Source organism: Gadus macrocephalus, chromosome 10 (genome assembly GCF_031168955.1).
Source record: "Gadus macrocephalus chromosome 10, ASM3116895v1".
Taxonomy (NCBI): domain Eukaryota; kingdom Metazoa; phylum Chordata; class Actinopteri; order Gadiformes; family Gadidae; genus Gadus; species Gadus macrocephalus.
In genome coordinates, this window is record NC_082391.1 from 2714325 (window position 1) to 2850171 (window position 135847).

General features: G+C 42.3%; 1 long non-coding RNA gene and 103 other non-coding genes across 104 annotated transcripts; 103 read left to right on the top strand and 1 right to left on the bottom strand.

Moving 5' to 3' along the window:
- Positions 1-18311: 18311 nt before the first annotated feature.
- On the bottom strand, positions 18312-20667 carry LOC132465454 (uncharacterized). Its single transcript, XR_009527588.1, has 2 exons — positions 19932-20667; positions 18312-19760 (listed from the first exon to the last, which is right to left on the bottom strand). It is a non-coding gene; the product is annotated as an uncharacterized LOC132465454 (long non-coding RNA).
- A 7112-nt stretch (positions 20668-27779) lies between these two features.
- Positions 27780-27851, top strand: trnat-cgu (transfer RNA threonine (anticodon CGU)). The gene has a single exon. It is a non-coding gene; the product is annotated as a tRNA-Thr (tRNA).
- A 193-nt stretch (positions 27852-28044) lies between these two features.
- On the top strand, positions 28045-28116 carry trnat-cgu (transfer RNA threonine (anticodon CGU)). Its single transcript has one exon. It is a non-coding gene; the product is annotated as a tRNA-Thr (tRNA).
- Positions 28117-28421: 305 nt separating this feature from the next.
- Positions 28422-28493, top strand: trnat-cgu (transfer RNA threonine (anticodon CGU)). The gene has a single exon. It is a non-coding gene; the product is annotated as a tRNA-Thr (tRNA).
- A 443-nt stretch (positions 28494-28936) lies between these two features.
- Positions 28937-29008, top strand: trnat-cgu (transfer RNA threonine (anticodon CGU)). The gene has a single exon. It is a non-coding gene; the product is annotated as a tRNA-Thr (tRNA).
- Positions 29009-29303: 295 nt separating this feature from the next.
- Positions 29304-29376, top strand: trnat-cgu (transfer RNA threonine (anticodon CGU)). The gene has a single exon. It is a non-coding gene; the product is annotated as a tRNA-Thr (tRNA).
- Positions 29377-29680: 304 nt separating this feature from the next.
- Positions 29681-29752, top strand: trnat-cgu (transfer RNA threonine (anticodon CGU)). Its single transcript has one exon. It is a non-coding gene; the product is annotated as a tRNA-Thr (tRNA).
- Positions 29753-30047: 295 nt separating this feature from the next.
- trnat-cgu (transfer RNA threonine (anticodon CGU)) lies at positions 30048-30119 on the top strand. The gene has a single exon. It is a non-coding gene; the product is annotated as a tRNA-Thr (tRNA).
- A 304-nt stretch (positions 30120-30423) lies between these two features.
- On the top strand, positions 30424-30495 carry trnat-cgu (transfer RNA threonine (anticodon CGU)). Its single transcript has one exon. It is a non-coding gene; the product is annotated as a tRNA-Thr (tRNA).
- Positions 30496-30942: 447 nt separating this feature from the next.
- trnat-cgu (transfer RNA threonine (anticodon CGU)) lies at positions 30943-31015 on the top strand. Its single transcript has one exon. It is a non-coding gene; the product is annotated as a tRNA-Thr (tRNA).
- A 304-nt stretch (positions 31016-31319) lies between these two features.
- On the top strand, positions 31320-31391 carry trnat-cgu (transfer RNA threonine (anticodon CGU)). Its single transcript has one exon. It is a non-coding gene; the product is annotated as a tRNA-Thr (tRNA).
- A 295-nt stretch (positions 31392-31686) lies between these two features.
- trnat-cgu (transfer RNA threonine (anticodon CGU)) lies at positions 31687-31758 on the top strand. The gene has a single exon. It is a non-coding gene; the product is annotated as a tRNA-Thr (tRNA).
- A 304-nt stretch (positions 31759-32062) lies between these two features.
- trnat-cgu (transfer RNA threonine (anticodon CGU)) lies at positions 32063-32134 on the top strand. The gene has a single exon. It is a non-coding gene; the product is annotated as a tRNA-Thr (tRNA).
- A 447-nt stretch (positions 32135-32581) lies between these two features.
- trnat-cgu (transfer RNA threonine (anticodon CGU)) lies at positions 32582-32653 on the top strand. The gene has a single exon. It is a non-coding gene; the product is annotated as a tRNA-Thr (tRNA).
- Positions 32654-32957: 304 nt separating this feature from the next.
- trnat-cgu (transfer RNA threonine (anticodon CGU)) lies at positions 32958-33029 on the top strand. The gene has a single exon. It is a non-coding gene; the product is annotated as a tRNA-Thr (tRNA).
- Positions 33030-33333: 304 nt separating this feature from the next.
- trnat-cgu (transfer RNA threonine (anticodon CGU)) lies at positions 33334-33405 on the top strand. The gene has a single exon. It is a non-coding gene; the product is annotated as a tRNA-Thr (tRNA).
- A 295-nt stretch (positions 33406-33700) lies between these two features.
- Positions 33701-33773, top strand: trnat-cgu (transfer RNA threonine (anticodon CGU)). The gene has a single exon. It is a non-coding gene; the product is annotated as a tRNA-Thr (tRNA).
- Positions 33774-34077: 304 nt separating this feature from the next.
- On the top strand, positions 34078-34149 carry trnat-cgu (transfer RNA threonine (anticodon CGU)). The gene has a single exon. It is a non-coding gene; the product is annotated as a tRNA-Thr (tRNA).
- Positions 34150-34444: 295 nt separating this feature from the next.
- trnat-cgu (transfer RNA threonine (anticodon CGU)) lies at positions 34445-34516 on the top strand. The gene has a single exon. It is a non-coding gene; the product is annotated as a tRNA-Thr (tRNA).
- A 304-nt stretch (positions 34517-34820) lies between these two features.
- Positions 34821-34892, top strand: trnat-cgu (transfer RNA threonine (anticodon CGU)). Its single transcript has one exon. It is a non-coding gene; the product is annotated as a tRNA-Thr (tRNA).
- A 447-nt stretch (positions 34893-35339) lies between these two features.
- On the top strand, positions 35340-35412 carry trnat-cgu (transfer RNA threonine (anticodon CGU)). Its single transcript has one exon. It is a non-coding gene; the product is annotated as a tRNA-Thr (tRNA).
- Positions 35413-35716: 304 nt separating this feature from the next.
- trnat-cgu (transfer RNA threonine (anticodon CGU)) lies at positions 35717-35788 on the top strand. Its single transcript has one exon. It is a non-coding gene; the product is annotated as a tRNA-Thr (tRNA).
- Positions 35789-36083: 295 nt separating this feature from the next.
- Positions 36084-36155, top strand: trnat-cgu (transfer RNA threonine (anticodon CGU)). Its single transcript has one exon. It is a non-coding gene; the product is annotated as a tRNA-Thr (tRNA).
- A 304-nt stretch (positions 36156-36459) lies between these two features.
- Positions 36460-36531, top strand: trnat-cgu (transfer RNA threonine (anticodon CGU)). Its single transcript has one exon. It is a non-coding gene; the product is annotated as a tRNA-Thr (tRNA).
- A 447-nt stretch (positions 36532-36978) lies between these two features.
- Positions 36979-37050, top strand: trnat-cgu (transfer RNA threonine (anticodon CGU)). The gene has a single exon. It is a non-coding gene; the product is annotated as a tRNA-Thr (tRNA).
- Positions 37051-37354: 304 nt separating this feature from the next.
- Positions 37355-37426, top strand: trnat-cgu (transfer RNA threonine (anticodon CGU)). Its single transcript has one exon. It is a non-coding gene; the product is annotated as a tRNA-Thr (tRNA).
- A 304-nt stretch (positions 37427-37730) lies between these two features.
- Positions 37731-37802, top strand: trnat-cgu (transfer RNA threonine (anticodon CGU)). The gene has a single exon. It is a non-coding gene; the product is annotated as a tRNA-Thr (tRNA).
- Positions 37803-38255: 453 nt separating this feature from the next.
- trnat-cgu (transfer RNA threonine (anticodon CGU)) lies at positions 38256-38327 on the top strand. The gene has a single exon. It is a non-coding gene; the product is annotated as a tRNA-Thr (tRNA).
- An 823-nt stretch (positions 38328-39150) lies between these two features.
- On the top strand, positions 39151-39222 carry trnat-cgu (transfer RNA threonine (anticodon CGU)). The gene has a single exon. It is a non-coding gene; the product is annotated as a tRNA-Thr (tRNA).
- Positions 39223-39521: 299 nt separating this feature from the next.
- Positions 39522-39593, top strand: trnat-cgu (transfer RNA threonine (anticodon CGU)). Its single transcript has one exon. It is a non-coding gene; the product is annotated as a tRNA-Thr (tRNA).
- An 824-nt stretch (positions 39594-40417) lies between these two features.
- Positions 40418-40489, top strand: trnat-cgu (transfer RNA threonine (anticodon CGU)). The gene has a single exon. It is a non-coding gene; the product is annotated as a tRNA-Thr (tRNA).
- Positions 40490-41313: 824 nt separating this feature from the next.
- On the top strand, positions 41314-41385 carry trnat-cgu (transfer RNA threonine (anticodon CGU)). The gene has a single exon. It is a non-coding gene; the product is annotated as a tRNA-Thr (tRNA).
- An 824-nt stretch (positions 41386-42209) lies between these two features.
- Positions 42210-42281, top strand: trnat-cgu (transfer RNA threonine (anticodon CGU)). Its single transcript has one exon. It is a non-coding gene; the product is annotated as a tRNA-Thr (tRNA).
- Positions 42282-43105: 824 nt separating this feature from the next.
- On the top strand, positions 43106-43177 carry trnat-cgu (transfer RNA threonine (anticodon CGU)). The gene has a single exon. It is a non-coding gene; the product is annotated as a tRNA-Thr (tRNA).
- Positions 43178-43630: 453 nt separating this feature from the next.
- trnat-cgu (transfer RNA threonine (anticodon CGU)) lies at positions 43631-43702 on the top strand. Its single transcript has one exon. It is a non-coding gene; the product is annotated as a tRNA-Thr (tRNA).
- A 299-nt stretch (positions 43703-44001) lies between these two features.
- Positions 44002-44073, top strand: trnat-cgu (transfer RNA threonine (anticodon CGU)). Its single transcript has one exon. It is a non-coding gene; the product is annotated as a tRNA-Thr (tRNA).
- A 304-nt stretch (positions 44074-44377) lies between these two features.
- On the top strand, positions 44378-44449 carry trnat-cgu (transfer RNA threonine (anticodon CGU)). Its single transcript has one exon. It is a non-coding gene; the product is annotated as a tRNA-Thr (tRNA).
- Positions 44450-44896: 447 nt separating this feature from the next.
- Positions 44897-44968, top strand: trnat-cgu (transfer RNA threonine (anticodon CGU)). Its single transcript has one exon. It is a non-coding gene; the product is annotated as a tRNA-Thr (tRNA).
- Positions 44969-45645: 677 nt separating this feature from the next.
- trnat-cgu (transfer RNA threonine (anticodon CGU)) lies at positions 45646-45717 on the top strand. Its single transcript has one exon. It is a non-coding gene; the product is annotated as a tRNA-Thr (tRNA).
- A 304-nt stretch (positions 45718-46021) lies between these two features.
- Positions 46022-46093, top strand: trnat-ugu (transfer RNA threonine (anticodon UGU)). The gene has a single exon. It is a non-coding gene; the product is annotated as a tRNA-Thr (tRNA).
- Positions 46094-46397: 304 nt separating this feature from the next.
- trnat-cgu (transfer RNA threonine (anticodon CGU)) lies at positions 46398-46469 on the top strand. The gene has a single exon. It is a non-coding gene; the product is annotated as a tRNA-Thr (tRNA).
- Positions 46470-46773: 304 nt separating this feature from the next.
- Positions 46774-46845, top strand: trnat-cgu (transfer RNA threonine (anticodon CGU)). The gene has a single exon. It is a non-coding gene; the product is annotated as a tRNA-Thr (tRNA).
- A 299-nt stretch (positions 46846-47144) lies between these two features.
- On the top strand, positions 47145-47216 carry trnat-cgu (transfer RNA threonine (anticodon CGU)). Its single transcript has one exon. It is a non-coding gene; the product is annotated as a tRNA-Thr (tRNA).
- Positions 47217-48142: 926 nt separating this feature from the next.
- On the top strand, positions 48143-48214 carry trnat-cgu (transfer RNA threonine (anticodon CGU)). The gene has a single exon. It is a non-coding gene; the product is annotated as a tRNA-Thr (tRNA).
- A 304-nt stretch (positions 48215-48518) lies between these two features.
- On the top strand, positions 48519-48590 carry trnat-cgu (transfer RNA threonine (anticodon CGU)). The gene has a single exon. It is a non-coding gene; the product is annotated as a tRNA-Thr (tRNA).
- A 304-nt stretch (positions 48591-48894) lies between these two features.
- trnat-cgu (transfer RNA threonine (anticodon CGU)) lies at positions 48895-48966 on the top strand. The gene has a single exon. It is a non-coding gene; the product is annotated as a tRNA-Thr (tRNA).
- Positions 48967-49265: 299 nt separating this feature from the next.
- On the top strand, positions 49266-49337 carry trnat-cgu (transfer RNA threonine (anticodon CGU)). The gene has a single exon. It is a non-coding gene; the product is annotated as a tRNA-Thr (tRNA).
- Positions 49338-50158: 821 nt separating this feature from the next.
- On the top strand, positions 50159-50230 carry trnat-cgu (transfer RNA threonine (anticodon CGU)). The gene has a single exon. It is a non-coding gene; the product is annotated as a tRNA-Thr (tRNA).
- A 304-nt stretch (positions 50231-50534) lies between these two features.
- Positions 50535-50606, top strand: trnat-cgu (transfer RNA threonine (anticodon CGU)). The gene has a single exon. It is a non-coding gene; the product is annotated as a tRNA-Thr (tRNA).
- Positions 50607-50905: 299 nt separating this feature from the next.
- trnat-cgu (transfer RNA threonine (anticodon CGU)) lies at positions 50906-50977 on the top strand. Its single transcript has one exon. It is a non-coding gene; the product is annotated as a tRNA-Thr (tRNA).
- Positions 50978-51276: 299 nt separating this feature from the next.
- trnat-cgu (transfer RNA threonine (anticodon CGU)) lies at positions 51277-51348 on the top strand. The gene has a single exon. It is a non-coding gene; the product is annotated as a tRNA-Thr (tRNA).
- Positions 51349-51652: 304 nt separating this feature from the next.
- On the top strand, positions 51653-51724 carry trnat-cgu (transfer RNA threonine (anticodon CGU)). The gene has a single exon. It is a non-coding gene; the product is annotated as a tRNA-Thr (tRNA).
- An 824-nt stretch (positions 51725-52548) lies between these two features.
- On the top strand, positions 52549-52620 carry trnat-cgu (transfer RNA threonine (anticodon CGU)). Its single transcript has one exon. It is a non-coding gene; the product is annotated as a tRNA-Thr (tRNA).
- Positions 52621-53444: 824 nt separating this feature from the next.
- Positions 53445-53516, top strand: trnat-cgu (transfer RNA threonine (anticodon CGU)). Its single transcript has one exon. It is a non-coding gene; the product is annotated as a tRNA-Thr (tRNA).
- Positions 53517-53969: 453 nt separating this feature from the next.
- Positions 53970-54041, top strand: trnat-cgu (transfer RNA threonine (anticodon CGU)). The gene has a single exon. It is a non-coding gene; the product is annotated as a tRNA-Thr (tRNA).
- A 447-nt stretch (positions 54042-54488) lies between these two features.
- trnat-cgu (transfer RNA threonine (anticodon CGU)) lies at positions 54489-54560 on the top strand. Its single transcript has one exon. It is a non-coding gene; the product is annotated as a tRNA-Thr (tRNA).
- A 306-nt stretch (positions 54561-54866) lies between these two features.
- trnat-cgu (transfer RNA threonine (anticodon CGU)) lies at positions 54867-54942 on the top strand. Its single transcript has one exon. It is a non-coding gene; the product is annotated as a tRNA-Thr (tRNA).
- A 295-nt stretch (positions 54943-55237) lies between these two features.
- Positions 55238-55309, top strand: trnat-cgu (transfer RNA threonine (anticodon CGU)). The gene has a single exon. It is a non-coding gene; the product is annotated as a tRNA-Thr (tRNA).
- Positions 55310-55613: 304 nt separating this feature from the next.
- On the top strand, positions 55614-55685 carry trnat-cgu (transfer RNA threonine (anticodon CGU)). Its single transcript has one exon. It is a non-coding gene; the product is annotated as a tRNA-Thr (tRNA).
- Positions 55686-55989: 304 nt separating this feature from the next.
- Positions 55990-56061, top strand: trnat-cgu (transfer RNA threonine (anticodon CGU)). The gene has a single exon. It is a non-coding gene; the product is annotated as a tRNA-Thr (tRNA).
- Positions 56062-56365: 304 nt separating this feature from the next.
- Positions 56366-56437, top strand: trnat-cgu (transfer RNA threonine (anticodon CGU)). The gene has a single exon. It is a non-coding gene; the product is annotated as a tRNA-Thr (tRNA).
- Positions 56438-56736: 299 nt separating this feature from the next.
- trnat-cgu (transfer RNA threonine (anticodon CGU)) lies at positions 56737-56808 on the top strand. The gene has a single exon. It is a non-coding gene; the product is annotated as a tRNA-Thr (tRNA).
- An 821-nt stretch (positions 56809-57629) lies between these two features.
- On the top strand, positions 57630-57701 carry trnat-cgu (transfer RNA threonine (anticodon CGU)). The gene has a single exon. It is a non-coding gene; the product is annotated as a tRNA-Thr (tRNA).
- Positions 57702-58005: 304 nt separating this feature from the next.
- On the top strand, positions 58006-58077 carry trnat-cgu (transfer RNA threonine (anticodon CGU)). Its single transcript has one exon. It is a non-coding gene; the product is annotated as a tRNA-Thr (tRNA).
- Positions 58078-58376: 299 nt separating this feature from the next.
- On the top strand, positions 58377-58448 carry trnat-cgu (transfer RNA threonine (anticodon CGU)). The gene has a single exon. It is a non-coding gene; the product is annotated as a tRNA-Thr (tRNA).
- A 1053-nt stretch (positions 58449-59501) lies between these two features.
- Positions 59502-59573, top strand: trnat-cgu (transfer RNA threonine (anticodon CGU)). The gene has a single exon. It is a non-coding gene; the product is annotated as a tRNA-Thr (tRNA).
- Positions 59574-59877: 304 nt separating this feature from the next.
- Positions 59878-59949, top strand: trnat-cgu (transfer RNA threonine (anticodon CGU)). Its single transcript has one exon. It is a non-coding gene; the product is annotated as a tRNA-Thr (tRNA).
- Positions 59950-60253: 304 nt separating this feature from the next.
- On the top strand, positions 60254-60325 carry trnat-cgu (transfer RNA threonine (anticodon CGU)). The gene has a single exon. It is a non-coding gene; the product is annotated as a tRNA-Thr (tRNA).
- Positions 60326-61005: 680 nt separating this feature from the next.
- Positions 61006-61077, top strand: trnat-cgu (transfer RNA threonine (anticodon CGU)). Its single transcript has one exon. It is a non-coding gene; the product is annotated as a tRNA-Thr (tRNA).
- A 304-nt stretch (positions 61078-61381) lies between these two features.
- On the top strand, positions 61382-61453 carry trnat-cgu (transfer RNA threonine (anticodon CGU)). Its single transcript has one exon. It is a non-coding gene; the product is annotated as a tRNA-Thr (tRNA).
- A 304-nt stretch (positions 61454-61757) lies between these two features.
- trnat-cgu (transfer RNA threonine (anticodon CGU)) lies at positions 61758-61829 on the top strand. The gene has a single exon. It is a non-coding gene; the product is annotated as a tRNA-Thr (tRNA).
- A 304-nt stretch (positions 61830-62133) lies between these two features.
- On the top strand, positions 62134-62205 carry trnat-cgu (transfer RNA threonine (anticodon CGU)). The gene has a single exon. It is a non-coding gene; the product is annotated as a tRNA-Thr (tRNA).
- Positions 62206-62509: 304 nt separating this feature from the next.
- On the top strand, positions 62510-62581 carry trnat-cgu (transfer RNA threonine (anticodon CGU)). The gene has a single exon. It is a non-coding gene; the product is annotated as a tRNA-Thr (tRNA).
- Positions 62582-62885: 304 nt separating this feature from the next.
- trnat-cgu (transfer RNA threonine (anticodon CGU)) lies at positions 62886-62957 on the top strand. Its single transcript has one exon. It is a non-coding gene; the product is annotated as a tRNA-Thr (tRNA).
- A 299-nt stretch (positions 62958-63256) lies between these two features.
- trnat-cgu (transfer RNA threonine (anticodon CGU)) lies at positions 63257-63328 on the top strand. Its single transcript has one exon. It is a non-coding gene; the product is annotated as a tRNA-Thr (tRNA).
- A 304-nt stretch (positions 63329-63632) lies between these two features.
- trnat-cgu (transfer RNA threonine (anticodon CGU)) lies at positions 63633-63704 on the top strand. The gene has a single exon. It is a non-coding gene; the product is annotated as a tRNA-Thr (tRNA).
- Positions 63705-64008: 304 nt separating this feature from the next.
- Positions 64009-64080, top strand: trnat-cgu (transfer RNA threonine (anticodon CGU)). The gene has a single exon. It is a non-coding gene; the product is annotated as a tRNA-Thr (tRNA).
- A 675-nt stretch (positions 64081-64755) lies between these two features.
- On the top strand, positions 64756-64827 carry trnat-cgu (transfer RNA threonine (anticodon CGU)). Its single transcript has one exon. It is a non-coding gene; the product is annotated as a tRNA-Thr (tRNA).
- A 304-nt stretch (positions 64828-65131) lies between these two features.
- On the top strand, positions 65132-65203 carry trnat-cgu (transfer RNA threonine (anticodon CGU)). Its single transcript has one exon. It is a non-coding gene; the product is annotated as a tRNA-Thr (tRNA).
- A 680-nt stretch (positions 65204-65883) lies between these two features.
- On the top strand, positions 65884-65955 carry trnat-cgu (transfer RNA threonine (anticodon CGU)). The gene has a single exon. It is a non-coding gene; the product is annotated as a tRNA-Thr (tRNA).
- Positions 65956-66630: 675 nt separating this feature from the next.
- Positions 66631-66702, top strand: trnat-cgu (transfer RNA threonine (anticodon CGU)). The gene has a single exon. It is a non-coding gene; the product is annotated as a tRNA-Thr (tRNA).
- Positions 66703-67006: 304 nt separating this feature from the next.
- trnat-cgu (transfer RNA threonine (anticodon CGU)) lies at positions 67007-67078 on the top strand. The gene has a single exon. It is a non-coding gene; the product is annotated as a tRNA-Thr (tRNA).
- Positions 67079-67382: 304 nt separating this feature from the next.
- On the top strand, positions 67383-67454 carry trnat-cgu (transfer RNA threonine (anticodon CGU)). The gene has a single exon. It is a non-coding gene; the product is annotated as a tRNA-Thr (tRNA).
- A 299-nt stretch (positions 67455-67753) lies between these two features.
- On the top strand, positions 67754-67825 carry trnat-cgu (transfer RNA threonine (anticodon CGU)). The gene has a single exon. It is a non-coding gene; the product is annotated as a tRNA-Thr (tRNA).
- Positions 67826-68129: 304 nt separating this feature from the next.
- On the top strand, positions 68130-68201 carry trnat-cgu (transfer RNA threonine (anticodon CGU)). Its single transcript has one exon. It is a non-coding gene; the product is annotated as a tRNA-Thr (tRNA).
- A 680-nt stretch (positions 68202-68881) lies between these two features.
- Positions 68882-68953, top strand: trnat-cgu (transfer RNA threonine (anticodon CGU)). The gene has a single exon. It is a non-coding gene; the product is annotated as a tRNA-Thr (tRNA).
- A 304-nt stretch (positions 68954-69257) lies between these two features.
- On the top strand, positions 69258-69329 carry trnat-cgu (transfer RNA threonine (anticodon CGU)). Its single transcript has one exon. It is a non-coding gene; the product is annotated as a tRNA-Thr (tRNA).
- Positions 69330-69633: 304 nt separating this feature from the next.
- Positions 69634-69705, top strand: trnat-cgu (transfer RNA threonine (anticodon CGU)). The gene has a single exon. It is a non-coding gene; the product is annotated as a tRNA-Thr (tRNA).
- A 304-nt stretch (positions 69706-70009) lies between these two features.
- trnat-cgu (transfer RNA threonine (anticodon CGU)) lies at positions 70010-70081 on the top strand. Its single transcript has one exon. It is a non-coding gene; the product is annotated as a tRNA-Thr (tRNA).
- Positions 70082-70380: 299 nt separating this feature from the next.
- Positions 70381-70452, top strand: trnat-cgu (transfer RNA threonine (anticodon CGU)). The gene has a single exon. It is a non-coding gene; the product is annotated as a tRNA-Thr (tRNA).
- A 680-nt stretch (positions 70453-71132) lies between these two features.
- Positions 71133-71204, top strand: trnat-cgu (transfer RNA threonine (anticodon CGU)). The gene has a single exon. It is a non-coding gene; the product is annotated as a tRNA-Thr (tRNA).
- Positions 71205-71508: 304 nt separating this feature from the next.
- On the top strand, positions 71509-71580 carry trnat-cgu (transfer RNA threonine (anticodon CGU)). Its single transcript has one exon. It is a non-coding gene; the product is annotated as a tRNA-Thr (tRNA).
- Positions 71581-71884: 304 nt separating this feature from the next.
- On the top strand, positions 71885-71956 carry trnat-cgu (transfer RNA threonine (anticodon CGU)). The gene has a single exon. It is a non-coding gene; the product is annotated as a tRNA-Thr (tRNA).
- A 304-nt stretch (positions 71957-72260) lies between these two features.
- On the top strand, positions 72261-72332 carry trnat-cgu (transfer RNA threonine (anticodon CGU)). The gene has a single exon. It is a non-coding gene; the product is annotated as a tRNA-Thr (tRNA).
- A 299-nt stretch (positions 72333-72631) lies between these two features.
- On the top strand, positions 72632-72703 carry trnat-cgu (transfer RNA threonine (anticodon CGU)). The gene has a single exon. It is a non-coding gene; the product is annotated as a tRNA-Thr (tRNA).
- Positions 72704-73383: 680 nt separating this feature from the next.
- On the top strand, positions 73384-73455 carry trnat-cgu (transfer RNA threonine (anticodon CGU)). Its single transcript has one exon. It is a non-coding gene; the product is annotated as a tRNA-Thr (tRNA).
- An 828-nt stretch (positions 73456-74283) lies between these two features.
- trnat-cgu (transfer RNA threonine (anticodon CGU)) lies at positions 74284-74355 on the top strand. Its single transcript has one exon. It is a non-coding gene; the product is annotated as a tRNA-Thr (tRNA).
- A 304-nt stretch (positions 74356-74659) lies between these two features.
- Positions 74660-74731, top strand: trnat-cgu (transfer RNA threonine (anticodon CGU)). The gene has a single exon. It is a non-coding gene; the product is annotated as a tRNA-Thr (tRNA).
- A 670-nt stretch (positions 74732-75401) lies between these two features.
- trnat-cgu (transfer RNA threonine (anticodon CGU)) lies at positions 75402-75473 on the top strand. The gene has a single exon. It is a non-coding gene; the product is annotated as a tRNA-Thr (tRNA).
- A 304-nt stretch (positions 75474-75777) lies between these two features.
- On the top strand, positions 75778-75849 carry trnat-cgu (transfer RNA threonine (anticodon CGU)). The gene has a single exon. It is a non-coding gene; the product is annotated as a tRNA-Thr (tRNA).
- A 675-nt stretch (positions 75850-76524) lies between these two features.
- trnat-cgu (transfer RNA threonine (anticodon CGU)) lies at positions 76525-76596 on the top strand. The gene has a single exon. It is a non-coding gene; the product is annotated as a tRNA-Thr (tRNA).
- A 304-nt stretch (positions 76597-76900) lies between these two features.
- trnat-cgu (transfer RNA threonine (anticodon CGU)) lies at positions 76901-76972 on the top strand. Its single transcript has one exon. It is a non-coding gene; the product is annotated as a tRNA-Thr (tRNA).
- A 1204-nt stretch (positions 76973-78176) lies between these two features.
- On the top strand, positions 78177-78248 carry trnat-cgu (transfer RNA threonine (anticodon CGU)). The gene has a single exon. It is a non-coding gene; the product is annotated as a tRNA-Thr (tRNA).
- Positions 78249-78552: 304 nt separating this feature from the next.
- trnat-cgu (transfer RNA threonine (anticodon CGU)) lies at positions 78553-78624 on the top strand. The gene has a single exon. It is a non-coding gene; the product is annotated as a tRNA-Thr (tRNA).
- The last annotated feature ends 57223 nt before the right edge of the window (positions 78625-135847 follow it).

A 135847-nucleotide genomic window follows, 5' to 3' on the forward strand; every position in this document is an offset into this window, starting at 1 on the left:
AAAAGGTGATGCGGTCGCATTAAATAAAGACGTTGAAAGATGGTGCGATCTACAAGAGAGACGCAGAGGAAAGTTCTGTCCTTACGAGGCTTTTGTCGGGATAAAAAACAAGTGGTCAGCAAAATAAAGAATGTGTTGGCGTTTTTGCACTTGTAAATAGTTAATCGCGTTGTAGCCTAGACTCAGACATGAACTCATTCATGCATGTGGGTATCTTCATTCATAAAAAAATAAAAACTTTTGGGAGTGCAAATTATTCTAAAGAGGTGTAGACTCCATGGGCAGCCCTGCCTTCTCCAGTCAACCAAGCCGTGACGAACGGGGTATTTTACCCCTCGGTTTTACACAGGATACTTGAGATAAGACGGTGAAATCGTTGGGCGTGCCAAGCCGCTACCGAACTGGCTTAATTGGCAGTGTAAAAAGGATACATCATCCTGCCCAACAATATTGGCAGGATCAGCAATAGCCGTGTGTCAATGCCCAGCCTCTGCGTTTGAATGATAATGAATGAATGGAACGTTGCATTTTTAATGTTTACACCAATGATTCTAGACTAGAGAGTGCGTGCCAATCAAAGAAACCTTATGCGGAATCAGATAAAGTCTGCTCTCTTTGCTGCGCAAAGCATGTTTCAGAAATCAGCACATTAAGATAAATGTAGTTGTCACACAAGCTATTTTGGATTTTTGTAATATGGAATTATTTCATTGGGGAAAATGCTGTGAAAAAATGCACGCACGTGCGTTCAAGATTAGGAATGATATAGCATATGTCGCCTAGGCCTAATAAATTGTGTTTTAATATCTTTAGCATTCATATTATTGCAGTCTATTATTTTCGTAGGCTACTCTGCTGTGGCCCTGATAGAGAGATATTTTAACCCTTTTTAACCCCATTTTCCTGCGACATTCCTGCGTCTCCCCGTCCTACAGAGCCCATTTCAGCACCGTGTCAGTGGACAGTTACAAGCCTACGAACGTCGTTAGAGCAGTGATCACGCGTTCATGTTAAGAGGAGATTTGGGAAGCTCTCGAAAGAAATTGACGAAGGTTCGCAAGATCCTTCGTGAGAATGATCGTACGAGCGTGGATCCATCGTTATCGGGAAACGGGGCCCTGGCCCTTTAAGGGGAATCACGCTCATGCTGTGTGACTGAAATACCAACCAGGGCCACTACTAGGCGGAGGGGGGCTGATACAGCGAGCTAGAGAGGAGTGTGTGTGCGTGTGTGTTTGCGTGTATATGTGAGTTTGTTAGTGCCTGCGTAATCACAAGCCATTCGAAAAGAGACTGGGAAAGGCATGAATGTAGCAAGCTTTCATTGTTGCCTCCCAAAAATATTTCATGGCCATTTGAAACGTGGAATGGTTTGAATCGAATTTATTGAGCTGAAAATACAATTATTGGGAAATTAATGTTCCAATAATGTTTGCCTTTATTGTGGAGTGGTTCTGAACAGCTGTGTTTACTTATTTCAGTGATGATCTCCCCCTTCTCTGCATATACTTACAGTATATTCTAGTTTATGAGGGGCAATGAGACACCAGTTATAAACATAGTTTTTTAAATTATCATGATAATTTTCGCTTTTTATTTCACATTTGGCATAAATGGCCACCAACATTTAGCTGATTGCTTCAGCATCTGCTGAGCGCCTATCACCATGAGAACCTTGGGTCTTCAGCTCAGCCTCCTGAAACCCCAAGGGTCAACCTATTGTAACTCTAGGAAAAGGCGGCCATCATTGTAGTTTTAATGGAGATGTTCCTTGGTTGCATTGCAACAGTGAAAAGGTGCAGTTTCTTGAGGTTTTGGACTTCAACAGAAATCAAAGCCTCATCCTTTACAGCCTGCTTGAGCTTTCGCTTTGTGCTCAGGGAGGCACATAAGATTCAGGATGATCAAACCCACATACTGAATCAGAAAATGGAGTTGCTGCCCTCAGGTAACCTGCAGCCAAACTACAGGTTAAAAAAATATAAAACTCATTCATCCCAGCTGCAATTGAGATGCTAAACAGTAACAAATGACTTTTTTACCTAGTATTAATTATATCTATTGGGCGTAGCCTATTGTAGCCTTGATTGCTTTTCTTGTACACTTTTACCCCCACTGTGTTGTGCACATTCTGCTGAACTGACGCAATGTTTTTTTGTGGTTGTCTTTGTTGTGGATGATGCAGTGAAGCATGTTTGAATTGTCTACTTCTATGTATATTTGATGTGGTATGTTGAAAGTTTGTGATGCAGTGATTGCAACTCAAGAAGAATTCTCCCTCTGGGGGACATTAAAGTATACGTTATCTTTATCTTATCTTATCTTTGTTTGGCCTAACTCTAGCCCTAACCCTTACCCTGATAAAAAAAATACAAATGCATACTACAAACAACATTGCTTTTTTCTCTCTTTTAATTTATTGTTGTGCCACCTGCATTTTCCTCCTACCTTCCTCTTTGTACTCTTTACTTCCTTTTCCCTCCACAGCTGCTAAGGTTAGCCTCACCTGGGGGGAGGGTTTACAGGGGAGGAGGGTTTAAAGGCGGAGGAGGGTTTAGAGGGGGAGAAGGGTTTAGAGGGGTGGAGGGTTTAAAAGGGGGGGAGGGTTTAAAGGGGGAGGAGGGTTTAGAGGGGTGGAGGGTTTAAAGGGGGGGAGGGATTCAAGGGGGAGAAGGGTTTAAAGGGGGAGGAGGGTTTAAAGGGGGAGGAGGGTTTACAGGGGGAGGAGGGTTTAGAGAGGGTGGAGGGTTTCTTTATTTGCACATGCATAGTTATACATGTACAACAAGCATTGAAATGTAGTCCTGCCTTCGCTCCAAGACTGTTGTGACACCCAATTTGATAATATGAGTTAAAAAGACATATAATCATAAATATATATATAATCTTTATGGTCTGAGCGTAGGGTTGTAGCCCTAACCATCTTGATAAATCATGCAATGCATATGATATATAATATATCTAGAATGTAAAATAATTGGAATAATTACTTATCTCTAAATAAATCAGCGTATTCAGCGTTGCATATGTCATGTAGGTCTGGCTGTCCATAGTGGGGTGAGGGCAAGCCCAGGTACAGCCGAGGGCTGTACCTACAATGTGGAAATCCACATCCATCAATGTAGGTATATTCTGAATTACATGAAGGGCTGTTATTTTAGAAATGTGTTTTTCTGCTTCAGGATGATATTAGACTTGCTTTAGCTCCTCAGTGTTGTTAGTGCAACTTGGTATGAACCACACACGCGCACGGACGCATTAACGCACACCGGACACCTTCAGAAAGGAGCCGGAAGAAGAAGCAAACAGAGAGAAGGGAGGAAGAGAGGTAAGTCGTGAATGAGGAGAAACAGCTCTGTCCTTCTTTTGAACCGTCTCATTCATTTCACGGTATTCTTGGTGTGTGTGTGTGTGTGTGTGTGTGTGTGTGTGTGTGTGCGCGGCTGCGCGCGTGTGTGTGTGTGTTCGAAGCAGTTAATGAAGATATATCTGAATTCACTCTTTGTTGAGGAACCATAAATGATTGTGCTGTGGCACGATCTGTTCACACACACACCTACACACACACACACACACACACACACACACACACACACACACACACACATACAAATACACAAACACACACTCACACATACACACACACACAAATGCACAACACAAGAAAGCAATGCACTATGGTCAATGAATGAGCAAACAGGAAAAATTGTTTCTTCACCATTTATTCTCATCCAGTCAATATGACTTTCCTCTCTTTCCATCTGCCTTCTTTCCCTTTTACACTGCCTCATTTTCCCTCTCTTATCTGTGTGTGTGTGTGAGCGGACCCGTGGATGTTTGTGTGTGTGTGTGTGTGTGTGTATGTATTTATGTGTCTCTTTGTGTGTTTGTGTGAAAAGCACTTAATGAAGACATATTTGAAGTGAAACCAGTCTATGTTGAGGAACCGCGGAAGACATGATGTGCTGTTCTACAATCTGTTTCAGAGTCTCACACACAAACTCAAACACACACACACACACAAGTGCACGCGAGCAAGCACGCAACCACACAGACACACACACAGACACACTCACACACACATACACAAACACACACACAAACCCACAGGCACACACACAGACCCACACACACATACACACACGCGCCCGCACACACACAAACACACACACACACGCGCACACACACACACATGCGTGCACACGCACAAACACACACGCGCGCATGCACACACACACACACACACACACACCCAGGCAAGCTGTTATAGGAGGGTGATAGTGGCGCAAGCGGCTTCAGGGGCTTCAGAGCCCATATGGTCATTTGGACCATATCACATACACACATAGCCAGGCAGACATAAAGACACACACACACACACACACACACACACACACACACACACACACACACACACACACACACACACACACACACTGATACACACACATTCACACACAGACGTAGCACACCAAAAATACGTATTTGCTATGTTGGTGATCTACATTCTCTTTTAAATTCTATATTTTTTTTATATTTAATGTACACACATAGATGGGAGCCAAGAACACCAACACACACAGACACACACATACACACACACACACACATACACAACGCAAACTGCAAAGCAAGGCTATATATCGAATGTTTCATTTACAATTTTGATATCCAATCCCCGCCCTTCCATTTAGCTGTGGTCCCATAAACATCCAACCACTTTTGATGCTTCCTGGCTGGCACTAAGACAGCACTCTTCCTGAGGGGCGCTGGATATTTGTCGGCCATTTGTATCTGAATGTGCACTCTGCATCGGCCTTCTCCTGGTTGTTGTCCATCTGTCTTGTTTTGCTTTGATTATCCCCGGTTTTTCCCAGCCAACAACCTGCTTCCTGCAATCTGTCTGATTGGAACCAATTTCCAAATTACTCCAAACCACAATACACACACACACACACACACACACACACACACACATTAAAAAGCAAGATGACCGCCGCACTAAACCATGCATGTGTGTCAGGGGTCACATGCACTCCTGCCCCCGCGGCCCTCTCCACCACGCCCCCTCCTCCAGCAAGCACCCCCCCCCCCCCCTGCACCGTGCCCCCCTCCAGCCCCTCCACCAAGCCCACCTCCACCTCCATCCCCTCAACTACGACCGCGCCAAGCATGCCCCCCTCAACCCCCCCCCCCCCCCCCCCCCCACCACCACCGCCCTCTCCCCCCCCTCCACCACGCCCCCCCTCCACCACGCCTCCCCCCCCCCCCCCCCCCTCCTCCACGTTGTGAAATGACATCATTCGTCAAAGTCACCGCACTCCTTCAGATCCCAGCGACTGTGACAGATGAGCAGCGGGGATTTCCGCACCCATAAATAACACGCCCTCCCTCCTGCGAGCTGATTGGTGCGGGACAGCCCAAGGTGAGGGGGGCTGAGGCACTGCCAGACCCCGTTGGTCTGACTGCTGCGCTGCTGCAACGTGACAACGTGACCCGTTCGGAGGTCACCTGGACTCCCCGTCCCGCCCCTGCTACTTATTGTATGTCGTACGTCTTTGAACTTAATGTACACACTTATTGTACGTGGTACTTGGTTATAGTACTCGTGTAGTTGTGTAGGATCTTATCCTAGCGAGCATTGTTGTATCAGGGGAACGGGTTACCCTAGCGATTGTAAGTGCTATGCACTTGGTTCTATGACCATCCTTGCTGTACTGACAGCAATATATTATTCCACCTTCTTACGACAAACATGCTTATTGTAAGTCTCTAAGTCTTTGGATAAAAGCGTCTGCTAAATGCCATAAGGGGGAATCTAAATGTAAATGACATCACTGCAGCTTCAGATCCAGTTTCCTTTTTGTCCAGGTGTTATTGCGCGGCGTGCTCCCTCTCCGTTTCGTGGCCGTGTCGAGGACGCTACGCTCTCTTACATCCACCATCAAAGTGGCCGCTGACGAGCGTTCAGATGATGCTTTTATTGGCTGGCCCATGACAGCCGATGCGCTCCACAAACCCACGAGCTTCGGTTCTCCACGGCCAATGCCGGCGTCACGTCGGCGATCATGCCCCGGAAATGACGACATCATTCCGTGATGTTTCGCAAACATTCTGCGGGATGTCCAACGTTTGCGATGGCGTGACGCTGACGGGGACGCCTCGCGGCGTGGTCGCCTGACAGCCCTGTGTCCAAAGGTGTGCCATTCTACGAACAACGGTGCATCCCTGCTTCATGATCTGTTCCGACGTTTGATCCCTGCTTTATGTGTTGACCCGCCCCCGTGTTGGAATCAACCAATCCTCAGCTACTATTGTCACGATCCGATGCTTTTTTGCAAGCAGGAAGGAAATCAACACAATAGCTGTGAACAATGTATGGTAGGGGATGCAATGTGTGTGTGTGTATGTGTGTGTGTGTGTGTGTGTGTGTGTGTGTGTGTGTGTGTGTGTGTGTGTTCGTGTTTGTGTCTGTGCGTGTGTGTGTGTGTGTGTGCGTGTGTGTGTGTGCGTGTGTGTGCGTAGGTCGGTGTGACAGTTGAGTCACATCTAATTAGAATCTGTCTTTAACACGCCCTCTGGCAAGGTCGCTGTTTGGCTACATGCTTGTCTTGGTCTCACACACACACACACACACACACACACACACACACACACACACACACACCCAGACACTGTGTTTACCACTGCTTCCTTCCTTCCTTCCTTCCCTCTCCATCTTTACATCTGTTCTTTTGTGGAACAAATGGTATCAGACCTTGTCGTGAAACACCACCGGTCATAACTTATGACATCGCTACTGTAACCTATGACATGCCAAGGCAAGAGGTTTGTTTTATATCCTGACGATGTCAAATGTGTCTTGTCACACATTGCGTTGTTTAAACAACAGAGAGAGAGAGAGAGAGAGGGAGAGAGAGAGAGATGGACAGTCAGAGTGTCAGAAGACATGGATAAGCCTCAAAGATCTCGTAAGAACAGAAGGAAAGGACACTTTCAAGTGGAGGAGGACGCTGTATATGAGCACAGTAGTCGATTTCAGCTGCCTCGCCTAAACCCCCCTCCTCCGTCTCCCTCTCTGTCTCTCGTCCTCTCCCTCTCTTAACTCTCTCTCCCTCCCTCTCTTGCTCTCTATCCCTCAATCTCCTCCCTCTCCCTTCGCACTGACAGCTGCCCTTGTCCTTCCATGCGTGTGACCGGTGGCTGAAAGAGCGTTCAGAGAAATGAATCAAACCGTCTATCCTCTATGCTGAATACAAATTACTGTGTGTGTGTGTGTGTGTGTGTTTGTATGCCTGTGTGTGGTTTTAGGCCTTTGTGTGTGTGTAGTTGTCTGTGGTTGTGTGTTTGTGTGCGGTTGTGGGCCTGTGTTTGTGTGCCTGTGTGTGGTTGTGGGCCTGTGTGTGTGTGTGTAGTTGTGTCTGCCTGTGTGTGGTTCCATGGGTGATTCCACCGGGGCCACGGGAGTGTATTAGAGCATTGGAATGTGAGTGTGCTTTTGAGGTGATTACTATATGTATTTGCATATATTGCAGTTCACAGTGTGTGTGTGTGTGTGCGCAAGGGTCTCTTGGTCTACCATTATTAGGTTCTGGGTCTGTATTTCGGAGGGCGATAGTGTTGTTTCATTGCGTATTCATTTGAAATGCATAGTGTGCAGGCTCCAGATAGTGTGCACCTCCTTCTGCATCTTGTTTTGTGAGAACATGATGGGATTGAGAATATGCGCACACACACACACGCACACGCACACGCACGCACGCACGCACGCACGCACGCACGCACGCACGCACGCACGCACGCACGCACGCACGCACGCACGCACGCACGCACGCACGCACGCACGCACGCACGCACGCACGCACGCACGCACGCACGCACGCACGCACGCACGCACGCACGCACGCACGCACGCACGCACGCACGCACGCACGCACGCACGCACGCACGCACGCACGCACGCACGCACGCACGCACGCACGCACGCACGCACGCACGCACCACGCACGCACGCACGCACGCACGCACGCACGCACGCACGCACGCACGCACGCACGCACGCACGCACGCACGCACGCACGCACGCACGCACGCACGCACGCACGCACGCACGCACGCACGCACGCACGCACGCACGCACGCACGCACGCACGCACGCACGCACGCACGCACGCACGCACGCACGCACCACACACACACACACACACACACACACACACACACACACACACACACACACACACACACACACACACACACACACACACACACACACACACATGCAGGCCTCTGTTGTTGTGTCGTGTTGATAATGGACGGTCGGGAACCGTCATGGAACATGAACCGGCTCCAGCTAAGTGGGCCCTGACCCGCCCCCCGCCGAAGCCTCGTCCTGCAGGCGTCCATCGCTCTGCGGCAGGAGATTGATGTCATCCAGCTCAAGAGGGGGGGGGGGGGGGCACCGAAGATTTTCTTCTATGAAGTGTGAAGGGCGACTGGCCGGTTGTGGCCGATTGGTCCTGAGATGGTGCTGGCCAACGAGGAATTTTAAGGGCTAAAGAATCAGAGAATAAATCCCGGGATAAGCAATTACTGGGTTTGTTCATAAAAAGGGAGCCAAGTACATTCAGCTAATGAGGACCAGCAGTTAATAAGAAAAACGAAATGGACCTGGAGGTCATGAGATGGTGCTGCATGACGACGGTGTTATTGTTCATGCTAAGCGTCGGTGGGACCATCTGTGTGGAGGAATGGAGGGAGGGTCCTCACTTGCCAGGAGTCCGGAGCGTAGGTGTGCTTCATGTTCCGTGGTCCTTAGTTAAAGAGTGCGATGCTCTGTGTGCATGTACCTCTCGCTAACGGAACCTGGGCGGTCATAAAAAGGGAGTTGTGGAAGAAGACGTAACGAAGACTATGGTATGGTAATCAGGGCCCACTTCTTTAGAGTTAGCAGAGCTGAAAGAAAAGTGTTATATTCAAAAGGTACTTTAACTGTACTATGCTGCTGAGGAAGCAGCATGCACTAAACTAATATTTGGATAAGTCAAAAAGCCTTCTGTGAAGACGGAGAGAGTGAGAGAGTAAGAGAGAGCGAGAGAGAGAGCGAGTAAGAAAGAGAGAGAGAGAGAGAGAGAGCGAGTAAGAAAGAGAGAGAGAGAGAGAGAGAGAGAGAGAGAGAGAGAGAGAGAGAGAGAGAGAGAGAGAGAGAGAGAGAGAGAGAGAGAGAGAGAGAGAGAGAGAGAGAGAGAGAGAGAGAGAGATTACCCTGCACTGGGTTATTGATTTTTAAATCCTTCTAGTTTCTTTTCTCTCTCCATTCTTTGTTGCATTGTCTGATAATCACTTCAAAACAATTGGTTGAAGAGAAATGTATGGACTCTGTAGATGTTTGGAATTGGTGCTAGAGATGTATTCATTTTCCTAGCATGTTGTGACAATGTATACTGTGTTTCTCAGGTCTCACGGCTTGGATCACAGTGGGAATAATTTATGAATACATTCACCATTGGAGCCAATTTCCAAATTACTCCCAACCACAATACAACCTCACACACATGCACAGACGCACACACACACACACACACACACACACGCACACGCACACGCACACACACACACGCACACACACACACACGGTGAATGTCTACACAATATATATATTTTGTGGGTAATAATGACTATTTCTGCTACCTTCATGACTTTACAAAAGTGAAATAAAACCATTACAACTTTAGGACAACGACTATTGTAGAAAAGATTGCCTTCAAAAAGCCTAGAAAATGATGCATTGAGTCTATTAGTAAAGTAGCAATGAGTGTCTGTGGACACTTGGGCTCCATGGCGCAGAAGGTCTGCCATCAGAGCAGAGCCCCCCAACAGCCTGTGGATCCCTCTCCCCCCCAGAGACTCTGGGGAGACAGGCGCAGCGTCCACTGGCCCGCGCCGGCCCCCTGACCAATTTGGTGCTCAGAGCCACACAGTTGAAAGCATCTGTGTCCTGGCGACAGAGTTAAAAAAGGGGACGGACGTGAGAATAAACAGCCATGCTGTGACGTCCGTCCGTCCGTCCGTCCGTCCGTCCCCCGGGCAACTGCCTGAACGCCAGAAATACCACTGCCAGCCAAACTCTGGCCTCACTTGAACCGCGCGGGAACAGACACATTCTTCCCCGTTCAAGAGAATCCACGAGGTAGAGAGGAGGACAGGAGGGGGCTTCAGAGCGGGCGGTATCTCCACAGCTACGGGTCTGCAGAGTGGAGCTTTGAGCGAGCTCCATGCTGGCATGCAAATGACAATATATTTGCTATGGTCGCCTCGCCACTTGATGTAAAACTTTACTTTCTTCTTCAAACATGATATAATTAGAATTAAATGGGATATTTCCGAGCAACCAAGATATGCGTTGATCATCTGTGTGTGTATACTGTGCATGCTGGCCTAGATGCTACTCTTTCATCTAATACTAATGCTGCTAGTGCAGAGATTAAACATTCAAAACAGAGGATCAGTTTAGTGCCTCACAATTTAAAAAGCATTTTGAATGTGCGGCTGTTCCCTGGTTTAATCTTAGTGCCTATAGAGTATGTGTTTGTGTGTGCCCTAGAACCAAATAAAAAACTATGTTTGTGTAAGTATGTGTGTGTGTGTGTGTTTGTGTGTGTTTAGCATCTATAATAATTAAAGGGCCAAATTACGGAATAATGATTTAAACATCAAAATAATTCAGCATTGAGATGGTACCTCACACAAGCTCTTGCGTCACTACCTCTCTCTCTTTTAATCTCTCGCTCGCACAGACACACACAAATCAATCAATCTGGAGTTTGCGCTGTCAATTACTTAAGAAACAACATTTATGTTATTTTGCCTCTATCATATAGAGCTCGGCTTCAACATGAATGTTGATTTAAAACAGTCCTATTTTTGAAAACATAATGAATCTTGTAAGAATGTAAGGACAACATCTTATCAAAGCAAATATCTATTTCTGATAGTTTTTTCTTTGCAATTCTTATGAGCCTGGTGCCAAAGAACGAGTACAATATCACTCTAATCAGAAGCAGAAGGCTGTGTGTATGCAATTGTATGTATATGAGAGAGAGAGAGAGAGAGAGAGAGAGAGAGAGAGAGAGAGAGAGAGAGAGAGAGAGAGAGAGAGAGAGAGAGAGAGAGAGAGAGAGAGAGAGAGAGAGAGAGGGTAAGAAAGTATTCTTTTGATCATATATTGATGGTCCTATCCCCTAGTTGAACTCGTATCTCCGTCCCCCAGGAGGTGAGAAGACATGTCATGCTATGAGCACGCTGAAGTCTGGAAGTGATCTTTCATCTTAATCAGGGTCTTCTCTATCTCTAGTTCAGGGTTTGGGGTTCTTGTTCCAAAGGACCGCTGGGGCTCTGATGTTGAATTGGGATGCTTTTGAACTCTGCTGTGTGTGTGCGTGTGTGTGAGGGGTGTGTCTGTACAATTTTATTAATGCCCAAATGTGATGGCTCCAGTCACTGAAGTGTCAATCTAAGAAGCATTACCCTAATTCTGACCTGCTGTGTATTGATATGCATCTTAATTCTGTAATTCACCTTGGCTATAAGGGTCTGCTCAATTCATAAATAGTTAGTTATGTGTGAGTACCAGGCTGGTGTATTGTATAATTAGTTACCACACTCCCCCTTTTGTATGAGTGTATTGGCAAACTTCTATTAAATACACTGAGTGTGATCAAATTTGTCCACCTGTGACCTCCATGGTGCACTATTTAGGGTGCTACCATTTTGTAGTGCCGTCTGAAATTGTACAAATCGGGTTCCTTATATTGTCCACGACTTTCTACCCATAATGCACCTCAAATAAGTGTAAATCAGATGCACACTTATTTCTGCACTTTATCCAATGTTTCATTTATATTGGCTGGTTCATGTGAGCAATAAACTGGACATCAATGGATTACCGGCGCATAATCAGGGTCTGACATGAGGGAGCCATTTTGAAAACAGCCATTGTGAGCGGGCAGGGAGTTGCACCAGGTTATCACATTGCCACAGTTTCTAACCCTCTGCCTAATGAAGAGAGCTACACAGCTAACAGTTATCCCATGACCAGCACGGGTCAGCTGAAACTGCTCTGTTTGATTACATTACATTATTACATACATTACATTACACATTGAGGGCCTATCCACACCAGGAAAGTCCTTTAGTTTGTTCTCTTTGGTCCGGACCAAAACACAATGTTTATTTTTTGGTTGGGTGCGGATCCTTTTCACATTGCAATTTTCGCAACAGTCCCAGAATTTGTCGACAAACCAATCACAATCATGGATATCCAGCGTGATATGCAGACCGTATTTGTATTTTTCAAGTTTATATCCATCGTCTAGCTAATTAGCATATGTTTTGGGTTAGGGGTAACCCGAACCCTAACCCTATATTATGTATGTATATATATATATGTGTATGTATTATTTGTTCATTAGATTCATTATTATTAATATTTTCTTGAAATTTAGCAAGAAAAAATATTGTTGAAAACATTTTTTTTTTTTTTATCACATTAATTATTAATATTATTTCATTTAAATTTAACAAGAAACATTAACGTTGAGAACTCGACTGGGGCAGCTAGAAAAAAAAAAAAAGCATAAAAAAACCGACCCGCCACACCACAGTGTTCGGCTCCGGGGCGCCAGCTGGATGCTATTGCATGCTGGTGCTGAATGTGTTAAATCTATTGGCATTTTTATGATGATTTTTATGATTTCCAGCAAACTTTCAATTAATATCCAATAGACATTCCGTCTTTGTTGCCACGACTCAATTTCGAGTTACTGCTAATCAAACAACGTTTCCCATAAAGCGCGCGGCTATACGGGAGCCTGTTACATCATATCTCCAGCGAACAACACCAGGGTTTGTTTGGAAGCAAACCGAGATCACCTCTCTGGCTGGGTCTCGGACCGGCTGTTTGGTGATCTTCCGAGTTCAATGGTTTGTTTTCACACCAGCCCAAAGGGTCTGCAGCAGGGCTTTTTTGTTTTAGTTCGAACCAAACAAGGCAGGTGTGAATACGCCCTCAAGGTGCAAAAGTGAAAGCAGGCAGCATGATCCAGTTTTGGAATATTTTCACAGCAACACAGGCACGCAATGAAAGCATGAGGCTAACAGTTAGCTTCGATAGATGAATAGATAGAAAGATAATTTATTGTCCCCTTGGGGAATTTTTTCTCAGTGAATAGACAGATACAAAAGCAAACCACAACATAAAAAAACAAAAAAAAACACTTATAAGACAAGAACCCCAAATCATATTTCCCACTTAGTACAAGGACACACATGTAAGGTTGTTGGCATTTTAAACCAACAATTAAAACCTTCTTTTTAGATGTTTGTTTAAAAGCTGATGGATTGTGGAATGAATGACTGGTTTGTCCTATTTTTGGAGAGGGCTGGGTATCGAAACCTGTTACCCGAGGGTAATAGATCAAACGTGATGAAAAGTGGGTGTTTTCAATTTGCAAAAAAAATTCTGCTTTACTCTGAACTCTCTCTCTTTAGGTGTTTTCCAGACTATTTAAATTAGTACCTAACAGCTTCCTGGCAGCGGTCACTATTTCCCTAAGCCTACTCTTCTGTGCTTCTCCTGAGCTGCCAAACGAGCAGATCATGCAGAAGAAGGAGAAGGAGCCAGAGTATCAGGCCTGCATCCAGTACAAAGTCGTCATAAAGCCTCTGAGCCAGGATATTAGGGGGGATGAATGTAGGGGTGTAACGGTACACTGAAGTCACGGTCTGGTTCATACCTCGGTTCAGACGTCACGGTTCGGTACGAGTTCGGTACAATGAAGGGAAAATAAGAAACAAAAACTCGTTTTTGGGGAATTCGTTTTTATTGTGCATGTCTCAGGCTGTACCACCTAGTGTCATACAGTCACAGTATGTAGGCCTACTGTGCAATCAAAGATGCAAACAGTAGACAATAAGTAGCCCACATCATCTCCAGACTCAATCCGTAACTTGTGAACAAAATAAGACAATCAATCATGAAAACTGAAAATGCAGCATGTCTTATTTATGAAAGTGCAAAGTAGACAGAAACACAGCCACTACGAGCCAGTCCCACAATCTGCCTTCCACGAATGTGCTGTTTTTTAGAGGCGGGTCAAGTTGGAGGGTGGGGGTGTGGCCCTGAGCAGCTTGCAGCCACGTTACCCTCGTGTTTACAGTGGATAAATCGCAATGGCGAGGCGCACACAGCTTTTGGCTGTGTTCTGTAAATATTCTAGAACACTCCGGGTGCTCCAGCGGGAGTCCTGGAGCCCAATTCTAAATAATATCATGATTTACATAGATACCTATATCATATAATATATATTATCACGTCCAAAAAAAAGGATAGCGAAAAAATATATTTTACTAAGGACCAATCATCCAACCCGGTATCACGCGATTGCGTGCTCCTGCGCACAAACGTTAATCTATTGAAGCGTGTTCCAGAGCATGATAGTCCGACTTTTTGCGTGTTACACAGAACGAAATGTAAACCAATGCATTCTGAATGGGAGTGTTCTAAGACAATTAACGTACTCCAGAAAACGGTACGAGAGAGAGAGAAAGAGAGAGAGGGAGGGAGAGAGAGAGAGAGAGAGAGCGAGAGAGAGGCTTCAGAAAGGGTGTGCGCAGATAGTACAGTGCACCCTAGTTATGTTTATGCCAAAACCACAAATGCTATATGTATATATATATATATATATTGCCTAATTATGTATAGCCTATATATATGTATAGGCTATATATATAATTAGGCTATAATTATATTATTTAGCGTGTAATGAGACAATCTATAGCCAAATTGTCGAAGATGCCCGAGAATCTTCGGGGATATCAGCATGGGAAATCGGCGAATCAGACCCATGAACCTATAAAGAAAGACGTCATCTCAAGCGGGAGAGAACGTTTGTGGTGCTGGTTTGTGTCACGTAAGTACAGAGCTCTCATGTCTCATGCATTCAGCGTGAGACACACGCAATTCAACCCATGCACACGCTCGAACCTGTGCCGTGTTCCAATACCCGTACTGTCCGTATTTACTAGCCAAAATTTGAGTAAGATCCGGCGAAAAGAAGTATACTTCAAGGACCCGGATGCCGTACTCAAAACGGGCTAATCCTGAAGTGTGGATCGAAGGACACTCCCCGTACTCAACGGCAGCCATCTTAGCTACGTAGCAGAAGAGGCGGAGCCAGGCTGAGCCAAAGTCGGCGCATTTTCCTGCATTAATAGAGTCATTTTGTAGTTTTTATAGTTTTTATAGCTGCTAGGCATAAAGAGTTCACCGTTCAAAGCGGGATGTTTATTGCGGGGGAGTAGCCACGGCGGCAGTCGTGATCGTAATTTCCGGTTAGTGCACCACGGAGTACTCGATTTGGAACAGCACTCACATCTGAAAAAATAACGTAGTAGATAGTGCGGATAGTATACTTCCTTTAAGTATACTCATGGAAGTACGGGTATGGTCTCACGAAAATACGTGACACTGTCACGTTATTTAATCTATTGAAACGTGATCAGGGCCACGTAGGCCTATTTTCTAAATTTTGTATTTCAATTGGAAGTAGGCTATTTGTCGTGTCACTAAGCATGACTTCCAAACTAAGGTTCTGTCCGGGAGTGTTCTCCCAAATGTCCCTTATGGAGCTCCGTACAGATCATTCATTGTTGAAAATTGTCTGTGATAACTAACAAATGACAGCTTTTGGCCACCCGTTTCTACTTAAAATTGTCTGTGATAACTAACAATATGACAGCTTTTGGCCACCCGTTTCTACTTTCACCTTTGATACTGAGAAATTGTGACAATACACGGATAGGCCTATATTAAATGCAGGTGCGCTGCTCTGTAGGCAAACCGCGAAGGAAAAAAGGGTAGCTGCTTCATCTGTTCTTTTTAGAATTGTATGTCTTGATGTTTATTTTATCTAGCCATCTATTCTCTTGTTTTTGGCTATGTGAATGAACGTCTGCGTCGATGCCTCGATCGCAAGTCCAGTGTCGCGAGCGGACGTTGCCATGACATCTAGAAATCATACCGTATTTAATGGGTTGTAGTGAGTGTAATATAATTCACCTACAGTATTTTGTTATGTGTTGTTCTTTCAATTGTGTTAGGCATGTCGTTTACTGTCTTGGTGGTTCAGGGATCGCTGTCCCTTTTAAGGATTACGAGCGTCTCATTACGTCAGAGCCCATACGGGATTTGTTTACCTTCAGCACGTTTTGATTTCCTGTTTCTCTCTTACTAAATAAACGAGTCACACAACTGTGTGCTCAACGTGCGAAATTGTGTCTCTCACTTATGGCAATTTCCACAGGGTTATCATTAATATTGATGTGTAGGGGTTGTTTATAACTCGTGAATAATATTGTTTAGACCACGGTCTGGGGGAATACTCTGATTCTGATTGGCTGCAGTGCGTGCATTAACTCCTGGTATAGCCCTACAGACACCTGCTAAGTAGTTCCAGTCAGTGTTTAGATTCTCTGCCCGAGCCCGAGCCCGACGCGGGCCGGGTCGGGCCGATATTTCCCCACCACTATACTCGGGCCGGGCCTTTGATCGAGCGTTTTTATTTTTATTTTACCATTGGTTTGTTGGCCTAATCTGAGAAATCTATGCCATAAACAGAAATATTATAGGCCTTTATTACATGGGTCTTCTCAATGCCGTGGAACGCTCCGTTCACTTGCATGGGTAGTAGTCCGGTGACTTGTCTACCCCAGCGTCTACCGTTGCTAAGTGACGTCACCGTCTTTGCAGACAAATTATTTCTCTGCTGATCAACACTACAAATGGCCAAAAGACTTGTATTCCCCCCCCCTTAAATAAATACTATGGCAGAATTATTATTCTCATTCAATTTGAACATGTGTTTTTACAGTAGAGTGGTGGAGGGATGACGTATGTTGGCCAACCCGTAAGTGAGCGTCGCCCTGGATTCCCTCTACAAAAAGCCAACGGGTTTTGCCATTGGATTTTGGATTATTATAAATTGAAACAATTTATTAAATAAATATTTGTGAGATGTCACTCATTTGTGAGATGAGTTTGCTTCCTATTTATGTCGAGTATACACCCCTACTGTCCACAAGCATCCCCCCCATATGGATATGGAGAATTGTTGCCACGTCCCAGTGGTGGAGGTATCATATATATGAAAGAGGGCATTCAATTATACTATAATGATCAATTGGAAGGAATTAAAGGAAGTGATGCAATAGGTGACTGAGGGTCAACATTTGAGAACCCCTTTCATCAAAGGGGGTCTCAAAGGACTCATACGCTTCAACAGCGGCTGCAGCAGAAGTGTTGAGACGAAAGATGATAAAGACATTTATAGAATATTCCCATTCACATGATTCTTCGCACGACCTGCAGGTTGGAGACTGAAATAACCCCCAACATGAGTAATGTAAAAGCAGCCAAGTCCCACAAATTGCTTAAACTAATTATTTCATTGTTTTGTTGATATGCATTATTGAAAAGTCGAAAAAAGTTAAACGCAAGGTCACAGGCTAACAGTGGAGCTGTGTTGGGAACCAGCAGCCAAGAGCTTCCATGGAAACTTTCTACCCATGTTAGATTTAGTTGGCAGTTCCTTTTCTGCCCATTCTTTTTTAAACGTGTGGAAGCACTTTGCAGTACTGGGAGACACCATTTCTAACGGCAATGGAGCTAGATTCTAAAAATATCAAAAGATGCCCAAAGCAAATACCTTTTAACCCATAGTTGTGTTTTATTAAATTAAAAAATGTCAGAGTTTCATTGAGCAGAAATATTTTGCATACAAATCTTTAAATAGTTTAACCACATTAAGAAAAATGTATTAGTTAATTTTTTTTTATTAGTGAAGCCACAAGTTTTGCACATTATCCAAACAGAATACCTGAAATGTTGATATTCAGCCCATTCGGGTTAAAACAAGAGAAAAGGACAACCTAACAAGAGTGAAAAGTTTGGGTTAGGTGACCTACAGTTCAAAGATGTCCCTGGTCAGGTAGACTAAATAAAAGTGTATTCCCAATTGCTCCAGGACATTCGTGTAATTTACTTGTGAGCTCTCCCTCAAGCCTAGAGAGACATCAGTGTTGAACCACCAACTGAAAGAGGGTATTTGCCATTAGTATGAGTGACATTTCATGGCTATTAATTTAGTTCATTATATTTAGCCGATTTGAATAGACTTTTCTAGCAGGTGAGGCTGTCAAAGAACTAAATATGGAGCAACTACAAAAAGTAAATTTGCAGCATGACCAAATTATACAAAAAGTATAGGAACTGTTCTAGCAGATATGTTTTAGAAGTCTCTTTTGATAGGCAGGGAATAATTGTCTTTGTCACCCTGTAGTCATGCCATCAAATCTGTTGGGCAAAGTACCGCTACTGATTAATCCAGTAGACTCACCAGTCAAGTCCCCCTAGTTAGAAAATGGAAGAAACCCAGTTAGTCATGTTAATTATTCTGTTACAAATGAAGACTAATACTTTCCACATATTGCGATCCAAGTTACTGGCTGCAGTCTTGGATTTTATAGTTCTATATGAATAGATTCAATTTACTAAACTATTAATCATGCTTCAGAAGAATTAACCTTTCTTGGATGGCAGATCTACCACAAGGCTCCATTGCCACAACCTCCAGATGGCTTACGACCTACGGCAACTCCTCGACTACTGCAAGCCAACAAATTGGCTCTTGCACACCAGACACGCATTTTGCTTTATTTTAGGTTTTCAAGCATCTTAAAATACCCAAATCATCGCTCCAATACACAAGTCAGCTAATGGCCTACAAGGAAATACTGAAGCTATAGTGATGCCGATAGAAATGGACAAGCTTGCGTGTACAAATATGCAACTAGAATTGCAAGGTTCACAGCCCAGTTGCATAAGTGGTCACAACCGTTGGATTGTAAGCAAGGGTAAAAAAAAACAAAAAACTTCCCACAAACTAGTCAACATGGTCAATTGAAAGCCTGTACAAAACGACCCTGGAATAGTCAAATGCAGCTTTACTGCGGATGAATTAAGCCAAATTGCATAAACATCCAATGGTAAACAGTATACAAATGCAATCAAGTTTGCACTCACACTAGGCCATCTGGCCGTGACCGTCGCAACTGTGGCCTGGCCACAGTAGGCTCTTGTACATACTCCATCACGTCGCTAGCATCCAAACAATTCTACCAAACCTTAACCAACTAGTGAAAAATGGAAAAAAACTTTAGCACACACCCAGTGACTAATCACCTTGTCCAGGGGTGTTCCAACGTGGTTTACCAGAGGGCCTTGTGGACTTAAAGTAAGCCACACATTTGACAGAGACAGCACGGAATGACGTTAAACTAAGCTAATCTACAGGTTACTAGTGCTAGTGCAATTACATGAGCATTTTGCACAATATTTGTACTCCAATGCTACGTAAAGCAGGCTTCTTCAGGAACCCGTAGCCTGCTACATTGAAGGGCAACTGTAACAAATCCTGACCAAGACCGAAAGATGGCTCTGGAAGCCACTACGGCCCACGCAGCATATTACTGCGTGGACCGTGGTGGCTTCCAGATCAACCCTTCGGTGGACCATTCATACACATGTATTCCGAGGATGTTTTGAAGACACTGGAGTCCCATGGCACTAGATTCCTTTGAAGACTAAGTTGGTATGGGGGGGCCCAAAGGGGGCCCCCCCATAGATCATGTCACTCATCTAACATCTGTAAAGAAAAACACACACACATCACAAGATACAAATCAGCAAAGCTAGGTTAACAAACAGCGGTGACATACATGTCAAAGTGCAAAGAGCAGGGTTACTGATGGCTTGTGTCTGAGGAGACAGCCCAAAAACTTCAACATTTAATAAAAAAAAAATAACTTTTACTCACTGCGGTGGTCTGTTTCGAAGTGCCATGCTGGTAGCAATATTGGTCTGGGCTGTTCAGTCAAATGCCCACAAAAACAAACACGCAACAACGCATGCTTTCAGTTTGTATAAAGTGACAATAGTGATCTGCAATCGAGATCAAAAACTTTCAACACTCGCTAAACTCAACCTCGATTGACAGAGGCTGATGCAAAAAGTAAACCAACCCCATTGTGTTCAGCTTAAATAAGGGGGTGCGTGACAGGTGATCTCAATTAAGAGCTAATCAGAAAGAACACACCGTGATCGGCCATGAGTGAGACGTTCAAAACGAGAACGAGGATTTAACACCAGACGAAATTGTTACCATTCAAATTCAAATTTCTTATTATTGAATTGGGTATGTAATCAATGATTTGGGCTTTGAGCATGCCTATATTTCTTATAAATATATCTTACATTTGTTCAGCCCTTCGCCTTTTGAATATGAAATCTATAATCTCAGCCTCTCCATAATTTGCCAAACACATATTTTATTCTTCAAATAAAATCCCATCCTTATTTTGCCATTTATATTGAATCTTTACTGTGTTTTATTGTACAACACAATCATCTAATAATTATTCATAATGCTCTTCCATCGTTCTGATATCCATCTCCTTGGCTGCATTAAGACGAGGCTCGGGTCAGAGCAAAGATCGGGATCCACACATGATAAGGGATAAAGTTATTTATTAGAATAAAGTAAGTATCATGAAATCTGTAAAGAAATTAGTGTGGCGTATGGAAGATTAGAAAATGTGCGATTTTATGGTTTGGACAAAAAACCAGTACCAAAATCACAAAGACCGACCGAGCCCGACCGGAGGAAACTTAACCCAGACAGACAAAACAAATACTGGGAACAACAAACCATCTTTACCATGTTGGAAATTCCCAAACTAAATGCAACAAACCAAACCTGAACTGCAAACCAAAATATGTGACCAACCAACTGAACTACTGACCAAACACACAATTCTTTCGACTAGCCTATGTATATGGGCAGTGGAAAGTGTGCTGTGGGGATGTTGAATAGTGTTAACATAAAACAAAACATGGAACCAATCCAAAGGTCCAAAACCTTAAGGAACCACCCTAAACAGAACCCAAGCCAACCTGCCTCTGTGGAAAGAGAGAGAGACTGGCTAAAGCCTGCGTGGCAGACCTGCACAGGTGCACCTCATCAGCTGACAAGCCTCCCAGCCCCGCCCACTGGCTACCTGTAGCAGGTAGGCAAACACAGAGGACCCAGCAGACGAAGGAGAGAGAGAGCAGTCACAGCTGTCACATCTGTTGCCTGAAGATTCTTTGTTTGTCTCCAACAAAACCTTCCAAACAGATGAATCATTGGCTCATCCCAGAAGTGTCAAATTACTTTTGTGTGTCAAAACGAGCAGGGTGGTCGTGGACTCCTGAAAAATACTATGGTTGTTTTGTATGTAGAATAAAATGCCATTGTACATTTAAAAGAAAAAGGGAAGACTTTCACAATGCAGGATTCTGGGAATGCAGTGACACCTGTTCCCTAATAAATGGGCTCAAGATTCTGAGTCTGCCTGCAAGAGGTTGTGTGTGTGTGTGTGTATGTGTGTGTGTGTGTGTGTGTGGTTGCAACCCGGTATCACGCGATTGCGTGCTCCTGCTCACGAACGTAAATCTATTGAAGCGTGTTCCAGAGCACGATAGTCCGACTTTTTGCGTGTTACACAGAACGAAATGTAAACCAATGCATTCTGAATGGGAGTGTTCTAAGACAATTATATCTGTACGGAGCTCCATAAGGGACATTAGGGAGAACACTCCCGGACAGAACCTTACTTTGGAAGTCATTCTTAGTGACACGACAAATAGCCTACTTCCAATTGAAATACAAAATTTAGAAAATAGGCCTACGTGTCCCTGATCACGTTTCAATAGATTAAATAACGTGACAGTGTCACGTATTTCCGTGAGACCATACCCGTACTTCCATGAGTATACTTAAAGGAAGTATACTATCCGCACTATCTACTACGTTATTAGATAGTGATAGTGCTGTTCCAAATCGAGTACTCCGTGGTGCACTAACCGGAAATTACGATCACGACTGCCGCCGTGGCTCCTCCCCCGCAATAAACATCCCGCTTTGAACGGTGAACTCTTTACGCCTAGCAGCTATAAAAACTATAAACTACAAAATGACTCTATTAATGCAGGCTATGTGGAAAATGCGCCGACTTTGGCTCAGCCTGGCTCCGCCTCTTCCGCTACGTAGCTAAGATGGCTGCCGTTGAGTACGGGGAGTGTCCTTCGATCCCATGGTTCGATCCACACTTCAGGATTAGCCCGTTTTGAGTACGGCATCCGGGTCCTTGAAGTACACTTATTTTCGCCGGATCTGAATTGGAACGTACTGCCTACTCAAATTTTGGCTAGTAAGTACGGACAGTACGGGTAGTGGAACACGGCACAGGTTCGAGCGTGTGCATGGGTTGAATTGCGTGTGTCTCACGCCGAATGCATGAGACATGAGAGCCCTGTACTTACGTGACACAAACCAGCACCGCAAACGTTCTCTCCCGCTTGAGATGACGTCTTTCTTTATAGGTTCATGGGTCTGATTCGCCGATTTCCCATGCTGATATCCCCGGAGATTCTCGGGCATTTTTCGACAATTTGGCTATAGATTGTCTCATTACACGCTAAATAATATAATTATAGCCTAATTATATATAGCCTATACATATATATAGGCAATATATATAATTAGGCAATATATATATATATATATAAAGCCATAAAACGGAAGCCATCCTTGTTGGCACGCCACATCAGCTCCGCTCCCCCACCATCACCAATATCACCTTCTCTGGCAAAAACGTCCCCCTTTCCACATTGGTCACCAACCTCTGTGTTAAAATGGACCCACAACTTAATTTTGACACCCACATCAAACACCTCTGTAAGACAGCTTTATACCACCTCAGGAACATCGCCAAACTCCGCCAATCACTCACCCTGGCTGATGCAGAGAAGCTCGTCCATGCCTTTGTCTCCTCCAGGTTGGACTACTGCAATGCACTCCTCATTGGGATCCCTGGCAAGAGCATCCAGAGGCTCCAATACATTCAAAACAGTGCTGCCAGGGTCCTGATGAGGGTGCGCAAGCATGACCACATCACCCCCATCCTGAAATCACTGCACTGGCTCCCTGTCTCACTCAGAATTGAGTACAAGGTCTCCCTCCTCACCCACCAGTGCCTTCACGGACTTGCCCCCCTCTACCTTCAGGAACTCCTCACCCCCCCGACAAACTCACGTACACTCCGTTCAGGATCCACTCACACCCTCCAAACCCGACATACGAAGCTGTGCACCATGGGTGATCGGGCCTTTTCTGCTGCTGCCCCTAGACTATGGAACGCCCTCCCTGACCACCTGAGGGCTCCACAGACTACAGCTCTTTTTAAACGGAACCTCAAAACCCATCTCTTTAAAAGAGCATTCAGCTAAACTTTCTTTGAGGTTCCCCCTTTTTTAATAGTTTTTTGGTATTTTTTTCTCTGAAGCACTTTGAGATTCTTGAATATAAAGTGCAGTATAAATAACATTTATTATTATTATTATTATATACATATAGCATTTGTGGTTTTGGCATAAACATAACTAGGGTGCACTGTACTATCTGCGCACACCCTTTCTGAAGCCTCTCTCTCTCTCTCTCTCTGTCCCTCCCTCTCTCTCTTTCTCTCTCTCTCGTACCGTTTAGTTAATTGTCTTAGAACACTCCCATTCAGAATGCATTGGTTTACATTTCGTTCTGTGTAACACGCAAAAAGTCGGACTGTCGTGCTCTGGAACACCCTTCAATAGATTAACGTTTGTGCGCAGGAGCACGCAATCGCGTGATACCGGGTTGAATCATCTACTAGACCCTCTGCAATTTGTCTCTAATTTGTTCACACACACCTGGAAGTGTCGAAAACACACATCAAAATTATATTCTTCGATTTCTCATCTGCATTCAACTGGGGATGTAATGATACATGTATTCAACCGAATCGGTACGGACGTCACGGTTCGGTGCATGAATTTACACAGAGAATACACGTCTCATCTCATTTTCGACCGCTTATCCGGGGTCGGGTCGCGGGGGGAGCAGCTCAAGCAGTGAGCTGCTCCCCCCTCAATAAACAAGAGAATACACGGTATAGCATTGAATAAAACTGGTACTTATGTTAGACACGCAAGTTCTTCAGGGACAACTAAACTGCAGCCCGCTGCTTGGTTCCGAGGCACCACCGCCGCGAGGCACCACCGCCGCGAGGCACCACCGCCACGAGGCACCACCGCCACGAGGCACCACCAACGCAATGAACACATCAGCGGGTGCTTTGTGTGGATCACAAGTTTCGAGTATGTTTATCTTTTCTTCATATCTAATTTGAACATTCATGGTGTAAATAGTTGATTGATTGTAGTATTGGAAATCTGCAAGGCTGAAATTCCTCCGGCTGGCCGCTGTTGGTCGCTATTTTGTCGGCGTCTGTTGCCCTCCAGATAGCCATGATAGTAATGTGACTGCAAAGCATAAATTGTAATCTATTTTATATATATATATCAGTCTTTGTATCGTTTTGTATCTAGTGGTTGGTAGCGGCGCATATGTGCAATCTCCAAATTTAACCTGTTAGTCCAATTGAGCTCGCTGGTTTGAATTTGGCAGACTTATTTTTGTTAGGTCCTAGCAATTAACATGACACATCCCATTTTGATTGGATGTGTCATGAAAACAACAATGAAATCTAAAAACTTTAGGACAAGAAGTTGAGGAGGAATTGTCTGAATGGATTGTTTAATTTTTGATTTTTCTTTTACAAAACATTAATTTGTCTCTAAATGAGTTTGTCCCAGGTCTAGGGGTCAAAGAATCTGGTCATGTTTGTAATTAATCCATATTCTGACAAATGTCAAATCTATAGAGCATGGATTGAAACTTGTTCTGTAATCCTACAAATGTGAGGCACCCCACATCATATGAAAACCACTCAAAATCCCCATTTGCCCTTCAGAATATTCCAAAAACATGAATCGAAGCTTGCTAATGACGGGTGACTGATGATTTAAAGTTTTTTTTAACCACTGCTTTTGCAGTGGCTGTAATTTGTGTTGCTGCTTCCATTGATTGGAGTTCAGAATGTATCCCCCTCTTCAGGCTTTTTGGAAGATCTGAGTGAACTGCAATGAACCTCGATCATCCATTATACATCAATAAGAAATGCTAATGGTCACAGTCTGCAAAGATTATGGGGCAAAAAGAATCTCAAAGTTAGAAGAGTAAGACTAGAATTGTGTGTGTGTCTGTGTGTATGTGTGTGTGTGTGTGTGTGTGTGTGTGTGTGTGTGTGTGTGTGTGATAGACATATACACATAATTAGTTCAAAGCCCTTTTGTATCCCCTTTCTGTGCAAAGTCATTCAAAACAAGGAACTTTAGAAGGGAACATGCTTTGTGCTGCCACATCTTCCCAGAAGAGAACTGCTTGTGTGAATGAAATGGTGAATTTTCAGTTCAGATCGCATCCCTTCAAGTAAAAATGAAGGCGATCTCTAGAACAGAAGTTTATTTGTTAGCAATGTCTCTCCATACACACACACACACACACACACACACACACACACACACACACACACACACACACACACACACACACACACACACACACACACACACACACACACACACACACACACACACACACGTTGTGTTGGTGTATTACCTTCTCTCTAGAATAGCTTACTTACGAGTGATCCATGGTGGGATAATGAACAACATTTTTGTTGGGAGAGGAGCAGTGGAAGAGAGAATGTAAAGCATTAAGATAGGTGGACAGATGAATGCAGGGGCAGGAAGAGGGATGCTGCAGGAAGAGGAGAAAGAAGAACAAATCAACACCTCAGGAGCCCCATCCTGAGACAACAGTCCTTCTCTGTCTTGACCAAATGTTCACAGGGAAAACTAAATCACAGATAAAATAATGTGGATCACAACGTAAATGATGAAACTAATGTCATTATCATTCACCATAAAATGCAACTCTACTTAATCAAGTAGAATTAAGTTAATCCGACCTACATGTCAAAGAAATGCAAAGTGGACGACAATGTGTGCTTCCTTTTAATGTTTTTATATGGACAAACATCTAGTTGATGTTCAGTGAGGAGATTCTTTAACTGAACAATAATATTTGTTAGTTTGATGACGTGGTGGCAACGTGGTAGGGCATTGTTCTCGTAAATCGAAGAATACGGGTTCAAACCCCAGTGCTCTATTTCACATACAGACGTAAACATAATTTGCTCCATACTTTGATCAATTCCATATAATATGGAATTGATCAAAATATACTCATATGAGCATATTTCTGACCATCCGTACGAACAGAATCTAGTGGTGGCATAGCGATATTACAAGCAAAAGCACGGCATTTAAGATTGTAAACATATGCATTAATCAACATCCACATGTTTCCTTTAATTAGAAATCTTTCAATCACTCCTTGGTCTAATTTTAAACTGACAGATTGGTGTCAACCCTATAAAGACAGCTGTGAGAAATGTTTTAAATGTAGTGCAATGGATTATCTTTGGTTATTGGAAGATTTGTAATGCCTCCTGCACTAAGTTAGCTAAAACGTAACATTTGGTTTACCTCAACCTCGTTTATGAGCCTTTCCATTTTAGTGTTTTAGTATACAAGTGAAAATACTGCGAACAAAGACAAACAACGTGTAAGTCTTTAATCGCTAACCCTAAACCTAACCCCACATTAAGGACCAAGGGACTATCTTTGGAACAAAGAATAAAGAAAGAATAAAGACCACGTGACAAAACCTCAATAAAGATGAATCTTGAATGGTTAAACGATTATTGAATTCCATGTCAACTACGGAATGTCATTATCAATACATAGTGGGATGGACAATTTCTGCTCAAAATTCAGAAAGGGTATACTCAAAAATGTACAATACATTTACATTTGGGCATTTAGCAGACACTTTTATCCAAAGCGACTTACAATAAGTACATTTGTCATAAGAAGTGCAACAATATATCGCTGTCGGTACAGTAAGGATGTTCATAGAACCAAGTGCAAGTACAACAATCGCTAGGCTAACCAATTCCCCATGTTACATCAATGATAGCAGCTACTGCAGTTGCTACACAGTTAAGTAATGTAGTACAATACAACACAATACAATAAAATTTTGCAACACAACATTGCTACACAGTTAATACTGCAATTAACGACACACAAAACATCAATGAAGAAGAACATTGAACAGTTAAAAGCTTTTAAAAAGCGGTTATTGCAATACTGAGGCGTGGTGGTCAAGTGGTAAAGTGTCAGTCACGTAAACAGAAGATCATGGGATTTACAGATTATCCATATAGTTACATTGGGGACTGGACATTTGATGTCAGCAAGGGTAAACCTTTACAGTAGCAATACTGTGAATGAAGACACCAAGAACCTCATGGAATAAGAAAAGTTAAAGATAATTTAAAGAGCACACATTCAAATTCATGAGGCATGATGGCCAAGGGGGTCAGTATCGTGAACAGAAGCCCATTGAATTAAGCCCCATCCATGCCTAGCAAGGTGTCTGTGAAATGGAATGTAATTTACAGAATGTCATTACATTGTGGGATGGACGTGTGTTTTCTTTAGACCAAGCATGGGAATACTCTTACAGTAACAATACTGTGAAGGAAGACATACCGAACCTCTATAAACAAGAAATTGAAAAGTTAAACTTTTTTTCAAGATTGGTTTTAGTAAATTCTGAGGTGTGGTGGCCAAGTGGTAAGGTGTCGGTCTCGTAAACCGATGATCATGGGTTCAAACCCCATTCACGCCTAGCAAGGTCTCGATGAAATGTCATGGGTTTTACAGAATATCCATATAGTTACATTGGGGAATGGACATTTGATGTCATCACTGTCAGCAAGCGAAAACCTTTACAGTAGCAATACTGTGAATGAAGTCACCTAGAAACTCATGGAATAAGAAAAGTTAAACATTATTTAAAGAACACATATTCTAAATCAAGAGGCGTGGTGGCCAAGTGGTAAGGCGTCGGTCTCGTAAACCGAAGATCATGGGTTCAAACCCCATTCACGCCTAGCATGGTATCGAATGAAAAGTCAAGGGATTTACAGAATATCCTTATAGTTACATAGGGGAATGGACATTTGATGGCATGAACTCCGGCAAGGAAAAACCTTGCCTAGCAAGGTCTCTGTGAAATGGAATGTAATTTACAGAATGTCATAATCTTTACATTGTGGGATGGACGTTTGTTTTCTTTAGTCCAAGCATGGGAATACTCTTACAGTAACAATACTGTGAAGGAAGACATACCGAACCTCAATAAACCAGAACATTTAAAGTTAAACTTTTTTTCAAGATTGGTTTGTGTTTAATCTGAGGCGTGGTGGCCAAGTGGTAAGGCGTCGGTCTCGTAAACCGAAGTTCATGGGTTCAAACCCCATTCACGCCTAGCAAGGTCTCGATGAAATGTCAAGCGATTAAAAGAATATCCATATAGTTACATAGGGGAATGGACATTTGATGCCATCAACTCCGGCAAGGAAAAACAATGACAGTAGCAATACTGTGATTGAAGACACTCAGAACTTCAATAATTAAGAACATAATTTCGTGAAGAGCACACATTCATATTCATGAGGCATGATGGCCAAGGGGGTCAGTATCGTGAACAGAAGACCATTGAATCAAACCCCACCCCTAGCAAGGTCTCTGTAAAATGTAATGCAATTTACAGAATGTCTTTACATTGTGGGATGGACGTTTATTTTCTTTAGTCCAAGCATGGGAATACTCTTACAGTAACAATACTGTGAAGGAAGACACACCGAACCTCAATAAACCAGAAAATGAAAAGTTAAACTTTTTTTTAAGATTGGTATGGGTGAAATCTGAGGCATGGTGGCCAAGTGGTAAGGCGTCGGTCTCGTAAATCGAAGATCATGGGTTCAAACCCCATTCACGCCTAGGTCTCGATGTAATGTCAAGGGATTTACAGAATATCCATATAGTTTCATAGGGGAATGGACATTTGATGGCATGAACTCCGGCCAGGAAAAACCTTGCCTAGCAAGGTCTCTGTGGAATGTAATTTACAGAATGTCATAATCTTTACATTGTGCGATGGACGTTTGTTTTCTTTAGTCCAAGCATGGGAATACTCTTACAGTAACAATACTGTGAAGGAAGACACACCGAACCTCAATGAACCAGAAATTGAAAAGTAAAACTTTTTTTCAAGATTGGTTTGGGTAAAATCTGAGGCGTGGTGGCCAAGTGGTAAGGCGTCGGTCTCGTAAATCGAAGATCATGGGTTCAAAACCCCATTCACGCCTAGCAAGGTCTCGAAGAAATGTCAAGGGATTTACAGAATTTCCTTATAGTTACATAGGGGAATGGACATTTGATGGCATGAACTCCGGCAAGGAAAAATCTTGCCTTGCATGGTCTCTGTGAAATGGAATGTAATTTACAGAATGTCATAATCTTTACATTGTGGGATGGACGTTTGTTTTCTTTAGTCCAAGCATGGGAATACTCTTACAGTAACAATACTGTGAAGGAAGACATACCGAACCTCAAAAAAACAGAAAATGAAAAGTTAAACTTTTTTTCAAGATTGGTTTGGGTATAAACTGAGGCGTGGTGGCCAAGTGGTAAGGCGTCGGTCTCGTAAACAGAAGATCATGGGTTCAAACCCCATTCACGCCTAGGTCTCGTTGTAATGTCAAGGGATTTACACAATATCCATATAGTTTCAAAGGGGAATGGACATTTGATGGCATGAACTCCGGCAAGGAAAAACCTTGCCTAGCAAGGTCTCTGTGAAATGTAATTTAAAAAATGTCATAATCTTTACATTGTGGGATGGACGTTTGTTTTCTTTAGTCCAAGCATGGGAATACTCTTACAGTAACAATACTGTGAAGGAAGACATACCGAACCTCAATAAACCAGAAAATGAAAAGTTAAACTTTTTTTCAAGATTGGTATGGGTGAAATCTGAGGCGTGGTGGCCAAGTGGTAAGGCGTCGGTCTCGTAAACCGAAGATCATGGGTTCAAACCCCATTCACGCCAAGCAAGGTCTCGATGAATTGTCAAGGGATGTACAGAATATCCTTATAGTTTCATAGGGGAATGGACATTTGATGGCATGAACTCCGGCAAGGTAAAACCTTGCCTAGCAAGGTCTCTGTGAAATGGAATGTAATATACAGAATGTCATAATCTTTACATTGTGGGATGGACGTTTGTTTTCTTTAGTCCAAGCATGGGAATACTCTTACAGTAACAATACTGTGAAGGAAGACATACCGAACCTCAATAAACCAGAAAATTAAAAGTTAAACTTTTTTTCAAGATTGGTTTGGGGAAAATCTGAGGCGTGGTGGCCAAGTGGTAAGGCGTCGGTCTCGTAAACCGAAGATCATGGGTTCAAACCCCATTCACGCCTAGCAAGGTATCGATGAAATGTCAAGGGATTTACAGAATATTCATATTGTTACATAGGGGAATGGACATTTGATGCCATCAACTCCGGCAAGGAAAAACCATGACAGTAGCAATACTGTGTTTGAAGACACTCCGAACTTCAATAATTAAGAACATAATTTCGTGAAGAGCACACATTCAAATTCATGAGGCATGATGGCCAAGGGGGTCAGTATCGTGAACAGAAGACCATTGAATCAAACCCCATCCATGCCTAGCAAGGTCTCTGTGAAATGTAATGCAATTTACAGAATGTCTTTACATTGTGGGATGGACGTTTGTTTTCTTTAGTCCAAGCATGGGAATACTCTTACAGTAACAATACTGTGAAGGAAGACACACCGAACCTCAATGAACCAGAAATTGAAAAGTAAAACTTTTTTTCAAGATTGGTTTGGGTAAAATCTGAGGCGTGGTGGCCAAGTGGTAAGGCGTCGGTCTCGTAAATCGAAGATCATGGGTTCAAAACCCCATTCACGCCTAGCAAGGTCTCGAAGAAATGTCAAGGGATTTACAGAATTTCCTTATAGTTACATAGGGGAATGGACATTTGATGGCATGAACTCCGGCAAGGAAAAATCTTGCCTTGCATGGTCTCTGTGAAATGGAATGTAATTTACAGAATGTCATAATCTTTACATTGTGGGATGGACGTTTGTTTTCTTTAGTCCAAGCATGGGAATACTCTTACAGTAACAATACTGTGAAGGAAGACATACCGAACCTCAAAAAAACAGAAAATGAAAAGTTAAACTTTTTTTCAAGATTGGTTTGGGTATAAACTGAGGCGTGGTGGCCAAGTGGTAAGGCGTCGGTCTCGTAAACAGAAGATCATGGGTTCAAACCCCATTCACGCCTAGGTCTCGTTGTAATGTCAAGGGATTTACACAATATCCATATAGTTTCATAGGGGAATGGACATTTGATGGCATGAACTCCGGCAAGGAAAAACCTTGCCTAGCAAGGTCTCTGTGAAATGTAATTTACAGAATGTCATAATCTTTACATTGTGGGATGGACGTTTGTTTTCTTTAGTCCAAGCATGGGAATACTCTTACAGTAACAATACTGTGAAGGAAGACATACCGAACCTCAATAAACCAGAAAATGAAAAGTTAAACTTTTTTTCAAGATTGGTATGGGTGAAATCTGAGGCGTGGTGGCCAAGTGGTAAGGCGTCGGTCTCGTAAACCGAAGATCATGGGTTCAAACCCCATTCACGCCTAGCAAGGTCTCGATGAATTGTCAAGGGATGTACAGAATATCCTTATAGTTTCATAGGGGAATGGACATTTGATGGCATGAACTCCGGCAAGGTAAAACCTTGCCTAGCAAGGTCTCTGTGAAATGGAATGTAATATACAGAATGTCATAATCTTTACATTGTGGGATGGACGTTTGTTTTCTTTAGTCCAAGCATGGGAATACTCTTACAGTAACAATACTGTGAAGGAAGACATACCGAACCTCAATAAACCAGAAAATTAAAAGTTAAACTTTTTTTCAAGATTGGTTTGGGGAAAATCTGAGGCGTGGTGGCCAAGTGGTAAGGCGTCGGTCTCGTAAACCGAAGATCATGGGTTCAAACCCCATTCACGCCTAGCAAGGTATCGATGAAATGTCAAGGGATTTACAGAATATTCATATTGTTACATAGGGGAATGGACATTTGATGCCATCAACTCCGGCAAGGAAAAACCATGACAGTAGCAATACTGTGTTTGAAGACACTCCGAACTTCAATAATTAAGAACATAATTTCGTGAAGAGCACACATTCAAATTCATGAGGCATGATGGCCAAGGGGGTCAGTATCGTGAACAGAAGACCATTGAATCAAACCCCATCCATGCCTAGCAAGGTCTCTGTGAAATGTAATGCAATTTACAGAATGTCTTTACATTGTGGGATGGACGTTTGTTTTCTTTAGTCCAAGCATGGGAATACTCTTACAGTAACAATACTGTGAAGGAAGACATACCGAACCTCAATAAACCAGAAAATGAAAAGTTAAACTTTTTTTCAAGATTGGTTTGGGTAAAATCTGAGGCGTGGTGGCCAAGTGGTAAGGCGTCGGTCTCGTAAATCGAAGATCATGGGTTCAAACCCCATTCACGCCTAGCAAGGTCTCGAAGAAATGTCAAGGGATTTACAGAATTTCCTTATAGTTACATAGGGGAATGGACATTTGATGGCATGAACTCCGGCAAGGAAAAATCTTGCCTTGCAAGGTCTCTGTGAAATGGAATGTAATTTACAGAATGTCATAATCTTTACATTGTGGGATGGACGTTTGTTTTCTTTAGTCCAAGCATGGGAATACTCTTACAGTAACAATACTGTGAAGGAAGACATACCGAACCTCTATAAACCAGAAAATGAAAAGTTAAACTTTTTTTCAAGATTGGTATGGGTGAAATCTGTGGCGTGGTGGCCAAGTGGTAAGGCGTCGGTCTCGTAAACCGAAGATCATGGGTTCAAACCCCATTCACGCCTAGCAAGGTCTCGATGAAATGTCAAGGGATGTACAGAATATCCTTATAGTTTCATAGGGGAATGGACATTTGATGGCATGAACTCCGGCAAGGTAAAACCTTGCCTAGCAAGGTCTCTGTGAAATGGAATGTAATTTACAGAATGTCATAATCTTTACATTGTGGGATGGACGTTTGTTTTCTTTAGTCCAAGCATGGGAATACTCTTACAGTAACAATACTGTGAAGGAAGACATACCGAACCTCAATAAACCAGAAAATGAAAAGTTAAACTTTTTTTCAAGATTGGTATGGGTGAAATCTGAGGCATGGTGGCCAAGTGGTAAGGCGTCGGTCTCGTAAATCGAAGATCATGGGTTCAAACCCCATTCACGCCTAGGTCTCGATGTAATGTCAAGGGATTTACAGAATATCCATATAGTTTCATAGGGGAATGGACATTTGATGGCATGAACTCCGGCCAGGAAAAACCTTGCCTAGCAAGGTCTCTGTGGAATGTAATTTACAGAATGTCATAATCTTTACATTGTGCGATGGACGTTTGTTTTCTTTAGTCCAAGCATGGGAATACTCTTACAGTAACAATACTGTGAAGGAAGACACACCGAACCTCAATGAACCAGAAATTGAAAAGTAAAACTTTTTTTCAAGATTGGTTTGGGTAAAATCTGAGGCGTGGTGGCCAAGTGGTAAGGCGTCGGTCTCGTAAATCGAAGATCATGGGTTCAAAACCCCATTCACGCCTAGCAAGGTCTCGAAGAAATGTCAAGGGATTTACAGAATTTCCTTATAGTTACATAGGGGAATGGACATTTGATGGCATGAACTCCGGCAAGGAAAAATCTTGCCTTGCATGGTCTCTGTGAAATGGAATGTAATTTACAGAATGTCATAATCTTTACATTGTGGGATGGACGTTTGTTTTCTTTAGTCCAAGCATGGGAATACTCTTACAGTAACAATACTGTGAAGGAAGACATACCGAACCTCAAAAAAACAGAAAATGAAAAGTTAAACTTTTTTTCAAGATTGGTTTGGGTATAAACTGAGGCGTGGTGGCCAAGTGGTAAGGCGTCGGTCTCGTAAACAGAAGATCATGGGTTCAAACCCCATTCACGCCTAGGTCTCGTTGTAATGTCAAGGGATTTACACAATATCCATATAGTTTCAAAGGGGAATGGACATTTGATGGCATGAACTCCGGCAAGGAAAAACCTTGCCTAGCAAGGTCTCTGTGAAATGTAATTTAAAAAATGTCATAATCTTTACATTGTGGGATGGACGTTTGTTTTCTTTAGTCCAAGCATGGGAATACTCTTACAGTAACAATACTGTGAAGGAAGACATACCGAACCTCAATAAACCAGAAAATGAAAAGTTAAACTTTTTTTCAAGATTGGTATGGGTGAAATCTGAGGCGTGGTGGCCAAGTGGTAAGGCGTCGGTCTCGTAAACCGAAGATCATGGGTTCAAACCCCATTCACGCCAAGCAAGGTCTCGATGAATTGTCAAGGGATGTACAGAATATCCTTATAGTTTCATAGGGGAATGGACATTTGATGGCATGAACTCCGGCAAGGTAAAACCTTGCCTAGCAAGGTCTCTGTGAAATGGAATGTAATATACAGAATGTCATAATCTTTACATTGTGGGATGGACGTTTGTTTTCTTTAGTCCAAGCATGGGAATACTCTTACAGTAACAATACTGTGAAGGAAGACATACCGAACCTCAATAAACCAGAAAATTAAAAGTTAAACTTTTTTTCAAGATTGGTTTGGGGAAAATCTGAGGCGTGGTGGCCAAGTGGTAAGGCGTCGGTCTCGTAAACCGAAGATCATGGGTTCAAACCCCATTCACGCCTAGCAAGGTATCGATGAAATGTCAAGGGATTTACAGAATATTCATATTGTTACATAGGGGAATGGACATTTGATGCCATCAACTCCGGCAAGGAAAAACCATGACAGTAGCAATACTGTGTTTGAAGACACTCCGAACTTCAATAATTAAGAACATAATTTCGTGAAGAGCACACATTCAAATTCATGAGGCATGATGGCCAAGGGGGTCAGTATCGTGAACAGAAGACCATTGAATCAAACCCCATCCATGCCTAGCAAGGTCTCTGTGAAATGTAATGCAATTTACAGAATGTCTTTACATTGTGGGATGGACGTTTGTTTTCTTTAGTCCAAGCATGGGAATACTCTTACAGTAACAATACTGTGAAGGAAGACACACCGAACCTCAATGAACCAGAAATTGAAAAGTAAAACTTTTTTTCAAGATTGGTTTGGGTAAAATCTGAGGCGTGGTGGCCAAGTGGTAAGGCGTCGGTCTCGTAAATCGAAGATCATGGGTTCAAAACCCCATTCACGCCTAGCAAGGTCTCGAAGAAATGTCAAGGGATTTACAGAATTTCCTTATAGTTACATAGGGGAATGGACATTTGATGGCATGAACTCCGGCAAGGAAAAATCTTGCCTTGCATGGTCTCTGTGAAATGGAATGTAATTTACAGAATGTCATAATCTTTACATTGTGGGATGGACGTTTGTTTTCTTTAGTCCAAGCATGGGAATACTCTTACAGTAACAATACTGTGAAGGAAGACATACCGAACCTCAAAAAAACAGAAAATGAAAAGTTAAACTTTTTTTCAAGATTGGTTTGGGTATAAACTGAGGCGTGGTGGCCAAGTGGTAAGGCGTCGGTCTCGTAAACAGAAGATCATGGGTTCAAACCCCATTCACGCCTAGGTCTCGTTGTAATGTCAAGGGATTTACACAATATCCATATAGTTTCATAGGGGAATGGACATTTGATGGCATGAACTCCGGCAAGGAAAAACCTTGCCTAGCAAGGTCTCTGTGAAATGTAATTTACAGAATGTCATAATCTTTACATTGTGGGATGGACGTTTGTTTTCTTTAGTCCAAGCATGGGAATACTCTTACAGTAACAATACTGTGAAGGAAGACATACCGAACCTCAATAAACCAGAAAATGAAAAGTTAAACTTTTTTTCAAGATTGGTATGGGTGAAATCTGAGGCGTGGTGGCCAAGTGGTAAGGCGTCGGTCTCGTAAACCGAAGATCATGGGTTCAAACCCCATTCACGCCTAGCAAGGTCTCGATGAATTGTCAAGGGATGTACAGAATATCCTTATAGTTTCATAGGGGAATGGACATTTGATGGCATGAACTCCGGCAAGGTAAAACCTTGCCTAGCAAGGTCTCTGTGAAATGGAATGTAATATACAGAATGTCATAATCTTTACATTGTGGGATGGACGTTTGTTTTCTTTAGTCCAAGCATGGGAATACTCTTACAGTAACAATACTGTGAAGGAAGACATACCGAACCTCAATAAACCAGAAAATTAAAAGTTAAACTTTTTTTCAAGATTGGTTTGGGGAAAATCTGAGGCGTGGTGGCCAAGTGGTAAGGCGTCGGTCTCGTAAACCGAAGATCATGGGTTCAAACCCCATTCACGCCTAGCAAGGTATCGATGAAATGTCAAGGGATTTACAGAATATTCATATTGTTACATAGGGGAATGGACATTTGATGCCATCAACTCCGGCAAGGAAAAACCATGACAGTAGCAATACTGTGTTTGAAGACACTCCGAACTTCAATAATTAAGAACATAATTTCGTGAAGAGCACACATTCAAATTCATGAGGCATGATGGCCAAGGGGGTCAGTATCGTGAACAGAAGACCATTGAATCAAACCCCATCCATGCCTAGCAAGGTCTCTGTGAAATGTAATGCAATTTACAGAATGTCTTTACATTGTGGGATGGACGTTTGTTTTCTTTAGTCCAAGCATGGGAATACTCTTACAGTAACAATACTGTGAAGGAAGACATACCGAACCTCAATAAACCAGAAAATGAAAAGTTAAACTTTTTTTCAAGATTGGTTTGGGTAAAATCTGAGGCGTGGTGGCCAAGTGGTAAGGCGTCGGTCTCGTAAATCGAAGATCATGGGTTCAAACCCCATTCACGCCTAGCAAGGTCTCGAAGAAATGTCAAGGGATTTACAGAATTTCCTTATAGTTACATAGGGGAATGGACATTTGATGGCATGAACTCCGGCAAGGAAAAATCTTGCCTTGCAAGGTCTCTGTGAAATGGAATGTAATTTACAGAATGTCATAATCTTTACATTGTGGGATGGACGTTTGTTTTCTTTAGTCCAAGCATGGGAATACTCTTACAGTAACAATACTGTGAAGGAAGACATACCGAACCTCTATAAACCAGAAAATGAAAAGTTAAACTTTTTTTCAAGATTGGTATGGGTGAAATCTGTGGCGTGGTGGCCAAGTGGTAAGGCGTCGGTCTCGTAAACCGAAGATCATGGGTTCAAACCCCATTCACGCCTAGCAAGGTCTCGATGAAATGTCAAGGGATGTACAGAATATCCTTATAGTTTCATAGGGGAATGGACATTTGATGGCATGAACTCCGGCAAGGTAAAACCTTGCCTAGCAAGGTCTCTGTGAAATGGAATGTAATTTACAGAATGTCATAATCTTTACATTGTGGGATGGACGTTTGTTTTCTTTAGTCCAAGCATGGGAATACTCTTACAGTAACAATACTGTGAAGGAAGACATACCGAACCTCAATAAACCAGAAAATGAAAAGTTAAACTTTTTTTCAAGATTGGTTTGGGGAAAATCTGAGGAGTGGTGGCCAAGTGGAAAGGCGTCGGTCTCGTAAACCGAAGATCATGGGTTCAAACCCCATTCACGCCAAGCAAGGTATCAATGAAATGTCAAGGGATTTACAGAATATTCATATTGTTACATAGGGGAATGGACATTTGATGCCATCAACTCCGGCAAGGAAAAACCATGACAGTAGCAATACTGTGATTGAAGACACTCAGTACTTCAATAATTATGAACATAATTTCGTGAAGAGCACACATTCAAATTCATGAAGCATGATGGCCAGGGGGGTCAGTATCGTGAACAGAAGACCATTGAATCAAACCCCATCCATGCCTAGCAAGGTCTCTGTGAAATGTAATGCAATTGACAGAATGTCAATATCTTTACATTGTGGGATGGACGTTTGTTTTCTTTAGTCCAAGCTTGGGAATACTCTTACAGTAACAATACTGTGAAGGAAGACATACCGAACCTCAATAAACCAGAAAATGAAAAGTTAAACTTTTTTTCAAGATTGGTTTGGGTAAAATCTGAGGCGTGGTGGCCAAGTGGTAAGGCGTCGGTCTCGTAAACCGAAGATCATGGGTTCAAACCCCATTCACGCCTAGCAAGGTGTCGATGAAATGTCAAGGGATTTACAGAATATCCATATTGTTACATAGGGGAATGGACATTTGATGCCATCAACTCCGGCAAGGAAAAACCATGACAGTAGCAATACTGTGTTTGAAGACACTCCGAACTTCAATAATTAAGAACATAATTTCGTGAAGTGCACACATTCAAATTCATGAGGCATGATGGCCAAGGGGGTCAGTATCGTGAACAGAAGACCATTGAATCAAACCCCATCCATGCCTAGCAAGGTCTCTGTGAAATGTAATGCAATTTACAGAATGTCTTTACATTGTGGGATGGACGTTTGTTTTCTTTAGTCCAAGCATGGGAATACTCTTACAGTAACAATACTGTGAAGGAAGACATACCGAACCTCAATAAACCAGAAAGTGAAAAGTTAAACTTTTTTTCAAGATTGGTATGGGTGATATCTGAGGCGTGGTGGCCAAATGTTAAGGCGTCGGTCTCGTAAACCGAAGTTCATGGGTTCAAACCCCATTCACGCCTAGCAAGGTCTCGATGAAATGTCAAGGGATGTACAGAATATCCTTATAGTTTCATAGGGGAATGGACATTTGATGGCATGAACTCCGGCAAGGTAAAACCTTGCCTAGCAAGGTCTCTGTGAAATGGAATGTAATTTACAGAATGTCATAATCTTTACATTGTGGGATGGACGTTTGTTTTCTTTAGTCCAAGCATGGGAATACTCTTATAGTAACAATACTGTGAAGGAAGACATACCGAACCTCAATAAACCAGAAAATGAAAAGTTAAACTTTTTTTCAAGATTGGTTTGGGTAAAATCTGAGGCGTGGTGGCCAAGTGGTATGGCGTCGGTCTCGTAAATCGAAGATCATGGGTTCAAACCCCATTCACGCCTAGCAAGGTCTCGAAGAAATGTCAAGGGATTTACAGAATTTCCTTATAGTTACATAGGGGAATGGACATTTGATGGCATAAACTCCGGCAAGGAAAAATCTTGCCTTGCAAGATCTCTGTGAAATGGAATTTACAGAATGTCATGATCTTTACATTGTGGGATGGACGTTTGTTTTCTTTAGTCCAAGCATGGGAATACTCTTACAGTAACAATACTGTGAAGGAAGACATACCGAACCTCAATAAACCAGAAAATGTCAAGTTAAACTTTTTTTCAAGATTGGTTTGGGGAAAATCTGAGGCGTGGTGGCCAAGTGGTAAGGCGTCGGTCTCGTAAACCGAAGTTCATGGGTTCAAACCCCATTCACGCCTAGCAAGGTCTCGATGAAATTTCAAGGGATTTACAGAATATCCACATAGTTACATAGGGGAATGGACATTTGATGCCATCAACTCCGGCAAGGAAAAACCATGACAGTAGCAATACTGTGATTGAAGACAATCAGTACTTCAATAATTAAGAACATAATTTCGTGAAGAGCACACATTCAAATTCATGAGACATGATGGCCAAGGGGGTCAGTATCGTGAACAGAAGAGCATTGAATCAAACCCCATCCATGCCTTGCAAGGTCTCTGTGAAATGTAATGCAATTTACAGAATGTCATTATCTTTACATTGTGGGATGGACATTTGCTTTCTTTAGTCCAAGCATGGGAATACTCTTACAGTAACAATACTGTAAAGGAAGACATACCGAACCTCAATAAACCAGAAAATGAAAAGTTAAACTTTTTTTCAAGAATGGTTTGGGTAAAATCTGCGGCGTGGTGGACAAGTGGTAAGGCGTCGGTCTCGTAAACCGACGATCATGGGATCAAACCCCATTCACGCCTAGCAAGGTCTAGATGAAATGTCAAGGGATTTACATAATATCTATATAGTTACATAGGGGAATGGACATTTGATGGCATGAACTCCGGCAAGGAAAAACCTTGCCTAGCAAGGTCTCTGTGAAATGGAATTTACAGAATGTCATGATCTTTACATTGTGGGATGGACGTTTGTTTTCTTTAGTCCAAGCATGGGAATACTCTTACAGTAACAATACTGTGAAGGAAGACATACCGAACCTCAATAAACCAGAAAATGAAAAGTTAAACTTTTTTTCAAGATTGGTATGGGTGAAATCTGAGGCGTGGTGGCCAAGTGGTAAGGCGTCGGTCTCGTAAACCGAAGATCATGGGTTCAAACCCCATTCACGCCTAGCAAGGTATCGATGAAATGTCAAGGGATTTAAAGAATATCCATATTGTTACATGGGGGAATGGACATTTGATGCCATCAACTCCGGCAAGGAAAAACCATGACAGTAGCAATACTGTGTTTGAAGACACTCCGAACTTCAATAATTAAGAACATAATTTCGTGAAGAGCACACATTCAAATTCATGAGACATGATGGCCAAGGGGGTCAGTATCGTGAACAGAAGACCATTGAATCAAACCCCATCCATGCCTAGCAAGGTCTCTGTGAAATGTAATGTAATTTACAGAATGTCATTATCTTTACATTGTGGGATGGACATTTGTTTTCTTTAGTCCAAGCATGGGAATACTCTTACAGTAACAATACTGTGAAGGAAGACATACCGAACCTCAATAAACCAGAAAATGAAAAGTTAAACTTTTTTTCAAGATTGGTTTGGGTAAAATCTGAGGCGTGGTGGACAAGTGGTAAGGCGTCGGTCTCGTAAACCGTCGATCATGGGATCAAACCCCATTCACGCCTAGCAAGGTCTCGATGAAATGTCAAGGGATTTACAGAATATCTATATAGTTACATAGGGGAATGGACATTTTATGGCATGAACTCTGGCAAGGAAAAACCTTGCCTAGCAAGATCTCTGTGAAATGGAATTTACAGAATGTCATGATCTTTACATTGTGGGATGGACGTTTGTTTTCTTTAGTCCAAGCATGGGAATACTCTTACAGTAACAATACTGTGAGGGAAGACATACCGAACCTCAATAAACCAGAAAATGTCAAGTTAAACTTTTTTTCAAGATTGGTTTGGGGAAAATCTGAGGCGTGGTGGCCAAGTGGTAAGGCATCGGTCTCGTAAACCGAAGATCATGGGTTCAAACCCCATTCACGCCTAGCAAGGTCTCGATGAAATTTCAAGGGATTTACAGAATATCCACATAGTTACATAGGGGAATGGACATTTGATGCCATCAACTCCGGCAAGGAAAAACCATGACAGTAGCAATACTGTGATTGAAGACAATCAGTACTTCAATAATTAAGAACATAATTTCGTGAAGAGCACACATTCAAATTCATGAGACATGATGGCCAAGGGGGTCAGTATCGTGAACAGAAGAGCATTGAATCAAACCCCATCCATGCCTTGCAAGGTCTCTGTGAAATGTAATGCAATTTACAGAATGTCATTATCTTTACATTGTGGGATGGACATTTGCTTTCTTTAGTCCAAGCATGGGAATACTCTTACAGTAACAATACTGTAAAGGAAGACATACCGAACCTCAATAAACCAGAAAATGAAAAGTTAAACTTTTTTTCAAGAATGGTTTGGGTAAAATCTGCGGCGTGGTGGACAAGTGGTAAGGCGTCGGTCTCGTAAACCGACGATCATGGGATCAAACCCCATTCACGCCTAGCAAGGTCTAGATGAAATGTCAAGGGATTTACATAATATCTATATAGTTACATAGGGGAATGGACATTTGATGGCTTGAACTCCGGCAAGGAAAAACCTTGCCTAGCAAGGTCTCTGTGAAATGGAATTTACAGAATGTCATGATCTTTACATTGTGGGATGGACGTTTGTTTTCTTTAGTCCAAGCATGGGAATACTCTTACAGTAACAATACTGTGAAGGAAGACATACCGAACCTCAATAAACCAGAAAATGAAAAGTTAAACTTTTTTTCAAGATTGGTATGGGTGAAATCTGAGGCGTGGTGGCCAAGTGGTAAGGCGTCGGTCTCGTAAACCGAAGATCATGGGTTCAAACCCCATTCACGCCTAGCTAGGTATCGATGAAATGTCAAGGGATTTAAAGAATATCCATATTGTTACATGGGGGAATGGACATTTGATGCCATCAACTCCGGCAAGGAAAAACCATGACAGTAGCAATACTGTGTTTGAAGACACTCCGAACTTCAATAATTAAGAACATAATTTCGTGAAGAGCACACATTCAAATTCATGAGACATGATGGCCAAGGGGGTCAGTATCGTGAACAGAAGACCATTGAATCAAACCCCATCCATGCCTAGCAAGGTCTCTGTGAAATGTAATGTAATTTACAGAATGTCATTATCTTTACATTGTGGGATGGACATTTGTTTTCTTTAGTCCAAGCATGGGAATACTCTTACAGTAACAATACTGTGAAGGAAGACATACCGAACCTCAATAAACCAGAAAATGAAAAGTTAAACTTTTTTTCAAGATTGGTTTGGGTAAAATCTGAGGCGTGGTGGACAAGTGGTAAGGCGTCGGTCTCGTAAACCGTCGATCATGGGATCAAACCCCATTCACGCCTAGCAAGGTCTCGATGAAATGTCAAGGGATTTACAGAATATCTATATAGTTACATAGGGGAATGGACATTTTATGGCATGAACTCTGGCAAGGAAAAACCTTGCCTAGCAAGATCTCTGTGAAATGGAATTTACAGAATGTCATGATCTTTACATTGTGGGATGGACGTTTGTTTTCTTTAGTCCAAGCATGGGAATACTCTTACAGTAACAATACTGTGAGGGAAGACATACCGAACCTCAATAAACCAGAAAATGTCAAGTTAAACTTTTTTTCAAGATTGGTTTGGGGAAAATCTGAGGCGTGGTGGCCAAGTGGTAAGGCGTCGGTCTCGTAAACCGAAGATCATGGGTTCAAACCCCATTCACGCCTAGCAAGGTCTCGATGAAATTTCAAGGGATTTACAGAATATCCACATAGTTACATAGGGGAATGGACATTTGATGCCATCAACTCCGGCAAGGAAAAACCATGACAGTAGCAATACTGTGATTGAAGACAATCAGTACTTCAATAATTAAGAACATAATTTCGTGAAGAGCACACATTCAAATTCATGAGACATGATGGCCAAGGGGGTCAGTATCGTGAACAGAAGAGCATTGAATCAAACCCCATCCATGCCTTGCAAGGTCTCTGTGAAATGTAATGCAATTTACAGAATGTCATTATCTTTACATTGTGGGATGGACATTTGCTTTCTTTAGTCCAAGCATGGGAATACTCTTACAGTAACAATACTGTGAAGGAAGACATACCGAACCTCAATAAACCAGAAAATGAAAAGTTAAACTTTTTTTCAAGATTGGTTTGGGTAAAATCTGCGGTGTGGTGGCCAAGTGGTAAGGCGTCGGTCTCGTAAACCGACGATCATGGGATCAAACCCCATTCACGCCTAGCAAGGTCTAGATGAAATGTCAAGGGATTTACAGAATATCTATATAGTTACATAGGGGAATGGACATTTGATGGCATGAACTCCGGCAAGGAAAAATCTTGCCTAGCAAGGTCTCTGTGAAATGGAATTTACAGAATGTCATGATCTTTACATTGTGGGATGGACGTTTGTTTTCTTTAGTCCAAGCATGGGAATACTCTTACAGTAACAATACTGTGAAGGAAGACATACCGAACCTCAATAAACCAGAAAATGAAAAGTTAAACTTTTTTTCAAGATTGGTATGAGTGAAATCTGAGGCGTGGTGGCGAAGTGGTAAGGCGTCGGTCTCGTAAACCGAAGATCATGGGTTCAAACCCCATTCACGCCTAGCAAGGTCCCGATGAAATGTCAAGGGATGTACAGAATATCCTTATAGTTTCATAGGGGAATGGACATTTGATGGCATGAACTCCGGCAAGGTAAAACCTTGCCTAGCAAGGTCTCTGTGAAATGGAATGTAATTTACAGAATGTCATAATCTTTACATTGTGGGATGGACGTTTGTTTTCTTTAGTCCAAGCATGGGAATACTCTTACAGTAACAATACTGTGAAGGAAGACATACCGAACCTCAATAAACCAGAAAATGAAAAGTTAAACTTTTTTTCAAGATTGGTTTGGGGACAATCTGAGGCGTGGTGGCCAAGTGGTAAGGCGTCGGTCTCGTAAACCGAAGATTATGGGTTCAAACCCCATTCACGCCTAGCAAGGTATCGATGAAATGTCAAGGGATTTACAGAATATCCATATTGTTACATAGGGGAATGGACATTTGATGCCATCAACTCCGGCAAGGAAAAACAATGACAGTAGCAATACTGTGTTTGAAGACACTCCGAACTTCAATAATTAAGAACATAATTTCGTGAAGAGCACACATTCAAATTCATGAGGCATGATGGCCAAGGGGGTCAGTATCGTGAACAGAAGACCATTGAATCAAACCCCATCCATGCCTAGCAAGGTCTCTGTGAAATGTAATGCAATTTTCAGAATGTCTTTACATTGTGGGATGGACGTTTGTTTTCTTTAGTCCAAGCATGGGAATACTCTTACAGTAACAATACTGTGAAGGAAGACATACCGAACCTCAATAAACCAGAAAATGAAAAGTTAAACTTTTTTTCAAGATTGGTATGGGTGAAATCTGAGGCGTGGTGGCCAAGTGGTAAGGCGTCGGTCTCGTAAACAGAAGATCATGGGTTCAAACCCCATTCACGCCTAGCAAGGTCTCGATGAAATGTCAAGGGATGTACAGAATATCCGTATAGTTTCATAGGGGGAATGGACATTTGATGGCATGAACTCCGGCAAGGAAAAACCTTGCCTAGCAAGGTCTCTGTGAAATGGAATGTAATTTACAGAATGTCATAATCTTTACATTGTGGGATGGACGTTTGTTTTCTTTAGTCCAAGCATGGGAATACTCTTACAGTAACAATACTGTGAAGGAAGACACACCGAACCTCAATAAACCAGAAAATGAAAAGTTAAACTTTTTTTCAAGATTGGTTTGTTTTGAAATCGGAGGCGTGGTGGCCAAGTGGTAAGGCGTCGGTCTCGTAAACCGAAGATCATAGGTTCAAACCCCATTCACGCGTAGCAAGGTCTCGATGAAATGTCAAGGGATTTACAGAATATCCATATAGTTACATAGGGGAATGGACATTTGATGGCATGAACTCCGGCAAGGAAAAACCTTGCCTAGCAAGGTCTCTGTATAATGTAATTTACAGAATGTCATAATCTTTACATTGTGGGATGGACGTTTGTTTTCTTTAGTCCAAGCATGGGAATACTCTTACAGTAACAATACTGTGAAGGAAGACATACCGAACCTCAATAAACCAGGAAATGAAAAGTTAAACTTTTTTTCAAGATTGGTTTGGGTAAAATCTGAGGCGTGGTGGCCAAGTGGTAAGGCGTCGGTCTCGTAAACGGAAGATCATGGGTTCAAACCCCATTCACGCCTAGCAAGGTCTCGATGAAATGTCAAGGGATGTACAGTATATCCTTATAGTTACATAGGGGAATGGACATTTTATGGCATGAACTCCGGCAAGGAAAAACCTTGCCTAGCAAGGTCTCTGTGAAATGGAATGTAATTTACAGAATGTCATAATCTTTACATTGTGGGATGGACGTTTGTTTTCTTTAGTCCAAGCATGGGAATACTCTTACAGTAACAATACTGTGAATGAAGACATACCGAACCTCAATAAACCAGAAAATGAAAAGTTAAACTTTTTTTCAAGATTGGTTTGGGAAAAATCTGAGGCGTGGTGGCCAAGTGGTAAGGCGTCGGTCTTGTAAACCGAAGATCATGGGTTCAAACCCCATTCACGCCTAGCAAGGTCTCGATGAAAAGTCAAGGGATTTACAGAATATCCATATAGTTACATAGGGGAATGGACATTTGATGGCATGAACTCCGGCAAGGAAAAACCTTGCCTAGCAAGGTCTCTGTGACATGCAATTTAATTTACAGAATGTCATAATCTTGACATTGTGGGTTGGACGTTTGTTTTCTTTAGTCCAAGCATGGGAATACTCTTACAGTAACAATACTGTGAAGGAAGACACACCGAACCTCAATAAACCAGAAAATGAAAAGTTAAACTTTTTTTCAAGATTGGTTTGGGTAAAATCTGAGGCGTGGTGGCCAAGTGGTAAGGCGTCGGTCTCGTAAATCGAAAATCATGGGTTCAAACCCCATTCACGCCTAGCAAGGTCTCGATGAAATGTCAATGGATTTACAGAATGTCATTATAGTTACATAGGGGAATGGACATTTGATGGCATGAACTCCGGCAAGGAAAAACATTGCCTAGCAAGGTCTCTGTGAAATGGAATGTAATTGACAGAATGTCATAATCTTTATATTGTGGGATGGACGTTTGTTTTCTTTAGTCCAAGCATTGGAATACTCTTACAGTAACAATACTGTGATGGAAGACATACCGAACCTCAATAAACCAGAAAATGAAAAGTTAAACTTTTTTTCAAGATTGGTTTGGGTAAAATCTGAGGCGTGGTGGCCAAGTGGTAAGGCGTCGGTCTCGTAAACCGAAGATCATGGGTTCAAACCCCATTCACGCCTAGCGAGGTCTCGATGAAATGTCAAGGGATTTAAAGAATATCCTTATAGTTACATGGGGGAATGGACATTTGATGGCATGAACTCCGGCAAGGAAAAACCTTGCCTAGCAAGGTCTCTGTGAAATGTAATTTACAGAATGTCATAATCTTTACATTGTGGGATGGACGTTTGTTTTCTTTAGTCCAAGCATGGGAATACTCTTACATTAACAATACTGTGAAGGAAGACATACCGAACCTCAATAAACCAGAAAATGAAAAGTTAAACTTTTTTTCAAGATTGGTTTGGGTAAAATCTGAGGCGTGGTGGCCAAGTGGTAAGGCGTCGGTCTCGTAAACCGAAGATCATGGGTTCAAACCCCATTCACGCCTAGCAAGGTCTCGATGAAATGTCAAGGGATTTACAGAATATCCATATAGTTACATAGGGGAATGGACATTTGATGGCATGAACTCCGGCGAGGAATAACCTTGCCTAGCAAGGTCTCAGTGAAATGCAATGTAATTTACAGAATGTCATTATCTTTACATTGTGGGATGGACGTTTGTTTTCTTTAGTCCAAGCATGGGAATACTCTTACAGTAACAATACTGTGAAGGAAGACATACCGAACCTCAATAAACCAGAAAATGAAAAGTTAAACTTTTTTTCAAGATTGGTTTGGGTAATTTCTGAGGCGTGGTGGCCAAGTGGTAAGGCGTCGGTCTCGTAAATCGAACATCATGGGTTCAAACCACATTCACGCCTAGCAAGATCTTGATGAAATGTTATGGGATATACAGAATATCCATATAGGGGAATGGACATTTGATGCCATCAACTCCGGCAAGGAAAAACCATGACAGTAGCAATACTGTGATTGAAGACACTCAGTACTTCAATAATTAAGAACATAATTTCGTGAAGAGCACACATTCAAATTCATGAGGCATGATGGCCAAGGGGGTCAGTATCGTGAACAGAAGACCATTGAATCAAACCCCATCCATGCCTAGCAAGGTCTCGATGAAATGTCAAGGGATGTACAGTATATCCTTATAGTTACATAGGGGAATGGACATTTTATGGCATGAACTCCGGCAAGGAAAAACCTTGCCTAGCAAGGTCTCTGTGAAATGGAATGTAATTTACAGAATGTCATAATCTTTACATTGTGGGATGGACGTTTGTTTTCTTTAGTCCAAGCATGGGAATACTCTTACAGTAACAATACTGTGAATGAAGACATACCGAACCTCAATAAACCAGAAAATGAAAAGTTAAACTTTTTTTCAAGATTGGTTTGGGAAAAATCTGAGGCGTGGTGGCCAAGTGGTAAGGCGTCGGTCTCGTAAACCGAAGATCATGGGTTCAAACCCCATTCACGCCTAGCAAGGTCTCGATGAAAAGTCAAGGGATTTATAGAATATCCATATAGTTACATAGGGGAATGGACATTTGATGGCATGAACTCCGGCAAGGAAAAACCTTGCCTAGCAAGGTCTCTGTGACATGCAATTTAATTTACAGAATGTCATAATCTTGACATTGTGGGTTGGACGTTTGTTTTCTTTAGTCCAAGCATGGGAATACTCTTACAGTAACAATACTGTGAAGGAAGACACACCGAACCTCAATAAACCAGAAAATGAAAAGTTAAACTTTTTTTCAAGATTGGTTTGGGTAAAATCTGAGGCGTGGTGGCCAAGTGGTAAGGCGTCGGTCTCGTAAATCGAAAATCATGGGTTCAAACCCCATTCACGCCTAGCAAGGTCTCGATGAAATGTCAATGGATTTACAGATTGTCATTATAGTTACATAGGGGAATGGACATTTGATGGCATGAACTCCGGCAAGGAAAAACATTGCCTAGCAAGGTCTCTGTGAAATGGAATGTAATTGACAGAATGTCATAATCTTTATATTGTGGGATGGACGTTTGTTTTCTTTAGTCCAAGCATTGGAATACTCTTACAGTAACAATACTGTGATGGAAGACATACCGAACCTCAATAAACCAGAAAATGAAAAGTTAAACTTTTTTTCAAGATTGGTTTGGGTAAAATCTGAGGCGTGGTGGCCAAGTGGTAAGGCGTCGGTCTCGTAAACCGAAGATCATGGGTTCAAACCCCATTCACGCCTAGCGAGGTCTCGATGAAATGTCAAGGGATTTAAAGAATATCCTTATAGTTACATGGGGGAATGGACATTTGATGGCATGAACTCCGGCAAGGAAAAACCTTGCCTAGCAAGGTCTCTGTGAAATGTAATTTACAGAATGTCATAATCTTTACATTGTGGGATGGACGTTTGTTTTCTTTAGTCCAAGCATGGGAATACTCTTACATTAACAATACTGTGAAGGAAGACATACCGAACCTCAATAAACCAGAAAATGAAAAGTTAAACTTTTTTTCAAGATTGGTTTGGGTAAAATCTGAGGCGTGGTGGCCAAGTGGTAAGGCGTCGGTCTCGTAAACCGACGATCATGGGTTCAAACCCCATTCACGCCTAGCAAGGTCTCGATGAAATGTCAAGGGATTTACAGAATATCCATATAGTTACATAGGGGAATGGACATTTGATGGCATGAACTCCGGCGAGGAATAACCTTGCCTAGCAAGGTCTCAGTGAAATGCAATGTAATTTACAGAATGTCATTATCTTTACATTGTGGGATGGACGTTTGTTTTCTTTAGTCCAAGCATGGGAATACTCTTACAGTAACAATACTGTGAAGGAAGACATACCGAACCTCAATAAACCAGAAAATGAAAAGTTAAACTTTTTTTCAAGATTGGTTTGGGTAATTTCTGAGGCGTGGTGGCCAAGTGGTAAGGCGTCGGTCTCGTAAATCGAACATCATGGGTTCAAACCACATTCACGCCTAGCAAGATCTTGATGAAATGTTATGGGATATACAGAATATCCATATAGGGGAATGGACATTTGATGCCATCAACTCCGGCAAGGAAAAACCATGACAGTAGCAATACTGTGATTGAAGACACTCAGTACTTCAATAATTAAGAACATAATTTCGTGAAGAGCACACATTCAAATTCATGAGGCATGATGGCCAAGGGGGTCAGTATCGTGAACAGAAGACCATTGAATCAAACCCCATCCATGCCTAGCAAGGTCTCTGTGAAATGTAATGCAATTGACAGAATGTCAATATCTTTACATTGTGGGATGGACGTTTGTTTTCTTTAGTCCAAGCATGGGAATACTCTTACAGTAACAATACTGTGAAGGAAGACATACCGAACCTCAATAAACCAGAAAATGAAAAGTTGAACTTTTTTTCAAGATTGGTATGGGTAAAATCGGAGGCGTGGTGGCCAAGTGGTAAGGCGTCGGTCTCGTAAACCGAAGATCATGGGTTCAAACCCCATTCACGCCTAGCAAGGTCTCGATGAAATGTCAAGGGATTTACAGAATGTGCTTATAGTTACATAGGGGAATGGACATTTGATGGCATGAACTCCGGCAAGGAAAAACATTGCCTAGCAAGGTCTCTGTGAAATGGAATGTAATTTACAGAATGTCATAATCTTTACATTGTGGGATGGACGTTTGTTTTCTTTAGTCCAAGCATTGGAATACTCTTACAGTAACAATACTGTGAAGGAAGACATACCGAACCTCAATAAACCAGAAAATGAAAAGTTAAACTTTTTTTCAAGATTGGTTTGGGTAAAATCTGCGGCGTGGTGGCCAAGTGGTAAGGCGTCGGTCTCGTAAACCGAAGATCATGGGTTCAAACCCCATTCACGCCTAGCGAGGTCTCGATGAAATGTCAAGGGATTTAAAGGATATCCTTATAGTTACATGGGGGAATGGACATTTGATGGCATGAACTCCGGCAAGGAAAAACCTTGCCTAGCAAGGTCTCTGTGAAATGTAATTTACAGAATGTCATAATCTTTACATTGTGGGATGGACGTTTGTTTTCTTTAGTCCAAGCATGGGAATACTCTTACATTAACAATACTGTGAAGGAAGACATACCGAACCTCAATAAACCAGAAAATGAAAAGTTAAACTTTTTTTCAAGATTGGTATGGGTAAAATCTGAGGCGTGGTGGCCAAGTGGTAAGGCGTCGGTCTCGTAAACCGAAGATCATGGGTTCAAACCCCATTCACGCCTAGCGAGGTCTCGATGAAATGTCAAGGGATTTAAAGGATATCCTTATAGTTACATGGGGGAATGGACATTTGATGGCATGAACTCCGGCAAGGAAAAACCTTGCCTAGCAAGGTCTCTGTGAAATGGAATTTACAGAATGTCATAATCTTTACATTGTGGGATGGACGTTTGTTTTCTTTAGTCCAAGCATGGGAATACTCTTACATTAACAATACTGTGAAGGAAGACATACCGAACCTCAATAAACCAGAAAATGAAAAGTTAAACTTTTTTTCAAGATTGGTATGGGTAAAATCTGAGGCGTGGTGGCCAAGTGGTAAGGCGTCGGTCTCGTAAACCGAAGATCATGGGTTCAAACCCCATTCACGCCTAGCAAGGTCTCGATGAAATGTCAAGGGATTTACAGAATATCCATATAGTTACATAGGGGAATGGACATTTGATGGCATGAACTCCGGCGAGGAATAACCTTGCCTAGCAAGGTCTCAGTGAAATGCAATGTAATTTACAGAATGTCATTATCTTTACATTGTGGGATGGACGTTTGTTTTCTTTAGTCCAAGCATGGGAATACTCTTACAGTAACAATACTGTGAAGGAAGACATACCGAACCTCAATAAACCAGAAAATGAAAAGTTAAACTTTTTTTCAAGATTGGTTTGGGGAAAATCTGAGGCGTGGTGGCCAAGTGGTAAGGCATCGGTCTCGTAAACCGAAGATCATGGGTTCAAACCCCATTCACGCCTAGCAAGGTCTCGATGAAATTTCAAGGGATTTACAGAATATCCACATAGTTACATAGGGGAATGGACATTTGATGCCATCAACTCCGGCAAGGAAAAACCATGACAGTAGCAATACTGTGATTGAAGACAATCAGTACTTCAATAATTAAGAACATAATTTCGTGAAGAGCACACATTCAAATTCATGAGACATGATGGCCAAGGGGGTCAGTATCGTGAACAGAAGAGCATTGAATCAAACCCCATCCATGCCTTGCAAGGTCTCTGTGAAATGTAATGCAATTTACAGAATGTCATTATCTTTACATTGTGGGATGGACATTTGCTTTCTTTAGTCCAAGCATGGGAATACTCTTACAGTAACAATACTGTAAAGGAAGACATACCGAACCTCAATAAACCAGAAAATGAAAAGTTAAACTTTTTTTCAAGAATGGTTTGGGTAAAATCTGCGGCGTGGTGGACAAGTGGTAAGGCGTCGGTCTCGTAAACCGACGATCATGGGATCAAACCCCATTCACGCCTAGCAAGGTCTAGATGAAATGTCAAGGGATTTACATAATATCTATATAGTTACATAGGGGAATGGACATTTGATGGCATGAACTCCGGCAAGGAAAAACCTTGCCTAGCAAGGTCTCTGTGAAATGGAATTTACAGAATGTCATGATCTTTACATTGTGGGATGGACGTTTGTTTTCTTTAGTCCAAGCATGGGAATACTCTTACAGTAACAATACTGTGAAGGAAGACATACCGAACCTCAATAAACCAGAAAATGAAAAGTTAAACTTTTTTTCAAGATTGGTATGGGTGAAATCTGAGGCGTGGTGGCCAAGTGGTAAGGCGTCGGTCTCGTAAACCGAAGATCATGGGTTCAAACCCCATTCACGCCTAGCAAGGTATCGATGAAATGTCAAGGGATTTAAAGAATATCCATATTGTTACATGGGGGAATGGACATTTGATGCCATCAACTCCGGCAAGGAAAAACCATGACAGTAGCAATACTGTGTTTGAAGACACTCCGAACTTCAATAATTAAGAACATAATTTCGTGAAGAGCACACATTCAAATTCATGAGACATGATGGCCAAGGGGGTCAGTATCGTGAACAGAAGACCATTGAATCAAACCCCATCCATGCCTAGCAAGGTCTCTGTGAAATGTAATGTAATTTACAGAATGTCATTATCTTTACATTGTGGGATGGACATTTGTTTTCTTTAGTCCAAGCATGGGAATACTCTTACAGTAACAATACTGTGAAGGAAGACATACCGAACCTCAATAAACCAGAAAATGAAAAGTTAAACTTTTTTTCAAGATTGGTTTGGGTAAAATCTGAGGCGTGGTGGACAAGTGGTAAGGCGTCGGTCTCGTAAACCGTCGATCATGGGATCAAACCCCATTCACGCCTAGCAAGGTCTCGATGAAATGTCAAGGGATTTACAGAATATCTATATAGTTACATAGGGGAATGGACATTTTATGGCATGAACTCTGGCAAGGAAAAACCTTGCCTAGCAAGATCTCTGTGAAATGGAATTTACAGAATGTCATGATCTTTACATTGTGGGATGGACGTTTGTTTTCTTTAGTCCAAGCATGGGAATACTCTTACAGTAACAATACTGTGAGGGAAGACATACCGAACCTCAATAAACCAGAAAATGTCAAGTTAAACTTTTTTTCAAGATTGGTTTGGGGAAAATCTGAGGCGTGGTGGCCAAGTGGTAAGGCGTCGGTCTCGTAAACCGAAGATCATGGGTTCAAACCCCATTCACGCCTAGCAAGGTCTCGATGAAATTTCAAGGGATTTACAGAATATCCACATAGTTACATAGGGGAATGGACATTTGATGCCATCAACTCCGGCAAGGAAAAACCATGACAGTAGCAATACTGTGATTGAAGACAATCAGTACTTCAATAATTAAGAACATAATTTCGTGAAGAGCACACATTCAAATTCATGAGACATGATGGCCAAGGGGGTCAGTATCGTGAACAGAAGAGCATTGAATCAAACCCCATCCATGCCTTGCAAGGTCTCTGTGAAATGTAATGCAATTTACAGAATGTCATTATCTTTACATTGTGGGATGGACATTTGCTTTCTTTAGTCCAAGCATGGGAATACTCTTACAGTAACAATACTGTGAAGGAAGACATACCGAACCTCAATAAACCAGAAAATGAAAAGTTAAACTTTTTTTCAAGATTGGTTTGAGGACAATCTGAGGCGTGGTGGCCAAGTGGTAAGGCGTCGGTCTCGTAAACCGAAGATTATGGGTTCAAACCCCATTCACGCCTAGCAAGGTATCGATGAAATGTCAAGGGATTTACAGAATATCCATATTGTTACATAGGGGAATGGACATTTGATGCCATCAACTCCGGCAAGGAAAAACCATGACAGTAGCAATACTGTGTTTGAAGACACTCCGAACTTCAATAATTAAGAACATAATTTCGTGAAGAGCACACATTCAAATTCATGAGGCATGATGGCCAAGGGGGTCAGTATCGTGAACAGAAGACCATTGAATCAAACCCCATCCATGCCTAGCAAGGTCTCTGTGAAATGTAATGCAATTTTCAGAATGTCTTTACATTGTGGGATGGACGTTTGTTTTCTTTAGTCCAAGCATGGGAATACTCTTACAGTAACAATACTGTGAAGGAAGACATACCGAACCTCAATAAACCAGAAAATGAAAAGTTAAACTTTTTTTCAAGATTGGTATGGGTGAAATCTGAGGCGTGGTGGCCAAGTGGTAAGGCGTAGGTCTCGTAAACCGAAGATCATGGGTTCAAACCCCATTCACGCCTAGCAAGGTCTCGATGAAATGTCAAGGGATGTACAGAATATCCGTATAGTTTCATAGGGGGAATGGACATTTGATGGCATGAACTCCGGCAAGGAAAAACCTTGCCTAGCAAGGTCTCTGTGAAATGGAATGTAATTTACAGAATGTCATAATCTTTACATTGTGGGATGGACGTTTGTTTTCTTTAGTCCAAGCATGGGAATACTCTTACAGTAACAATACTGTGAAGGAAGACACACCGAACCTCAATAAACCAGAAAATGAAAAGTTAAACTTTTTTTCAAGATTGGTTTGTTTTGAATTCGGAGGCGTGGTGGCCAAGTGGTAAGGCGTCGGTCTCGTAAACCGAAGATCATGGGTTCAAACCCCATTCACGCGTAGCAAGGTCTCGATGAAATGTCAAGGGATTTACAGAATATCCATATAGTTACATAGGGGAATGGACATTTGATGGCATGAACTCCGGCAAGGAAAAACCTTGCCTAGCAAGGTCTCTGTATAATGTAATTTACAGAATGTCATAATCTTTACATTGTGGGATGGACGTTTGTTTTCTTTAGTCCAAGCATGGGAATACTCTTACAGTAACAATACTGTGAAGGAAGACATACCGAACCTCAATAAACCAGAAAATGAAAAGTTAAACTTTTTTTCAAGATTGGTTTGGGTAAAATCTGAGGCGTGGTGGCCAAGTGGTAAGGCGTCGGTCTCGTAAACGGAAGATCATGGGTTCAAACCCCATTCACGCCTAGCAAGGTCTCGATGAAATGTCAAGGGATGTACAGTATATCCTTATAGTTACATAGGGGAATGGACATTTTATGGCATGAACTCCGGCAAGGAAAAACCTTGCCTAGCAAGGTCTCTGTGAAATGGAATGTAATTTACAGAATGTCATAATCTTTACATTGTGGGATGGACGTTTGTTTTCTTTAGTCCAAGCATGGGAATACTCTTACAGTAACAATACTGTGAATGAAGACATACCGAACCTCAATAAACCAGAAAATGAAAAGTTAAACTTTTTTTCAAGATTGGTTTGGGAAAAATCTGAGGCGTGGTGGCCAAGTGGTAAGGCGTCGGTCTCGTAAACCGAAGATCATGGGTTCAAACCCCATTCACGCCTAGCAAGGTCTCGATGAAAAGTCAAGGGATTTACAGAATATCCATATAGTTACATAGGGGAATGGACATTTGATGGCATGAACTCCGGCAAGGAAAAACCTTGCCTAGCAAGGTCTCTGTGACATGCAATTTAATTTACAGAATGTCATAATCTTGACATTGTGGGTTGGACGTTTGTTTTCTTTAGTCCAAGCATGGGAATACTCTTACAGTAACAATACTGTGAAGGAAGACACACCGAACCTCAATAAACCAGAAAATGAAAAGTTAAACTTTTTTTCAAGATTGGTTTGGGTAAAATCTGAGGCGTGGTGGCCAAGTGGTAAGGCGTCGGTCTCGTAAACCGAAAATCATGGGTTCAAACCCCATTCACGCCTAGCAAGGTCTCGATGAAATGTCAATGGATTTACAGAATGTCATTATAGTTACATAGGGGAATGGACATTTGATGGCATGAACTCCGGCAAGGAAAAACATTGCCTAGCAAGGTCTCTGTGAAATGGAATGTAATTGACAGAATGTCATAATCTTTATATTGTGGGATGGACGTTTGTTTTCTTTAGTCCAAGCATTGGAATACTCTTACAGTAACAATACTGTGATGGAAGACATACCGAACCTCAATAAACCAGAAAATGAAAAGTTAAACTTTTTTTCAAGATTGGTTTGGGTAAAATCTGAGGCGTGGTGGCCAAGTGGTAAGGCGTCGGTCTCGTAAACCGAAGATCATGGGTTCAAACCCCATTCACGCCTAGCGAGGTCTCGATGAAATGTCAAGGGATTTAAAGAATATCCATATAGTTACATGGGGGAATGGACATTTGATGGCATGAACTCCGGCAAGGAAAAACCTTGCCTAGCAAGGTCTCTGTGAAATGTAATTTACAGAATGTCATAATCTTTACATTGTGGGATGGACGTTTGTTTTCTTTAGTCCAAGCATGGGAATACTCTTACATTAACAATACTGTGAAGGAAGACATACCGAACCTCAATAAACCAGAAAATGAAAAGTTAAACTTTTTTTCAAGATTGGTTTGGGTAAAATCTGAGGCGTGGTGGCCAAGTGGTAAGGCGTCGGTCTCGTAAACCGAAGATCATGGGTTCAAACCCCATTCACGCCTAGCAAGGTCTCGATGAAATGTCAAGGGATTTACAGAATATCCATATAGTTACATAGGGGAATGGACATTTGATGGCATGAACTCCGGCGAGGAATAACCTTGCCTAGCAAGGTCTCAGTGAAATGCAATGTAATTTACAGAATGTCATTATCTTTACATTGTGGGATGGACGTTTGTTTTCTTTAGTCCAAGCATGGGAATACTCTTACAGTAACAATACTGTGAAGGAAGACATACCGAACCTCAATAAACCAGAAAATGAAAAGTTAAACTTTTTTTCAAGATTGGTTTGGGTAATTTCTGAGGCGTGGTGGCCAAGTGGTAAGGCGTCGGTCTCGTAAATCGAACATCATGGGTTCAAACCACATTCACGCCTAGCAAGATCTTGATGAAATGTTATGGGATATACAGAATATCCATATAGGGGAATGGACATTTGATGCCATCAACTCCGGCAAGGAAAAACCATGACAGTAGCAATACTGTGATTGAAGACACTCAGTACTTCAATAATTAAGAACATAATTTCGTGAAGAGCACACATTCAAATTCATGAGGCATGATGGCCAAGGGGGTCAGTATCGTGAACAGAAGACCATTGAATCAAACCCCATCCATGCCTAGCAAGGTCTCTGTGAAATGTAATGCAATTGACAGAATGTCAATATCTTTACATTGTGGGATGGACGTTTGTTTTCTTTAGTCCAAGCATGGGAATACTCTTACAGTAACAATACTGTGAAGGAAGACATACCGAACCTCAATAAACCAGAAAATGAAAAGTTAAACTTTTTTTCAAGATTGGTATGGGTAAAATCTGAGGCGTGGTGGCCAAGTGGTAAGGCGTCGGTCTCGTAAACCGAAGATCATGGGTTCAAACCCCATTCACGCCTAGCAAGGTCTCGATGAAATGTCAAGGGATTTACAGAATGTGCTTATAGTTACATAGGGGAATGGACATTTGATGGCATGAACTCCGGCAAGGAAAAACATTGCCTAGCAAGGTCTCTGTGAAATGGAATGTAATTTACAGAATGTCATAATCTTTACATTGTGGGATGGACGTTTGTTTTCTTTAGTCCAAGCATTGGAATACTCTTACAGTAACAATACTGTGAAGGAAGACATACCGAACCTCAATAAACCAGAAAATGAAAAGTTAAACTTTTTTTCAAGATTGGTTTGGGTAAAATCTGCGGCGTGGTGGCCAAGTGGTAAGGCGTCGGTCTCGTAAACCGAAGATCATGGGTTCAAACCCCATTCACGCCTAGCGAGGTCTCGATGAAATGTCAAGGGATTTAAAGGATATCCTTATAGTTACATGGGGGAATGGACATTTGATGGCATGAACTCCGGCAAGGAAAAACCTTGCCTAGCAAGGTCTCTGTGAAATGTAATTTACAGAATGTCATAATCTTTACATTGTGGGATGGACGTTTGTTTTCTTTAGTCCAAGCATGGGAATACTCTTACATTAACAATACTGTGAAGGAAGACATACCGAACCTCAATAAACCAGAAAATGAAAAGTTAAACTTTTTTTCAAGATTGGTATGGGTAAAATCTGAGGCGTGGTGGCCAAGTGGTAAGGCGTCGGTCTCGTAAACCGAAGATCATGGGTTCAAACCCCATTCACGCCTAGCAAGGTCTCGATGAAATGTCAAGGGATTTACAGAATATCCATATAGTTACATAGGGGAATGGACATTTGATGGCATGAACTCCGGCGAGGAATAACCTTGCCTAGCAAGGTCTCAGTGAAATGCAATGTAATTTACAGAATGTCATTATCTTTACATTGTGGGATGGACGTTTGTTTTCTTTAGTCCAAGCATGGGAATACTCTTACAGTAACAATACTGTGAAGGAAGACATACCGAACCTCAATAAACCAGAAAATGAAAAGTTAAACTTTTTTTCAAGATTGGTTTGGGTAATTTCTGAGGCGTGGTGGCCAAGTGGTTAGGCGTCGGTCTCGTAAATCGAACATCATGGGTTCAAACCACATTCACGCCTAGCAAGATCTCGATGAAATGTTATGTGATATATAAAGAATATCCATATAGTTACATAGGGGAATGGACATTTGATGGCATGAACTCCGGCAAGGAAAAACCTTGCTTAGCAAGGTCTCTGTGCAATGTAATTTACAGAATGTCATAATCTTTACATTGTGGGATGGACGTTTGTTTTCTTTAGTCCAAGCATGGGAATACTCTTACAGTAACAATACTGTGAAGGAAGACATACCGAACCTCAATAAACCAGAAAATGAAAAGTTAAACTTTTTTTCAAGATTGGTTTGGGTAAAATCTGAGGCGTGGTGGCCAAGTGGTAAGGCGTCGGTCTCGTAAATCGAACATCATGGGTTCAAACCACATTCACGCCTAGCAAGGTCTCGTTGAAATGTCAAGGGATTTACAGAATATCCATATAGTTACATAGGGGAATGGACATTTGATGGCATGAACTCCGGCAAGGAAAAACCTTGCCTAGCAAGGTCTCTGTGAAATGGAATGTAATTTACAGAATGTCATAATCTTTACATTGTGGGATGGACGTTTGTTTTCTTTAGTCCAAGCATGGGAATACTCTTACAGTAACAATACTGTGAATGAAGACATCCCGAACCTCAATAAACCAGAAAATGAAAAGTTAAACTTTTTTTCAAGATTGGTTTGGGAAAAATCTGAGGCGTGGTGGCCAAGTGGTAAGGCGTCGGTCTCGTAAACCGAAGATCATGGGTTCAAACCCCATTCACGCCTAGCAAGGTCTCAATGAAAAGTCAAGGGATTTACAGAATATCCATATAGTTACATAGGGGAATGGACATTTGATGGCATGAACTCCGGCAAGGAAAAACCTTGCCTAGCAAGGTCTCTGTGAAATGCAATGTAATTTACAGAATGTCATAATCTTGACATTGTGGGTTGGACGTTTGTTTTCTTTAGTCCAAGCATGGGAATACTCTTACAGTAACAATACTGTGAAGGAAGACATACCGAACCTCAATAAACCAGAAAATGAAAAGTTAAACTTTTTTTCAAGATTGGTTTGGGTAAAATCTGAGGCGTGGTGGCCAAGTGGTAAGGCGTCGGTCTCGTAAACCGAAGATCATGGGTTCAAACCCCATTCACGCCTAGCAAGGTCTCGATGAAATGTCAAGGGATGTACAGAATATCCCTATAGTTACATAGGGGAATGGACATTTGATGGCATGAACTCCGGCAAGGAAAAACCTTGCCTAGCAAGGTCTCTGTGAAATGGAATGTAATTTACAGAATGTCATAATCTTTACATTGTGGGATGGACGTTTGTTTTCTTTAGTCCAAGCATGGGAATACTCTTACAGTAACAATACTGTGAAGGAAGACATACCGAACCTCAATAAACCAGAAAATGAAAAGTTAAACTTTTTTTCAAGATTGGTTTGGGTAAAATCTGAGGCGTGGTGGCCAAGTGGTAAGGCGTCGGTCTCGTAAATCGAAGATCATGGGTTCAAACCCCATTCACGCCTAGCAAGGTCTCGATGAAATGTCAAGGGATGTACAGTATATCCTTATAGTTACATAGGGGAATGGACATTTTATGGCATGAACTCCGGCAAGGAAAAACCTTGCCTAGCAAGGTCTCTGTGAAATGGAATGTAATTTACAGAATGTCATAATCTTTACATTGTGGGATGGACGTTTGTTTTCTTTAGTCCAAGCATGGGAATACTCTTACAGTAACAATACTGTGAATGAAGACATACCGAACCTCAATAAACCAGAAAATGAAAAGTTAAACTTTTTTTCAAGATTGGTTTGGGAAAAAGCTGAGGCGTGGTGGCCAAGTGGTAAGGCGTCGGTCTCGTAAATCGAACATCATGGGTTCAATCCACATTCACGCCTAGCAAGGTCTCGTTGAAATGTCAAGGGATTTACAGAATATCCATATAGTTACATAGGGGAATGGACATTTGATGGCATGAACTCCGGCAAGGAAAAACCTTGCCTAGCAAGGTCTCTGTGAAATGGAATGTAATTTACAGAATGTCATAATCTTTACATTGTGGGATGGACGTTTGTTTTCTTTAGTCCAAGCATGGGAATACTCTTACAGTAACAATACTGTGAATGAAGACATACCGAACCTCAATAAACCAGAAAATGAAAAGTTAAACTTTTTTTCAAGATTGGTTTGGGAAAAATCTGAGGCGTGGTGGCCAAGTGGTAAGGCGTCGGTCTCGTAAACCGAAGATCATGGGTTCAAACCCCATTCACGCCTAGCAAGGTCTCGATGAAAAGTCAAGGGATTTACAGAATATCCATATAGTTACATAGGGGAATGGACATTTGATGGCATGAACTCCGGCAAGGAAAAACCTTGCCTAGCAAGGTCTCTGTGAAATGCAATGTAATTTACAGAATGTCATAATCTTGACATTGTGGGTTGGACGTTTGTTTTCTTTAGTCCAAGCATGGGAATACTCTTACAGTAACAATACTGTGAAGGAAGACATACCGAACCTCAATAAACCAGAAAATGAAAAGTTAAACTTTTTTTCAAGATTGGTTTGGGTAAAATCTGAGGCGTGGTGGCCAAGTGGTAAGGCGTCGGTCTCGTAAACCGAAGATCATGGGTTCAAACCCCATTCACGCCTAGCAAGGTCTCGATGAAATGTCAAGGGATGTACAGAATATCCCTATAGTTACATAGGGGAATGGACATTTGATGGCATGAACTCCGGCAAGGAAAAACCTTGCCTAGCAAGGTCTCTGTGAAATGGAATGTAATTTACAGAATGTCATAATCTTTACATTGTGGGATGGACGTTTGTTTTCTTTAGTCCAAGCATGGGAATACTCTTACAGTAACAATACTGTGAAGGAAGACATACCGAACCTCAATAAACCAGAAAATGAAAAGTTAAACTTTTTTTCAAGATTGGTTTGGGTAAAATCTGAGGCGTGGTGGCCAAGTGGTAAGGCGTCGGTCTCGTAAACCGAAGATCATGGGTTCAAACCCCATTCACGCCTAACAAGGTCTCGATGAAATGTCAAGGGATGTACAGTATATCCTTATAGTTACATAGGGGAATGGACATTTGATAGCATGAACTCCGGCAAGGAAAAACCTTGCCTAGCAAGGTCTCTGTGAAATGGAATGTAATTTACAGAATGTCATAATCTTTACATTGTGGGATGGACGTTTGTTTTCTTTAGTCCAAGCATGGGAATACTCTTACAGTAACAATACTGTGAATGAAGACATACCGAACCTCAATAAACCAGAAAATGAAAAGTTAAACTTTTTTTCAAGATTGGTTTGGGAAAAATCTGAGGCGTGGTGGCCAAGTGGTAAGGCGTCAGTCTCGTAAACCGAAGATCATGGGTTCAAACCCCATTCACGCCTAGCAAGGTCTCGTTGAAAAGTCAAGGGATTTACAGAATATCCATATAGTTACATAGGGGAATGGACATTTGATGGCATGAACTCCGGCAAGGAAAAACCTTGCCTAGCAAGGTCTCTGTGAAATGCAATGTAATTTACAGAATGTCATAATCTTGACATTGTGGGTTGGACGTTTGTTTTCTTTAGTCCAAGCATGGGAATACTCTTACAGTAACAATACTGTGAAGGAAGACATACCGAACCTCAATAAACCAGAAAATGAAAAGTTAAACTTTTTTTCAAGATTGGTTTGGGTAAAATCTGAGGCGTGGTGGCCAAGTGGTAAGGCGTCGGTCTCGTAAACCGAAGATCATGGGTTCAAACCCCATTCACGCCTAGCAAGGTCTCGATGAAATGTCAAGGGATGTACAGAATATCCCTATAGTTACATAGGGGAATGGACATTTGATGGCATGAACTCCGGCAAGGAAAAACCTTGCCTAGCAAGGTCTCTGTGAAATGGAATGTAATTTACAGAATGTCATAATCTTTACATTGTGGGATGGACGTTTGTTTTCTTTAGTCCAAGCATGGGAATACTCTTACAGTAACAATACTGTGAAGGAAGACACACCGAACCTCAATAAACCAGAAAATGAAAAGTTAAACTTTTTTTCAAGATTGGTTTGTTTAAAATCGGAGGCGTGGTGGCCAAGTGGTAAGGCGTCGGTCTCGTAAACCGAAGATCATGGGTTCAAACCCCATTCACGCCTAGCAAGTTCTCGATGAAATGTCAAGGGATTTACAGAATATCCATATAGTTACATAGGGGAATGGACATTTGATGGCATGAACTCCGGCAAGGAAAAACCTTGCCTAGCAAGGTCTCTGTGCAATGTAATTTACAGAATGTCATAATCTTTACATTGTGGGATGGACGTTTGTTTTCTTTAGTCCAAGCATGGGAATACTCTTACAGTAACAATACTGTGAAGGAAGACATACCGAACCTCAATAAACCAGAAAATGAAAAGTTAAACTTTTTTTCAAGATTGGTTTGGGTAAAATCTGAGGCGTGGTGGCCAAGTGGTAAGGCGTCGGTCTCGTAAATCGAAGATCATGGGTTCAAACCCCATTCACGCCTAGCAAGGTCTCGATGAAATGTCAAGGGATGTACAGTATATCCTTATAGTTACATAGGGGAATGGACATTTTATGGCATGAACTCCGGCAAGGAAAAACCTTGCCTAGCAAGGTCTCAGTGAAATGGAATGTAATTTACAGAATGTCATAATCTTTACATTGTGGGATGGACGTTTGTTTTCTTTAGTCCAAGCATGGGAATACTCTTACAGTAACAATACTGTGAATGAAGACATACCGAACCTCAATAAACCAGAAAATGAAAAGTTAAACTTTTTTTCAAGATTGGTTTGGGAAAAAGCTGAGGCGTGGTGGCCAAGTGGTAAGGTGTCGTTCTCGTAAACCGAAGATCATGGGTTCAAACCCCATTCACGCCTAACAAGGTCTCGATGAAATGTCAAGGGATGTACAGTATATCCTTATAGTTACATAGGGGAATGGACATTTGATGGCATGAACTCCGGCAAGGAAAAACCTTGCCTAGCAAGGTCTCTGTGAAATGGAATGTAATTTACAGGATGTCATAATCTTTACATTGTGGGATGGACGTTTGTTTTCTTTAGTCCAAGCATGGGAATACTCTTACAGTAACAATACTGTGAATGAAGACATACCGAACCTCAATAAACCAGAAAATGAAAAGTTAAACTTTTTTTCAAGATTGGTTTGGGAAAAATCTGAGGCGTGGAGGCCAAGTGGTAAGGCGTCGGTCTCGTAAACCGAAGATCATGGGTTCAAACCCCATTCACGCCTAGCAAGTTCTCCATGAAATGTCAAGGGATTTACAGAATATCCATATAGTTACATAGGGGAATGGACATTTGATGGCATGAACTCCGGCAAGGAAAAACCTTGCTTAGCAAGGTCTCTGTGCAATGTAATTTACAGAATGTCATAATCTTTACATTGTGGGATGGACGTTTGTTTTCTTTAGTCCAAGCATGGGAATACTCTTACAGTAACAATACTGTGAAGGAAGACATACCGAACCTCAATAAACCAGAAAATGAAAAGTTAAACTTTTTTTCAAGATTGGTTTGGGTAAAATCTGAGGCGTGGTGGCCAAGTGGTAAGGCGTCGGTCTCGTAAATCGAACATCATGGGTTCAAACCACATTCACGCCTAGCAAGGTCTCGTTGAAATGTCAAGGGATTTACAGAATATCCATATAGTTACATAGGGGAATGGACATTTGATGGCATGAACTCCGGCAAGGAAAAACCTTCCCTAGCAAGGTCTCTGTGAAATGGAATGTAATTTACAGAATGTCATAATCTTTACATTGTGGGATGGACGTTTGTTTTCTTTAGTCCAAGCATGGGAATACTCTTACAGTAACAATACTGTGAATGAAGACATACCGAACCTCAATAAACCAGAAAATGAAAAGTTAAACTTTTTTTCAAGATTGGTTTGGGAAAAATCTGAGGCGTGGTGGCCAAGTGGTAAGGCGTCGGTCTCGTAAACCGAAGATCATGGGTTCAAACCCCATTCACGCCTAGCAAGGTCTCGATGAAAAGTCAAGGGATTTACAGAATATCCATATAGTTACATAGGGGAATGGACATTTGATGGCATGAACTCCGGCAAGGAAAAACCTTGCCTAGCAAGGTCTCTGTGAAATGCAATGTAATTTACAGAATGTCATAATCTTGACATTGTGGGTTGGACGTTTGTTTTCTTTAGTCCAAGCATGGGAATACTCTTACAGTAACAATACTGTGAAGGAAGACATACCGAACCTCAATAAACCAGAAAATGAAAAGTTAAACTTTTTTTCAAGATTGGTTTGGGTAAAATCTGAGGCGTGGTGGCCAAGTGGTAAGGCGTCGGTCTCGTAAATCGAAGATCATGGGTTCAAACCCCATTCACGCCTAGCAAGGTCTCGATGAAATGTCAAGGGATGTACAGTATATCCTTATAGTTACATAGGGGAATGGACATTTTATGGCATGAACTCCGGCAAGGAAAAACCTTGCCTAGCAAGGTCTCTGTGAAATGGAATGTAATTTACAGAATGTCATAATCTTTACATTGTGGGATGGACGTTTGTTTTCTTTAGTCCAAGCATGGGAATACTCTTACAGTAACAATACTGTGAATGAAGACATACCGAACCTCAATAAACCAGAAAATGAAAAGTTAAACTTTTTTTCAAGATTGGTTTGGGAAAAAGCTGAGGCGTGGTGGCCAAGTGGTAAGGTGTCGTTCTCGTAAACTGAAGATCATGGGTTCAAACCCCATTCACGCCTAACAAGGTCTCGATGAAATGTCAAGGGATGTACAGTATATCCTTATAGTTACATAGGGGAATGGACATTTGATGGCATGAACTCCGGCAAGGAAAAACCTTGCCTAGCAAGGTCTCTGTGAAATGGAATGTAATTTACAGGATGTCATAATCTTTACATTGTGGGATGGACGTTTGTTTTCTTTAGTCCAAGCATGGGAATACTCTTACAGTAACAATACTGTGAATGAAGACATACCGAACCTCAATAAACCAGAAAATGAAAAGTTAAACTTTTTTTCAAGATTGGTTTGGGAAAAATCTGAGGCGTGGTGGCCAAGTGGTAAGGCGTCGGTCTCGTAAACCGAAGATCATGGGTTCAAACCCCATTCACGCCTAGCAAGTTCTCGATGAAATGTCAAGGGATTTACAGAATATCCATATAGTTACATAGGGGAATGGACATTTGATGGCATGAACTCCGGCAAGGAAAAACCTTGCCTAGCAAGGTCTCTGTGCAATGTAATTTACAGAATGTCATAATCTTTACATTGTGGGATGGACGTTTATTTTCTTTAGTCCAAGCATGGGAATACTCTTACAGTAACAATACTGTGAAGGAAGACATACCGAACCTCAATAAACCAGAAAATGAAAAGTTAAACTTTTTTTCAAGATTGGTTTGGGTAAAATCTGAGGCGTGGTGGCCAAGTGGTAAGGCGTCGGTCTCGTAAATCGAACATCATGGGTTCAAACCACATTCACGCCTAGCAAGGTCTCGTTGAAATGTCAAGGGATTTACAGAATATCCATATAGTTACATAGGGGAATGGACATTTGATGGCATGAACTCCGGCAAGGAAAAACCTTGCCTAGCAAGGTCTCTGTGAAATGGAATGTAATTTACAGAATGTCATAATCTTTACATTGTGGGATGGACGTTTGTTTTCTTTAGTCCAAGCATGGGAATACTCTTACAGTAACAATACTGTGAATGAAGACATACCGAACCTCAATAAACCAGAAAATGAAAAGTTAAACTTTTTTTCAAGATTGGTTTGGGAAAAATCTGAGGCGTGGTGGCCAAGTGGTAAGGCGTCGGTCTCGTAAACCGAAGATCATGGGTTCAAACCCCATTCACGCCTAGCAAGGTCTCGATGAAAAGTCAAGGGATTTACAGAATATCCATATAGTTACATAGGGGAATGGACATTTGATGGCATGAACTCCGGCAAGGAAAAACCTTGCCTAGCAAGGTCTCTGTGAAATGCAATGTAATTTACAGAATGTCATAATCTTGACATTGTGGGTTGGACGTTTGTTTTCTTTAGTCCAAGCATGGGAATACTCTTACAGTAACAATACTGTGAAGGAAGACATACCGAACCTCAATAAACCAGAAAATGAAAAGTTAAACTTTTTTTCAAGATTGGTTTGGGTAAAATCTGAGGCGTGGTGGCCAAGTGGTAAGGCGTCGGTCTCGTAAACCGAAGATCATGGGTTCAAACCCCATTCACGCCTAGCAAGGTCTCGATGAAATGTCAAGGGATGTACAGAATATCCCTATAGTTACATAGGGGAATGGACATTTGATGGCATGAACTCCGGCAAGGAAAAACCTTGCCTAGCAAGGTCTCTGTGAAATGGAATGTAATTTACAGAATGTCATAATCTTTACATTGTGGGATGGACGTTTGTTTTCTTTAGTCCAAGCATGGGAATACTCTTACAGTAACAATACTGTGAAGGAAGACACACCGAACCTCAATAAACCAGAAAATGAAAAGTTAAACTTTTTTTCAAGATTGGTTTGTTTAAAATCGGAGGCGTGGTGGCCAAGTGGTAAGGCGTCGGTCTCGTAAACCGAAGATCATGGGTTCAAACCCCATTCACGCCCAGCAAGTTCTCGATGAAATGTCAAGGGATTTACAGAATATCCATATAGTTACATAGGGGAATGGACATTTGATGGCATGAACTCCGGCAAGGAAAAACCTTGCCTAGCAAGGTCTCTGTGCAATGTAATTTACAGAATGTCATAATCTTTACATTGTGGGATGGACGTTTGTTTTCTTTAGTCCAAGCATGGGAATACTCTTACAGTAACAATACTGTGAAGGAAGACATACCGAACCTCAATAAACCAGAAAATGAAAAGTTAAACTTTTTTTCAAGATTGGTTTGGGTAAAATCTGAGGCGTGGTGGCCAAGTGGTAAGGCGTCGGTCTCGTAAATCGAAGATCATGGGTTCAAACCCCATTCACGCCTAGCAAGGTCTCGATGAAATGTCAAGGGATGTACAGTATATCCTTATAGTTACATAGGGGAATGGACATTTTATGGCATGAACTCCGGCAAGGAAAAACCTTGCCTAGCAAGGTCTCTGTGAAATGGAATGTAATTTACAGAATGTCATAATCTTTACATTGTGGGATGGACGTTTGTTTTCTTTAGTCCAAGCATGGGAATACTCTTACAGTAACAATACTGTGAATGAAGACATACCGAACCTCAATAAACCAGAAAATGAAAAGTTAAACTTTTTTTCAAGATTGGTTTGGGAAAAAGCTGAGGCGTGGTGGCCAAGTGGTAAGGTGTCGTTCTCGTAAACCGAAGATCATGGGTTCAAACCCCATTCACGCCTAACAAGGTCTCGATGAAATGTCAAGGGATGTACAGTATATCCTTATAGTTACATAGGGGAATGGACATTTGATGGCATGAACTCCGGCAAGGAAAAACCTTGCCTAGCAAGGTCTCTGTGAAATGGAATGTAATTTACAGGATGTCATAATCTTTACATTGTGGGATGGACGTTTGTTTTCTTTAGTCCAAGCATGGGAATACTCTTACAGTAACAATACTGTGAATGAAGACATACCGAACCTCAATATACCAGAAAATGAAAAGTTAAACTTTTTTTCAAGATTGGTTTGGGAAAAATCTGAGGCGTGGTGGCCAAGTGGTAAGGCGTCGGTCTCGTAAATCGAACATCATGGGTTCAATCCACATTCACGCCTAGCAAGGTCTCGTTGAAATGTCAAGGGATTTACAGAATATCCATATAGTTACATAGGGGAATGGACATTTGATGGCATGAACTCCGGCAAGGAAAAACCTTGCCTAGCAAGGTCTCTGTGAAATGGAATGTAATTTACAGAATGTCATAATCTTTACATTGTGGGATGGACGTTTGTTTTCTTTAGTCCAAGCATGGGAATACTCTTACAGTAACAATACTGTGAATGAAGACATACCGAACCTCAATAAACCAGAAAATGAAAAGTTAAACTTTTTTTCAAGATTGGTTTGGGAAAAATCTGAGGCGTGGTGGCCAAGTGGTAAGGCGTCGGTCTCGTAAACCGAAGATCATGGGTTCAAACCCCATTCACGCCTAGCAAGGTCTCGATGAAAAGTCAAGGGATTTACAGAATATCCATATAGTTACATAGGGGAATGGACATTTGATGGCATGAACTCCGGCAAGGAAAAACCTTGCCTAGCAAGGTCTCTGTGAAATGCAATGTAATTTACAGAATGTCATAATCTTGACATTGTGGGTTGGACGTTTGTTTTCTTTAGTCCAAGCATGGGAATACTCTTACAGTAACAATACTGTGAAGGAAGACATACCGAACCTCAATAAACCAGAAAATGAAAAGTTAAACTTTTTTTCAAGATTGGTTTGGGTAAAATCTGAGGCGTGGTGGCCAAGTGGTAAGGCGTCGGTCTCGTAAACCGAAGATCATGGGTTCAAACCCCATTCACGCCTAGCAAGGTCTCGATGAAATGTCAAGGGATGTACAGAATATCCCTATAGTTACATAGGGGAATGGACATTTGATGGCATGAACTCCGGCAAGGAAAAACCTTGCCTAGCAAGGTCTCTGTGAAATGGAATGTAATTTACAGAATGTCATAATCTTTACATTGTGGGATGGACGTTTGTTTTCTTTAGTCCAAGCATGGGAATACTCTTACAGTAACAATACTGTGAAGGAAGACATACCGAACCTCAATAAACCAGAAAATGAAAAGTTAAACTTTTTTTCAAGATTGGTTTGGGTAAAATCTGAGGCGTGGTGGCCAAGTGGTAAGGCGTCGGTCTCGTAAACCGAAGATCATGGGTTCAAACCCCATTCACGCCTAACAAGGTCTCGATGAAATGTCAAGGGATGTACAGTATATCCTTATAGTTACATAGGGGAATGGACATTTGATAGCATGAACTCCGGCAAGGAAAAACCTTGCCTAGCAAGGTCTCTGTGAAATGGAATGTAATTTACAGAATGTCATAATCTTTACATTGTGGGATGGACGTTTGTTTTCTTTAGTCCAAGCATGGGAATACTCTTACAGTAACAATACTGTGAAGGAAGACACACCGAACCTCAATAAACCAGAAAATGAAAAGTTAAACTTTTTTTCAAGATTGGTTTGTTTAAAATCGGAGGCGTGGTGGCCAAGTGGTAAGGCGTCGGTCTCGTAAACCGAAGATCATGGGTTCAAACCCCATTCACGCCTAGCAAGTTCTCGATGAAATGTCAAGGGATTTACAGAATATCCATATAGTTACATAGGGGAATGGACATTTGATGGCATGAACTCCGGCAAGGAAAAACCTTGCCTAGCAAGGTCTCTGTGCAATGTAATTTACAGAATGTCATAATCTTTACATTGTGGGATGGACGTTTGTTTTCTTTAGTCCAAGCATGGGAATACTCTTACAGTAACAATACTGTGAAGGAAGACATACCGAACCTCAATAAACCAGAAAATGAAAAGTTAAACTTTTTTTCAAGATTGGTTTGGGTAAAATCTGAGGCGTGGTGGCCAAGTGGTAAGGCGTCGGTCTCGTAAATCGAAGATCATGGGTTCAAACCCCATTCACGCCTAGCAAGGTCTCGATGAAATGTCAAGGGATGTACAGTATATCCTTATAGTTACATAGGGGAATGGACATTTTATGGCATGAACTCCGGCAAGGAAAAACCTTGCCTAGCAAGGTCTCTGTGAAATGGAATGTAATTTACAGAATGTCATAATCTTTACATTGTGGGATGGACGTTTGTTTTCTTTAGTCCAAGCATGGGAATACTCTTACAGTAACAATACTGTGAATGAAGACATACCGAACCTCAATAAACCAGAAAATGAAAAGTTAAACTTTTTTTCAAGATTGGTTTGGGAAAAAGCTGAGGCGTGGTGGCCAAGTGGTAAGGTGTCGTTCTCGTAAACCGAAGATCATGGGTTCAAACCCCATTCACGCCTAACAAGGTCTCGATGAAATGTCAAGGGATGTACAGTATATCCTTATAGTTACATAGGGGAATGGACATTTGATGGCATGAACTCCGGCAAGGAAAAACCTTGCCTAGCAAGGTCTCTGTGAAATGGAATGTAATTTACAGGATGTCAAAATCTTTACATTGTGGGATGGACGTTTGTTTTCTTTAGTCCAAGCATGGGAATACTCTTACAGTAACAATACTGTGAATGAAGACATACCGAACCTCAATAAACCAGAAAATGAAAAGTTAAACTTTTTTTCAAGATTGGTTTGGGAAAAATCTGAGGCGTGGTGGCCAAGTGGTAAGGCGTCGGTCTCGTAAACCGAAGATCATGGGTTCAAACCCCATTCACGCCTAGCAAGGTCTCGATGAAATGTCAAGGGATGTACAGAATATCCCTATAGTTACATAGGGGAATGGACATTTGATGGCATGAACTCCGGCAAGGAAAAACCTTGCCTAGCAAGGTCTCTGTGAAATGGAATGTAATTTACAGAATGTCATAATCTTTACATTGTGGGATGGACGTTTGTTTTCTTTAGTCCAAGCATGGGAATACTCTTACAGTAACAATACTGTGAATGAAGACATACCGAACCTCAATAAACCAGAAAATGAAAAGTTAAACTTTTTTTCAAGATTGGTTTGGGAAAAATCTGAGGCGTGGTGGCCAAGTGGTAAGGCGTCGGTCTCGTAAACCGAAGATCATGGGTTCAAACCCCATTCACGCCTAGCAAGGTCTCGATGAAAAGTCAAGGGATTTACAGAATATCCATATAGTTACATAGGGGAATGGACATTTGATGGCATGAACTCCGGCAAGGAAAAACCTTGCCTAGCAAGGTCTCTGTGAAATGCAATGTAATTTACAGAATGTCATAATCTTGACATTGTGGGTTGGACGTTTGTTTTCTTTAGTCCAAGCATGGGAATACTCTTACAGTAACAATACTGTGAAGGAAGACATACCGAACCTCAATAAACCAGAAAATGAAAAGTTAAACTTTTTTTCAAGATTGGTTTGGGTAAAATCTGAGGCGTGGTGGCCAAGTGGTAAGGCGTCGGTCTCGTAAACGGAAGATCATGGGTTCAAACCCCATTCACGCCTAGCAAGGTCTCGATGAAATGTCAAGGGATGTACAGAATATCCCTATAGTTACATAGGGGAATGGACATTTGATGGCATGAACTCCGGCAAGGAAAAACCTTGCCTAGCAAGGTCTCTGTGAAATGGAATGTAATTTACAGAATGTCATAATCTTTACATTGTGGGATGGACGTTTGTTTTCTTTAGTCCAAGCATGGGAATACTCTTACAGTAACAATACTGTGAAGGAAGACACACCGAACCTCAATAAACCAGAAAATGAAAAGTTAAACTTTTTTTCAAGATTGGTTTGTTTAAAATCGGAGGCGTGGTGGCCAAGTGGTAAGGCGTCGGTCTCGTAAACCGAAGATCATGGGTTCAAACCCCATTCACGCCTAGCAAGTTCTCGATGAAATGTCAAGGGATTTACAGAATATCCATATAGTTACATAGGGGAATGGACATTTGATGGCATGAACTCCGGCAAGGAAAAACCTTGCCTAGCAAGGTCTCTGTGCAATGTAATTTACAGAATGTCATAATCTTTACATTGTGGGATGGACGTTTGTTTTCTTTAGTCCAAGCATGGGAATACTCTTACAGTAACAATACTGTGAAGGAAGACATACCGAACCTCAATAAACCAGAATATGAAAAGTTAAACTTTTTTTCAAGATTGGTTTGGGTAAAATCTGAGGCGTGGTGGCCAAGTGGTAAGGCGTCGGTCTCGTAAATCGAAGATCATGGGTTCAAACCCCATTCACGCCTAGCAAGGTCTCGATGAAATGTCAAGGGATGTACAGTATATCCTTATAGTTACATAGGGGAATGGACATTTTATGGCATGAACTCCGGCAAGGAAAAACCTTGCCTAGCAAGGTCTCTGTGAAATGGAATGTAATTTACAGAATGTCATAATCTTTACATTGTGGGATGGACGTTTGTTTTCTTTAGTCCAAGCATGGGAATACTCTTACAGTAACAATACTGTGAATGAAGACATACCGAACCTCAATAAACCAGAAAATGAAAAGTTAAACTTTTTTTCAAGATTGGTTTGGGAAAAAGCTGAGGCGTGGTGGCCAAGTGGTAAGGTGTCGTTCTCGTAAACCGAAGATCATGGGTTCAAACCCCATTCACGCCTAACAAGGTCTCGATGAAATGTCAAGGGATGTACAGTATATCCTTATAGTTACATAGGGGAATGGACATTTGATGGCATGAACTCCGGCAAGGAAAAACCTTGCCTAGCAAGGTCTCTGTGAAATGGAATGTAATTTACAGGATGTCATAATCTTTACATTGTGGGATGGACGTTTGTTTTCTTTAGTCCAAGCATGGGAATACTCTTACAGTAACAATACTGTGAATGAAGACATACCGAACCTCAATAAACCAGAAAATGAAAAGTTAAACTTTTTTTCAAGATTGGTTTGGGAAAAATCGGAGGAGTGGTGGCCAAGTGGTAAGGCGTCGGTCTCGTAAACCGAAGATCATGGGTTCAAACCCCATTCACGCCTAGCAAGGTCTCGATGAAAAGTCAAGGGATTTACAGAATATCCAATTAGTTACATAGGGGAATGGACATTTGATGGCATGAACTCCGGCGAGGAAAAACCTTGCCTAGCAAGGTCTCTGTGAAAGGCAATGTAATTTACAGAATGTCATTATCTTTACATTGTGGGATGGACGTTTGTTTTCTTTAGACCAAGCATGGGAATACACTTACAGTAACAATACTGTGAAGGAAGACATACCGAACCTCAATAAACCAGAAAATGAAAAGTTAAACTTTTTTTCAAGATTGGTTTGGGTCATTTCTGAGGCGTGGTGGCCAAGTGGTAAGGCGTCGGTCTAAAAACCGAAGATCATGGGTTCAAACCACATTCACGCCTAGCAAGATCTCGATGAAATGTAATGGGATATACAGAATATCCATATAGTTACATAGGGGAATGGACATTTGATGCCATAAACTCCGGCAAGGAAAAACCATGACAGTAGCAATACTGTGATTGAAGACACTCAGTACTTCAATAATTATTAACATAATTTCGTGAAGAGCACACATTCAAATTCATGAAGCATGATGGCCAGGGGGGTCAGTATCGTGAACAGAAGACCATTGAATCAAACCCCATCCATGCCTAGCAAGGTCTCTGTGAAATGTAATGCAATTGACAGAATGTCAATATCTTTACATTGTGGGATGGACGTTTGTTTTCTTTAGTCCAAGCTTGGGAATACTCTTACAGTAACAATACTGTGAAGGAAGACATACCGAACCTCAATAAACCAGAAAATGAAAAGTTAAACTTTTTTTCAAGATTGGTTTGGGTAATTTCTGAGGCGTGGCGGCCAAGTGGTAAGGCGTCGGTCTCGTAAACCGAAGATCATGGGTTCAAACCCCATTCACGCCTAGCAAGGTCTCGATGAAATGTCAAGGGATGTACAGAATATCCCTATAGTTACATAGGGGAATGGACATTTGATGGCATGAACTCCGGCAAGGAAAAACCTTGCCTAGCAAGGTCTCTGTGAAATGGAATGTAATTTACAGAATGTCATAATCTTTACATTGTGGGATGGACGTTTATTTTCTTTAGTCCAAGCATGGGAATACTCTTACAGTAACAATACTGTGAAGGAAGACACACCGAACCTCAATAAACCAGAAAATGAAAAGTTAAACTTTTTTTCAAGATTGGTTTGTTTAAAATCGGAGGCGTGGTGGCCAAGTGGTAAGGCGTCGGTCTCGTAAACCGACGATCATGGGTTCATACCCCATTCACGCCTAGCAAGTTCTCGATGAAATGTCAAGGGATTTACAGAATATCCATATAGTTACATAGGGGAATGGACATTTGATGGCATGAACTCCGGCAAGGAAAAAACTTGCCTAGCAAGGTCTCTGTGCAATGTAATTTACAGAATGTCATAATCTTTACATTGTGGGATGGACGTTTGTTTTCTTTAGTCCAAGCATGGGAATACTCTTACAGTAACAATACTGTGAAGGAAGACATACCGAACCTCAATAAACCAGAAAATGAAAAGTTAAACTTTTTTTCAAGATTGGTTTGGGTAAAATCTGAGGCGTGGTGCCCAAGTGGTAAGGCGTCGGTCTCGTAAATCGAAGATCATGGGTTCAAACCCCATTCACGCCTAGCAAGGTCTCGATGAAATGTCAAGGGATGTAAAGTATATCCTTATAGTTACATAGGGGAATGGACATTTGATGGCATGAACTCCGGCAAGGAAAAACCTTGCCTAGCAAGGTCTCTGTGCAATGTAATTTACAGAATGTCATAATCTTTACATTGTGGGATGGACGTTTGTTTTCTTTAGTCCAAGCATGGGAATACTCTTACAGTAACAATACTGTGAAGGAAGACATACCGAACCTCAATAAACCAGAAAATGAAAAGTTAAACTTTTTTTCAAGATTGGTTTGGGAAAAATCTGAGGCGTGGTGGCCAAGTGGTAAGGTGTCGGTCTCGTAAACCGAAGATCATGGGTTCAAACCCCATTCACGCCTAGCAAGGTCTCGATGAAAAGTCAAGGGCTTTACAGAATATCCATATAGTTACATAGGGGAATGGACATTTGATGGCATGAACTCCGGCAAGGAAAAACCTTGCCTAGCAAGGTCTCTGTGAAATGCAATTTAATTTACAGAATGTCATAATCTTGACATTGTGGGTTGGACGTTTGTTTTCTTTAGTCCAAGCATGGGAATACTCTTACAGTAACAATACTGTGAAGGAAGACACACCGAACCTCAATAAACCAGAAAATGAAAAGTTAAACTTTTTTTCAAGATTGGTTTGGGCAAAATCGGAGGCGTGGTGGCCAAGTGGTAAGGCGTCGGTCTCGTAAACCGAAAATCATGGGTTCAAACCCCATTCACGCCTAGCAAGGTCTCGATGAAATGTCAATGGATTTACAGAATGTCATTATAGTTACATAGGGGAATGGACATTTGATGGCATGAACTCCGGCAAGGAAAAACATTGCCTAGCAAGGTCTCTGTGAAATGGAATGTAATTGACAGAATGTCATAATCTTTATATTGTGGGATGGACGTTTGTTTTCTTTAGTCCAAGCATTGGAATTCTCTTACAGTAACAATACTGTGATGGAAGACATACCGAACCTCAATAAACCAGAAAATGAAAAGTTAAACTTTTTTTCAAGATTGGTTTGGGTAAATTCTGAGGCGTGGTGCCCAAGTGGTAAGGCGTCGGTCTCGTAAATCGAAGATCATGGGTTCAAACCCCATTCACGCCTAGCAAGGTCTCGATGAAATGTCAAGGGATGTAAAGTATATCCTTATAGTTACATAGGGGAATGGACATTTGATGGCATGAACTCCGGCAAGGAAAAACCTTGCCTAGCAAGGTCTCTGTGCAATGTAATTTACAGAATGTCATAATCTTTACATTGTGGGATGGACGTTTGTTTTCTTTAGTCCAAGCATGGGAATACTCTTACAGTAACAATACTGTGAAGGAAGACATACCGAACCTCAATAAACCAGAAAATGAAAAGTTAAACTTTTTTTCAAGATTGGTTTGGGAAAAATCTGAGGCGTGGTGGCCAAGTGGTAAGGTGTCGGTCTCGTAAACCGAAGATCATGGGTTCAAACCCCATTCACGCCTAGCAAGGTCTCGATGAAAAGTCAAGGGCTTTACAGAATATCCATATAGTTACATAGGGGAATGGACATTTGATGGCATGAACTCCGGCAAGGAAAAACCTTGCCTAGCAAGGTCTCTGTGAAATGCAATTTAATTTACAGAATGTCATAATCTTGACATTGTGGGTTGGACGTTTGTTTTCTTTAGTCCAAGCATGGGAATACTCTTACAGTAACAATACTGTGAAGGAAGACACACCGAACCTCAATAAACCAGAAAATGAAAAGTTAAACTTTTTTTCAAGATTGGTTTGGGCAAAATCGGAGGCGTGGTGGCCAAGTGGTAAGGCGTCGGTCTCGTAAACCGAAAATCATGGGTTCAAACCCCATTCACGCCTAGCAAGGTCTCGATGAAATGTCAATGGATTTACAGAATGTCATTATAGTTACATAGGGGAATGGACATTTGATGGCATGAACTCCGGCAAGGAAAAACATTGCCTAGCAAGGTCTCTGTGAAATGGAATGTAATTGACAGAATGTCATAATCTTTATATTGTGGGATGGACGTTTGTTTTCTTTAGTCCAAGCATTGGAATTCTCTTACAGTAACAATACTGTGATGGAAGACATACCGAACCTCAATAAACCAGAAAATGAAAAGTTAAACTTTTTTTCAAGATTGGTTTGGGTATTATCTGAGGCGTGGTGGCCATGTGGTAAGGCGTCGGTCTCGTAAACCGAAGATCATGGGTTCAAACCACATTCACGCCTAGCAAGGTCTCGATGAAATGTCAAGGGATTTACAGAATATCCAATTAGTTACATAGGGGAATGGACATTTGATGGCATGAACTCCGGCGAGGAAAAACCTTGCCTAGCAAGGTCTCTGTGAAAGGCAATGTAATTTACAGAATGTCATTATCTTTACATTGTGGGATGGACGTTTGTTTTCTTTAGACCAAGCATGGGAATACACTTACAGTAACAATACTGTGAAGGAAGACATACCGAACCTCAATAAACCAGAAAATGAAAAGTTAAACTTTTTTTCAAGATTGGTTTGGGTCATTTCTGAGGCGTGGTGGCCAAGTGGTAAGGCGTCGGTCTAAAAACCGAAGATCATGGGTTCAAACCACATTCACGCCTAGCAAGATCTCGATGAAATGTTATGGGATATACAGAATATCCATATAGTTACATAGGGGAATGGGGATTTGATGCCATCAACTCCGACAAGGAAAAACCATGACAGTAGCAATACTGTGATTGAAGACTCTCAGAACTTCAATAATTAAGAACATAATTTTGTGAAGAGCACACATTCAAATTCATGAGGCATGATGGCCAAGGGGGTCAGTATCGTGAACAGAAGACCATTGAATCAAACCCCATCCATGCCTAGCAAGGTCTCTGTGAAATGTAATGCAATTGACAGAATGTCAATATCTTTACATTGTGGGATGGACGTTTGTTTTCTTTAGTCCAAGCATGGGAATACTCTGACAGTAACAATACTGTGAAGGAAGACATACCGAACCTCAATAAACCAGAAAATGAAAAGTTAAACTTTTTTTCAAGATTGGTTTGGGTAAAGTCTGAGGCGTGGTGGCCAAGTGGTAAGGTGTCGGTCTCGTAAACCGAAGATCATGGGTCCAAACCCCATTCACGCCTAGCAAGGTCTCGATGAAATGTCAAGGGATTTACAGAATATCCATATAGTTACATAGGGGAATGGACATTTGATGGCATGAACTCCGGCAAGGAAAAACCTTGCCTAGCAAGGTCTCTGTGAAATGTAATGCAATTGACAGAATGTCAATATCTTTACATTGTGGGATGGACGTTTGTTTTCTTTAGTCCAAGCATGGGAATACTCTGACAGTAACAATACTGTGAAGGAAGACATACCGAACCTCAATAAACCAGAAAATGAAAAGTTAAACTTTTTTTCAAGATTGGTTTGGGTAAAATCTGAGGCGTGGTGGCCAAGTGGTAAGGCGTCGGTCTCGTAAACCGAAGATCATGGGTTCACACCCCATTCACGCCTAGCAAGGTCTCGATGAAATGTCAAGGGATTTACAGAATATTCATATAGTTACATAGGGGAATGGACATTTGATGCCATCAACTCCGGCAAGGAAAAACCTTGCCTAGCAAGGTCTCTGTAAAATGTAATGCAATTGACAGAATGTCAATATCTTTACATTGTGGGATGGACGTTTGTTTTCTTTAGTCCAAGCATGGGAATACTCTGACAGTAACAATACTGTGAAGGAAGACATACCGAACCTCAATAAACCAGAAAATGAAAAGTTAAACTTTTTTTCAAGATTGGTTTGGGTAAATTCTGAGGCGTGGTGGCCAAGTGGTAAGGCGTCGGTCTCGTAAACTGAAGATCATGGTTTCAAACCCCACTCACACCTAGCAAGGTCTTGATGAAATGTCATGGGATTAACAGAATATCCATATAGTTTACATTGGGGAATGGACATTTGATGTCATCACAGTCAGCTAAGGAAAACAATTACAGTAGCAATACTGTGAATGAAGACACCTAGTACCTCATGGAATAAGAAAAGTTAAACATTATTTAAAGAGCACATATTCTAAAACATGAGGCGTGGTGGCCAAGTGGTAAGGCGTCGTCCCGTAAACCGAAGATCATGGGTTCAATCCCCATTCACGCCTTATCAAGATCTCAATGAAATGTTATGGGATTTACAGAATATCCATACAGTTACATAGGGGAATGGACATTTGATGCCATCAACTCCGGCAAGGAAAAACCATGACAGTAGCAATACTGTGATTGAAGACACTCAGAACTTCAATAATTAAGAACATAATTTCGTGTAGAGTACACATTCAAATTCATGAGGCATGATGGCCAAGGGGGTCAGTATCGTGAACAGAAGACCATTGAATCAAACCCCATCCATGCCTAGCAAGGTCTCTGTGAAATGTAATGCAATTTACAGAATGTCATTATCTTTACATTGTGGGATGGACGTTTGTTTTCTTTAGTCCAAGCATGGGAATACTCTTACAGTAACAATACTGTGAAGGAAGACATACCGAACCTCAATAAACCAGAAAATGAAAAGTTATACTTTTTTTCAAGATTGGTTTTGGTAAAAAATGAGGCGTGGTGGCCATGTGGTAAGGCGTCGGTCTCGTAAATCGAAGATTATGGGTTCAAACCCCATTTATGCCTAGCATTGTCTTGATGAAATGTCATGTGATCTACAGAATGTACAAATAATTCCATTGTGGAATGGACATTTGATTTAATCACTTTCACCAGGGGAAGACATTTACAGTAGAAATACTGTGAATGAAGACACTCAGAACCAAATGGAATAAGAAAAGTTAAAGATTGTTTAAAGAGCACATATTCAACATCAGGAGGCTTGGTGGCCAAGTGGTAAGGAGTCGGTGTCGTAAACCGAAGATCATGTGTTCAAACCCCATTCACGCCTAGCAAGGTCTCCATGAAATGTCATGGGATCTACAGAATATCCAAATAGTTCCATTGGGGAATGGAAGTTTGTTGTCATGAACTCCGGCAAGGAGAAACCTAAACAGTAGCATTACTGTGATTGAAGTCACTCAGAACCTCAATAAATAAGAACATTGGATTTGGTAAATGATGAGGTGTGGTGGCCAAGTGGTATGGCGAACATTCACTTAATGAGGCATGAAAAGTGTAACATTTTTTCAAGATTGGTTTTGGTAAATGATGAGGAGTAAATGATCCCCACCAAGTGGACTGACAAAGCTGACAGCTCGTAGCCTGCACCACTGAATTTTACCAGCCGGAAGACGCCCATGAAAATTGGAGCATCTTGCGTTTGCTCCCTCTTATCATTGGTTACATAGTGCAAGAGAGTAAACCAGGATGGCATCTACTAATGGATCTGGAAGACATTGTGGAGCTAGTGGTTTCTCCATTTCAGACCGATGACACAATTAGATACTTGGACACCAAAATATCAGAACACAGGCATAGATACTTGCAAGATTTTTCCAGAGGCCAAACTTCTGCCAACGCTTGACCCTTATCCTCAACTGATCAAGGCATTTGGAGGGAGTTTTTCGACACAACAACTGTTTTCGCAACATTTTACTGTCTCTTGCTCTCAAGCATCAGATGATGCTGGCTTACCATCTGCATGGCCGACATACTCAAACTTGCCCTCAGTATCTCAAATCTGTCCACAGTGCCTTTGGTTTTCCTCAAGGAAAACTTACAGGAAGCAGTGCAAAAAAAGTTTCCAGGAGAGACGTGTGTTCAGGTGGCCATTACAGTGACTTGCTATGGCATCAGTTGCTCAGTGGGAATGATCTTTCCCAATGGAGGGCTTCCAGATTTAGTTGAACTAAGTCTAATCGTCATTGTGCAAGGCAAGCCTGTTGCTGTCAAATGTCTACATTCATGGTGCAGTGAGCACCTTCGAATTGGAATCCACAAGACATGTAACAGTCCTCGACCAACAGGAATTAACAGAATCCTACCCTCCTGCAGCATACACTGTTGAGCAAAAGCAATTTGCCACCTTGAAATGTCAAATTCACGTGCAAAATTACGTAGTAAATACAGTATATATTGACATTTTTAAAATTGTTCTTGATTCCTCAATACCATTACTACTATCTTTAAAAATGTTTTTAAGTTATCGGTTTGCAATAAGATGTAAATTCATTGTTTGCATGCCTAACTTAATTTGAGCTTCTTGTTTTTTTCCCTACTACAGAATCAACATGTCTGTCAAACTTCGAGTCATACTGCAAGAAGAAATTCGCAAGCATCCCTTGCCCTCAGGAATCCCTCAGACTGTGGGGGAATTGAAGAATATTTAAAAGAGACATTTGTAATTGAACAACATTGAACAACATTTTAATATTCAGTTTCATCTTTCTTCTCCAGGGAGCACCTCCTCCCTTTGTTCTGAGTCCTGTCCACTCAGTTTGAGATACCTACCTTCTCCTTTGACACTGAACTCATTCTACAAGCTGCAAATGAAGCTTACAGAAAGGACGGAACCTTACTCAACAATCCTGAAGTACAATCCAAAATTCTGGACAAACTAGCAGATAGCATCTTTGTCTACACTGCCTATCCTTCACAAGCACAAAGGGAGCAGGTTGCTGAGGCCCTGCTAGCAAAGCACCCATGTTTGAGGGACCCAGTATCCTTCAATGGTGTATATAGTTGGCACAACAGCTTGAAGCATAAGCTTGGCAATTACAGAGCAAAGGTGAAACACCTTGGACTACCAGAGCTAAATGTAAACTCCCGAAAGAGAAAATCGGCTGCAGACTCCAGCGATCCAGGTAGATTCCTGAAAAGGGTAAAGAAATCTGAGGTAAGCTACCTCCCAACTCATCCTCAAGGTGAAACGGATGCAATGATTGAAAAGGAGTGAGTGGAGCTTCTCTAGGAGTACAAGAAGAGAGACAATAACCAACTCATAAATGAGAAGATGGCAAAAACCTTCTCACTGCGCCGAAATGATGTAATCCTCATTATACAACGGGGGACCTAAATCCAGCGATCTGATTGGTTCCCAACTGTTGTATAATGAGCATATACATAACAGCTATGACACCCGATCATTTTGTGAAAGTTTGCATATCACTCCGCGCCTGGAAGTAGAAACAGTTACAAAGTAAAACATGTGTTGGATGATGGAGAGGGTGTAAATGTTGTTACTCCGGGAGTGAGCAAGGCGATGGAGAGACTAACGAAAGCTTAGGCACACGGCGAGTGAACTGCTCCATAGGATAAATTGCCGGCGAACCGCTCTATCGGAGCCTTCTCTCGGAGGGACGCTAAAGTGTGTTGCATAGCGACCGTCGATGCATAGCGGCAGCCAGGAGGGACTACTTTTTTGTATTCTTTAACAAAACGGCTACTTTGACTGTCTTTGTTTCTTTTTAAAGGGGGTCGCCGGCCCTCCGCTGCGCGTCGGGGCCGGACAACGCCCCTTAACAGTGGTATAATGAGCACATACCACAGCCTGGCGTGATCTATTGCTTAAACAAACCACCTCTGATTGACTTCAAAGCTTGATGGCCTTCCTTGTTTGAGTTTTCCCAGATATGTTGAACATTTCAACACGTCTTCTCCAACACAGGGGGCCCTATCTTGCATCCGGCGCAATTGACTTAGTCACTGGCATGTGTCGTTGCTAGTTTGCAACTGGCGCAGAGCCTTCTTTTCCCTCCTGCGCCACGCGTCGGTAAATTAGGGAATGATCTTGCAATGTATTGCATATATCATTAAATAGAACCACAGTTACCGCATATCTTATGTTATATCATATACGTTTTCTTTGCCGAAATTTATTTGAGGACTCCGAATTTCTGAAGTTGTGGAAGAAAACCTTATTCCATGTGTCAATTAGGCCATATTATTTTGCCATAAACTGAGCCATTTGAAGTTTGAAATTCATGCATCTGTCTCATCGGAGACTGCAGACGCGCTGTCAAAATATCAACTCGTCAGATTCAAATGCGCTCATGGCTCTTAAAGGGAATGGGTGATGGCACTCTCATTGGTTTATTGCACGTTACGCCCAAACCACACCTACGGGTAATTAGGCTACTTCAGACCAACCCTTTTTAGATATGCGCCGGGCGCAAGAGTCATTTTTCCTGCTGGTAAACTAGCGACATCGCCGTACAACCGCCCACAAAGCTACTTGCGATTGGCGCTTCTGACTTGCGTTTCAGACCGTTAAAACAGGGCCCAGGGTGTTGTGTTTGCCAGTGTCAAAGTGAGTATCGCTATTTTGAATTAATCATTATTTCTTTGTTTGTCACTATCACTGCCATTATCCTGTAGCCTACGTGACACTTTTTGAAGTGAAAGTCACATATCTTCCTCTATTTTAAGATTCAACAGTGTTTTGGGTGTGCTTTTAATTCCTACGTGCAACATTGAGATGTAAGTGGCATAGCTGTAGGCAGCTGCTTAGTTTTGGCATACAGTATACCTGGCTGAACAGTGAGGGCTTCCTTCTGTGTCAGAGGGAGCGATCGCATGCGAAAATTAAGCTGTAAAGAAAAACTTTGCTTACTTTGTCATCTGTGTACACAAATGAGCACAATACTTAGCTCATGAGCTCTGAGAATAAAAGCTAAAGTTATCTGAATAACTGTGGGGGGGAAATTAGCAATATATTTACCTGATGAGGCTGCCAGAATGAAAGCTATTCTTACCTGATTACCTGTGGAAAGAATAAGCAGTATTCTTGCACTTCCAGTGCAGCATCCCTTATCACTTAAATGTTGATTTCAGTGTAGTCCTTTGATATTTTTTTTTCAGTGTCTTATGCTGTTTCTCTCGCGCATATGTGTCTGTAATTATTTTCTCTCTGTGTCTCCTTATGTTTCTACATTTCCATGTTTCTCTCTTGGTCTCTCTCAGATCGAGGAGGAATACCGCAGGATCACACTGAAGCCACTGCAGTCCCCAATCCAGGGCGAGTTGGACCAATACACACCCAAGCTGTTGAGCCTGTACAGGAGGAAGGGTGGAGCCGTGGGGAAGAAACTTGATGAGAACCTTGACATGTTAAATGAGGCATGTGTTAACAACAGGGTACTAGTAGTTAGTTGTATGTAGTTGCCTTCTGATGTCTGTAATCTCATATTTTATATTAATCATATTTCTCATATTAATGATTAATCTCATTTCATATTTTTGTAGGACAGCAACATTGAGTCCCGAAGAGAAGTTGTGATCAGAGGCCTCACTCTCTACCTTGGTGAAAACACTGGAGAGTTAATCACGGACTACCAGGTAAATAAAATATAGCTCTGATTCAAAGCCCTGTCAATAAATTTGTGCAAAAATAGCCGCTTGCTGATGATAATTTGACAGGATCTTTAGTAGATTTTTAATAATATGCCTATGTAGAAATTAATTGGATTTGATTTTATTCATTTATTTGTATCAAAATGCCTTACACATGAAGAACACAAAGTACAATCGAGGATAAAAAAAACTAAGTCAAGAACTTATTTACATTGTGGTCTTCATAATATTATAGCATTTAATTATTAAAAATGCTGCAGTGGATAATCATCACAGATATCTAGAGACTACTTGTACTCTATGTACAAGAAAAGCCTGGGGTTTGCTGATAACTGCTGCTAACATTGGATTTGATTATTTTATGGAATTTTGAAGATTGGAATCTATTGGAATATGATTTGCTTTGCTATATGATTATAAAAACGCTGTAGTGAAAGAACAAGAAAGTAATGACCGATGTATAACCATTTATAGAATTATGCAGCTAACAGAACCAAATATATGATACTTTTTATTTAAAGCTGCATTGTTTCATTGAATGAGCGAAAGATGATTTTGATTTGCGTTGGAATCGACGCTGACCCAGAATGTAGATCCAGCAACTCATAAAACCAATCTGCCATAGCAGGAAATAAAATTAATTATTTATCATCAATTACTATACAGTATGATATCTCTCTTTAACTCAAAGTGCAACTTATAATACTGACTACAAAAGGAATGATGAACTAAATCCTCAGACCTTAAAACCTTAGACATCATTGTGTTTGTTTCTTTTTTTTAACAGTATTAAATCATGTTACACAAATTATCCCTTTTCTCTAATCAATCATGTCTCTCATTTATATTCACCCTTATGTATTTTTAATAAAAATAAATGCATTTCTAAAACACAACCTCAACATATTAACTAATTTCAATGTCTCCATAACATTTACATCCTCATCCTCATCGTCATCCGCTTATCCGGGGTCGGGTCGCGGGGGGAGCAGCTCAAGCAGGGGGCCCCAGACTTCCCTTTCCCGGGCCACATTGACCAGCTCTGACGGGGGGATCCCGAGGCGTTCCCAGGCCAGTGTTGAGATATAATCTCTCCACCTGGTCCTGGGTCTTCCCCGAGGTCTCCTCCCCACTGGACGTGCCTGAAACACCTCCCAAGGAAGGCGCCCAGTGGGCATCCTTACCAGATGCCCGAACCACCTCAGCTGACTCCTTTCTAAGTAAAGGAGCAGCGGCTCTAATCCGAGTTCCTCACGGATGGCTGAGCTTCTCACCCTATCCCTAAGGGAGACGCCAGCCACCCTTCTGAGAAAACTCATCTCGGCCGCTTGTACCCGCAATCTCGTCCTTTCGGTCATCACCCAGCCCTCATGACCATAGGTGAGGATAGGAACGAAGATCAACCGGTAGATCGAGAGCTTTGCCTTGCGGCTCAGCTCTCTTTTCGTTACAACGGTGCGGTAAAGCGAACGCAATACCGCCCCCGCTGCTCCGATTCTCCGGCCAATCTCACGCTCCATAGTACCCTCACTCGCGAACAAGACCCCGAGGTACTTGAACTCCTTCACTTGGGCTAAGGACTCATTTCCTACCCGGAGTAAGCAATCCACCGGTTTCCTGCTAAGAGTCATGGCCTCAGATTTAGCGGTGCTGATCCTCATCCCAGCCGATTCACACTCGGCCGCCAGCCGATCAAGTGAGTGCTGAAGGTCACAGGCCGATGATCCAATGAGGACCACATCATCTGCAAAAAGCAGTGACGAGATCCTCAGACCACCGAACTGCAACCCCTCCCCACCATGACTACGCCTCGATATCCTGTCCATGTATATCACAAACAGGATTGGTGACAAGGTGCAGCCCTGGCGGAGACCAGCACCCACTGAGAACGAAACTGACTGGCTGCCGAGAACACGAACACAGCTCTCGCTTTGGGAGTACAAAGATTGGATGGCCCTGAAGATAGACCCCCTTACCCCATACTCCCGCAGCACCTCCCACAGTTTCTCCCGGGGGACCCGGTCATAAGCCTTCTCCAGATCCACAAAACACATGTAGACCGGATGGGCATACTCCCAGGCCCCCTCCAGGATCCTTGCGAGAGTGAAGAGCTGGTCCGTAGTTCCACGTCCGGGGCGAAAACCGCATTGTTCCTCTTCAATCTGAGGTTCGACGATCGGCCGAACCCTCCTTTCCAGCACCTTGGAGTAGACTTTACCAGGGAGGCTGAGAAGTGTGATACCCCGGTAATTGGCACACACTCTCTGGTCCCCCCTTTTGAACAGGGGAACCACCACCCCGGTTTGCCACTCCTTTGGCACTGTACCCGACTCCCACGCGATGTTGAATAGGCGTGTCAACCATGACAGCCCCTCAACACCCAGAGCCTTTAGCATTTCTGGCTGGATCTCATCAATCCCTGGGGCTTTGCCACTGCGGAGATGTTTGACTACCTCAGTGACCTCCACCAGGGAAATTGACGACGAAACACCATCAACCTCGAGCTCTGCCTCCAACATAGAGGGCGTGTTATTCGGATTCAGGAGTTCCTCAAAGTGTTCCTTCCAACGTCCGACGACCTCCTCAGTTGAGGTCAACAGAGTCCCATCCTTACTGTACACAGCTTGGATGGTTCCCCGTTTCCCCCTCCAGAGGTGCCGGATAGTCTTCCAGAAACACTTTGGTGCCGACCGAAAGTCCTTCTCCATGGCCTCTCTGAACTTCTCCCACACCCGCTGCTTAGCCTCCGACACGGCAGCCGCTGCAGCCCTTCGAGCCTGTCGGTACCCTGCAACCGAGTCAGGAGTCCTCCAGGATATCATATCCCGGAAGGCCTCCTTCTTCAGTCGGACGGCTTCCCTGACCACCGTAGTCCACCACGGTGTCCGAGGGTTACCGCCCCTTGAGGAGCCTAAGACCCTGAGGCCACAGCTAGCCACCGCAGCTTCAGCAATGGAGGCTTTGAACACCGCCCACTCCGGCTCAATACCCCCAACCTCCACAGGAATGCCAGAAATGCTCCGCCGGAGGTGTGAGTTGAAGATACCTAGGACGGGGGCCTCCTCCAGACGTTCCCAGTTCACCCGCACTACTCGTTTGGGCTTACCAGGTCTATCCGGAAATTTCCCCCATTCCCTGATCCAACTCACAACCAGATGGTGGTCGGTTGACAGTTCCGCCCCTCTCTTTACCCGAGTGTCCAAAACATGCGGCCTCAGATCAGATGACACGATCACGAAATCGATCATCGATCTTCGGCCTAGGGTACTCTGGTACCAGGTACACTTATGAGCACCCTTATGTTCGAACATGGTGTTTGTTATGGATAATCCATGACTAGCACAGAAGTCCAATAACAAACGACCGCTCGGGTTTAGATCAGGGAGGCCGTTCCTCCCCACCACGCCTCTCCAGGTGTCTCCATCGTTGCCCACGTGGGCGTTGAAGTCTCCCAGCAGAACTACGGAGTCCCCTACTGGAGCCCCATACAGGACTCCATTCAGGGTCTCCAAGAAGGCCGAGTACTCTGAGCTGCTGTTTGGTGCATACGCACAAACAACAGTCAGAGTTTTCCCCCCTACAACCCTTAGGCGCAGGGAGGCGACCCTCTTGTCTACCGGGGTAAACTCCAACACCGCGGCGCTCAGCCGGGGATTTATGAGTATCCCCACACCCGCCCGGCGCCTCACGCCCTTGGCAACTCCGGAGAAGAATAGAGTACAACCCTTATCCAGGAGTACGGTACCAGAGCTGAGACTGTGCGTGGAGGTAAGCCCCACCAGATCTAACTGATAGCGCTCCACCTCCCTCACAAGCTCCGGTTCCTTTCCCCACAGCGAGGTGACGTTCCACGTCCCCAGAGCCAGCTTCTGCCGCCCGGGTCTGGTCCGTCGAGACCCCTGACCTTCGCTGCCACCCATGTGGCTGCGCACCCGACCCCAACGGGTCTTCCCACAGGTGGTGGGCCCATGGGATGAAGAGAGGGGGGGTGCCACGTAGTTTGTTCGGGCTGTGCCCGACCGGGCTCCGTGGCAAACCCGGCCACCAGGCGCTCGCCATCGAGCCCTCCGTCTGGGCCTGGCTCCAGACGGGGGCCCCGGGCTTCCTCCGGGCCGGGTCACATCTCCTCTTTTTTCATAACATTTACAGTTGACTCTAATTGATTTTTTGTTGATTAAGAAAAATATGTATTACATGTCAGCTAGCAACGTAGCATGCTAACTAGTACACTCACTGGAGTCCTCAATCATATAAAACAAAAGAAAGCAAATCGTCCGGTCGCAGCGGTCAGGAAACCTCTGGCAACAACTTCGATCAAGTACAGACGGTATTTTTTTTCCATAAAATGCCCCAACTTCACTCGTTGCTGGATCGTGAGTTGTTAGCATCAGGCTTGGCTAAGGTGTTATTGATCCCAGCATGCAATGCTCACGGCTACTGGATTAACTACATATCACATACATAATGTGCCCTCTAGCGGCTATTTTAGGCAACAACAGTCATCTTGAACACAGTTTCCCTCTTAAATTCAGATATTAAAATGAAACTAATTAACTATGATGCCAAACAAACAAATACTAATCAGTTAACACAAAGCTGTACTTTCATATGGGTTACATTTACTTGAAAAATTAATATTGACTTTACTCCCAAAACTCCTTTCTTACACACAAGAAATCAAGTATATACAAAGACTAGCCTTGCTTTATCTGCATAATAATCTGATGCAAAAAGTTGCCTTACCTTTTTTAAGTAGATCAAGGTCAATATTTTTATCAGTGCAGCATTTGTACAATTGAAGGACGATAACAGAGAGGGTAAAAGGGTGCTAAAGAGGTTGAGTATCTCATTACGCAGAAGCATGTGTGTGGTTCTGGATAACAACATGTTAGATGGTGAAAGACTACATGAAGCATCTGAACTTGCTGAGTGTGGCAGGTTATCCTATGGCTCATCTTATGAATTCATCTTTCACATGCATGCAGAAAAACTCTTTCAGAGCTCATCGTACACACTACTTACAAACATAAAAGACAGCATGACATATGAACATGTATCACACAATCCCTAACCCTGTTTTTTTTTGTATTCAATTTGGCATACAATGCATGTCTGCATAAAAATGTTTGGCAGAACTACAAAAGTAATTTGTCCCTTGTTCTTTTTGAAAAGTACTCTAGATTTATAAATATTCATACGCATCTTTATGAAAGTTGAATAGCATAGCTTCTCATACAATATCATTTGTTCATATAAAACACCAGATTCTTTTAATAATAAACAAAACACCAAACATACAAAATAAAATAATTCAGAGAGGGGTCCATGTGTTGGATTCTCTTTTGTAAAGGATGAGAGAAAACATTCTACAGCACATTCACTGCATGCAGAAATGCTCGGCGGTGTCCTTTGATGTCGAAGAGAATGCATCTAATGGTGATTTATGCAATCAAAGGTGTGGCCTCTAATGGTTATGGCTTGTGTGGGTCAAACAGCTCATTTAGGGACAAAAACACGTTTTGATTTGTGTTAGAACCTCTATTCCATTTCCTTTTATGTAAGGTATCGTTTTAGCAAGACTGTGTGTTTCCCTTTCACCCTCTGTTCTCTGCCTGTGCTTATGGCGTTATAGTGTCTCGGGTCTTGTTGTGATCAACACCAGATGCTATGTCTGTTTATGTTTTCCTCGCCCTCTGTAGCACACATACAAACAGCAAAAGGCGGAGAACACACTGGAAGCCCCACAGTGATGGTAACATAAATGTTTTCACTGTTGCTCTCTCATGAACGTCGACAATGAGAGAGGCAACTTCTCCGTCAGCATGCTGCATCATCATTAGCATCATTTCAGCTCTCCTCCACTCTGGGTCCCTCCTCCTGGTTCTCCCGCCTTCCACGCCCCCATTCCTGTTGAACCTTACTTTCCTTTTCCTATTAATCTTCCTTCTCCTGCTCTCTGCTTAGCTTTCTCCCTCTGTTTGGGTATGGCCCAGTTTGCCTAGTTGAATATCCTTGGCATTTTGAAGTCAGTAATGGTATTTTTTTTGCAGAGGTCTCTAACGCAATCGTTGAAACATTTCATACTATTTATTCCTATATTATATTGCTACGACCATTAACAAATGACAAATTTCCTTTTTCGGTAGGTAAGGATTCTTCCCTAATTCAAAATCGATCACCTTTTCTTCCCCTGAACTGTTCTCATCCTGCAAATAACGGCCATCGACACCGTGATCCATCAGATCCCCCTGTCCACTCTCTGAGTTTTGTGGAACTATAGGACTGTGGTTAGAATACTACCTCTTTCATTGGTCGATATGGTGTTTTTGATTGGTTTTGTATCAAAGTTATATAATGGCGTGCAACAATGGTCAGATATTGGCCCTCGGCACTTCTCACTGAGCCACGGCCTTCAAAAATGCATGTTGTGATTCACAAAGCATGCAATCCATGTGGATGATATGCTCTGTTTGTTGTCTTCCTCGATTTTAAATGTGTCTCCAAATTAGTAAATGAAACTATCATAAGTACCAGAAATTTGATCCTTTGGCTGACATTTTCTTCTGTCATTGTCTTTTAATATCGGTTTATACAAAGCGTATACATTAATAATAGTTAAAGGTATAACAGAAATGAAGGAATTCGCATATAGTATACCAGCCAAGTAAAATTGTAATTGCCCGCTGAAAATAGCATCGACGATAACCCAATTACCATGAACAAATAACTAACCCTCACTTGCAAACCATATCTATGTGGTATGAAAAATAAGAAGCCATTAAGTATGCAGTTGGAGTATCCCCACTAGAACCAGACAGGCAACGTAGGCAGACATTAGGAGACTACAACAGGATTGACCACTACTAGGACAGACTATGAGTGGGCATAAGAAGTGGACACGAGAAGACTACCCTAGGGAACACTAGTAGTTGGCTCTAGGAGACTACCCTAGGGAGTTACTACGAGTGGACACTAGGAGACTAGGCTTAGAAACACGAGGAGTGGAGACTAGGAGATTAGACTAGGAACTACTATGAGTGGACAACAGTAGGAGACTCCAGTAGATTCCCGACAACCAGTAACCCAGATGACGTATGAGTTATTGAATAGCAGAGTTATCCTTGAAGTTCGGTCCAACATCACAATAATGCATTATGCAATTGATGAGGCTTAAGGCAGGACATCACTATTAGAGTCATAACATTCTTTCAAATGAAGGACACAAAAGGCACTATTTGATTACACTGCTGGAAGCTGTCAAGCTTTAAATCTGGCGCTATCCAATCCACATTCAACCAAAGGCCAAACCGTGTTTTATCATATCTCTGTGCCTCACATTTTACATCCCAGAAATACATTGGAAAAACTGTTTTTATGAATGAACGTAAACTAGGAGATATGTGGTTATTCTCGAAGAAATAAGGGGAACAAACATGCAGTACCAAATGAAAGATGGCCCCACTGTAACCTTTATGACTCAGACATCTGGCCTTAAACACCCAAGTTGTCTGCTACTTGCCATTAGTATTTGTCTGCTACTTGCGAATACTACTGGTAATACCAGCAATTACAGTGAGTCAAACAAATTATAATGAAAAAGTTGAAACGTTCTCTCTCACACACACACGCGCACACACACACACACACACACACACACACACACACACACACACACACACACACACACACACACACACACACACACACACACACACACACACACACACACAATCTCATTATATATACCAGTAAGAGTAAAATAATTAAACCTAACCCTCACTTGTATTTTTTTACATTGGTACTATTATCTCAGCTCAAATTTACAATGACACCATTTGTTTTGCTCTGTAATGACAACAAGCACCCTTCTTCAAGAGGCAATTAGCAGTCACAAAAACGATAGTTTTTGGACTTCGAAAACGGTTCCACTCTCAACTGATTTCCACTCAGAAGCCACTTTAAACATGAAAGAGTCCACTCCACTGCAACATCGCCATCATCATCATCATCATCATCATCATCATCATCATCATCATCATCATCATCATCATCATCCCATTCAGGCACTTTCAATGTTCCTCTGTAGTGTAGTTGGGGTTGCTCCCTTCTACAAAGGGAATGTGTGAGTGAAAATGGTCCTATAAGTGACACCACCGTCCAACCTTTTCCACACCCACGAGCTTGAACTCTAAAGATGAATCCTCATCAGCATGTTAGCCGCTGGTCGGTTTCACGGTTTGTCACAGAACCATTCCATTATTCTCTTTGATGAGTAAACAGTTTTTAGTGATTTACTTTTATGAACAACGTCAACTAGTGTTCACACTGTTGAGATATATACCCATTTTCCATGCAATTTGCATCAAACTACATCCACATTTACTGCACTGCCTGAAATGGTTTGAGTATTTGATTTGGGCCGAGGATTGTAAAAAACAGACACACACACAACGATGGACAAACTTGCTGCTAAAAATTCCCAAACAGACTTGAGATTAATAAGCAAGCACTAGCATTGACTGCCCTGGCAATTCACCGATAAACGTATTCCTCTGTTAATAGTCATAAAATAGGTGTTTCCCATTCTATAGTAAGTTGAAAACTAGAATCGGTATCTACTTTGGTTTCGCTGTGTGTGTGTGTGTGTGTGTGTGTGTGTGTGTGTGTGTGTGTGTGTGTGTGTATTTGTTTGTCCCTCCAGCCTACAAACACACTCAACATGGTCTATGAACTCACTAATATGATAGTAGCTGCATTGAAACAGATTGTTGAAACTATACTTGAGTGTAGTCGTGAGTCTATGAGGGGGAATCCCCGAGCCAACATCATTACATTTGGTTTTATAGGGACTTTCTACGACAGTTCTAGATGTATTGAAACATTTTGATAGACATCACTGGTGCTAGTGGAAGTGTTGACTGACAACTTTCCAATCCCCCAGTGCAGTGCTGCTCCGTCAAGGGGAGAGATGTCATGGAAGAGAAAGGTGTGGGGGATGAAAAGAAAGGAACACACCGCAGCACCGACCGACAAATGTAAAGATATGCTGTTGTGCTGCGCTGTATTAACAGCTTATATAACATATGTGAATTCCAGTTGGACGAAGAATTAGAAGGGAGATGCGTTGACGAAGAATCAAAGAGGGGAGAGACAGAGCAAAATCTGAAGGAGACAGGAGGAAGAGACAAGGCAAGCGAACAGATGTGTGGTGTGATCTCTGGTACTTGGCAGGTACTTCAGCAAAGCTCTATCCTCCTCTGCTACTCTCTGGGAGCACCTTTAAATCACACTTAGTGTTGTTCCTCTAATGCTACAATCTGTCGTTAAAGGTGCTATTAATTTGTATACATTTGCATAAACATGTCTCAGAGAGGCACAGATATAATTTCCCTAGTTGAGGCAATGCATCAGAGCTAATGACATTTACCTGTTGTAAAGTATTTTTGTAGAATACTTTAAATGGTTTTAAATTATATTCCATCTGAACATTAGATGAAAAACACAACAATGTTTACCTACAGTTTATTCTATTTTCGCTAATTTATTTGTCTAAGGTTATGAGGCCACTAACTCACATTCATTTCATCTATTTTTGCAAGTGCATATTTGTGCTAATTATTCAAAAAATGTACACAGACAAATATGCTCGTCTTACGCCCGCCTTTTCCGGCATGGTTCCACGTTTACATTAACGAGGTAATGTTGATTTCGCACCCCAATTTACCCTCTCGGACCCTGCACATATTACGGGTTTCATTTTCATGTCAATATGATAGAAGTAGAGATGTTGCTGCGTTGTCTCTTCAACAGAGACATCGCAGCGATATGAGTAGTTCTAACAGGAGAGACGGTGAAATTTGCGAGATGCTGACCATCACGGGAGATAAGGTGATGCAGTCGCATTTAACAAAGACGTTGAAAGATGTTGTTATCTATGAGAAAGACTCAGAGGGACTTTCCTTACGAGGCATTGGTCGGGATAAAAAACATGTGGTCAGCAAAATAAAGAATATGTTGGGGTTTTTTGCACTTGTAAATAGTAGCCTACACTTAGATGTCGTCTACTCATTCGTGCAGGCTTGAATAAAAAGAAAAATATAAAAAATATTCTAAAGAGGTCTATTCTCCGTGCGTAGTCCCGCCTGCAGGGAATGCCAAGCCACATGTATTTTTGTACTTGATACATGATATTTGCCTTGGCACAGGGAAATCGTACATATACTTTATATTAGTGCATATTACAGTAAAGGTATCAAATGCAACACATATGCCCTGATACTTTCAGAGTTGAATCTTAAGTAAATGAGACCAGAAGTCAAATGCATGCATCATATTAGGTATGTTGTAGCTTTCCGTTTGTGTTGTGAGGAGGCTGTGTGTCTTTAAATGCTTTGATTGGCAAACGGATATCAAATTATGAATATAAATGGAAAGTATTAAATTATATCCCAATCCTTTACAGCTGGGCATGTTTGTGTGAGAGAGATGGAGTCAGACTTCGAGAGAGAGGGATACTGTGTGTCTCTGTGTGAGAGCAATATGTGTGTGTGTGTGTGTGTGTGTGTGTGTGTGTGTGTGTGTGTGTGTGTGTGTGTGTGTGTGTGTGTGTGTGTGTGTGTGTGTGTGTGTGTGTGTGAGGAAAAGGGAGATACTTTGTGTGTGTGTGTGTGTGTGAGACACGGAGAGAGATTGAGCGTGTGTGAGAAAGCAAGTGGGATTGTGAGTGTGTCAGAGCTCCATGATCAGAGTTGTGATCAGACACCAGGGTCTGTTGGTTTGAGCATCAAAGCGATGACACAGAGTGGCCCCGGTTGACATACACAGTGTGTTTGTTTGTGCATCTGAGAGACTGAAAGGGAAAAGATGTGGAAAAACCGCTGTGTGTTAATGAGGAGGATCCCTATCTACAAAGAGGATCCACAAGGCCATGTGATTTGGTTATTCTATTGGTGGAACTGTGCTCCAAGAGTCAAGATGGCCAAACACTTTCCTCATGTTCTTCAAACCATACATCATTTAGCTAATGGGTGTAAACTGGTGATGGCCAAAAAAGGTGACAAAACTCCTGGTCAGAAAAGAGCAACCAAGCCCCTTCCAATGCTACATTCCTCTAAACAAACTGTTTAAGTGACACATAAAAGCCTGTCAGGAGCAGCGTTTCCATCCCCCTGCTTTTACGCGAATTTCGAAGTATCGAATCAGTAAACGGTGATGGAAACACCAACATTTGCATAAAAATCTATTTATACGTAAAAAAGTTTTTCCGCTCGCTGGAGGTGGTTTTTGACTTATGCGAAAGACAAAGAGCAAAAATGGGGGATGGATACACACTTTTCGAAATAGCTGTGACTTGGCTCTCTCTCCTCCACTCCTCTCTCCTCTCCTCCACTCCTCTCCTCCTCTCTCATCTCTCCTCCACTCCTCTCTCCTCTCCTCCTCTCCTTCACTCCTCTCTCATCTCTCCTCCACTCCTCTCCTCTCTCCTCATCTCCTCTTCTTTCCTCCGCTTCGCCCCACATTTAACCCCAGTTTCGGAACGTTGTCCAATCTTGGATGCTCAACTGAGAGTAGCGTGAGTTTGCTGGCTCTGGCTCTGAAATTACAGCCTGGACGTCTTTCTTGTTGTGGAAGATTATGTTGGCAATCTGTGGCCACATGAAAACGTTTTTTTCATCGGACTGCCGCATGGAGCTAACCTGGACATCCTCTCCCACGACCTTGAGGACCTCGCCTACATATGGAAGCTCATCATAGGTGATGATCACGAACTTGCCACTCTATTCTTCAAGACCAGCTGCTTTTGGAGTGTTTGAGGGAACCTTAGTGTGGCAGGTGGTGGGCCCCAGGTTCACCAGTACTGGCTTGTAACACATGCATGTTGTCAGATCTGCATACTTGCAAAAGCATGACACCTCTCTGTGAAAAATGATTCCAGCCTGTGAAGACAGAACTTGGTGGATTTTGAATGTGTCCAGCAGTTGCCGATTTGTCGGGGATCATTTCATCGAATTTTTGCATACTCTGCTCGTTAATCCAATCGTCTGTTATATTTGATCGTGCTTTTATTGTCAGCATGTTGTATAAGTCCACTGGAGTCTGCAGCTCACCTCCTCGCTGTAAATTTAGATCTGCCTCTCATTTGACAGCACCGCCAATGCCAGCTGGGGGACCCTTTCCATGAGCCCTCTCCAAATAGTAGTTCCATGTAGTATTCTTGAACCCATAAATGAAAGGCAAAGTACTTAACAGGTAAAAGTTTGTCTTGTTCCTGTATTGTGTTACGGGGCCGTCATTGATGATATGCAGGGTAGTGATTTGTGGGCATTTTGTGCGAAGCTCTTTTAGTATGGGCTCCAGGTGTGCCCACAGTGCCCGCTCATCATGGCGGAGGCTGTCTGAAAGAGTCGCATATGATTTGGTGGCATTGATTGTATAGAGGACACCAGTGTGAATTGCAGCCTGCTTCCGGCTGCCTCCAAAATGAAAAGCTTGTATCTCCATGCTCAACTTGCAAGCGTAGTTCTCCGAAAAATCTACGTGTAACACAGCTTCAGTTTCAGTGAGCCTTTCTTTTAAAGCATGGAACTGTTCCGTTTGGTGGACCCAATTGAATTGATGGATGGCTATCGATCTTCTTTTGAAACGCATCTTTTAACTCCTGGACTGTCCCCGAGTGTTTTTTTTACAACATTGGCGAAGGTTTTTTCTCCATTGTTTGAAGTGACACGCTTCCATTGTTCCCATGACACTTCAGCTAGGAAGTCTGTCTCTGGAAACTTGACCTCCTCGAAGCAGCAATCCAGGCATATGCAGTCCATGCAATCTTTATTTTTTGGCTCACACATGATTGAACATAGTATTTGCGAGAGGCTGGTTGTCTGCAACAGCCCTCGTGGGTGGAGTTTGCTGATCAAAAGCCTGATATGTTCATGTTCTGCACAGGCACACGTCTCCCTATCCTTCGTCTTTGGCTGTGATATAAAAAGGAGGTCTTCGGGTAAATTGTCTGTACGACATGGCCAGATGCTGTCCCATCTCTGATTTAAATTGTGAATGGTGCTCATTGAGTGGCTTTGTCGGGACTCTTCTTTGCATCGTACTTTTTATTTTTGGTGACCGTGTGTTTTTTCCCAGCTAAAAGACGACTGTTTGTCTCTGGAGAGAAAATCTATAACAACTTGCTTTTTTCTCAGCTGATTGAATTTTTCACTTACTCTTTTTCCTTTTATTAACCGCTTCTCTCTCTTCCTGAAATTTTCTTTTTGTTTTCTCATATTCGCAAGCTGTTTCCTCCAATTCATGACCTGCCTTTTCAGTTGACATTTCTCCTTCTGCAGTTTCTTGTGACTTCTTTTTTTCTTTTTTTATCTCTCTCTGGTGTGGAGGACACTAGTGGATTCAAATCCTCAATTTGGGGTATGGACTCTATCACAGCTTGACGTGTATTCTCCACCTGCTCTTGTGGCTGCTCTTGTTCTAAATTTACATCAACTGGGGGGTTGATCTCCATAGATGGTGGTGTAAGGTGTAATACAGTGTTTGCCATCCTTTTTCTTAACCTGTAACATCTGGATGCAGCCTTCCATTTATCTTTCTGCATATTTCTCTCTCTCTGGCATCTCATTTGACTTCGTATAGGAAATCTTTCCCTGACATTTTCTTCTCTGGTAGCTAAAACAGTAATGTTATATAACATTAGGGATATGCTAAAAGTCTACAATGATTTGTAAAGGATCAAATCAATTCCATCAAAGTATTGAAAAAGACACAAGACCAATATGTACATCATGTTACTTTTATAGATTTCATTAAAACATTTTTATAACAACCTTTCTCTTCTCTTAGCCAGGAGATCCTCTCTTGCTGCAGGATCAGAATTAACACGCTGCCTATGGCGAGCAGATTTTACTTTGCTTGACAGTCCCATCTGTAAAAAAAAATGTAGACAGTTATAAATACATAAATAGGTTAATAACGAAAGTGAAATTACAGGCTCTAGATGTCTCTCTTTTATATTTTTTGCATGATATGGTTCAAATATTAGACACAAAATCTTTTCTGAAATATTAGAAAAACATACTTGCATGAAAAACTCTATTCCAAACAATAATTAAATGAAGTACTAACTGTAAATAATTCATCAATTGCATATCAAAAACTAAAAACTGTCAATCTATGACGTATATATCTATGATGGAAAACACTAGGGCTGGCCCGAATGCCATTTTTCAGGCTTCGAATACTCGTTGGTTTTTCCGAGCGAATATTCGAATACTCGTTCCAGAAAAAAACACCTTCAAAAACAACATTAATAATCCCTATGTACTCCCTGGAACCGATTTTGATAGTATCTGCATATTTTGTTGAAGATTTAATAGCTTTTGAACGTTAATTATTAGGCCTAAGTAGGTTGAAGTTCCTTAGTTTTTCCCTGTGAAAGCGAACAGCTGTTGCTCCGTTCCAAATCAGCTGTTCTCTGCCATCTCAGCCCTTACGGGAGCTTTTCAATTCATCCTGGAACGTGCATCTTTTCAGGGAATTTGTACAATAAATCCATAACAAATACCGAATATTGATTGTCTTATGTGTCCATCTTATATCCATTATATTGACCGGGCATTCCCAAGACGCTCACACTCTGCAGCAAGCCAGTCACAGTCCAATGGATTTCAACATCAAAGTACTTAAAGTGTTTTTTTCGATGGTCGCACCACATATTTCATAAAATGGACATCTTCTGACAAAGTTTGTTTGTATATTATGATGGAAATATAAATGCAAATGCATTGCAATTTTGCACAGAACTACAAAACATTTAGGAGATCATGCCAAATAGGGCATACTAATAATTAAATTTAAAAACAGAAAATCATTGCGGACGGTCGCACCACATGATATTTCGACACTTTAGATAACAGAAAATTGCAAATGACTAATGTTTTTGAAGTGAGCACATGTATGGTAAATATGCCACAAAAATAGGATAGGATAGGATAGGATAGGTGTCCAGTTTTCACTAAGGTACCTACTATAGCTCAATAAACTCCCCACTGGAAGGGTTTCAGGATAAGTACGGCGGATACAACTCGAGTAACTTTATGGACTTTTATTGCACTCACACAAACAATAAGCACCAACGCACTACGTAGCCTGACTACCAAGTTACGCTAGCCTCTCAAGTTGAAAATAACTGTTAGTTAGACAGATAAATAGGTTGTAAACTTGCAACGAAAAAACAAACACAAAACCCAGAATTAACCAATGAAATTATACAAACATTCCCGTGACATTAATTCTTGATTTCAGTTACTAGCATGCTAGTTTATAATCACTCACCGGCAAGGCGTACTAGTCCTGACCATCAACTGTATAAAATGCGACCTAAAGGCGTGGCCACCTGCGCACTGGGATTAATCGCTCATACACATACACACAGTATGGAGATCAGGAAGGACAATAAACAAACCTGTAACCTGGTATAATTATAACATATATAAAATACAACATAAAATATGCCTGCATTTGGAATAAGGTGGTAAATGTTGGTACTTATTTCCTCAAATACCCTAGAACGTAATTATAACATCTATCACTTCCAATATATATATAAAGTAACAGTAACACTTACTGGGAAGTTCTACACCTCCCACTTGGCCTACTGATTCTAGAATTCAAGTAGGCCACCATAACCAAAACAGTTAAACTTCTAAGTTCTCCCCATGAACGAATGTCACAACATGAATAACCATAGGTTCAAGGTAGTCTCAATGCCCATAAACATCACATTGTCCTTGATGACATTATGACCTCCTTCACCGAAACACACCACCAGCCTCCGGGAGGATGGCAGTGGGGGGGTCTTGATCCTTCACCGAAACACACCACCAGCCTCCGGGAGGATGGCAGTGGGGGGGTCTTGATCCTTCACCGAAACACACCACCAGCCACCGGGAGGATGGTAGTGGGGGGGTCTTGATCCTCCACTGGAAGCAGAACCACCAACCTCCTAACGTCCCTGTGGAGGATGGTGGAGGGATAGTTCTGCACACCTCGGCTTTTCTTGGGCTGTCCACCGAAAACTAGACAGCTTTGACATGTTCTCACCCTCACATCTCGTACTACGCCCTTCACGTCGGGAAACACCTCCACGACCCGACCCAGCCTGAACTGGCCCCTCAGCGCGTTCTGGTCAGCCAACCACACCAGGTCTTCTGCTGCAACGTTTCTAGCAGGTGCGTGCCACTTCTGACGGATGTAGCGGCCCGGACCTGCCAGCTGGCTCCACCTCTTCCAGAACTTGTCGACCTCGATCTGGATTGCTCTCAGACGCACGACGGGGTAAGTAGGATACTCAAAGCCTCGGGAGTCCCCACTGGGTCCTGCGCGACCGAGGAGAAGAGAGTTGGGAGTGATGACTTGGACGGCCTCATCTTGTACCTGGGCTCTGGCACCAATTGGTCTCTCATTTGACAGGTTAGCAGCCAGGTACAGGAGGGTCTGGAACTCCAGCACTGTCAGGTTACCTTCCTCGCCAACACTGCTTAACCCTTTCTTGAGTACACGGACAGCTGCCTCAGCTGCCCCATTCCGGTGGAGAGGGTCCGCCGGGTGAAGCACCCACATCCACATCCGTCAGTTCCTACAGCTGCCGCCTTCTTCTGGACTTGATCTTTGTCGATGCTACTTAGGAACTCATACAACTCCTGTAATACTGGCCTGGCGCCCACAAAGTTGGTCCCTTGATCTGACCAGAGCTTTCTTGGGTGACCCCTGAGAGCCGTGAAGCGCTGGTATGCTTTCAGGAATCCTTCCGTCGACAGATCTTCCACAATGTCAGCATGTACTGCTCTCGAAGCCATACAGCTGAACACCACACCCCAGACTTTCATCTTTGTTCTTCACCTTATAGTATCTTTAACGACATAGGGGCCGAAAAGGTCCAACGTTGTAAATTCGAAGGGTGCAGCTGGTTCAGTTCGTTCGAGGGGGAGCTCACTCATCACCTGTTTGCACATTCTCGCTTTGGCCTTCCGACAGTGCATACAGGAGTCAATGACATTTCTGGCAATCCTTGGTCCCAGCACAACCCATGCTTTAGACCTCGACCGGAGGAGTGTGCCAGCAACACCTTCGTGGTTAGCTTCATGGGCCTCTCGTGTGAGAAGGGTGCTGATCTACGAATTGTAGGGGACCAGGGGCACACCGGTCTCTCCCTGGGTAATGGCCTGTACTCTACCATGGCATTTCAGGAGTCCTGAGACTTCCTCCTTGCTGACAACGAGCCTGTTTAGCGTCGTCACAGGAAACGTAACTCCCTCCTGGGCGGCTAGGCACAGGTCTTGGAATGCAGCTTTGCGTTCCTTTACTGTCAGTACCCCCTCCCACTTTGCTGGCATAGGGGCCCTGCCTACACGGGCCAACCACTTCTTCACAGCTCTGCGGACATAACCGACTACTCCACAGAGCTTAGTCAGAGAACTGCACCTTCTTGGATCCACTTGGTCTATGAGCCTGGCTCCCCTCAGCATCTCCGTTTCCTTGGTCTCAATTGAGGTAAATTTCATCCCATTTTCTGAGGATGCTGGAGCACCGCTCACTCCATCTGTGACTATTGGACCTTCACCAACAGGACTTGCAGGGTTCAACAACTTCTTGGCTTGAGCTCTGGTGAGGACTGCCGAAAAGGCCTTTCTCTGGAGTTTGCTCACCATCTCCCTAGCATCAGCTGCCACTTCTGAAGCAGACTTCATGGGCCAAACCTCCACTGGGCCAGACAGGAACATGGGACCTTTCTGCCACACAGAGTCCTCATCCAGCAGTTCAGGAGAGCACCCCCTCGTGACTAGATCAGCGATGTTGACCTCGCCTGGTATCCACCACCAGTCAGTTACAGGCCCAGCCTTCTGAATCTCTCCGACTCGGTTCGCGAAGAACGTCTGGAATCCGTAGCTCTCTCTCTGGATGGCTCCCAGCACCGTTTGACTGTCAATGAAGTGGTACCACTTCTCCACATCCAATCGTCCATGCTTCGATACGTATGTTTTTAGACGTGAGGCAAAGACAGCCCCACAGACCTCAGCCTTGACCGCGTCACCTTTCTGGTCGAGGGGGGCTTTTGACTCTACCACCCGGGTGACCACACCATGTGACGTCTCCCATCGCAAGTACAGTACAGCACCATAGGACTCACAGCTCCCGTCAGAAAACGTGATACCCCAGGGTTTACCCCTCCAGTCGGAGGGCGTGAGGCTTCTGTGGAACTTGATGCTACTCAGACGAGCGTACTCCTTAAACAGTTCAATTGCTTTTCCTCTGAGCTCGTCAGACAGAGGTTCATCCCAGGTATCTTTGGTAAGCTTGCCAGCTTCCTGGAAGGCTCTTCTCACAAGAATCACTCCTTTCTGTTTCACAGGTGTTGCTAGACCGATCGGGTCATACAGTCCGGCGATCTGGCTCAGTAGAACACGACGAGTCGGTGGGTTTGGTGTCTTTACTTCCACTTCTTCTTCAGTGAGGTCATTCTCAGTTCTCATCTTCTTCTTCCTTCTGGAGAAGTTGATGGAGACCATCACAAAGAGCTTGTCCTCTTGCACTAGGTAACCAACCCCCAGGGCTTTGTTATCTTCCTCCCTTAGTTGGTTGGGCAACACCAGAGTCACTGGCTTGGGCCCTTTCCCGTCCCGCCTCCCACTCTGACCAGACCGGACCCAGGGCTTGAGGTAGAAGCCTCCTGCTTTCAGTATCTTCTCCACTCCCTTTAGGATCTTGTCTAGACAGTCGGGGTCATTGTGGGACGTAAGGAGGTCATCAACGTAGGAGTCTTCCTCAATGACTCTTTTTTCCTCCTTCATATCAGAAAACTGGGGTAACTTTGCGGTCTCTCATGGCAACCTGCGCAATGCACCCCGCTGGTTCATCTCCCATGTTCACCCTCACAACAGCAAAATCCTCAATCTCATCTTCCGGTGAGTCTCTCCATAGGAACCGATGCACATGGACCTCTCGCTCCTCCAGCCATACCGAATTATACATCTTGGTGATGTCTCCGATGGCTGCATGTTCTCCTTCCCGGAATCTGAGGAGCACCCCTCTGATAGGGTTTAGGATGTCTGGGCCTTTGAGCAAAATGCCATTCATGCTCACCCCTCTGAACTCCTGGCTGCTATTCCAGACGAGGCGCACCGGTGTAGTCACTGAGTGGGGGTTTGGTGCGGTTAGGTGGCTCACCCACCACACTGCACCATCCCAGCTGTCCATCACGTCCTTAGTGAGCTTAACAGCAGCTCCCCTGTCTACCATCTCGTGCACTTGCCTCATATAAGCTTCTTTCCACACGGGGTCTTTCATCAGCCGCTTCTCAGTCCTTTCATCAGCCGCTTCTCAGTCCTTCTCAGGAACGTTGCTTCCACAGCCCTTCGGTTGTTGGGAAGAGAGGCTGGGTTTCCCTTCCAGGGGTACTTCGCATCCCAGTGTGGCTGGTCGCTGTGGATGTCACTCTCTCTGAAGGTTAGACCTGCCCTTATTATCTCCAGCTCTTTCTCGTCAGCCAGGGTCATCTCCTTTCCTCCCGGTGGGCACTATCCACAGCGACACCCTCCACAGCTGGGTCACAGGCAGCACCGATGCTGTCCCATTTTAGCCACTCAAGGACCTCTTTATTGCATGCTGCTGTCATTCGAACTTCCATACTGCACCCTCGTTCCAAATGGCTTCCTGGCCTTCCAACAAAGTGTTCCTCAACTTTGACAGCTACCATCCTCATGGAGTGTGCAAAGTGCGTCTCCGACTGCCATGTGGTCACCACCACTTCTTCGAAGAGGTTAGGATGCACACCACTCACTGTCTTGCCTAGAGGACCGTCCCACAACACCAGGTCGCCGACCCGTTGCAGTCTTTGTGGAGCTAATCGGCCTTCTCGAGCACTGATCAAAAGATCGATCTTCCCTGGGCGGGCCAGTTCTCCCGTTTCAGCTTCAGGGAAAAACTGCTCCAGCCGCTCCGAACTCAACACTCGATCCATTTTGGCGATGTCTTCCATCCCGTAGCAGATGATCTCGTGGAACCTCAAAGTTCCTCGTGAGGTCCACACCTTTATTGTTACGAGATACCTTTTTGTATCAATTCTCACCTTCATCGTGGCAACACCATACACGACAAGGGAGATTGGTTCACCGGTCAGTCCGAGTCTTTCAGCAGCTTGGTGCGCAATGTAATTAGTGTCAGAAGCGAGATCAATCAAGGCTCCAAGGCTGTCTCCTCTCTTTGCCGTGACAGGTAAAAGCATCATGAGGACTGGATGTTCTTTCAAGCCACTCTGTTCTATCGGATTCTTGCCAGAACACGCTCTCGACGTTGCCTTATTAGTACAGGCCCTGCGGACCGCCTCCAACTGGCGGGGAGTCAGTCTCAACTCGGCGAACACAGCCTCTTGCTCCTCCGTCGGACCACGAGGTCCCCTCTTTTCCTCTGCTTTGTTTTCCTTCTTAGCAGCATCCTTCATTGTTGGTGCCTTAGGGCAGAGGAAATAGTGGTGGTCTACCGGAATGTCGCCTATCTTACACTCCTCCTTACGACAGAGGAACCTTGGAGTGCAGGCACCATCGATCCCGTGAACATCCAGGCACTTTGTACATGCTTTTGCCTTCTTCACCTGAGCTTTCTTCTCCGACAGACTGGCCTTCCTGAAAGCTTTACAACGAAACAGTTTACCTCCATGTTCTTCATCGCCACACACGGCACATGGTATCTGCTTGGAGTCTCTTTTGACTTCACTTGCTGTAGTCTTAGTGAACGACTTCTTTTCTCTCCACCAGTCAACTGATTTCTCCCGGTAGCTTGGTCTCTCAGGAGCATTAGCAGGCCATGGCTTACTGGGAAGCAACTGTTCCAACCTCACGAGCAATGACTTTTGGTCTTCCAGGAACATCAAGAGCTTGTCGAAACGGTTTCTTGGTGGGACGTTGTTAACAGGGTTTCTCACACACATGAGCCACTCTCTTTTCATGACATCAGGGAGTTTGCTCTCTAAAGACCAAATCACCAGCTGATTCTGTATAGCGTCTTCGCACCCCAGGTCTGTGAGGTCCAATGCTGCCCTCTCCACTGCTAGGATCAATTCTAACGTCTCTCGTGGCTGGTGGTTCTTTACAGCAGGACGTGAATGTAGCTCCAAAACTATCTCCTCTGCCGTTTGTGCTTTATCACCATAACGGTTCTCTAATTCCATAAAGATATCGATTGCATCTCTGCAACACGATAGTCTGAGATCACTTTTCAAAGTCTCACCTATACTGTCTAGCAAGTGAAGTTTCCTGCATTCCCTTGACCCCGTAGGTTACGCTTGCGCCTGGATACTCTCCCATTCAGCCTTCCAGCGCCAATAGTCCCTCCTGTCCCCGGAGAACTTAGGCAAACTTATGGGTGTGAGCCTTATGTTTGGTCGGGCCCATTGAGAGCTGATATTCCCACCGACGTACGCACCAGGGCCGCTATATGGCACGATACTACCTTGCTCCATGCTGATATCGACTGGTGGAGAGGCACGAACACTCAACAGTTGTGGCGTGCTGGCAAGGGTTGGAGGTAGGGCGGAACTGACACCAAGTCCACCATCAGACCGTCGCGACTGCAGAGTGGGCTGTAATGTCTGTTGGGTAAAAGCGATGTTATCTGCAGCTGTAAGGCTGTCGCTAGCTGTTGCGACATGCCCACCGACCGCACCATCACCTGCCACATCTTCATCCTCTTCCTCCTCACCTCCAGGAGCATCCATTTGTCCTTTCCATGCGGCCGATAGTCTCTCCAAGCGTACACAGCCTCTCTGAGTTCATCAAGTTTCCTATCCAATTAACCATTGTAGACCCCTCGCTGCGTCCATGGCACTACTATACTTTTCCCGAGCGCCTCAGCCTGATCAAAGGCAGACTTGAACTGTGTTACGAGAGCATCTATGTCCGGCGCTGCATACTTGGACCACAGCATTTCCATGATCTTGCCCTCAGTTTCAAGGAACCTTTGCTCACTGACATCTCTCTTCACCAGGGCGTCCCGCGACTCACTGTCGTCACCTGTAGGGTCTTTCTGGCTCTGTGCGTCGATATATTCATTACCGACATCGAGGAGTTTGTCATGATCATCCTTCAATCTCGCCAACTCTTCTGACAACTCAACTTCACGTAAACGACCAGCACTAACATCAAGGCGGTTTATTCTTGTTGTAAAGTTTCTTTGCGCATGTGAGCGCCTCCGCTTTAAGCTCTCTAGATCTGGCTTGTCATCCGCCATTTTGTCTTCTCTAGGTGAACAGAATCACTAAAATCACCTTTAAGCAAAAGGACTCATTTAAGGCAAGACACGGCAGGCAAAATCATCGATTTTTCAGTCACTGGTAAATTTTGATATTTTGGGCTATTTTGCACCATTAACATGTAGGTCCCTATCTTGCATCCGGCGCAAGTGACTTAGTCACTGGCGCATGTGTCGTTGCTAGTTTACAACTGGCGCAGAGCGTTCTTTTCCCACCACCGCCACTCGCCGGTAAATTAGGGACTGATCATGCGCCCCAAGGGGCGGTTCGGCGGAAGGAGGAGGCGTGTTCTGGCGCAAACGGTATTTTTCCGTTTCTGAATACCATTGCGCTACTGACCAGGAAACACCTGGTTTAAAGTCAGTGGCGCGTTGTTCAGATGCTATTTTAAGGGCGCATGCATACATGCGCATGCGATGCATATGGATTGCTTGTGCACCTCGCGCATACACTATGCTTCTCCCATCTACCTAGCCGCACATTCTTGGTAAATTATTTGGGAAAGAATAGCTGATGATGCAATGGTAATAATTGTAGGCTACTTTTAAATCAATGCATCTGCAAACACCGTACAGCAAAGACATATTTTCTTGACAGAGACATTGTGTAGGCCTACATGCCCATAACTTTTAGGATTGATGAGTATTTGATCGTGAAAAACATTGTTTTACCGCGATTGAGTGTTAAAAAGAATGAATGAATGCGGGCGCGCGTGTGTGCTCTTTTTAAACACACGCAAACTAAACACGTAACGCGTAATACAATCAATGGCAATGTCTATTACCGCGGGGACACATGCATATTAGGATAGCATACAATACTGATAAGAAACAATGTTTATAATGTATTGCGTATATCATTAAATAGAACCACAGTTACCGCATATCATTTGTTATATCATATACGTTTTCTTTGCCGGAATTTATTTGAGGACTCGTTGTGGAAGAAAACCCCTTATTCCATGTGTGAATTAGGCCATATTATTTGGCAATAAACTGAGCCATTTGCAGTTTGAAATTCATTTGCATCTGTCTCATCGGAGACTGCAGACGCGCTGTCAAAATATCAACTCGTCCGATTCAAATGCGCTCATGGCTCTTAAAGGGGATGGGAGCTGGCGCCGCGAAGCAAGTGTCATTTATCCGCCTGTAAAATAGCGATAGCGCCGTAGAACCGCCCACAAAGCTACTTGCGCTTTGCGCTTCCCACTTGCGTTTCAGACTGTTAAAATAGGGCCCGTAATGTTTTGCACAAAAGAAAAAAAAATGTCAAAACGAAAGATTTAGGTGTTTGTTTTATTATAGTTTGTCAACTTGCACCTTTGAATTTTACAGAAGATTCACCAAACGTTTGCTTTATTACGCACCGTTTCTTACAGCCGGTCTCTGTCATATGTGTTCCGTGGTATCATTGGAAAGCACTCGATCTGCTGCACAACATAAAAGTGATATCTGATTGGCTGGACTCGATTTCCGACCGGACGATTGGTTTGATTGTATCACGTGGTATGCTCTCAAGCTTGGTTGGCTTTTGCCATAAGAATCTTTAAAGGCTGTATTCTCAAAATAGGTTTTTCCTCACACGCCAAGCAAGGAATCTCCACTTCTGTAGCACCTACATGCACCAAACTTTAGAATCTTATTCTCAGCTATTATATGAAGATTTTTACAGTGGGATTTGTTGATATATCATTCTTGGCCTGATTTACATGACATTTTATGCATAAAAATAGGGCGGCAATACATTTTTTTAAGGCATTGGCAGTATTTTCAGATTAACTGGATAACGAAAGGAGATATCCATAATCCCCTTTGTAAATATTTTTCTATTTAATATAGCAATAACATGAAAAAATAATTTTGAGCCTGGCTTTTTCCAATGGTCCGATTCTTCGTTTCAAAATGTATGCATATTTGCGCATATTTTATTAGATATAGCCTAATTAGCATATCTTAACATACAATTACAGAAAACTTTAAATGGATTTTCTTCTTCTAATCATGTGGCTAATCAACCGGTAAAGTTTCATAAAGATATCTCTAAGTTAAAAAAAAAATCGTATTCACCTGCCGTGTCTCGCCTTAAAGGACTCGTCCAAAAGATTTGTTCGAAACGAACGACTTGTCCAAAAGATTCGTTCGAAACGAACGACTCGTCCAAAAGATTCGTTCAAAACGAACGACTCGTCCGCAAACGACACAGGCGTCTTCCCGCGAACGACACAGGCGTCTTCCCGCGAACGACAGGCGTCTTTCCCCAGTTGCTATGGCTGGTAGCGGCGTTGTTAACAAAGTCACTTTATTCCTTCTGCGGCTTTAATATCATCCACACAGCCTTACTCACGGTTGTGGAAGTTCTTCAGCCCTTTAACGGCCCCGTTACCGTTAGCTCTTGGCTTCGGCTCCTCCGTTATAGTGGCATTACTGACTCCGGGTCTCCGCTCCCGGTTCCGGTCATCAACGATGGCTCCTCCGCTCGGGGCCCGTGCAATCTCCGGCACGGCTCCGACGACGGTTTACAACTGTCCAGTTTTCACTAAGCTACATACTATAGCTCAATAAACTCCCCACTGGAACGGTTTCAGGATAAGTACGGCGGATACAACTCGAGTAACTTTATGGACTTTTATTGCACTCACACAAACAATAAGCACCCACGCACTACGTAGCCTGACTACCAAGCTACGCTAGCCTCTCAAGTTGAAAATAACTGTTAGTTAGACAGATAAATAGGTTGTAAACCTGCAACGAAAAAACAAACACAAAACCCAGAATTAACCAATGAAATTAAACAAACATTCCCGTGACATTAATTCTTGATTTCAGTTACTAGCATGCTAGTTTATAATCACTCACCGGCAAGGCGTACTAGTCCTGACCATCAACTGTATAAAATGCGACCTAAAGGCGTGGCCACCTGCGCACTGGGACTAATCGCGCATACACATACACACAGTATGGAGATCAGGAAGGACAATAAACAAGCCTGTAACCTGGTATAATTATAAGTTATAACATATATAAAATACAACATAAAATATGCCTGCATTTGGAATAAGGTGGTAAATGTTGGTACTTATTTCCTCAAATACCCTAGAACGTAATTATAACATCTATCACTTCCAATATATATATAAAGTAACAGTAACACTTACTGGGAAGTTCTACAATAGGATATATTTATTTGTCATTGGACAGAAGCACAACGAAATTCAGTGCACTCACGTACTCATAGACATCTTATAGATAGACGGAGCATTGGCTGCTGGGACGCGAGAAATACGGCCGCCATCTTGGAGTGGTCAACCGGGAGCAGAAACAGCAGCAGAAACAGGATGCCGGGCTGTTGTTCAGCGTATTCCTGCTCAAATCGGCGGACAATCCATAATAGGAATCGGGGGATTACTTTTCACAAGCAAGATTTAACATTACCGTGCTATTGGTATAATTAGTATCGAATAATAAAACACGCCAAACCATGTGGCCTTTATCATAGCTACACGTATGACAAAAAACCGCATGAAAATCAGTGGTATTCAGTGAGGTATGATTAATTAAATGCGCTGACAGTTCATTGCTCCAGCCAAACGGATTACACTGAGTGGAGCGGATGACCACTCCATGATGGCGGCCCCGCGTCTCGTCAGCGCCAGTAGGCGGTAGCATTCGATGCTCCGTCTATCTATAAGATGTCTATGCACGTACTGGTCTCATTTAAAAAGGTAACATAATAAATAATACAGTGTTTCCCCTAGAATTTTTTTTAGGCCCGGTGGTAAGAGATGATAGTGTGATTTGATATACATTTTTCACGGGATGAGTATTTCTTGGTTATTTCCATGTAAAACACTTGCTTAGCCATCACAAGTTGATAATGATTCAATAAACACGTTATTAACAATAAACTAATTTTATTTACAGTACAAATTTTGGTGGTGCTGTCACACTAAATTTGTACCGGCTGCCAAATTTGTACCGGGCGCGTCATCCATATGTAATCCATTCCAAACCTGCCTGCAACAGATGATCGTGTCGTCCGTTGCCGGGCAGGTTTCAAAAAACATTCGCGCTCATGTTGCCAAAGACGAAATAACATAGTACAGTTAACGGATCGCTAGATAACACTTGTTTTTACTTTATATTTGTAATCAAATTTAGCTAGTAAACTGAGTGTTTAAAGCGGGTTTCAAAAAACATTTGCGCTCATGTTGCCAAAGACGAAATAACATAATACAGAAAACGGATCGCTAGATAACACTTGTTTTTACTTTATATTTGTATTGTATTTCATTGTTTAATCAAATTTAGCAAGTAAACTGAGTGTTTAAAGCAGGTCAAGGACGAAATAGCACAATACAGATAACGGATCGCTAGATAGAAGGTTCGCGAATGTTCGTGAACCTTTCACGTCATTCGAAAGGTTCTAATCATCTGATCATCTACTGGATCTGACTGCTGCTTACGACACCGTCTGGCACCGCGGACTCCACCTGAAGCTGCTGAGAACAATCCCGGACCGTCATATGGTCAACTTCATCATGGAGACGCTGTCCGCAGCTTAATTCTCCAGACCAGTGACGGCCAGCGCAGCAGGCTCAGGAGGCTGAGAAACGGGGTCCCACAAGGGTCTGTCCTCTCACCGATGCTCTTCAACATCTACATCTTTGACCTACCGGTGACGACATCTAGAAGGTGCGGATACGCGGATGATCTAGCCATCATGCTACACCGGCCCACATGGAAGGCGGTTGAAGAGGGTCTCAATCAGGACATGGACGTCCTGGCTGCCTACCTTCGAAGCTGGCGACTGCAGCTCAGTAAGGGAAAGACTGTATCAGCAGCATTCCACCTCTGCAACAGGGAAGCAAGAAGGGAGCTGGAGATCTCAGTGGACAACAAACCCCTGGAGTTCCAGCAGGCCCCAAAGTACCTGGGCGTACGCTTGGACAGGACACTGTCCTACAAACAGCATTTGGATGAAGTGAGGGCTAAAGTAACAGCAAGGGTCTCACTCATCCGGCGCCTAGCTGGTACAACCTGGGGGGCCTCGGCCAAGGTTCTACGTATCTCCACACAAGCCCTCGTATTCTCTGCAGCTGAGTACTGTGCCCCAACCTGGAGTAGAAGCCCACATGCCAAGAAGGTCGATACGGCCATCAACAATGCCCTCCGGATCATAAGTGGCTGCCTGAAACCCACCCCCGTGTTCTACCTGCCAGTCCTAGCAGGAATAGCGCCAGCCGGCCTACGGCGAGAGGCCGCTACCCTCGCCCTGGCAAGGAAAGCCCAGGAACACAGCTGGCACCTCCTCCATGAAACCACCACCATGGCAACACCTCCAAGCAGACTCAAGTCCCGCCACCCATACAATCAGGCCGCACAAGAGATGCTTATTTCCATCCCGGAGGATTTGACAACCAAAGCCTGGCTGGCAGCGGCATGGAAGCAGGAGTGGGAGTCAGCAGGACAGACACGCCTACACCATTACATCCAGGATCCTGGAGGTGGCGTTAAGGGAGAAGATCTACCTCGCCGGCAATGGACCCTCCTGAACCGCCTTCGCACAGGGGTTGGCTGCTTCAAAGCGTCCATGAAGAAGTGGGGCCTAACAGACAGTGCAGCGTGTGAGTGCGGGGAGCCTGAGCAGACTGCCGACCACATCATCACCACCTGTCCCCGGCATAGACCACCCTCAGAGGAGGGCCTCTTCCAAGTGGGACCTGAGACGAGGGAGTGGCTACACGACACGAAGTTGGACATATGAAGACGATACACGAAAGAGAGAGATCTGTTGCCTGGCAGGTTTGGAATGGATTACGTATTGATGACGCGCCCGGTACAAATTTGGCAGCCGGTACAAATTTAGTGTGACATTGCCATACTAATGATGATATAACTTAATGCTGTCAGATTGTCCGTTATGATGGGGCATAATCTGCGCACGCGCGACACCGCATTTTTTATTATTATTATTATTTTTATTTATTTTTTGGCCTGTTGTTGGCCTGGCGGGGGCGCTCGTTGGCCTGGCGGCCCGCCAGGCCTGAACAATGGTAGGGGAAACACTAATAAATAAATAAAGAAAATACATTCAACATTTCGTTCACTCACTACATTCATGTCGTTGTACACTATACCGTTAACTTAGTGCCATTGTATGCCGAAAAAATAGTAAAAAAGTAAAGTGCTGAGCATTGCATTACATGTGGACGTCACGGTTTAATACTATCGGAACTAGTGGATTTATTTTCAGGTCAGAGTTAAGTATGGTGACTGCTTTGGGATAGAAACTGTTTATGAATCTTGTGGTGCGTGTTCTGATGGACCTGTAACGTTTCCCTGAGGGCAGCAGTTCAAACAGATAGTTGGCAGGGTGGTATGAGTCTTTCATAATGTTGTGTGTCTTCTGCAAGTATCGGGAGTTGAAGATGGTGTCCATGGTAGGTAGCTGTTGGTTGATGATGTTTTGGGCGGTTTTAATAATCCTCTGCAGTGACTTCCTGTCTGCAGCAGAACTGCTACCGTACCACGACAGGATTCCGTAGGTGAGCACACTCTCGATGGAGCAGCGATAGAAGGACCTTAGGTGCTGTTGTGAGAGATTGACTTTCCTGAGTGTGCGGAGAAAGTATAGCCGCTGCTGTGCTTTCTTAACTATTGCTGTAAAAATGGTATATATTTATGTATTTGAATAATTTTTCAATTTCAAAAGAATACAGTTGGACTGAAAATGTAGACGTCACGTCTTTGACCCGTTTACAACAGCTAATTAACGATATAACTATATGAACACCATTATATCTCACTCTGTTTGTGTCCAACGAGCAGGCTACCGTGTGAGGACGTGGCGCTCCGTCCGGGCAGCGGCTGCCTGAGGCGTCCGAGAGAAAGTGGAGCTTTTTGGATACTTATAGCATGTAGCCTATCTATGTTGTGCGGCAAATTTGCCGCACAACAAAAAAAATTGACGCACAACTTCGGTCATTATGACAATCATACACAACAACGGTCCGACAAAAATATCACGTTTCGTCGGTCTCTCTTAACCATGGGGATAATAACCACCTTCCTAAAACTTTCAATCCAAAACGCATTTTCTTTTTTAAATCTCAGTGTTCAAATTCAAGCTAAAACAGTGTATTCAATAGCTCTTTAAGTAGAAAATCTAACCTTATCAGCAACGTTATTAATTCGATTAAACAGGTTGCTTACAGTGTGCGTGTTCTCCCCGCGGCCCGGAGGTGTAGCTAGACGGAAGGCGAAGTCATGACCCACCCTCATGACCCTGCCTCTCATTGACTAGTACTCGTCGTTGATAACTTGGATAGACCACCCCCACCCCCCACCCCCCAACAATACCGTTTTTTGCAGATCTACACAATTTTCTATGATGTTCAATTTCCTGTGTGGTGGCTGGCAAACACAAAGTAAGGTCCTCATTGTGAGAGAAGAAACGCTGAAAGGAAAAACATTCTTAGGTAACCTATAACCCACCACACAATTCCATTAATGGTGCATTGTTAGCCTGAATTTGAATTAGGCCTATATCAAAGTAACTGTAATTGATATGACTGTTCAGTGTAATAACTTGGCAGAAGCACAAATTTGAGGTGCAGGCAATACAGTGATGTCACTGCATGACATAAATGTGTGCAGTGTTAAGGTTCTGGATTTGACTAATTCTTGTGACTGAGTTTTATTCACTGAATGAACATGACCATGCTCTTGTAAGATGAACGTATATACTATATAATAGCGGGCCTGTTGGACAAGTTATTCTGACAAGTTGGTCAGTGTGCATGTGCCAAGCAGCCTGCAGCTCACACACAGAGCACGCGCAAACGTGGGTGATACAGTGACCAGTCTCTGGTCAATATATTAAAGGCGGGGATCTTCAGAGCAGAGTTCCAGATCTTTTCCAAGTACGAAAGCATATGGGTCGCCCAAGCAAAGAGTGTTGGAGACACTGCACACCCTCCTTCCAAAATAACTATCATTGATAACCATGAATACATTCAATACAATACATTACATTGAAATATTAATGGGGGTTTTAAGAGAACTTAGCAAAACGAATGCCAAGATAAAAATGATCTGCTGAAAACCGTCGAGTTTATAGCAAATTGCTTGGCCTGAGTGCAGTTAAAATGGTATCAAGAGTTTGGTTCAACATTTGCAGTAGCATAATATACTGGTGGGAAGTCGAGGTCTGATTTTCAATGGCATTCATATTCATGAAACATCCTGTGGCATACGAAAATAACTTACCCTTACCCTTAATTTTTGAAATTGAAATGATAAAAACCTCACCATAAAATTAACATGACTCTGAAAAGACCAAAATGTTTTTAACAGTATGCATTCAATGTCAAAGGCAATTCTTTTTGAATGGCTATTGCTCCGTCAATTCAAATGGAACACCATCACCATTTTGTAGTGCAAAGACATTTCGGATGGCTTTGCAATAAAAACTGGATGTTGTAATTGCGACACAGTGGAGCTTGAGACTCCGTCTTTACCATCAGTCATGCGGCAGCCAAGGATGAATATAATGAGTAACCCTAATGGGATGCGAAGATCAAGACAAGAACACAGACAGGAAAAGAACAACCCCATAGTCACAAAGAGAGCGACAGAAGTATAATTAAACAAACATGGATGCAGACATTTGGATACTGATGTGGCATAGTGCATTTTAATAATAGATTACTTTGGACAGGGTTCAAAGGTAGGATAAAGGGGTTCATATTTAATGGGGAATCTGAGAGAATGGAGAAGTGCTGTCCTTTGAAACAAGTTTGCCCAACTCAACACATAAAAAAATAGATTTTATAACCCTAGATATCAAACACATCTTTTTATTCACACATCCTTATTAATTTCTTTTATGTGAATATTATTTTCCTTTTCTCTTTGTACAGTCATTTGCAATGTGTAGCTGCACATATTTGTAAACACCCCATATCATATAATTATATATTATGACAAAATAACAAAATGAAAAAGTTCAAGTTTATTTCATGCCCGCTAGAAGCATGCATTGTCAGGGGAGATGCTGCTGAATACTGAGCGTCCATTCTATATTTATGTAGTCGCCTCTCCTTGTAAACCCTGTCATTTTAAAAACATAAAGTGTCATTCAACTGGTTGTGTAGAGATATGAATAAAAAGTTGAAAGAAACAGAAGTGCCAAAATATATAGCTCCTCCATTTACCCCAAGATCTTCGGCATACCCACTTATTGTCCTTTTCTGTCATCAAATGGAAGGAGTTGATTATTTAGTTGTTTTGTGAACAGGCGTTAGCATAGATTTGAGCAAGATACCCAGGCCTCATGCAAGGTATGCAATAGATGGTTCATTTTAAAAAGGTGCCGAAAACCAACCTCTTTTTGATTCCGTTGGGCAATTTGTTTATTTGGGTACGGTTCTATTACTGTCTCATGCTTACGCACAATGGTTCTTACAAGGAAGTATTGACGGAGTTTGAACATACATAAGCTGTTCCTTGTTGAGTGGGCTTACACACATTTGCCACAGTGCAGAAAACAACAGTAAAACATAGCCGCCTGTCACTATAGTGATTAGACATCACAGAACAAGCTAAACATTGCCCACACACTATTAGAAACATTTAGCAATAATTAGAGCCCAACTTTTAAGCCATTATCCATCATCATTTTCCCTCTCGACGACAGACTCTGGCAGCAGAGTGAAATTTCAGTGCCGCTATCTTTAGGTTTGCTCTATAGGTGAACATTTGTCTTGCGTTTATCATTCAGCTCTGTCAAGTGAGAGAAGCCATCACTTTGTTGATTGTATTCATCAAGGGCTGCATGAAGTCTTATTGAAGCAAACATACTTGAATGTGCATTACTATTTTGGATAACAACGTCAGCTAAATAAATGTAATATAATTGAATGTTGTGCTACGATATAGCATCCACTAACTAGCCGCAGATGTGGCTGTGGTCTCCTTTATCTCTAGCTAGGTTTTTAAGTACATTGCACTTTTGAGTTTGGTACATTTTGAAGTACAATGGCTTGAGTGGTCAAAAGGAACATCCTTTAGTGCAGTTTGTCAGGGCTGGCTATGATTCTGCTGGTGAGTTTTCTTCTTGTTCCACACGGCCCAAGTAAAGTCTTTCTGTTTTTTCTTCCTTTTTTGTTGTTGATTCAATTTTTGTTTGTTTCCTGTAAAGAACTCGGAAATGCAAGCTAAGACTTTTTCTTCAACTGTATGCATTGTTTTATTAGTGGTGGTAGATACAGTAGACAATGGATATCAAAGTGCTCTCTATGTCCCACAACTATACTTCTATATTTCTAAAGTTCCACAACAAAAGCTTATTCCACCATGAACATAATGTAATAACGTATTTCCTTTACAGTTTACTTTAACAAGAGGCAATAAACTGCTAAGACCCCAAAACCTGCAAGGGTCACATTTGATGGTCAAATAATGAACGTTTTAAGGTCATACTATTGTTAACATGTTTCATTTTACATTTCAACAAATCATCTCATTAGGGTGATTAACATAAGCATATGCTTGTAGGTCACATCCGGTTTATTCAGGGGATGTGTTTGATTAAAGGTTGATATGATTTTCCATTATTTGGCCGAGGTTACCACACTTCCATAAATCAGGGTGATGCTTCGTGCGACTGTCTTTAATCAACAGATTGTCCTTCCAATGGCATATCCATATCTCGTTCGTGATGAAAAAAAACGTTTGTATAAAACAACGACACTTGTTGGCAAGGTTCTTTTTGGCTGTGTTTTTGTCCTTCATTAGATCGTAGCGTTTCTATAAAAATGCTTTTTAGCTACTTTATATTGGGCCATTCTGTTAGGACACCTCGCGGTTCCCAATCAAATTTACTTATCCACAACCGGTGAGACCTTCCTTGTGACATTCTGGCTGTACGGCTACTAGGACGGATTGATCATCACACCTTTCTGTGGTGTCTGGGGTCTCTGACATGCGGGGCGAGACATCTGGCCGACCCGGTGTGATCCTGGTGGGCCGACAACATAATTATAATTTAGTCAGGACTACGTTCGGGCTCAAAAAACATGTAAATCGGCCAATCGTTTATTTTGGGGCTTACACACATTGCCCTCAGTTAGTTGGTATTTAAGGACACATCCAAATCCTTTTTGACCCATTGAGTTCACAGTTTTTTCAACGCTATATTGTGTGGAAAACACAGATCATCTGATCAATCCTTCATCATGTCTACTTTCACTCTTTCTATCTCCCTCTCCCTACGCCTGCTCTCCCTCAAATGCAAAGGATGCCATCACTTGTGTTTTAAAGCATTCACCAGAGGAGTTCCCCCCATCCTTTTTTGAAGTTGATGGTTTTATGCAATGCTACTTCTATCTGGAAGACTCTGATCAATCATTAACCCTCTCTCTCTCTCTCTCTCTCTCTCTCTCTCTCTCTCTCTCTCTCTCTCTCTCTCTCTCTCTCTCTCTCTCTCTCTCTCTCTCTCTCTCTCTCTCTCTCTCTCTCTCTCTCTCTCTCTCTCTCTCTCTCTCTCTCTCTCTCTCTCTCTCTCTCTCTCTCTCTCTCCCTGATTGATTGCATCAGAAGAGTGTCTGCTGAGGCACGAGCAACGACAGACAATGACAGATCTTCACTGAATCACGTCATCTTCTGGAGTACAGATAAGCTGAGATCTTCGATACAATTGTAAAATAAATAAAAAACGTGTAGATGAAGACTTTTATTTTGCTACCTCACAAACATGGCTCTGATAAGTTTTCAACACGACGGGAGAACAAAACACAAATAACCAAAAGATATGGGGGTGTGTTTGGTAATGTATTTTGGTTACACGATTGACCTTTGTGTGAAAAGGGTGATAACGGAAAAACAATTGCTGCTGTTGTTTATTTTGCTATAAAAGATAAGTCCTAGCCGCTTCTTTAGCTCACTGCTCCTTGAGGAACCTAGTCCAGGTTTCCTGCAAAGTATCTAAGGTGAATACAGTGCCCTACATCAGGAAGCTACAGGTCCATTCTGATCCGTCAGACAGAGAGATGGTGGCGGGGAGCAGGGACGTGCAGAGGGGGGTTGCTCAGGTTGCTTGGGCAACTGCACATATGCCCTCCTCGACTCACGTTGCCCTTCCGAGGAATTTTTTTTTTTTTTGATGATCCATTTTTTTAATGGATGCAGAATTTCATGTAGGCCTAGATAAAAAAAAATCGCCACTCGAAACATTTCATAAAGTAAGCGTAGCCTCATTCAATTCCGTTCGGGCACTGAGAGTGAAAGTCAGTAGGGGGAGGGCAAACTCTGCCGCGCGGCAACAGCCGCTTTTGCCGCCTCCCCTCTGCCGCCCTTCCCTGTTTGCGCTGCAGCGCTGCACGCGACCGGAACACCAGCACCTGTGAAACGACTGCCTTGATGTTGTCGGAAAAGGTGAATTTGAGATGTATAACAAACAAACAATCATCATCACGTTTTATGAAATGAATTACAATCTTCATAAATCCAGGCTCAGTTTGCCACGTAAAGTTTAGCCCAAATAATCAGACAGCTAGCTAGCTTGCAGACAAGCAGCCCGTTATCACATAGTCTACACATTTCTTGGTAGCCAAACTAAGCTACATGTCTGCTGATAGTTAGTTTCTAACATTTCGTTTTAACAAGAAGAATAAATGATGGAAGTTGGCTAATGCATCACATGAATTCTTTCATTCAAAATGGTTCATGCCTAAATCTTATCACTATTTTGGGTATTGTTTGTTATTGTTAAGTGAAGCCGAAATGCCCAGTGAAAAGAGGAGGATTCAGGAGAAAGAGAGACAACTAAAGGAGGCATCAAAGAGGAGCACATCACTACAGGGTTGGCTACGAAAAAGCCAAACAGCAGGTGGGACAGAGACTTTGCATAGTGATAAAAAATTATACTGTGTAGGCTAATTGATAAATTAATCAGACTCATATTTTAGCCTACTAATGGCAATTTTTCATAATTAGCAGCAGTCACAAGCCTCCAGACACTCGGAAAATGTGGACCAGGAGGAGGCACATAGGGCAGGTAGGCCTAAGTGCTGATCACCATATATGAGAGGACCATGCTAGGACCGTGCCCTTATTTCAGGTCAGAGCAACTGCCCCTCAAAATTCCTGTGCACGTCCCTGGCGGGGAGGGCAGTGCTGGGCCACATTGCAACGGACGTTGCTGCCCTTGGTGGGGTAGGCTACAGGGTCACGTTGCTGGAGTTCCCTTCTGTGTTTAGTAGGGATGGAACGGGTCAAGTAAACAATCCCAACCATTTGGTTTGCTTGTCAGCGTTCAGGGCATATATTTGATGTTTGGAACATGTGCCTCACGGATTTCAGTCAAAAAGCCAATGCACAGAAATAACCTTTCAATAAAGTTTATAGTTGTGTCATCCCCTGGTTTACCAAAGACATACAAATATATGTCATGGGTGATTGCAGCTCCATTGAAAATAAATAGTAAACATTGGAGCCTGGGGAAGAACTTTCCCCTTGCAATAGTTGTTGGCAGACAACCAATGAGGTTAAAATATTTTATCTAACTATAACTTTGATCGTTGGTTTTAAGTTATGCACATTCAGCTTTGTTTGCAGTGCTGGTTAATACCGACCCCTGCTTAACCCTTCCTGTAGACAATGTTGTTAAATACACAAGCCTGTGTCTTAATTCATTCCCCAGCCTTTTAATAAGTTGTTCTGCTTCATGTAACATTTGATATGTATCGTTGTAGAATAATGCCTCTGCTGTAATTACCAATGGGTTACTAGGTTAATTACTGTGTGTACTATAACCTGGTTATGGTCACATACGTATTGCAGAGTGAAGGGGTTACAAGGTTGAACCAGGCCAGACTGCTGCTATCACAAAAGAGTTCCAAGGACCTGGCTTGACCCTTGTCAGGAGTCTGGTCCTGTCTCGTCTTGACCAACAACTCCAGTCGTGTCTTGACCTATAATTGCAGAAGGCCATCAGGCGGTAAACCTCCGTCACTCCCAGACCACACAGTCTATTGTTAAGTTTCCCAAAAAGAAATGAACCTTTCAGTAAGGTGGAAGGCTTAAAAGAAAGTGATCATAACATAGACAAATCTAGGCTTGTCGTGCCGTCACAACACAGTATACAGCCCTGCGTCTTTTGAGAGAGACCTGATTTATAATAGAACTACAGGTCCCATCTGGCATGTGGCTTTGATGGCCTGTGTTGATGCTTCGCAACAATGTCGATGGTTCACAGAGGTGTTGTATTATCATGTCGGCCAATAATTGCTTGCCATTGTCCGTATAAAATATGGACCAACATGCAGCTCGGACACAAGGCAAAAAATCCTTTCAAAAAGGTCGGAGCCTAATTGAATCCCGGGGGGCCTACATTTATTAATGCATATTTTCCTAAAAAAAAAAGAGTATGATGAGTCAAGGATGACTTCTCTTGGGCTCGGTTTTAATGATGGCAGCTTTAGAGTTCTGATTAAAGACTGACTGTGAGAAATGACAATTATTTCAGTGTTGCTGCTGTGGTCTTTGAGTATTACTCATTTTTTCTGCTCACCACCTCGTTATTGAGGCCTGAAACATTGGACTGATACAATAGGGTTTTCCCTGGCTGTGATAATGAAACATCATGCTGAGACATAAGAATTAAAAGCAGCATAGCCATATTTGTGGACAAGCCTTTGGTTTTGTTTTGTGTGACTTAGTGTTGGTGTTTTCATAAGCAACTTAAGCATTTTATCTTGATAACACACATTGAAACATACAGTGTATACATTCTAAGGAAGAAATATGAAAACAGGGACGTATTTTATTTTTACGTGCATATTACCAGTGATCATTTAGCTTGGAGACCACCCTGGTCACAGACGTCACACAGTCCATCCATGCAATAACTGCACTTATCGCAGATCTTATTCATCTGCTTATGTTAATGTTCCCGCACGTTGCTTCAGAAAATGCCAGAACGTTTTTTTCTAGCGGCGACCTGTATTTTATGTCCTCTACTGGAACTCATTTTCTGATTGTTGTTTACATAGTCATTTCTGGAAAAAGAGATTGTGAGTTCACACTGACAAGGACGGCCTCCAGGCTCATGATCATGATGCAGACGTAATGAATGTTTAAATGCTTTTGTTCCCCCCCCCCCCCCCCCTACTACTCTGATACACATTTCCTACAACTGGTTAAAGGTATTTTTAAACAGGATGCTATTTTCCGTGACCTAACCAGCCAATAACGCACAGACACTCCCCGGTAATGGCTGTGTCAGTGCGGGGTAAACAACACGACTTATGCTAAAGCCGCATCAAAGTGAAGGGAGAAAAGCAAGAAGCAGCAGCACAGTTGTTCGTTTTGGGATGCAGAGCAGTGGGTTAGATGAGTGGGAGGGGGCCCAGAGATAATGAGGGGATAAAGTCGCGTCTGGGAACGTTCACTAAATAATCACGTGAGCTCGTGACCTCTGCGTTGATCTCACACAAAACACAGACTTTGGTTCAGAACGGAATTATGTTTTACCGTTAATCAGTCTTTCTTGATTCGCATCACAGAACATCTGTTCCCCTTTCTGGCAAAGAAAAACCAAGGCCATCAATTATTTATACTTGTATTTAATTTAATGCAACTAATAATTGGCATATTAAAGTGAAAATTAAAAGGGTTAAGGGGCAGGGTAAGGGTTAGGAAAAAATTTATTCTTATTTCACCTTCTTTACCTCAGTACTAGTTTATTTACTAAGCCAGTGGAATGTTGGTTAGCATTTGTATTGCCACTGTAGCCAAGATGTCTGACACTGCGACCATGCCAACCCTTCTCTTATATATCAATAACCTGCCTTCCATAGACACGTCCACTTCCCCTACAGTTTATGCAAATTAACTGGGCCTCTCATGCCATTGCCAATCCTTAATGGTTTCTCTCTTTTAACTTGTTAATATCAGACTTAAGTATTTTTATGTTGTGCTCACAAAGTGAGAGGTTCCCTATAAGAAACATGTACATGATTCTCTGGCTGTTGGATGCTGTGGTTGGGGCTGTTTCTTCCCATGATATTGCTCCATCAAACCAAATAAATTATTATTTAAGTGTCATACCCGGAAATCCTTTTCATTGGGCATGTTTGCCTTGCTTTTCCTCTAATTCCACTTTGCCATTAGTGCAGTTACAGACATATGCACCCTTTTTCAAAACCCGGGTTCAGAATTCTGCTTCGAGCACATTTCTGATTGCCAATATTTTTAGCAATGTTCAATTCAATTCTAAGTATTTATTGTCATGTGCACAATAAGAAATTAAATTCTTCCTTTGTTTCCCAAAGACCGAATGCCAAGAAAGAAATATACATGTTTCATTGTGATCACATGTTCAAACCACGGATGTTTAATCAGAACTATTTCTTATTGTATAGTGCTATATAATAATATAAATGAACACATACAATGTAGAACTTATTCAAGCCAATTGATTCAATTGATATTACATGAAAGCGTCTCCTGAAAACATAACCATAGTCCTGTTCGGCATGGGAGTGTAATGATGTTGTTTGTTATCCTACGTTTGAACCAGTTAAATCTGGTAGGGTGACCGGGCTGTCACTACCCCTCAGATGGGGTGTGAGACTATGATTTCGGCCCTGCAACCAATTTGCACCAGAGTATCTCGGGGTACTCAAGTTGCCCCCAGATGTGAAAGATGTATGGATAAAACAGATGAAAAAGTGGCATGAATATAAGCTCTGCCCAGGTTACACTTGTGGCCCCAATGTTAAAGCTATACCATTGGTTTCTGAAGGCCCCCTTGTTCCAAACAGTCTGTGATGACACCTGTTTGATGGGGATCCATTTAAGCCCTGTAAAGTTCATAGGTCGTCCACCAACACTGAATGGCATGCCTCCTGAAAGATTGAATTAACCTTGAGTGCTTCCTTGCTTGCTGTCATGTTGTTTATTCTCAGGTCGATGTGGAAGGGGTGATATTTTCATGGTTTACTTTGTTTTGGGGTTTAATACCCATCATATGGCTGTTTTCGGCCTTCCTGTCAATCACATTTCCTTCTCATCTTCCTTGTCAAATGTCAACGAGCAGCAAGCTGGCCGATGGCTATAACTGGCATTCACCGGGCGCACGCATCATGGTCATGAATCATACAGATCCTGAACGTACACCTGCAGTGTATATATATATATATATATATATAAAGATTCAGTATAGAAAAAATTGTCTCATTTGCAACACAACTAATATGTTCAGAATGAAACAAAAGATAGTGTAATTACATGCAAATACACAGTATAACTAGTTGCTGAGACTAAAACAGACAAAAATCGACCACACAAGTTGTATGATGGAAGGTTTATTTTAATGTGACTTAAAGTTTAATTAAATTCCATCTATGGGCCTTGAATGTATGCATATTCCAAACAGAAAATAATTTCTGTTGGTAGACACAGGTATTATTAGAATGGTACGTGTCTCAAGCATATTCTACAGTTGTGTTTGTGTGTGTGTGTGTGTGTGTGTGTGTGTGTGTGTGTGTGTGTGTGTGTGTGTGTGTGTGTGTGTGTGTGTGTGTGTGTGTGTGTGTGTGTGTCTGTGTCTGTGTGTCAGTGTGTGTGTGTGTGCAAAACCTGACTGCCACTATATAACTTATGTAAGTATAACTCATGTTAAAGTGCTCCTGTGGGTTTATACATTTCCTCCAAAAAAATAGCTATTTCCTAATTGATACAGGGGGTAGATACTTCATTCCGTCATATCCCATTCTGGCAAAATTGAGTTCAAACTTTGTTCTTTTTTGAACCGCTTCTGTCATTGTCTGTTTCGTATGATATATATTTTAAAGCCTGAAGGAGTACACAGGCAATGGCCTTTAACAGGTTCCTGTTCTGCAGCCTGAGGCGCACCACTCATTCAATAAATCCACATCACGTCTGTTATGAACACGCACAACAATGGCGGCCCGCTGTCGTCTCTTTGTCCAACTCCCCGTCCCTCGCGGGCCCAGCTCCTGTGGTGTCTCAGCTACCTGTTCTCTAGTCCGATCCCGGGAGCCAGACCCCCCCGTATCTCTCCCTTACAGAGGGCACTAAACCATCCGCCGTATGTATCCCTGTGATAAGGTGTTTGTAACATTTATTTTAATAAAGCCAAAAGCTTGGGAATGCAGAAAGAGTTTGGGATCAAAAGGAGGAAGTCATAATGTGTTTCCTTTTCCAAAATGTTAATTGTATATTGCAACCTATTACCAAATAGATACATATTGTATATGTTGCCGATGGTAGCTAAGTCCCATATTGGACATACACAAATATTTAGCGCACACTATATGGCTAGTGGAAAGCAGGCGGACTCAGATGGCAGCCTTCCTGCATTCAATGTAACCGTTGACAATTGTGCGCCATCATTAAGTTGTTGATACTCTCATTTTTCACGTTTTAGCCCAAATCCGAATGGGGACACTTAACTTCGTAAAATGCTTTCTCGCATTCCAAGAGGATGGCCAGTGGGAGTTTTGCGTCACATCTGTTCACCATTCGCACAGAAAGGTGCTTGCTTGCCCTTTCTGTCAAAGGCTGAATGTTTAAAATATTCTAGGATGACGTTGCCTTCATTTAGCACATCCTGCATCATGGTCAGGAAATGCAAATCATTAGTGCTGATTTCAGAGGCTGCAATCTGCTGGGTGGAAGTTGCCAACTCTCGTTATTAGCTGCTGTTAGCCAAGGAGTTGAAGCCTCCCGAGTTTGGTCATCTTAAGGTGGCACATCTTTTATCTCCATAATTCAAAAGGCACATTTTCTTTCTGTAAGTGACTTATTGATGTGAAGGTTTTTTGTTAAAACAATTAAGATGCTTAGGGATAGGAAGGAAATATGCTTGTAACCAAGAAATAAAGTGGAAAAACAACACCAAGCAGGAACCACTTGAGATAAGGACTTTATTATTAACACAGAGTTCAAGGCAAAGAATCTGGTTGAGCAAATATGTACATCTTGATGATCGAAAGGTCATAACAAGCCCTGCTTTGTCCATGAAAAAAATACATCTAGCTTGAACCAAAAAAACACATTTATTCAACAATCTAATCAAGGGGAACATGGGTAAGAAGCCAAACAGTAGCTCACCCTTACCAAGCATCCTTTCAAATGATTAGAAAATGCAGTATACAGCGGCCATCACTCAAAACGAGAAAACACAATGGACGCAAAAACGGTGGATGTTCAATGGTTGGGAACCATAACAGACATTAAAGATGCTTCGTTGGTCCCACAGCTTGGCTATGCACCATTCCAGATTAATCTAAGAATTTTACTGATAATGCATTCTTGGGAAACAGTCTTAAAGGAAAAAGCAGAGGACATTAGGTCTTACATCTAGGGTTGCTTTGAATATACTGGAAATGTTGCATGCTTAATTTACCTTACTGTTGCCTTCTTCTTTGCTCATACCCTTCTCTTTTGACGCCACCTTTGCTTGTATTAGCTTTACTTCCCTGTGCCTCACCTTCAGTTCCTTTCTCTTTCCATTTACTTATGATCTCTTTGTCTGCCTCTCACTTTCTAATAACATGACATTGATGTTGAAGATGTTACAAAAAAAGAATAATCAACCAAAGCAAAATAACTACCTGAAGCAGCCTTTGTGACTTGTGTGAGATTCATAGGCTGACTGAGACTTTCCCTTCTTTCCAAAGCGCATAGCTACATGCTTTCATGCATGCCCTCATTAGTGAGGTATGCGTTGTTATCTTGCACAGACAGGCTTGTGAAGAAACACAGGCGACAGCCATAATGTAATGTATTCTGCGCCCACCTCGGGAACATCATCTAGCTTCCCTTTAACATGAAACACCATATTTTACACACACACATGCAGTACTTTTTGTCTTCATAAGACACTCTCACACACACACGCACGCACGCACGCACGCACGCACGCACACGCACACGCACACGCACACGCACACACACACACCCTGGTTTTATATACCGCAGATACTACTCTGCCACATATATATAAAGGAAGAATAATGCTCTAGTCGTTTAATAAATCAAACATTAATCTAATATAGTGAGCCAATGCAGACTTGCAGCATCAGCATCCAAGCTGTTATATACAATTATACTTCACAGGCCAGCGTTTTATGTGCGTTAAGGGGCAATAGATCACAACCTTTTCCTTCCACAGTCGCCTTGCCATTGGCCAACAATAAAGAAATAGTTGCTTTAGCCTCTGGGAAATGCCTGCTCCCGTCCACACACCCAGGATGTAGGCTATTCTCACTATTGTGTATTTTGCACTAATGTAGATGTGATCTGAGGCTTGTTTTAAAGTTATGAACCCGTGGATATGAGAAGTTAGAACTATGGCAGCTGGTCCAATATGGAACCAACTATCATGTGTGACTATAGTTGTAACCATAAACCCCACTGTCACACTGTGTGTGTGTGTGTGTGTGTGTGTGTGTGTGTGTGTGTGTGTGTGTGTGTGTGTGTGTGTGTGTGTGTGTGTGTGTGTGTGTGTGTGTGTGTGTGTGCAATACAGCAGACACATACATAAAATATGGCACAATTACATTTACATAAAACATAGTATAAAATATATGACAGTAAATAAAATGAAACATTTAAACACACAGATGACAACACATTGATGGAAGTGCATCAATTTAAGCCTTGAAGGGACAATTGCAATACATTTGTAAGCAATGAAAACGTCTCATTAGCATATTATAAAGTGCAGGGACTTTTTCCTTGAAGTAGGCGAGAGAAACTCCAAACTGAACATTAACACCTGACTTAGCACAACGTGGAACTCGGTTCAGGTTTGGCTCCAAAACGCTGGATTACTTCAAACTGTGATAGGTTAAGTTGAAAAAGTGCACACTCATGGCAGCTTTTAAAAGCCACCATCAATCACGCACTGGGATTGATTATGGATTGTGAGCATGATGGGGACGGAGAGACGCGGAGAGAACTTGTTTTACTGCAGCCGAGCAAGCTGTCATCATGACGATGTTCACAGAAAAAACACACGGAGGGGAGATTGCGCACAAAAAGAGCGTTGTTATAAAGTGGTTGATGTCAACTTTTGCGTTTGTGCATTTCGTATCGAACAGGCTTAAAGTAATATATGAATGTGTCATTTAAACAACGTAATCCTATATTTTTTAACTCGGAAATATTAATAATGTAAATATAGAATAATAAACGCTTCTGGAAAAAGCTCTGGTCTATGGTCCCTACCTGAGAAGCCAGAACATGTCTAACATTTCTTTATGTGTTATCATAAAAACATATTCTCATAGATGGGACCACAATTGATGAAGAATTTAGTATGAATATAGATATTTATTACAATATAATGTTCATTTTTGGTATCTAAGTTCAGTTAACTTGAATATTTGTACTCTGAACAGAAAATTCTTTGTATTTTGTAATAAAGTTCCATGAGAGTAATTTATTTTTAAATCTACAACTAAATGTGAGGGCTTCTCAAGAATGCAGGGCTTGCAGTACTAGTCATACGTTAGACTTCCCTTATCAGTGATTGTTCTATTATTGGAGGTCTGTGATTATTAATATCATGTGGGACCTCTGTGGGTTAATCTGGCGTATAAACAGATGAAAGTGAATCTGCTCTCTTTAACTTTCAAAGTCAAATACATTAATTAAATTTCACTTCAAATTCCAGTGATCTGATGAATGGATCAAATTACATTAATACCATATTGAAGGCATTTCTAGACAGGCACCTAAATCATAATGCATGAATTGTGGTGCATTGTACAGGATCTTGGTTCTTTCCCTGGTGATCCATTGCATTTCTGATTTCTAAGAGCAAAACAAGGATGATGGATTTAAAGGTACTGTGTGTGCGATATGTCATATATATATATATATATATATATATATATATATATATATATATATATATATATATATATATATATATATATATATATATATATATATATGTAATATATATGATGTATGTCAGCTGGAATATATGTGGGTGAATGTTCTTTTTTATATGTGAATGTTTTATTTGTGTTTGCGTGTCCTGTATTGGGAAAACATAATTGGATGAAGGTACACTGTGTACAGGAATATTGTGTACACTATGAGAGCGAGGAGGGTGAGGGAGAGAGGGAGGAGGGGGCAAGAAGCACCGTGTGAGAGGCCGTTGCCTTTCAGTTGAATTAAATATGAGGTTATAATATGAGGTTTTATGCCATTAATGTGTGTTTGTACCGTCTCAGCATGCAACTACTTAGCATGTGTACGATGAACTCATTCGAGTGACACTAGCACCATAGCCTCTTGCAGAGGCCATGGAAGGTCATTTCTTCCCCGTTTCCAACAACCAGTGGGACCAGTGATTCGAGGACGCCAGCCCGTTCACTCGTTCACTCGTTCCTTTGGCAGGCTCCTCTTCAATAGATCCTACAAATGCCGATGCAGAGTGCCAGCCTCCCTAGCCTCCATGGAAGTAGTGTTGTTGGTGGACCGGTTATGCCCGCCATCCTGACAGATATGGCGTGGCTGTCCAGAGGAGCTGAACCCCGAAACCCTGACTCAACCTGGATATGTTAATACATTGTTAATACATGCTGCGTGCAAAATCACTCATTCACTATTTAGTGCACTATCAACAGATAGATACAGACCAGTAATGAGCCCTAAAAGGTGTGTCAAACACTATTTGAGCACTATATCCCCTGAATCATAGCTGTTTTCAATGTCATTGCATTCATCTGGTGACATCCAATTTGTGTCAGCCTGTGTATGTAACAATATGCATCAGGCAGATCAATTCTCCCTATTCCTTGCATTACTCATTCCCTTATTAGATTCTTATATTTTAACAAATCCCTTAATCACATTCCTACTGCTAAATTCATTATTAATTAGTTTTACCTGCCAATGTGGTTTGTGTTTTAAATTGGAACCATTGTGCAGTCGTGTCCCATTTCATATTTTCAGGCTGAAAGTTTAAGCTAATATTAGATGAGAAACAAAGAGCCACTCAAGCACTGACGCACATGATTCCTGGGAGAACCTCCCACTGCGATGGCATCTACGACAGAACCCAAAGAAGAACTTGTCCACAATGGAAAGCATCACAGCTGCCAGCAGCGTCCATCTGCACAGTACTTCCACACACCCTTTGGTTCTCCATGACTCAGTACTTTGGCGGTGTATTTGGCTCACGCTCGCATGGTAATTTCATCGAAGGATATTTTGGCTCGTGGTAGCCCAATATTTGGTGTTGACTGGCATTCTTGTTGAATATGTGTGGAACGAACAGCCTTGAGCTTTACTAGATGTAGGCTTCAGTTAAGTTTCTCATTATGTTTTATATAGTTTCAAAGACGTTTTATAATTACAAAGGATCTCTGAGGAGTGAAAGCTTTTTATTCTTCAACATATACCAGCCCCCCAGGTTCATCCATCAACACAACTCCTCCCTACAGGTTATCTCTAGTGTTTTTTCTGGTAACCCCACAACCCGAGAGACGTCCTATTTACAGCCCTAGTGCTAATCTCAATCTCATCCATCGCTCTTGCCCCCCACTGTTGTTGCGGTGAGAGATCCTTCCCCTCCATCGCCCTCCCCCCTAGAACGAATCCTACTGCAGAGTAGGATTTACTTTCAATAGTTCCTAGGTTGTATATAATAATACCTAGTTCAGTAAAAAACATATAACATACAAAAAATATATACTGGCCTATTTTTTTGATTTAACAAGATAGCAATTTTTTTAATCTAAGGTTCAAAATGCTGCAATTATACCTCTTAAAAAAATCAAACCGGACCTTGCTTTCAATCAACCCTATCATCAACTCATGTCTTAAATTGTCCAAGTGCACATGGATGGGGTTCGGGCCAAGCACCAGTAGAGACCCTCCGAGTTAGTAGGCGAGATACTTTAGGATTTCAAAACCCTTTTTTCTCTTTGCTCTTTCGGGTGCAGCTTGGCCCCATCCAGTTCAGAGAACATCTTTAGAAAACATGGAGGTGTAGCTCAGGGCGAGCAGGTGCAGAGGGTGAGCCCGTCAGCCGTGTGCAGGACTCCTTTATCTCTACAGCCAGTCAGGGTGTCCAGCCGAACACGATAATGGACACGTGTTCAGAACAGCCCCTGCACCCGTCCTCATTAACATTTGCAGGCGACGTATACAGAGGAGCAAAAAACATAATGGTGTCCCAATTGAATGGCGAAAGATAAAAAAAAATCTTCAATACCACAGATAATTAGAGATTTAATTGTATTTGGTTTAAATGCATGAATGTAGGGATACATGCATTTTTTATGTATTTAGGGCTCCAGAAAACGTAGAAATCCGCCCTCACATTAAAAAGCAAAAGCGCTGCCCAGTGGGGAAAAGGCCTAAGATTAAAGTAACTCTTTGATATTAATGTTTACTGATGGAAACATTGTTAAGTGGGAACTGAATTCCTATCGTGCCGTTGCAGAGGGACGTGAGTGTTGCTAAGATACAGTGCTTTGGAAAATGTGTATCATACAAAATAAACACAGGGAATATTTTGCCTGTTGTATTTGCTTACCTTAGAAGTCCATCACAGAACATATATAGTCAATCCTATAAAGACGGCCTATTTGTCAAAAAATAGGCCTTCCCTTTGAACAACACCCACATATTTTCTCCTCTTCGTCATACAAAGCCTCTTTGCCTTTAGTAGGCCAGATAACGATTGATTTTTATAACAATGTTTTCATTTGGCATTAAAAAAATATTTATAATTGAATCAGTCAAAGACGAAAAATCAAGGCAGTTGCTTTTTTATCTTCATGTACATACATGGCTTGCTGACTCACAGTTGTATCTCAATGTAAAGAAGACTGTATGTTTATTAGCAAGACTAAGGGCCCTATCTTGCATCCAGCGTGATTGACTTTCTACACCGACGCATGTATCTTTGCTAGTTTGCACCCGGCACAAAGCCGATTTCCCCCCCGCAGCAAACCTGCGCCACTAATTTGCGCCCTGAGAGGCGTGTCGGCGAAAAGCAGAGGCGTGTTCCGGCGCAAATGATACATGGTGCTATCTTACAGATCGATAAAGCAGTTGCGCAACTGTCCGACAAATACCTGGTCTAAGTGCACTAGCGGATTGCGCAGTTGGTGTTTTTATTTTGACGTACCATGGCAGGTCGGAACTGCACCATTTTTTCCATAGGTACTGCATGAATGAACACCGTAGTAATAATAAAGATAATAATTGATCCGTTTTTTAAAGCACTTTTCAAAATACTAAAAGACGCTTTACAAATAAGAAAGGAATGCAAACAGACACCTACAGACACTCAAACAAAAGAGAAAAAATAAACAACACCACAATAGGCAACACATCAAGAGAGCGGGAGAGAGTGGAAGATGGCGGAGGATGATTTGTCAAACGTTGTAGGTGGTCCTGAAGAGATAGGTTTTAAGTTGACTTTTGAAGGAACAGAGTGTATCAGAGTTTCGGATGGCCAGAGGGAGGGAGTTCCAGAGGGTAGGGGCGGCGATGGCGAAGGCTCTGTCCCCAGGGGTGCGATACTTGGTCTTGGTGATGGAGGTGAGAAGGTTGGCATCAGCGGAGCGTAGGCGGCGAGTGGGGGAGTGGCGATGGAGGAGACCTGTTGTACGAGGGTGCAAAGTTGTTTAGCGCTTTTTAGGTGATGAGGAGGATCTTGAAATCGATGCGTTGTTTCAATGGAAGCCAATGAAGTTGACGGAGGATGGGAGTAAGGTGTTCTCTGGAGGGGGAGTAGGCTATGCCATGCGTTAAAATAATAATAATAATAACAGTTATAAACTCGAGCAAAGTAGGCTATATCCCAGCCTTCCAAAGCAAAATCTCGTTTTAGGGTAAATTATAACGTTGGTTAAATTATTTGGGAAAGAACAGCTGATACAGCGGTAATAAGTTGTATTTAGATAATAAGTTTGGCTTCCATGTTATTGGTTAGGTCCGGTAGGTTGACATTCCCAGGAAGTACACACAACACACAACACACAATACAACCACACAAGTCCACACAAGTCCACACAACTTCCTGGAAACATGGACCTACTGGTAAGGCACAGACTTTGAAAATATTATTTTTTAATAAACTCCCAGTACGCCAACTAAGTTGTTGATGCTCTGTTTTATGTGTAGGGACCCAAATCATGCTACTGCAGAGGTTTGGGGCTATTTTGAGCAATATTAGTGGTTATAGAGTGCGTTTGCTGTGCCCCTAACCAATAACAGGGAAGCCAAACATTGCGCCGGGCAAACTCTTCACTCGATTTTCAATGAAAAAAGTATTTGGAGGGCTTATTTGCTGGGTATACATGCCAAAACAAAGACCCAGGGTTAAATTTTCGCCGGGATTGCACTTTAAGAACAGCTTTGAATGTGTAGGTAAACTTCTGTATAAATGGGCAACACAAAGCCTGATTTGCTGATCTAGCTATTTCATGCTTCAAAACCAGGCTTTAGATTCACTTGAGATCAATAGTCACTCTTACATCTCCAGACTCCTAATTGTTCTAATCTTATCATCAGTATGTCTCTTCTCTTCCGAGAAACGTGGATACACACAGCAGGCCCCAGCACCTTGTGAACTGTGCACAGTCCTGGTGTAATTGCTGACACCTTTTGGGTTTGTTTCCACCCTCTCCCCAGCTGTCAGGGTTCTCGTTGCAGCCAGCTAACCAGTAGCATTGCACAGCCAGACCGTATTCGTTTCGCTCATTAGGTCTTGAAAGTCTGTCGTGCACAGTATTTATCGAGGGACGTCATCAACCTAACTTTGTAGCTGATTGGATTAGCTTCTGCCAGTCAGATCCCAGGTGCGGTATTTCAAAAGTAAACACCATTAGCGAAGGTTACCGCTACCGCTTTTCATTCGAGTAAAGACTTTTTTATAAGAAATCTCAAAGGGCACTGCACATTATCGTCGTCATCTACCGCACTGGCTCACTGATTGGTCGACTGAATGTTGTTCAGAGTCTAGCTTGCAAGATTTAGGCCTTCTCAGTGAGACAACCTTGCAATAATTTCTACCCTCTGTATAAGAAACATACGTCTTGATACATACTGTAGTTACACTTATGCGTTGGTAGTGTGACTCACTCAATTAATGACCTTTCACCATCATTGAGCAAGAAGCTTAAAATCGACCTGTTTGTTGAATGACCAACACATTTTTTGCATGAGCATCACCAATAAAAGCTACAACAACGGTGACTTCTGAGCTGTTATGTCGCTTTAGTCACCAAACTCACTATGATGTGGGCTATATAACCTCATGACTGTCCTGTGTTCACTTTTGTACAATAACTTGTTTCAAGGACACTTGTTTTTATGTTTATTCGAGGAAGAGGTATTAAAACGTCTGAAGTTGTTTTAAGGGAGTTCTGCTGACTAGAGAAAATTTAGTTGGTTTTAATATCTGATGGACAACAATGCATATGACTATGAAGCTAACCGTGAACAGTATCTAGTAAGAAACCAGAAGCAAACATCAGGCTACAATAAAACAAAGAAAACTGAGATAATGTTGGATCCAAAATGTGGACTATATGTGTATACAAGCAGAAGAACTCACAAAATAGGAGCACTCCAACGGGAAAGAAAATAAGATGATTCACCCGGGAAAGGTATATTTCCACCTCTCTCCCCCTCTGGTCGTCTACTCACTGTATCAGTCTTTTTAAATAATCCAATGATCCTGGACCTCCGTCAATTAAACACTCACAAAATCTTCCTCTTAGCGTCGCACACAGAAAGACGCAGTGTCTCACACACACACACACACACACACACACACACACACACACACACACACACACACACACACACACACACAACATAACCGCAGAAAACAATGTGTGTTCCATGCAGTGTCGTTACACACAGAAGATCACACAACCTCACAGAACAATGTGTGTTTCATGCAGTTTCATAAGCAGTTAAGAAGACTTTGTATTCCTTTCCCGCTAATCCTTAAGATCCTTTTTGCTACCATTCCTTCGTACATTTTCACTTTCCTGTCTTTTCTTTTTTTCGTTTTGGATTTTCTGATTTTTTTCTCTTCCTTTCTTTCTTTACGTCTCTATTTCTTTTTTTTCTTCCTTTTTTTCTTACGTTTTTTACTGCTCATACATTGTTCATTTGTGTCGTTTCTATTTTCAAAAGGTCACATCTCAAGTTAGGTATGGATGGAACTTAATTAGGTATATTAAGATACATACTTACCGTTTCGAAATGCCTGGGCACAGTTGGATATGAGATCGAAAAACTTCATCAATTTCAAACAGTTTAATTTCTTACCCGCTTCGTATATTTTCAGTTGGTCTTCCTTTGAGGCTGGAGCATGATGACATCATTCGCTCGAGCTTTGGTTAGAGAGTATCACAGCTTTTATGATAGCCACTCTTGTGTGTATCACAAAACTATCCATTTCGGACATCGCATAGCCTAAACAACGTCAACATTTAGAGGAGAAATCCGGTGTAAAATGGATCTGGGATATGTTTAGTATGATAACGAGTTGGAATGTTCGTTTGGGAGCAAAAAAGCGCATATACACACATTCTTAAGTTGGCTGTTTTTAGCCAATTCTACCAAAACGCTATAAACTTCGAACGATGGGGGCATGTGTTATGGTAAAAACTAAATCGTTATTTTAAACCACTTAAAAGGCTTGAAGTAGCCCGACACTTCTTTTGTAGTATAATAAGGGTCTTAACATATAAAACAAGGCCTTGATAACTTTGTAAGTGTACAGATTGTTTATTGAAAAGGACACTTTATACACACAATGCCATCAGTAGTTCACCCGTCGAATGCGGCTATACGTCCTTTTTTGCTCCAAAAACGAAATTCCAACTCGTTATCATACCAAACGTATCCCAAATCCATTTTACACAGGATTTGTCCTTTAACCTAGAAACACAATGTCAAGCTTAAACAGTAACGTTATTTATTGTTACACTTGCGCTAAAATGATAAATTGATTGGAAATATGATTTTCTATATATCGGACAATGATGAATGATGATGAATGATGAAAAGAATGCTTTATTTTATCTCAAATGTGTTCAAACTTTATCACATTAGCTATTTC